The 133,512-nt window shown below is 37.2% G+C and overlaps 4 protein-coding genes across 13 annotated transcripts; 2 read left to right on the top strand and 2 right to left on the bottom strand.

Annotated features, from left to right (window-relative positions):
• Nucleotides 1-21,657: 21,657 nt before the first annotated feature.
• Nucleotides 21,658-55,540, top strand: LOC102221918 (stromelysin-3-like). 4 transcript variants are annotated; one of them, XR_002753553.1, is made up of 9 exons: nt 21,658-21,957; nt 40,759-40,985; nt 45,555-45,698; nt 47,069-47,202; nt 48,167-48,405; nt 49,539-49,755; nt 50,855-51,115; nt 51,625-52,461; nt 53,232-55,540. XR_002753553.1 is itself a non-coding variant. In XM_014470546.2 (8 exons), exons 1-8 carry the CDS (start codon nt 21,853-21,855, stop codon nt 51,741-51,743), a joined length of 1,446 nt encoding a protein of 481 aa, XP_014326032.1. In that variant the 5' UTR covers nt 21,658-21,852; the 3' UTR covers nt 51,744-55,540. The 4 variants fall into 4 exon arrangements, 1 of the variants encoding a protein (XP_014326032.1); XR_002753552.1 differs by having other exon boundaries at nt 51,625-52,593; nt 53,166-55,540; XR_002753551.1 differs by having other exon boundaries at nt 51,625-52,945; nt 53,496-55,540.
• Nucleotides 55,541-56,814: 1,274 nt separating this feature from the next.
• LOC102222182 (derlin-3-like) lies at nt 56,815-63,049 on the top strand. Its single transcript, XM_005803872.3, has 7 exons — nt 56,815-56,913; nt 57,147-57,212; nt 57,292-57,365; nt 58,717-58,810; nt 60,188-60,383; nt 61,168-61,258; nt 61,599-63,049. The coding sequence occupies exons 1-7, from the start codon at nt 56,824-56,826 to the stop codon at nt 61,699-61,701; spliced, it is 714 nt and encodes a 237-aa protein (XP_005803929.1). The 5' UTR covers nt 56,815-56,823; the 3' UTR covers nt 61,702-63,049.
• LOC102236844 (SWI/SNF-related matrix-associated actin-dependent regulator of chromatin subfamily B member 1) lies at nt 62,978-71,822 on the bottom strand. The gene is made up of 9 exons (XM_005803844.3): nt 71,687-71,822; nt 70,431-70,542; nt 69,231-69,360; nt 68,293-68,430; nt 67,436-67,563; nt 67,188-67,354; nt 65,993-66,183; nt 64,293-64,424; nt 62,978-63,271 (listed from the first exon to the last, which is right to left on the bottom strand). Exons 1-9 carry the CDS (start codon nt 71,768-71,770, stop codon nt 63,241-63,243), a joined length of 1,113 nt encoding a protein of 370 aa, XP_005803901.1. The 5' UTR covers nt 71,771-71,822; the 3' UTR covers nt 62,978-63,240.
• A 1,047-nt stretch (nt 71,823-72,869) lies between these two features.
• On the bottom strand, nt 72,870-132,922 carry ralgds (ral guanine nucleotide dissociation stimulator). 7 transcript variants are annotated; one of them, XM_023343756.1, is made up of 19 exons: nt 124,408-124,462; nt 124,107-124,300; nt 90,871-91,175; nt 89,786-89,860; nt 86,784-86,977; nt 86,498-86,622; nt 85,645-85,860; nt 85,273-85,376; nt 85,113-85,197; nt 82,093-82,170; nt 81,263-81,349; nt 81,023-81,055; nt 80,802-80,923; nt 80,031-80,126; nt 79,721-79,931; nt 79,415-79,489; nt 78,632-78,910; nt 77,508-77,622; nt 72,870-76,515 (listed from the first exon to the last, which is right to left on the bottom strand). In XM_023343756.1, the coding sequence occupies exons 1-19, from the start codon at nt 124,445-124,447 to the stop codon at nt 76,340-76,342; spliced, it is 2,610 nt and encodes an 869-aa protein (XP_023199524.1). In that variant the 5' UTR covers nt 124,448-124,462; the 3' UTR covers nt 72,870-76,339. The 7 variants fall into 7 exon arrangements, with proteins under 7 accessions (XP_023199524.1, XP_023199525.1, XP_023199527.1 ...); XM_023343757.1 differs by having other exon boundaries at nt 78,632-78,898; XM_023343759.1 differs by having other exon boundaries at nt 86,802-86,977.
• Nucleotides 132,923-133,512: the final 590 nt, after the last annotated feature.

Raw genomic sequence — 133,512 nt, 5'->3', positions numbered from 1 at the left:
TATGGGAGCTATATGCACAGATTATACAGAATATACAGGAATGTTAGGGAATGGATTATAGATAAATAATGGCAGATAAAATTTACAGGTTGTATGTGTGTGTGAAGAAAACAGTCCGTGATGTATGTGTGTGTGAGGATAGTCCATGTGTTATTGTTGTATGAGAGGATAGGGGAGTACAGTCCTTATAGTTTATGTTTTATGTCAGGAGGCGTTCAAAAGCGTGACAGCTGTGGGAAAGAAGCTGTTCCGGTGCCTGGTGGTTCTGGTCCGTAGGCTTCTGTAACGCCTCCCAGAGGGCAGGAGGGAAAAGAGTGTGTGTGCTGGGTGAGTGGAGTCCTTTGTGATTTTCCCGGCCCTTTTCAAACACCGCTTCCTGTAGATGTCCTTGATGCCAGGGAGCGGTGCCCCGGCGATATACTGGGCAGTTTTCACCACCCTCTGCAGCGCCTGCCGGTCGGAGACAGAGCAGTTCCCGTACCAAGCTGTAATACAGTTGGTGAGGATGCTCTCAATGGTGCAGCAGTAGAAGTTTGTGAGGATCTCTGAGGACAGGTGGTTCTTCCTCAAGGTCCCAATGAAGAAGAGGTGCTGATGCGCCATCTTAATGAGTTTGGAGCAGCTGGTCATCCAAGTTAGGTCCTCGGAGATGTGGACTCCCAGGAACTTAAAGGTGTCCACACGCTCCACCACTGTCCCCTTAATGTGGATGGGTGGATGTGGGTCAGCGTTCCTTCTGAAGTCCACGATAAGCTCCTTGGTCTTCTCTGTGTTCAGCTGCAGGTTGTTTTTGTCGCACCACTCAGCCAGATGGTCTACCTCCTACCTGTAAGCGGCCTCATCATTATCTCTGATGAGGCTGATCACCGTGGTGTCGTCTGCGAACTTGATGATGGCGTTAGAGCCATGGACAGGTCTGCAGTCGTAGGTGAAGAGGGAGTAGAGGAAAGGACTCATCACACAGCCTTGTGGCACTCCGGTGTTTATGATGATGGTGGATGAGAAGTGGTTGTCCAGCCGGACATGTTGAGGTCGACTGGTCAGGAAGTCGAGCAACCAGTTACACATGAGTGAATTGATGCCGAGGTCTGTGAGTTTGGTAATGAGTTGTGATGGGATGACAGTGTTGAATGCTGAACTAAAATCTAAGAACAGCAGTCTGGCGTAAGTGTTCTTACTGTCCAGGTGAGAAAGGACAGAGTGCAGCGCTATAGAGACTGCATCCTCTGTGCTCCTGTTCTGCCTGTATGCAAATTGGTGGGGGTCTAGTGTGGGGGGGAGACAGGATCTGAGGTGTGCTAGGACCAGCCGCTCCAAGCACTTGGTAATGATGGGGGTAAGGGCTACCGGGCAGTAGTCATTGAGTCTGGTTGGGTTGGGATTCTTGGGGATTGGGACGATGGAGGTAGACTTGAAGCAGGTCGGTACCACAGCGCGGGCCAGGGACAGGTTGAAGATGTCCGTCAGCAATCCTGCCAGCTCCCCAGAGCACGTTCTGAGGACACGTCCAGGTATGCCATCAGGACCCGCAGCCTTGTGGGATTTAATCCTGCTCAGAGCCGCTCCTACGTCAGTGGGGAGGAAAGTCAGTGGCTGTTGGCCTGGGGTGGTAGCTGCTTTGGTTGCAGTTGTGGTATTCCCTCTCTCAAAAGGAGCATAGAAGTTGTTAAGTTCGTTGAGGAAGGAGACATCAGTAGAAGCGGGGGTGGTATTGGGGTTCTTGTAGTCTGTGAGAATCTGAAGGCCTTGCCACATACGTCGGGGGTTGGAGTTAGAAAAATGATCCTCCACCTTCCTTTTGTAGTGGTGTTTGGCCTTCTTGATTCCCCTCTTCAGCTCAGCCCTGGCTGCACTATAAGTCTGTGCATCCCCTGACCTGAAGGCGATGTTGCGGGCCTTCAGAAGGAGACGAACGTCTCGGTTCATCCAGGGTTTCTGGTTGGGGTACACGGTAATGCGTTTGTAGGTGGTGAACCGGTCCTGGAGCACAGCGTCTGAGCCCTCTGGCCACACCTTTACTGTCCTCACGGTTGGTTTCACACGTTGGATGAGTGGTAAGTACCGAGGTGCGAGGAACAGGGAGAGATGGTCTGACTGTCCGATGTTGGGGCAGGGTGTCACATTGTAGGCTCCAGCCAGATTGGAGTAGAAAATGGTCCAGGGTCTTGTCTCCTCTGGTGTGGCAGGAGACATGTTGGTGGAATCTGGGAAGAACTGTCTTCAAGTTGGAGTGATTGAAATCACCTGCAACAATAAAAGCAGCCTCGGGGTATTTAGTTTGGTGTTTGCTAATAGCCGCATAGAGTTCTTTCATGGCTAGCTTGGCATTAGCATGGCAAGGGGAGGTGGGGGGGGTGTACACGGCAGTGAGGATGATCGAGGTGAATTCCCTTGGGAGGTAATAAGGTCTGTATTTGACCATTAAAAACTCTACATTCTGTGAGCAGTGACTCTCGGTAGTAGCAGAGTCTGTGCACCAAGCTTTGTTAATGCACAAACCTCCGCCTCTGGTCTTGCCGGAGTCATCTGCTGTCCTGTCGGCTCGGTGTGTGTGGCATCCACTTAGCTGGATAGCATTGTCCGGGCAGCTGTTGTTTAGCCATGTTTCGGTGAAAAACATGACATTTGAGTCCATAATCCGTCTGTCACTCGTGATGGATAGTCGTAACTCGTCTATTTTATTAGCCAGAGAACAGACATTGGCGAGGAAAATGCTGGGTAAAGGGAGCCGGTGTGGTGTTAGCTTTAGCCGGACTACAACAAATAGACTGAGAAACAGTTTCTTTCCCACAGCCGTCAGAGCCATTACTCCCTGCCGCACCCCTCCCACACATATCATAACCTCGCAGTCACACATACATATCCCCCACCCCCACACAGCCATATTGTTCTGCACTTTGCACTGTCACATCATCTGCATTTTGCCATAATTGGACCTGCTGCTACTTCTTTGGTGTGGTTGAGTGCCTTTAGTTAATTTTAGTTGTATATATTGTTATTATTATTATTGTGTGTTTGTTTATTTTTATTGTATATATGTGACTTTTTGCACGAGCTGCAACAAAAATTTCGTTGAATCCTGTTCAATGACAATAAATGCTATCTATCTATCTATCTATCTATCTATCTATCTATCTATCTATCTATCTATCTATCTATCTATCTATCTATCTATCTATCTATCTATCTATCTATCTATCTATCTATCTATCTATCTATCTATCTATCTATCTATCTATCTATCTATCTATCTATCTATCTATCTATCTATCTATCTATCTATCTATCTATCTATCTATCTATCTATCTCGCACCCCTCCACGCTTACCCCGCCTTTGTTTACGTTCTCGTCGCGGCCTGCGTACACTTCCACCCGGCCGGGAGAAGTGAGCAGCCTCTGGTGTTCTGGAGATCTCTGGGATGAGTCGGAGATCGGCGATCATAGAGTCAAAATTGTAGCTCCAAAGGTCCAGAAGTTCGTGTCTGCTGTAGCGCAGCAACGCAGTGCAATTCGGGGAAAAAAGTCCAGTCATGAATAGATAAAAAACCACTAAAGAGCAGATTCTGGAGAGACGCTGAGCCTCGCGTTATTTACGCGAGGCTCATATTTATGTAAATCAGTATATTTACATAAATATTAATATTCATTTACACCAATTAACAAGCCAGGAGGTGCTTATTTGTGCATACATTAAATAAGGTGATAATCAAGTGTTTCTATAGCTTTCCTGTAATTAGAGTAAGATGCTCTTTTTGAAACACCAGAGAAAAAGGAATAGTGACTAAGTTTAGATTTGTGTGGTAATTTTCTAAGGATGTTATTAGATCAATGATATAAATGTATTTTTATTTTTTGCTTTTGATATCATGAACTTGGTGCATCGTCACATATCAGATTATTTTATCCCAGAAGGTTGCAGCATAATAACAGCTGTGTCAAGTTCAGACTCTTGCAGAGAACACTTAAACATAAATCTCTCTCAAATTTCAACAAAATACTTACGTTAGTTTAGTACCAAAATCTGTAATTAACTTCTGAATTTGGAATTCCTTACATTACTGTGGTAACTTTTAGACCCTCCCATTAGTTTAATTGATGAAGAACACACAGGGGGACATGGTGAGGTGGACATCTTTTTGTTTGTCAAATGTCTGGTGTGACTATGAGAGGTTTTGGTAAGATTATTTGTTTTAATGTTACCTTCTAGGTTAAAGAAACCCAGATTTCCCAAAAATGCTTGTGGCAACAGGTGGTTTGCTTTTTTGAACACTCGTTTTGAAGGTGAAACACCAGATTTAGTAAACTTTTCATTTTATCCAAGATATTTTTATTTTGTCTATATTTTTGCAAGAAATAAGCTACCTAGTGATTTTTCAAACAATCAAGTTGGAAGTGCGTTCAAAGAAACACCCACAGCCTTTCTTGCAAAATTTGGGTTTTGGCGCTTAGGCAGCAGCAAGCAACATATGAGGTGTTGGTGATATATTTGAAACAATTACCTTGTGTTGCAATCAATGCTTTTGGATTTGACAGAAAAGCATATGTGACCCACTGGTGTCACCCAGAGGTCAAAATGTGTAACATTGGTTGGCTTCCCTGCACTTCTTAATAAGATCAGGATACCATCAGGAACTGCATCCATAACTACGGCAAATTCTGTTGGGGTAGCAGAGACATCAAAGGTTTGCAAAAACTCTGAGTAATCAAGTAAATTCCCACTATTATTAAGTAGCTGTGTTACTAATATATTGATGCCAAATCATGAGTTAAAAACTAAATTTAGTTTTGTTTTGGGTGTTTTGATTGTCCAAATGAAACATCTTTGTGAAGAAAAGTTGTTTATAATTTGAAGACTGTGCCAACATTTGTTTATGAAAATCCGATAAAGGTTAAGTTTCTATATTTTATAATAAAATAACAGTGCATATTTCAGGTCTCCAATGGAACACAATATGTATTTGTTTATGAAGTTCCACAAAGATTTATGGTTTTGTAAAAACTGTTTAATCAAAACAATTTCAAAGGCATTATCAAGTCAAGAAAGTATCACGAGAAATGTTCATAATGACACATTTTTACACATAACGCGTTTTATTTTTCCATGGAAAATTTGAAAATTGTTAACATGTTTGTTCTCACTGGGTGACATCAGCTACACAGATGTGTAGATAACCTATCTTTTGTTTACAATAATATTTGCATGTGTTTCTCTGTAATATTATGGCAACCACTCATGAAAATTCCAGTGAAAAAGTAAGCTAACATTGTTGATTCTTATCATGTAAAACAATTTGAATTGTTTATAATGTTTTTCCCCTCATCCATCAGAAATCCATCATTCTGAGAAACCAGACTAAAGTCTAAAATGTTCTCTATGTTTACCAGCAGAGGTCAGTAAAGGCTGCAGAATGGGTTTAATTACAGTTCATGTCAGGTTAATTTTGCTTTTGAGTGGCTCTGCAAATATTTTTGACATGTCCAAACTTTCCTCAAAAAGCTGCACGCCCTCAGCAAATATGCTGTTAATTTCTAAAGTCACAACAAGAATTTACAGTCTAAATATTAGTGCAGCAACTTTTTGTTTCATTTAATGTCAAAGTATCAAAAAGACAATGACAAAGAAAGTTTCCGAGGCTTAAAATGTGATTATACTCAGGTCTGATAGACTGGGGGGAAATCTGTAACTCTACTACCAGGAACAACAGAGACTTTGAATGGATGAATCAGATGAGAATTTATCTGGAGACATTATCAAAAAAAAAATAAACTAAATGTAAAGAGAAAAGCATCAAATTGTCCCAGATTTAACTCTATCAATTTTCCCACCAGCTTCTCTATTCCCTTTGAATAAAAGCCTTCTAAATTATGGGAGCACTTTTTGTTGTTGTTGTTGTTGTTTTGTTTGTTTTTCTGTTCTTTTTTGTTGTTATTGTTGTTTGTTTGTCTTGTTTTTCAAGTTTTGGTTTTGCCACTCTTCCATAAAGGGCGGCTTTGCAGAGTGCATGACTAACAGCTGTTGGTTGTTAAGATGTGGTAATGTTAAGTGGTAATTCCGAGCCGTCTTCAAACGCACCACGAGCGTAAACATGCTGACGCCGGTGTTTCACCTGTGGTCTGATGACAGAGGGGAACTTGCTGCTAAATCGAGCTTTACAGTCTATTTCATGTTCAGCAATTAGCCAAAAGGCAAAAACCTTTGCTGAGTTTGCTTCTAAACAAACCAAGTAAGTTGAGTAATGTTGTTGCCTTTAGATAATTTTAGCTGAATGATTATTAATCTATGGCCTGACTCTTTTTGCCAAAAGTGTTGTTTTTTTTCCTCCCTAAAACATTTCTTTGGAAAGAAAGAGGCGGCGATTGTTTTACCAAGATAAGTTGTGGATAAAAATGACATAGGTCATTATTTTAGGAAGATCACAATATTAAGCTAGTTACCAAGAATGCTACCGCAAAAACACAAAATCTTATCAAGTAATTTTGATCTACTTCCGAGTGCAAATATCTTAGTGCACTTGAAATTACAGACAAAACTAATTTACAAAGAACTTTTCAGCAAGATATAGGAGTTTGTTCTCATAATTCCTTAATATTTATGAAAACGTTGAAGTTCCACTGGCAGAATTTCTCATATCATGGGAAAAATGTCTTGCTATAAGTGAAATAATCTGAACTTTTTATCAATATTAAGGAATTACGGACTTAAAACAAAATTCTTATCTCTTGCTGAACAGCTTCATATAATGTAGTTGTGGTCTAATTTCAGGAAATTAGACCACAACAAATTGGTAACATTTTGTGTTTTTGCAGTAATGCTATCTGTTTTACATCCCTTGCTAATCAGTTAATGTGATGTATAAAATCAATCATCTTTGATTTCTGTACAGAAGTTGTGCTCATTGTTGCTTTGCATATATTTAAAATAAATCTTTAATACCACAACAGGAAGAACAAAGAGTCAGGGAGGAGACAGCAGAGTCCAGCAGCAGGACGATGACGCAGGGTCTTCTCAGGTAAGGAGAAATTTACTTGATGAGGTGAAAGAGAAAGAAAGGGAAGGTCATGTGCAGCAATTTTAACTTTTTTGTAAGATACAGTACAGACCAAAAGTTTGGACACACCTTTTAATTCAATGAGTTTCCTTTATTTTCATGACTATTGACATTGTAGATTCACACTGAAGGCATCAAAACTATGAATAACACATGTGGAAATATGCACTAAACAAAAAAGTGTAAAACAACTGAAAATACCCCTTATATTCTAGTTTCTTCAAAGTAGCAACCTTTTGCTGTGATTACTGCTTTGCACACACTCTGCATTTAGTCACCTGAAATGGTTTTCACTTCATAGGTGTGCCCTGTCAGGTTAATAAGTGGGATTTCTTGCCTTATAAATAGTCATAAAAATAAAGAAAACCCATTGAATTAGAAGGTGTGTCCAAACTTTTGGTCTGTACTGTATGTTATTGCAAAAATAATGCTAAAAAAAACTGTAACTTTGACCGTAACAATCACAAAAAACATCTCAGCATCCTGGAGGGACGGATTAATGCTCTCCTGTCGGTTTAAATGGACATCCATGTCCTGATCTGTCCTCTCTAAAGGTTCAAACTTTGAAATTATTTTACATCTTGACTTTCTTTAAACTTTTCCAGAACCTTTCGCAGACCTGCTGCTGTGGTTCTTAGTCTTTATGATGCCGTTTGCTCATTAATGTTCTTGAATAAACCTCAAATGTCTTCAATAAACATCTGCATTTATAGTAAGATTAAAACACACAAAGTTGACTCTATAGTCTAATTAAATTACCTGAATATTAGTGGCTGAACTGGGTTTTATTTAGGGGTATCACATGAAACGGGGAAGAATACATACTTTTTTCATTTATACAAATGATGATAACACAAAGAAACCCGTTTAAAGGTTTGGTTATTGCTTCGTCATGGTAGTAATTTGGTGATAAAATAAAATAAAATAAAAGAAAAGGTCAAGTTTGGTTCCTGCAACAAATAAAACAAACTATCATCCTGCATTTGGCCCTGAGTCATGGCATGTGATTTAAATACTGGAGACAAAACATGGCTTCACATCCCAGATTTACTCAGGTTATTATCGTTAATGATAAGCGTTTAGTCACATCATGCTCTTCCTGTCAGAGTTCGTCTCCTACTGAAAACGTCTCCACTAAACTTGTGCCTCAGAAAACCTCTTTTCATTACGGCTGCTTGGATGCGCGTCAGTCGCACTTCCCAAAACAAAGTCCACATGTGTCCGTTTAATGCGAACCAGATGTGTGGATGGAGGCGGCCGGCCTCTTCCGTCTGGCTGCAGCTTTGAAACCGGGCCCTGGAGGGGGGTCATTAGTGGCCTTCGCCCCTCATCCTCTGAAGATGGCGTGAACCCAGCCGACCCATAACGCGCCTCGCCACAACAAAAAGAGGCTGCAGCGGTGGAGGCGGAGAGACAGGAGATCAAACCAAAGCCAGAAAAACTGAGCTGCTGTCATTAAATTTGGTTTTCTGTTTTAAGGATGTGATGCTTCACCATCCTCTGTGGTCAGATAACGAGTTTCCTTGTGTTTAAGCTTGTGTCAGCTGTTGTTTCTATACGTACGGAGATAAAAAGGCTCCTGCTGTGGGTTGTTATGGACTTTTTATCATTACAGTCATGTTAAAGAGCCTGAGCAATTCTTAAATGGTGGGAAAAATCAGACGATGGCTCCTGATTGTGAAGACAGACTTTGGGTTTTGGAGGGTTTTTTCATATTTTCAAATAACTGGTGACAAACTTAGTCCCAAAATCAAATTTGATTTTAAATTAATACAAAACGGAACCCATCCCTTAATTTTTTCTACATTTGGTCACATTGCAACATCAAACTTCAACATATTTTAATTAGATTTTATGTGACCGATAAAAACAAAGCAACACAACTGTGAAATGTAAAAGTATGTCTGCTTTTTTGTTTTGTTTTTCACAAATAAAAACAAAAATAAAGTGGTAGTGCGCATTTATATTCACCTAAACTGACCGACTGCTTAAAGACGTCATTGATTAGAAAAGCAGTCTAAAGCTGCATGGTAACTGTGGAAGAGCTGCACGTAACTTGACGTAACTGTTTTAGTCATGCCCTTTGCAGATAAAAGCAGCTATAAGAAGGTAATTATTAACAGAAAACTATAAAATATTTTGTTGGTGTTTCTTCAGGGAATCTGGTCAGAGTTGATAGGAAGATGGACGGAGCAAAAATTCCCTTTCAGATTACTTTATCTGCTTGATTTTCAGGGGGTTGTTTTTTGTACTTTTCTTGCCCCACCAGCATTTTTGACTCGTGACAAAAAGTTTGGACGTGCCTGTTTTAACTCACATCAATAATATTATTTTATTGAGGACTAAATCGTTTTAGTTCTGGGCGAGGGTTCAGTTTTTATTTTATTGTTAGAGGTTTGATGTACTGAAAAATCAGGTCATAACTGTACATCAAAGCTGAGTGTATCATGTTCCTTTGTGGCTTAAAGCTGCTGCTTTTCTAATATATACATACATATATTATTATATTTACATATAAACTGCACTACATACTTACTGCGGCATCAAAACTATGTGAATCCACATCTTTAACTACTCCCTAATATGTGTTTTAATTTTTAACATTTGACATATTTGATGAAACACAGATTATGTATTTTTAATCACATGTTTACAGGCTGTTCTGCGTCTTTGAACCTCAGCATATGATCTTCATTTAGCAAAAAGGTTCCAAATGTTTCGTTGGATGCTGTTTCCATGCCAGAACTTGATACTCATGCTGGTTTAAACACTTTCATTCATCCACTTCAAGGCGCTGAAGATAAATGTTTAGAAGATTTCAAACAAATCCCAGAATCTTTACTAGATTTTTACATCAGAGTCAGATCATCCATATCAATACCAAACAGATGAATGAATTTTTGTCAAACAGTTTTATCAGATGACTCAACTGAAGTTTATTTATGCTGCACATTTAACAATAAACTCGTGTGGCCATAAAACCCAGAATCAACTCAAATCATCAAGAAAAGGCAGATATGATAAGCAAGACTGAACTCTCCGAATTAGGATAATACTGAACAGAGACAATAAGTTATGTCATAAATATTTAAAATTTATTTTGGAACAAAACTGTTTCTCTCGTCTGAATGATCTAGAGTAAAACCAGGCCCTTTTATCTACTGGGACTTAGATGTTGGGATGTGAAGTGCTGCACTTGGCGTTCCTAAAAGCAGCAGGTGGAGTTAGCTAAAGCTGCTAACACTGCTTTCTTTCCATGCTAGCTAAGAAACTAGCTAGCATTCCTTAGCTAGGAAAGCTAATAAACTAGCTAGCATTCCTTAGCTAGGAAAGCTAAGGAATATGTAAAGAAATGAAATTTTGTGTTGCATTTTTAAATCATGCATTTCCCATCTGATGTGCCCCCACTCTTTCATAGTGCATGTCTATTGGGATCAAAGTTGTGGATTTCTCTGGGTTCTCATGGGTCTGGTAGGTGTGTTACTTTTGTAGCAACGTTATCGTTAAGGGATAAATAATATGCTGAAGGAGAAAAGCTGGCACTTCAGTTTGACATCTCAATAATTACTTGTAAGTTTGTGTTTAAAGCTACTGTATGTAACTTTTTACATGCATTTTTACATGTAAATATAGCAGATAATCTATGAAAAAATCAAACCCTGCTGTTTCAGCGAGTACACTAGGTTGATTGGCAAGGCTAAGACCCTCCTTCTGACTCTGATTGGTTGTTTTTGACCAGGAGTGGTGCATTTTTGCAGATCACTTTAGAGCAGGGGTGCTCAAGTCCAGTCCTTGAGAGCTACCGTCCTGCAATTTTTAGACGCATCCTTACTCCAGCAGACCGGGATCAGCTCTGAACAGGCCTGGTAACGAGACATTCGTTTGATTCAGGTGTGATGGAGCAGGGAAGCATCTGAAAGTTGCAGGATGGTAGATCTTGAGGACTGGTCTTGAGCGTCCCTGCTTTAGAGAGAAGGCATAGCAGCTTGATTTTCAACAGATTGTTTGTAGAGATATGTAAAAAAACAGAATTTTTTTTAAAAGTTACACACTGTAGCTTTAAACAGAAAAATGTAGGAGAATTTCACAGTGAAACCTAGTGGTTGTCCCTGGTATTACATGTTAACGCAGTTCTCCTTTTTAACAGAGTAGGTTCATGAGCTTTGTAAATCTCATCAGAAGTGAACAAAGACCTGCAAACTTGTCATTTCTTCCAGTTTTATCTCATGGCTGCTTCCTCTCATTCACTTCAGATCTGTTCCATAAACACAACCTGAAATCTGGACGTGTTTTCAAGCCTTTCTCGTGAGTAACGCAGGTCGGAGCCAGCCAAACAATTAACCCCCATCACACACATGCAAACAACAGCTCTGCATTGGCTCACTGAACCTCCATGCAGAAACTTATCTCAATCGCCTCCTTTTGTTAATATTTAGCGGTTTTTGAATTCTGATCCAAAGAGCACAGAAGTCAGCTAAGATAATCTTTACATGATTTAATCAGCTGCTACAGAAAACGGACCACCAGATCGCAAACACAACAGTTTTTCATTTCTAAAGATCCTCTGCTTGAGTTCACCTGGAAAAAAAGGAAAAATGGCAACAACTGACTGAGATGAACACTTAGATATTTTTGTTCAGTCATAAACCTTATTTAGTGTATTTATGTACATATTTATGTACTTTTCCTCTCTTCTAAATCTTTAAGCGCATGATGGGATATTAAAACTACAAAGATTTGATGTCATGGTTCTTTAAATGCTGCGTTTAAATGTGTTCAACATGCGTTAAAACAGCTTTTTTAAAAATTGTTTCCAAAAACATTAACTTAATGTCCAGCAAAGATTTATTGTAATGGCTCTTCACATTTTTGATCCGCATCAGAGTGCGATTTTGTGTTCACACCTCCCCAAACAAACCAGATTAAAGTGGACTAAACAGAGCTGGTGTGAATTCGCCCATAAAATAAAAGCAATTAGCAAAATTTTCAGAATCAAAATGACTCCACTGTACATGCATGCAGACATTTATGTAGTAACTAATTACATTTACTTGAGTAACTTTTTGTAATAAATTTTCTTAGGAGTATTTTTACTATACTGTACTTTTTACTTTTACTTGAGTAATTTTATTATGAAGTGTTGCCACTCTTTAGTAACATTTCTACCCAATGTGAGTAACTTCACTGGATGAAAAACAATCTTATTTTAATTAAATATTCAACAAATACCGACACAAACCTGCAGTTTTTGTTAAAGTTTTATATCAATAGAAACTGATTTGAGAAAATTTTTCTTTTTGTCTTATTTTGTAATTACGGTATTTAAATTTTCATTTTGGTGTTTAAAATATCAAAATTTCTACATAACTTTATATTTTGGTCCCTCTGTAAATGTAACTTTTACATATTAAATGGTTAATATTTTGATCTATTACTCTGTACTTGAGTAGACTTTTAACTGAATACTTTTTTACTCGAGTAATTTCTTAGACAGCTACTTTTTACTTGAATAAAAAGGTACTGAAGTAGTGCTACTCTTGAGTACTCTACTCAAATCTGCATACAAATCGTAGTGAAGTTTCTCAAGACACAACTGATGCATGAGATATATTTTATTTCCTATAGTCCTTTCTAATGCTGACCCGGGGAACCGCCCACATCATCCATATCCAAAACCGCCGCCATACGAGTTTCTGACCGGTTTTGGTTCGGGTTGATCTTGTTTTCATTTGGATCTCTAGTTGGAAACCCACCTGGTTTTTTAAACCATCACAAACAAAGGTTGAAACGGTTCAATCAGACTGCAGAGAAGATTAAGTGGTAGTACTTTAGACCATAACTGAAGTAGCAATAAAAACACCTTACATCTTCCAGGTTTAATAAACCTTGAGCCAGTTTGTTTACAGAGTTGAGAATTATGTTAAACATACCAAAACATTTATTTTTTCCACAGAGAAAAAAGGTCAGCAATCCACTAATCTGGTGCCAGCTTCAGCTATAACTGGTTTCTAATTGTACATAATAGTTGTGAATGTAATAACATTAATGACGGTCTCCTGTCTAGAAATTAGTAGTCACTTTCTTTTAAAGCCTTTCAGTTTACTCTTTCATTAAGCTGCAGGAGCCGAGCCGGTGCAAAGCTCTGCAGTTCCTCGTCAGGCAATTCTGTTTTATTGGAGCCTTTCTTCGCGCTAAAATAGCCTCAGAAACCTGATAACCATTACACAGAGAAGAACTGCTGGATTCTTTACAGCTATTACTGGTTGCAATTATAGAAGTGATCTCGAACTGACTCACAAAGAGCTTTTCTTTTTTGTCCTTTATGAAGAGACAATAAGTCAGAAATGGGGGCGCCATCTGTGGACTTGGGATTTTATTTCTAGCAGCTGCAAAAAAACTCATGTGCAAGCATGAATACTCTCGGTCCTTACCAAATACATGCTGCCTTCCTGTGTGTTCCCTGTTAATTATGCTTTTGAACGTGGGAAGCCACATTTGCACAATCATAACTAAATTTGCAAACAAGCCAGGCGCCCATTCTCCTCTCCAAATATTTTAGATTTTACTCTACAACATCCAGTAAATTCAGCTCCGTCATGATGAGTTCAAGTTTCATTGCCCACATACAGAACAGTAAATCAGATAAAGTTTGTTACAACGATGAAAATGTGAGAATGTGTAGTTCTTTATCCTGTGGAAGGAGGCTGAGGTCGTCCGTACTCTAGAGAGCAGTGAGGGAGAGATGGTGAGTTCGAGGTACGTCAGACAGTAGAGCTTTAGAGATGAATGGATTGATCTTACTCGAGCTGATGAAGATTTTCCGCCAGAGGGGAAAGTACTGTGGTCTCTTGTAGGGGTCTTTGAGGTGATCCAGGTTCTGATGAGGTTCAGACGGTGAGTTCGTTGGAGGTGGATGGTGAAGGCGGCGGTGGAGAGCGGACAGGTAAGTTCAGGTGAGGAGGAACGAGGAGCAATCCGACTGCCAGCTGAGAATCCAGGAACTGTTTATGGTTCAACTGCAGAGGCGAGGGAGGGCTCGGGCATCCAGTGGGTAACTACACATGGCGACTCGAGGGGGGAAATCCAGGAACTCAGGCTTCACCGGGGTAAATCCAAGGTATCACTAGGAAACACCTGAAGGAGAGGCAACAAGAATATATTACTAAAAGTAATCTCAGAAACACACAGGGTGCAGAGTTACTGGCTAACACTCAGGCGTCTAAGTGCTGGCGGCCTGCTCCTCAAATACTCCTAGATGATTAGATGACAAATCACAGGTGTGTAGGACCCAGTCACGCCCTCCAGGTAGATCAGCCCCTTGGCACCATCTAGTGGAAGGAGAGGGACGCAGCAGGCAACAGAAAACCCCCCACAGAGAACCAAAACCCCGGTTCCCAACAAGCTCCTAAAACTTAGAGAAAGCTCCTCAACTCTGTACAGATATATTGATGTTTTGGTTTTTTTCTTATGGCAAATGCATTTACAATCAATTTTTCAAATAACCCATTAGTTGTGTTATCTTCTCTGCCTTTGGCAATGCATTAATCCAAAACTATTTTCCAAAACAGTTCAGTGCGGCTATAGAAACACATTTTACTTATTTAGTGGGTTGATGTACAGTTTCATTTTAGGCCTAAAACATATAAACATTTCAAAATTATCCCTTTCCGAAGATTTCAACATGGGAAAAACGTGTTGTGAACTGTTACCTAAAGTAATATTTACATTTTTAAATTAGAAAAATTGTAGAAAGATAAAACAACTGTGAAGTTTATACGTTCAAATTTCTCTTTCTTTTCTTTTTCATCACTATCACAGAATTATTGACTTAAAAGAAGCTTTTATATCTTCCTGAAAAGTTACCTGTAAGTTAGATTGGTCTTATTTCAAGGGTACTAAGATGTTTGCACTAGAAACTAGATCAAAAATACTTGGTAAAAGTTCATGTTTCTGCAGTGTCTCTAGTTTCTAATGCAAATATTTTAGTACACTTGAAATAAGACAAAACTAACTTACAGGTAACTTTTCAACAAGATATGGGAGCAATAATTCCTTAACATTGATGAAAAAGTTAATTTATCTGCACTTTGGCAGATAAATTAACTTATAACAAGACATTTTTCGCATGTCATAAGTGAAATAATTTGCAAATGGAACAAGTATTTTTTTCATCAATATTAAGGAATTATTGACTGGAAACAAGCTTTTATATCTTCCCGAAAAGTTACTTGTAAGTTAATTTTGTCTTATTTCAAGTGTATTAAAATATTTGCACTAGAAACTAGACAGAAAATACTTGGTAAGATTTTGTGTTCTTGCAGTATCGAGTATCACGTAAGCATGAAAAGCAATTAGAGGAGGTGGGGGGAAATGTCGTTCTTGGTGAGTTTGTACAATAACCTCGCATCACAGGGAAGTTTGTTTCAAATCATGAAAAGATTCTGGTAAAAACCAGTACAGACTCCATCAGAACTTAAATAGACCAGTTCTTTCTGCCTCAGGTGCAGAACAAGAACTGCAAGATTTTCCAAACCAGGAATGCAAGGACAGGATGGTGTCTGTTGCTCCTGCAGCCCTGGGAGACAAAACAAATTGCTCTGTTCCTGTGAAGCCTGTACCAGAGAAAATTAAAGAGTTATACATGAGTGTGATTTTACCACACATCTTCAGAGCTATTGCAGTTTCCATGCATCATTTCAGGCAAATATATTTCACAGCAAAATCACTAAGTCTTCCCAAGTAACTGCAGTTTATAGTGTGAATACCTTAGTACACCAGAAATAAGAAAAATTAAATTAAAAGTAACTTTTCAGCCAGAAATATGAGCTTGTTTAAGTAAATAATTCCTTAATATTGATTTTTAAAAAGTGCCATTTCTACTGGCAGACTATTTTACTTATAACAAGACATTTTGTAATGTTATAAGTGCAATAATCTGCCAGTGGAACTAGAGCGTTTTTATAAATACAGTATAAGAAATTATTGCCTTGAAACAAGCTACTATATCTATCTGAAAAGTTACTTATGAGTTTGTTTTGTCTTATTTTAAGTCTACTAAGACATTTCCACTAGAAACTAGACCAGAAATACTTTGTAAGATTTTGTGTTTTTGCAGTGTGGGGTTCAGGTAAAACCCTCCGTTAGAACAACGTTGCAGAAAACTCGTTCCAGTAGCAACAAACTTAAGATGCTTTTTATGAAGCTGGATTTACATGTGCGATTAGGAAGTTCCACATGTAAATCATGTTCCAGGGAGTCGTTTATTTGTGGAGCGTCACTCAAAGCAAATGTTAAACATCTACAATGCTGCAATATCAACGGCCGCTTACTGAGGCTGTCAGTCCTGGATGAAGCTGCACTGGATTCCTTTTCTCTCTGCTCCTTCTCCTGTCAAACAAATCCCACCAAATCCTTAAGAAAACATCTACATCATTCTGGATTTATGCACGTGTGCCTTTGTCACAGTGTGAAATAAAAGACATGCAAACTTTACAGCAAAAACACAAAGTCTTACTAAGCATATTTGGGCTGGTTTCCATTACACTTGAAAGAAGACAAATCTAACTTACAAGAAACCTTTAAGGAAGATATAAGAGTTGTTTTAAGTCAATACTTCCTTAATATTGTTGAAAAAGTTCTAGTTCCTCTGGCAGATTATTTCACTTATTTTACAAAACATTTTTCCTATTTAATAAGTGAAATAATCTGCCAGTGGAACTGGAACTTGTTCAACAGCACTAAGGAAGTATTGAATTAAAATCAATCAATCAATGAAATTTTATTTGTATAGCACATTTCAGCAGCAAGGCATTTCAAAGTGCTTTACATCATATCAAAAACAGAAACAATGCAACATAGAATCAACAATCAAAACACGACATTAAGTCAGGTTCCATCAATAAATTTGTAATTGATTACGTTTCAAATACAATCCTAAACAGGTGGGTTTTTAGTCGGGTTTTAAATATTCTCCTATATGTCACTAAAAAGTTACTTCTAAGTTAGTTTTGTCTTATTTCGAATATACAATACTAGACCAAAACTACTCTGTAAAATTTTGTGTTTTTGTTGTGCAACAGGGTTTCAACCCTAGAGACATACATATGCATTTCATTGGAGAAAGAAAGAGTTTATTCATGGTGACGTGATAGTCTAACGGGTCTAAATGTTGGTTTCAGGCCCAATTAGTCTGAATCATCTACAATGACATAAAAATCCAGAGTTTTAAGACTTTAAAAATAGAACCTTTAAAGTGATTTATACCCTCAATTGAAATACAAGCAAACTTAAATAATGTTTGGGAGAAAAATGTACAAAATCAAAAAAGTGCAATAAGCTCAATGAATGAATATTGTTGTCCAAACACCTTTTGATTCCATTTCAACACTCAGTTTTATTAAATTCATATCTAATATCAACGATATTGACTCTCATTTAAGTGAAATAACTTGCGATGTCCTGATAGTTCCTGACATTTCTAACATCTCTGCAAACTGTTACTTATCTGAAGGATGCAAATTAGCAGATAATTAATAGGTTCTCAATGGACAAAGGTATAAGTAAGGAGAAGGGTGTGAAAACAAATCTGCAGCATTATATTTATTATGGCACAGTGAAAACAGTCATTATCCAGATGTTTTTCTAAGGCTGACAGCAACACTGAAGGAGCTGCTTGAATTTCTGTCAACGTTTGATTGTCCTCTGCATGTCACAACAATCTCCTGTATTCTCTGTACGCCTGGACTAAATAGGAGAGCCGGAGACAGAAGGCTTTATGATCCAAGCAAAACATCCGGGCGTGGATTAAATACTCAAAAGATATGCTGTCATCTATTGAAAACAAGCAGTTTTATCGTTCCAAGAACCAGAAGACAAGCTTGGCACAAAAAGCAACACCGCACTTCGCGGAAGAAAACCACAGAGAAACACGGTGGTGGCAGCATCATGATCTGCTCTTACTTATCAAAATAAAAGTAGTTCGACAAAACAGTCACTTTTGATCTAAAACAATCAGATTTCTGCGATGAAGATGAAGGTTTTACTATTTTATATTCTTTATGTTACATTTTGAGGGAATATTAGAGCCACACTAAGAAAAACAACTTTTCAAAAATACAATTGGAAATAAAGTCGGAATAACAAGAGAATAAATTCGTAACAACTTTATTCTCAAAATACTGCGATTTTATTCCAGAATTATTTCAACTTTTCCCTCATATTTTTTAGACTTTTGTTGTACGACTTTATTCTCATAATTTATTGTTGTACGATTTTATTCTCATAGTAAATTATTCCCATAATTTTATGACTTTATTCCCATAATTTTATTTATTTATGTTATTTAATTTCCTTAAGGTGCCACTCATACTTTGTTGTAAAAGTTAACAAAAGAAAAATTACTTAGCCTGGCAGGAAAATCTGAGGGGAGAGCGTCCTCACAGTCAGACAGATATGCATATTTTGGACAATTATTAATATTATAATTATTAATTAAAGTCAAGACATGATGGGATGCTAACAGAAGACTAAATACTGTTTTTGAATCAATAAAATATTAATTCAGCAGAGAACATGTTTAACTTTCAGGCCGCTTCTTTATTGTTTAAATGTTTCCTTCGTGCTGTTTTGTTTTTGACGCCACATAAACCGGGCAACTTTACTTTTGAGAGTCAAAAAGTCTTTTCTTTCTTTGCATTTGTAGTAACAGGTGTTTTAGAGGAAGAGCAGCTAATTACATCTCCACCTTTTTCGTCAGCAGGTTCTACCTCATTAAACTTTGCTGGAACAGTTTTAAACTAGCATGTAAATTCAAATTATGTAAATGATCCTTGAAACACACTTTTCGAATGTTCCCGGTTTTTGTCCAGATGTAGGATTCTACAAAACGACAGGATGTGTTGCTGTTCTTTAACATTCGGGTTGCTTCTGCTTTTCAGACACATTTACTGGTCTTCAAAATTCATCTCAGTTAAATTCAGTTCGATTAAATTTTTTAATTCAGAACCAAACTTGCGACAGAATCTGACTCAGTTCTATGGAGTGAAGAAGAAAAAGTCTGAAAAAGATCTGAACAGTTTTTATTTTAGGATCCGATGTATAACTGCTGAGATTTAAAGCTTAAAATTAGGTGCACAAATTTAAATTTAATGTAGATTTTCTCTGACGAGGTGAAAAAATATACATCCAAATTTAAAGTATTACAAGAATAAAGTCATGCAAATTTATATGCATTCATCACTCAAAAAAAGTATTTACCCTCTACAAATTTCTTCTATTTTTGCTAGTATTTCCTACATAAATGTTTCAGATCACCAAGCCGATGTTAGTACCAAACTGAGTAAATTTAAACAGCAGTTTTTAAATGAAGAGTTCATTTATTAAAGGAATAGTTGATCCAAACCAACCGCACCCCAAGTTAAAAGTACAATAATAAAAACACTTTAACTTTATGACCTGGTTGTTCCAGGATCATGTATTTCTGATAATTGGCGTCACAGTGGAGGAATTTTGGCCCTTTTTGCTTTCCAGAGTTGTTTTAATTCAGACATATTGTGGTTTCCAGGGTGAAAAAGTTCATGTCACATCATCATAACCTGGTTTAAGTCTGAACTTTGATTAGGTCACTCTAAAACTTTTTGTGTGTGTGTGTAATGAGTCACTGTGATTTCCCTGAAGACCAAACGGTTTTCCAGACAGACGTTTATGACTTTTTCTCATCTTTTCTTGAATTCCTTTAAATCGGGGCATTATGTGCTGCTTTACGGGATCTTTCAGCCTACTTCATCTTGTCAGACAGGTTCTCTTTAAGTAATTTCTTGATTCTGGTCCAAAAACTTAGATAGGCAGTTATTTGCTGCTTTTATGTGAGGAGAGTGATTACTTTTTCACACAGTCAGGCTGATCCCAGATATTTTTATCCTTAGAGAAATCATCATTTTAAAACAGATTTTTTTATCGTTATTCAGTTTATCTTTGATTATAGCATTTTGTTTGATATTTTGAATCATTTCTGTGGAACAAAAAAGCAGACACAGAAAAATCACGTGTATTCTCCTAAAATTACTGAAAGTTCATGAGTCCACTAATCACGACTGAGTGCAGCTGATAGTTTTTATTTGCAGCATTTTATTAATCAGTAATCAGGGAAATAAAAGAAGTTTCCCTGCAGGTGCAACATGTAACATTGCATGAATGTCTTCTGAAATAAGCTTATTTCCTCTACAACTTACTGCTGTTAATGCAAGGAGCAGCCATATTAAAATGCAAAATCCACATTACATTTCGTAACTGGGGAGAGTCTGAGTTGCTCCCAGTTTCCCAGTGGAAAATATGACTTGAGTCGGCATTCCAGTGGATTTTTTTCAACCTAAGACGCACCATTAGCTCCTGATAGCTCTGAAATAAAAGAATGGAGCTCCGACTCTTTTTAAAAAATTTAATTGACTGCAAGTAATTGAATGAAGTTTGTCAAACTTACTTTATTTAGCCTCACAACTGAATAAACTTACCAAATGAACATGAATAGACTCAATTTGATTACTTGTGATCACTTAATAAAACGTATTTTTTCAGTGAAGGCACAGCAGCCACAGAGTTTCGATTACTTCCTTTGCCAACGAAACTAAAAGATCTGTTTGACTTTCTGGAGTCACCTGTTGCTGCAGGTCTTTTCTTCTGGCATCCGTCTCGCTTCTGCATATTAAACCTGAATTAATTACGCCTCTGCCTGCAGGATGAATAAAACCTCTACTGAAGGAGAGTGCAGGTCTCAGTAGAGCATTATGCTCCACCTAAATATCACTTGAGCTAATCTGCAGAATCTATAAAACATTCACACCTCACAGCCTCACAGATTATTCATGAAATGCAGGAATTTTTGAGTAATTTAAGAGCATTTTTGAATTTCAAAGCAAGGCAATCCTCCCCTGCTGTATGTCAATATATTGCAAACAACAAAAAACACACACAAACACTTAGTGGTTTGTAAAATATTTTGTCTTTCTAATAGACAGTAAAAGGTACAAAAAAATCTAAAATAGTCAAAATCACACTTCAGCTTCATTTTGCTAATTAAAATAACAAAAATTCCACTCACTTTTATTTTATGTAATTTTTAAATATTAAATGATTGATAATTTGATCAGTTACTCAGAACTCAAGTAGACTTTTTACCAAATACATTTTTACTCTTACCTGAGTAAATTCTTGGTCGGTTACTTTTTACTTTTACTTGAGAATATGTTGAAGTACTGCTACTTATCTGTTTTTTGGTACTCTACCGACCTCTGCCTTCCGGCCACATAAAAAGTTAAGGCGGGCCGGATTTGGCCCCCGGGCCTTGAGTTTGACACGTGCTCGAACGCAATGAGAATTTTAAGTTTATAAAACTGGCTGCATTTTTGCGGTTTGCCGGTTGTTTTTCTTGGCGTTTTTGTTCCAGATATTTCCAAGTCACGCTGTGCGTCACAGTTTGGGTTTCATGTGAGGAACTGTTTGGCTAATTGGTATTAAATTACTTTTTCTCTGGATGAAAAGTCCCTCAACTCTTTGCCCTGCAGAACACGGCAGTGAAACGGTTAAGAGTCACATGGTAGCGGGTGGTATTATCAGCCCGGGGCTGCAAAAAAAAAAAGTGTATGGGGAAAAAAAAAACAGGGAACAAAGAAATCAGAGTGTATTTAAGGAGAAGTCGCCCCACATCCTGGAGCCGTGTGACTCTCGGCACTGCACACCGCACACTGCTGCGCCAAAAACACCCGTTGCACCTCCATCCTGCGCGGCTCCGGACGGACGGCGGTGAGGATGCGGACCTCTCTGGTCGTGTGCTTCTGCGTATTTGCGCTGCAGTGTTTCCAGAGCATGCTTGGTGCTCCAGTGCGCGGAGCCGGCAGGTACAAAGCGGCACCGGTGAGTTCCTGTCTGTCTCCACTTCAGCTTCATGCAGGAGATTGTGCTAGTTTAAATAATCTGAGTTTAAAACTCCTGCACGCGTCTTTAACACATATTTGCTGCTGATTTTCTTTATTCAGCTGAATCTCCCTCAAATCCCCCCGGACTCTTAAGAAAACACGCATGCATTCGCATTCATGCGCAACAGGTTGCGGTTGTTAAGAGTTGGATTTTTGCTATTGTTTGAAATATTAGTTGGTAGGTTAGGTATGTGCGCACCTTTAACTCATCAGGACCAATTTCTCTATTGTGATTAAGAAAATTGTTATTTTAGACCCGCACTGCGCTTGACCTGCTATTACATCTTAAAGTTGTTTAAAGCAGAGACTATTATCACCATTTATTTTCTGTCTGCTCAGCACCAACGTAAACACGCAGCCCTGACTCCGAGCATCTCCATGGGTTTGCTCACAGGCAGAATGTGTATGGAAGCCCAGAACTGCCAAAAGTTAAAAATAAATAGAGTCTTAGCAAAGTAATTAATGCAAAAACCCTGCAAATAAATAAATTAAAAAAAATATGAGTATTAGTCATGGTTAATGTTTCATCAATTTATATTTTTACTTCTGTTTACTTGTTTTTATTTTTTAGATTTTTTTTTTCAATTTCCAATAACATTTTTTGTTATCTTCTCTTAATGACATATAAGGCTGGTTGTCATTTTCACACCCTTCTCCATAAATGTTTTATTGTAATGAATTTTTGTATATAAAAGTATCCCCACGTACTATTATTCCAATTATTTAATTATTTTAAAATTTTATCTGATATTTTATTTGTTTATTGTCATAAAACTTTTAGACACATTTATTTCTGTGTTTCTAATTTATTTTAGCCCTAAAATTAATAAATTATACATTTTTTGAATGTTTTTATTTATTTCCACATTCTTAACGCTCACAAATTTATAGTGTCTCCTTTGGTCTCTCTCCTATTTTTTCTTTAAATATATTTGTATATTTCTGTTTCTCTTTTTCCTTCTACTTTCTCTTATTTCTTATCTCTTGTGCTAAGGTAAACCAGAAACAACCCTTGCATTGTTGAAGCCTTGGTGTTAAGGAGGATCTTTTTTTTGTTGTTTTTATTTAATTTTGGCACTTTTGGACTTCTATAGATGACAGCAGAGTTGTGGTTTTGCAGGCAGGACTGATCTTTTGGGGGGGGGGGATGAGTTGAAAAAAAGACATCCAAGTTGCTGAGCTCCACTGCAGCCATGGCAGGAAGCTGTAATAACAGCCCTTTCAGGCATTTTGTCAACAACACCATAAAAGAGAAGAGGTCCAACATTAGCAGCAGTCCTGATGGCGACAGTACTTGGACTGTCAGATTAACTCATTTCTATCTTTAATCAGCTCCTAAATCACATGCTGTTGTGATTATTGCATTCTGTCATTACAGAAGTCGCCTTTGTTTTGTTTACCTCTCATCTCCCATCAAATTACAACTTCTCTGAGTAAATATTTAAGCTTTGTTTACAGCGAGCGGATTGTTTGGTATGCCAGCCTCCTTCGCAGGAATGTCCTGTTTACAGGTAAACCGACAAAAACAGTTAATCAGAAAATCATGCCGTTTGGATAAAAGTGTTACTGAGAATAGTTGCCAAGTTGCAGAGAAACATTTATCTAATGTAGGTCGCCTTGTTGCTCTGAAAGCATTAGCAAATTACGCTCAGCAGGGGGTGTGGTCCGGACAAAAGCTGCAAAGATCCTGACAGGGAAAACCGTAAATTCCTCCAGGAACATCTGTCAGCCGGGGCAGAACAAGATGATCAGAGGTGAGAGATGAACGGGGACAGAGCAGCGAGGTTTTGTTTGGTGCTTTCACTAGATTTATACTCAGGCGAGGACAAGCCGCGGCGGGTCAAACACAATCTGCTGCTTCATGTTTATGGGCCGTCAAGCTCACACAGTGGAGATGCAAAGAGCTGCGTCTGAGTTCGGTGTTTGTTGTTCTGATGCCACAGCTGGAGGGGAGCGATCTGATGTGGCTCTCCGCCCAGGGTCGCACCTCAGTGGGAGAAGAATGGGCGTCTAAAGAAAAAAGGTCCAGCTGATAGTTTCACTTAATAAATAAAAAATACCTTATTAATCCCAAAGGGAAATTACATGTAACTCATATTATTCAAGGTTCTTGTAGATGCTGATGGCAGGAAGGACTCCGATAGCAATCTGCCAGATCAGGATGTAAACAACTGCTGACAATTATAATCCTGAATGAAGTTTGCATCAGCAGTTTAAGTCAATGCTCCACCATAAGCTGTCGCTTTTAGCTGTGCTTTCTTCCTACTAGCTTCCTCCATGTTGTTATGATCTTGTGATGATGCTGTCGGCTCACATTCCTGAACAAACTTTAAAATCAATCCACAAACCAATCTTTCGATTATCACTAATGTAAACAATGCGCTGCTGTGTGACGTCAACGCTCTTCTTCTGCACGTTTGGGGATGTAAAACACTAACACAGAAGACTACGGTGGCCCAGAATATGAACTGCAAAAAACAAACATTACATTTCAGAAAGAAAATCAGAAATGAGCATCAGGACCTGCTGTGTGAACGTAGCCAAGGCGTAGGTACCTTGATTTCTGGTTACTTATTACTCAGTTGGTACTGATTACTTGATTTTAAAATCAGTAACAAAATTAGATTACAAGTTGCTGTATTAGTTACATAAATCATTTGCCAACAACGGCTCCCTGAGGCACCTCAGCATTGATAATAGTGGGAATCTTTTTTATTATGGCATAAAATGAGGACGAGTCCGCTGTGTTTCAGGGCAGCAATTCCTCTAATGTCTGTCCAACTTCTTCAACTCTCCCCCACTTACTGCACAGGTGTCAAACTCAAGGCTCGGGGGCCAAATCTGGCCCACCATACCTATTTATGTGGCCCTCGAGACTCCAAATTACATCAACCACAGAAATTTACGCAAAATGAACAGATCCCTGTTTTTTTTAGGTTTTCGTGCATAATTGTGAATTTGTTGCAAATTTTCCGCAAAAATGACCACAAAAATATTGGGTGACTGCTAACTCCTACCTGCAGGTGGCAGTACTTTCTGCTTTTACATCACCGCGGCTTTAGTTGCAATGCAAAAACGTAAAATCTTACAAAGTGTCTTTGCTCTAGTTTCTAGTGCAAATATCTTAGTACACTTGAAATAAGCCAAAAACTAACAAATAACTTTTTTGCAAGACATAAGAGATTGTTTTAAGTCAACAATTTCTAAATTCAGATGGAAAGGTTTTAGTTATAAGTGAAATAATCTGCCATTGGAACTAGTACTTGTCTTACTTCTATTGTGTTTAGATAATTGCACTAAAAACTAGACCAAAAATATTTGTTTTTGTGTTTTCTGCAGTGTGATGTTAAGTAATAGTCCCTGGTGGAAAGTAACAAAAAGTTACATTTAACGTTTTGCAGATGAGCAAATATTGGAAACATGTTCATCCATCCATCTGTGAAATGACAAAGAAAACATTTCATCATTCATCAAAAGCAGGACACATTCTTCCTCCATCGCTCTGTGGTCCAGTTCAGCTCATTGTTGGAGCTTTTGGCAGTGGACCCGGGTCAGTGCAGACACTCAGAGCCACTATGAGCCACAAACTGTGGTCACCTTAGTATCAGAGCCAAAATTAACATTTTCAGCATTTTGAAAACCGTTCTGGATTCGCTCCAAACCATTTTCTCTGCTTCTGATTCGTAAACTTTTGAGATGTAAAGTTCACTTCCCGCCCAACACATCCAGCTCACCAACAGGTGCCATAATGAAGAGATAATCTGTGTAATTCACCTCCCTTGTTAGTGATCATAATCCCATTTTCAATCTGTATATTTTTACATTAGAAAGCAGTTATAACAGTTATAATCATTTTAGAAGACATGATTATTTTTGGTTCAGTTGAACATAGAGTTTACTGGTAAACACAAAGAGATGTTTGCACATTTTTATTGTACTGCGAGATGGAAAAAACACACGGTTTTGTTCAACACAAGTGCCATGGAAACTCTGAGCTGTCCAGGATGTCATGAGAGACGGACATTCATTTCCGCATGTGAAAGAAAACGTCTGTTTTCTTTAGATTGTGTCATAATTTTCAGCCAGGATTGACACGAACAAACTCTGATGGAAAGAGCAACAACATGTTTAGCTCACGAAGCAGTAATTCAATGATTCAAAATTCACACTGTGAACATTTTTGTACTTCCGTTTGGGTCTCTAAAAACCAAAACAACCATTTGGTTTTTGGCAATAAGTTCATGTTTTTTGGTATCTGGAAAGTAAGTCGTTACAAAACAGCAGGCACTGCCCGTCACCTAGCAACCCCAGCATAACCCAGCCGTTGCCTAGCAACCCCAGCAGAGTTCTAGCACATTTGGTCAGCTAGTTTTACCTCTGTATGTTCTGCATAATGGCTGCTGGAAAAGACAAGTGCTTTGTTATTGACTTACTATACAGAACTTCCAGTGTTCGTGTTAGTTGTGCAGGAGGCTCCACTTCTGCTTTTCAAAGATATGTAGCTGTGTAATTATACATTTGTTTGCAGCCATTTTCACATGCGTGTGTAAACACTGAGTGAGTTGACCAGAAGAACAATTTCCTGTATACAAACTACTGAAATAATCTTCCTCGGACGGACGGACGATGATTTCTCATTATTAGGCCACATTAAGAATAAATAAGATATAAAAGCTGGTAGTTTATTGCCAGGATGCTTTATTGCCCCATTTATAAATATTAACTCTTCTTCTGCACTTTGGTATTTGCCGTTTCTGCAGTTTTATCCCATCTTAAGTCCAGCCGTGGAGGAACTTTCAAATCCTTGAATCTGAACATTATGTTGCACCTGTGACAACTTTGTTTAGTCTTGTCACTTTTACCCAGAAAGGCCTAATCTGCTGGTTGTGTCTTTAACGTTTGAGTGCACAGGCCCGGACAGGCCTGGGAGTCTGCGGCATTCAGGGCAGTGGGATTCTGTTTTCTCTGCCGCAGAGGGGCTGGCTGTAACAGCGAGCTGTTTGGATTCTCCTTCTGTCAATAAAGCCCGATTCCCGTGGTTTCCCCTGCGCTCTTTGTCCCGTCGCGTTGATGTCTCTGCGCGGAGTGATTGGTGGAACCACCGTGAGAGTAGAGGTGACGTCGGAGCCGCCGAGTGGATCTAGGTCACAGCTGCCCCGGATTGTGAGTGGCGAATGAAAAATCAACGTGTGGGTGCCGATCACTGCCAGAGGTCCATTCTGGAGCCAACGGGTTCGGGAGTCTCTGCAGCCTGAATGAAATCATTCACACATTTACTGATCTGGAGAATAGATGTCTGGTTTTCAGTATATTTTACCCTAAATCCAGATTTTAAATAAGAAATAGAAGGAAATATACAAATTCAATGACTTTAAAATTTTCTTTGTAGTTTTAAGGTCTTTTCTTATTGCAGCACTATGCAGTCATTCCTTAAGCTTTCTTTCCAAGCAAACAGAATTTGATGTAGTTTTAAAGGTGACCTAGTATGCTTCCTTGGTTAGAATAGGTCAAAACATTTTCATTACATCTTATTGCACAAAACATTTTCATATAATGAGATTTTGAGTCAATTCTGCTTATTTTGAGCTGTTTGAGGACTTTTGTCACTTTAAATCCGTATAGGTTGCTGCTGGCCACGTCCCTCAACTCAACGTTTGTAAAAATGACTGAAAACAGATGTGCAATTATACAGCTGTATGTATTTGAAAAGCAGAAGTTGAGCCTCCTGCACAACCAACAAAGAATCTGGATGGTAAGTCAACAAAAAACACTTGTCTTTTCCAGCAGCCATTATACTGTACAGCGGTTAAACCAGCTGACCAAATGTGCTGGAGCTCAGCCTGGGTTGCTAGGTTACGGTGCAGCGCAACCCAGCTGATTGTGACTGAACATCCAGGGGGTTTTGAAATGTTTTGTTTTTCAGACACCAAAAATCATTAACTTATTGTCAAATCACAGCTGGGTGGTTTTTTTAAGCACTTGGTCTGTTTTTAGGAGCAGTTGAGACCCAAATGGAAGCATGAAAATGCACAAAATGTGAAGTTTGCATAGTAGGTCCCCTTTAAACAATCGTTTTCTGAAAGATTTTCTTTAGTCTTTGGCTTCTTTTTCTCTCAGTTTCTGAGGAATGTCTTTAGTTTACTAAAGGGATAGTCCAAATATTTCAAAATGAGGCTCTATTGAGAGGTTAAGACAAGTAAATATCTTTATTTAGATGTCATAAATAAAGAGTAAGAGTTTACTGCTCTTACTTTTACTCAATTGGAACTGGATGCAACACAGATGCAAAAGAAAAGCATCAAATCTAACCGACTGATTCAAACAGGACAAAGAAGTAATTCTCAGTTGTGGGATGGAGGTTTGATTTGTGCATGGAGGAGGTTTATGGCCGACATTTTCATGTACACATGGCTTATAAATCTGGAGAACACAATCCTTGTGTGCATTTCTGGCTCTGTGCCGACAGTTTAGTGCATCTGGTTCTTTTGATGCTTCTCAGGCTCGTAGCACTGAACTCTCACTTCATGCGCTTTGATTCGATTTCCTCCGTTTAAACTCGGCCGTGAGGACTGATATCGGTCGTTATCCTTGGCAGAAAGGTTTGCTCTCTCTCTCACTGAGCAGCGCCTGCGTATGTCAGTGTCACATCTTTTGAAACTTTTCCACAGTTTGTTACATAACAAACACACATTTTAAAGTATTTTAAAAAGTGATAGACCAGCACGATTTGGGAAGTGATTGTATTTTGGAAGGAAAGTGATGATTTAAAGTTATTTCAGGTAAAAATCTGAAAAGTGTGGCATGCATTTGCCCCCATAATTGACTACAAGCCCATGGTATATTTCTACCAGCTTTGCTTTACAACATTGAGCTTTTTTTTTACCCACTTCTCTGACTCAGATTGAATGGAAACCAAGGAGTCTGGACTTTGACTGGGCCATTCTAGTCACACTATGATCAAGTCAAACTCATTTGTTTGGCACATTTCAGCAACAATGCAGTTAGTTCAAAGTGCTTTACACCATAAAAACATCATGCAGTTACCAATTATGAGTAAACATTACATTTTGTCTTATCAAAATCATCTATCAAATCCTCATCAAAAATGTTGATAAATGATTAATGGGAGTATTTAAAGAACCTCAGCTGTCTGAATTTATCAGGTAGAATCATGAAGACACTGTTGCAGTAAACAATGCCACTAAAAATAAACATAGGAATGAGTTTCTCTAGATCTTACTGGGTCATTAGTCCTTTAATAAATGTTCTTCAGGTGATAGAAGACTGACTTTGTAACCGTCTTTATGTGACTCTGAAGGTTCTGGTCTGAGTTGATCACTACTCCCAGATTTCATGCCAGACAGTGTGTTTAATGATGTTTCTGAATCTCTAATCCTCTCGAATTATAAATGCTGTCTCTTTTAATAAATAATTTTTTTCAAACTTGCTGGTAATATACTGTTGTGGATTTGCCCCAATTTTCAGATTTTTATTTGGAAATAGTAAAACCATTCATCAACTTTCCCAGAAATCACAATAAGAGCCATTAAAGGTACAACAGTTGTGATGGTTGAAGTTTTATTTTTAGATTTGTTGTTTTTCAAGAACTAAGCTCTTGCTAAATGTTCTCGCATTTAAAAGCCGCAGGTGCTGCAAGCCTGCAGGTTGCCGTTTATATCTGGCATTGCACCTGAGTTTTATCCCCCTATAAAAGTAACTGCCATCCTCACCTGAACTTTGACCTTTTGTTTCATGTTTTCCACTTTCATTTGTTCTGCTGCCAAGCTTAAATAGCAGCCCAATAACAAAAAGGTGTAATTAAAGGCCCGGCTGCGTGATTTTAAGGGTAACCCGCGCTTCCCTGAGGCTTTGCTCACATTAATGAGTGAAATCATCACAAAGTCATCCTGCAGGGAGACAAACAGAAGATTTCAGAGGCTTTCCAGGAACAATAAGAACAGATGTTTCTGATTTTCATAATACATCTAAAGATAACGAGGTATTTGTTGATTAGGAACTCTTGCAGCACCCTTTCATATCTAAACCCTCTTGTACAGTAAGCAGATTCTTTTGTCTCTGGTCTTTAAAGTAGAGCACACCCTAAAGAAATGAAACCTTATCTGTCTGCGGATGTAAACACTCACTGAGTCGCTTCCTATCGTTTGGTTCCGCTGGTATCGGGTCGAGATGTTTAGATGATACTGAAAAGACAGAACTCCCGGCTCTTTTTGTTTTCCTGTGACAAACAGATATAATAACAAACACGGCCTCAGGTTATGCCAGCAATCTCAGCGCTGTGTGAATTATTTTGCCCCTTTTTAATTTCCTTTGCGGCGCCTCTAATTTCCTTCAACCTTTTCCTCTCTACATCTGCTGCACTCACAGATTTCCTACTGAAGTTATCCAAAACACATGTCGTGCGAATGTGTTGCTTTCTAGTGCCAGGGCTGGTAACGAATTCCTGCAACTGTCAGAACAAACTCTGGAGTTATTTTTTGCTAATATAACTAAAAATGAGAGATGTTAATTGAAATATTTACGCATTTGTTTCACTTATCCATCAGCCAACAGCAATTAGACTTTCAAAAGTAATAAATCTGACAAAAAGTATGAAAAACCAAAAGTTGCTGACCTCTGCAAGAACATTTATCTTGCAGATTTTAATTTGTTTTTATCATGTCTGCCTTGTAGGAGCCACAGATATTACTGCTCATGGCGGCAGGAAGACAGGAAAGAAGAGGGGGAGTCATTAAAAATCATAAATCAAATACATTTATTTCAAGAAAATGAGAAAATAACTCAGAATGAACAGAGTTGAAGGGTTTACTTGGAATCCTTTCTCTCCCCCAGGCTGATTGTTGTGTGCATTTCCATTCCAGTGCAGAAACAAAATGCTACTAAAGGAAAATTAATCCAGCATTGATGCGTCTCCTTAAAGCTTCAGTCTAACATGAGGGGAACTAAAAAAAAGATAAAAAAGACTTTGCTGTGTTGTTCTTTGTACTTCAGTAATTTTATTATGAAGCATCTGTACTCCTACTTTTTAAATTTCTGGATTCTCTGAGTAATTTCACTTAATGAAGAACAAATATAATATATAAATTGCCAGAGACACAAATTACATTTTAGGTAAAGTTTCATTTTGAAAGAAATTGATTTGATAAAATTTCACTTTTTTCCTATTTTGTCATTTTATAATTGTGGTAGTTTTATAGTAATTATGTTAATTTTGGTCTTTAAACGACTACAATTTCCAGATAATTATATATTTTGGTCCGTCTGATGATGTAATTTTAAATATTAAATGATGTTTGGATCTATGGAAAAGGATCAGATTTTAATCTCTGAATTCTAAGTTCACTTAGCAATGTCAGAAACCTGAGAAAAGTCAGAATTCTGAGATTAAAGTAAAAATTCTGAGAAAAAAGTCAGAATTTTGATAAATTCTGAGAATTCTGAAAAAGTCAGAATTCTGATATTGAAGTAAGAATTCCGACGTTTTTCAGAATTCTCAGAATTTCTCAGGATTCTTTTTTAAATTTCACGATTAGTCAGAATATGTTTTTTTGTTTGTATGTTTTTTAAATGGACCTAATTGTCTTCCGTATTTGATCAGTGAACTTTTTGTTCCTTAAAATACCAAAACTTCCATTTAATTTTATATTCTGGTCCATCTGATGATGTAATTTTTAAATATTAAATGATTGATAATTTGATCAGTTAAAGTCTTAGACTTTTTACCAAATACTTTTTACCCTTGTGTAATTTCTTGGACGGCTACTTTTTACTCTTACTTGAGTGTAACTTTTGGGTACTCTACCAACCTCTGCTGAATTTATTTATTATGTAACTTGAGAAAATGTTGCCCAGCTGCATTTTGAGTGTGTTTTAAATACAGTACAGCTGGTTACTGATGCCTACTGCTAGAGAGGAAAAGTGTGCTAACAGTTTGCAGCGGTGTGATTCTGGTTAAAAGTGGACCCCATTGGGTTTCCCCCCTCTCAGAGGGCGGTGTTGGTTTACCCCCCCGTGGAGCGGCGGCGGGGGGTGATTGACTGGAGACGCTCTGCAGATGCGCCCACCATGCACCAACATGTTTCAGTGTGCAGTCTGAATACCGCTGTCAGATCCTCTAAAGCACTGTGCAGATCCTGTCATCACTGTAACCAGAAACTCAATGTGTTCATACTTGTAATCTCGCCCCTCCCCCACCTGCTTCTTCAATCACCAATGCAACCATCGCACAAGTCTTGTTGAATCGGTGTTTTGTCTCTGACGTTTTGCCCTCTCAGCAGAAAGTGATGAGTAACTGTGTGATGAGAGTGTGTGTTTTTAATAGACTCCTTACAGGAGTGTTGTTATCTGTGAGAGGAAGGTCTTAAAAACTTGTGTCATCTGCTGAGTCGTCTTTTGTGGTTTCTTTTTCATCTCAGCTTTGTGCATAAATCTGTCAAAAGCTGGATAATTAAAAGCAGCAAGGAGAAACAAAACAGAAAATAAAATGGTTTTTTTGCATTAATTTATAAAGTAATGAGCTGCGTTTCCATTGACCACATAATTATGCAAATTGGACTTACGAAAATTTATTTCCTTATGTGCCAATTTTGAAAAAACTTACATTTTCGATAAATGTAAGTTTGCACTGGATTGAGGTGGTTTTTCTACAACAGTGAATTAGGACCATTGCAGATAAACTTTCGCCAAAAAATTTAGATATTGTTGAAGACGTTTTACTTTTGGAACTCAGAAAATGTCCTTGTGTTTTTCTAATAAATCTAGTAAAGCAATTAATCTCAAAATTTCTGAGATTTTTACTAGCAAAGTTTTGACTTTTCAAATTCAGAAATGTTCTTACTTTTAGAAAAAATTTGAGATTAATCTCAAAAGTTTTCAGGTTTTTGGCAGAAATCTTCTTTTTCTCTTGTACAACAATGGCAGTAATAAGCCGTCGTATTTTGGGGCTTTATCAAAATCTGTGTATTTCATAAAACTACAGTGGAAAAAACTTTTTTCGCATCACTCATGTCATGTGATCAACAACCGGATGTTTCTACTGCCAGAAACAACAAAGAAGACGACAAGAAGTATTTGGATGACGATGGCGCGGCTTGTTTTTTAATAATTTGTCATGCAAACAAACTTATTTTATTTAGCATAATTATGTGTTTCCAACATTAGCAGAATATCAACAAAGTTTTGCACACATTTGCAATGGAAATATAACTAAATGCCCACCGGCGAGTGGCGTACACAGTTTATCTGTCAATTTATTTAAATTTTACTTATCTAACTATAAAGTCATCTGTAAGCACTGCAGAAAAATCCATTAATTTTTAAAACCTGAGAGATCAAACACACGAAGATAAAAAAAATGTCTGAAGTATAACAGGTTTGGTTGTGCAGTTTATGGTGTCGAGACAGATTTTGTTCACCAACATTCAGACTGGAAATCTCACAAAACCTCTAAAAGCCAAACATCAGTTCACAGTAAACAAACATGGCTGACTGGGAAGAAGAGGAAATCTGTGGAATATTTAATGTAGAAAAAGCGACACAAAGACACAAAACTGGAGTAGCGTCAGAGTTTAGAGTTTGAAGGATTTCTCTTTTGTCTTTCGTTCCACTGACAGATTATTTAACTTAGAACAAAATATTTTTCCCATGTTATCAACGAAAATTCCTCAAATAAAACTACAACTTTTTCATCAATATTAAGGAATTATTGACTCTGAAAAGCTACTTGCACGTCCGTTTTGTCTTATTTCAAATGTACTTGGTCTAGTTGGTATTTTCACTAAAAACTAGGCCAAAAATACCTGGTAAGATTTTGTGTTTTTGCAGTGCAGTTATGTTCATTTGATGTTCAGAAACATGTAAGTGAGAAAAACTTAATCTTTAATGATTAAGTTGCTTTATTTGCTAAAAGTACCAAATGTTCAAGTACCATAACATTTCTCTAAGTCGAGCACATGGAGAACATTTTGGATCCGGATAATCCTCTTGTTTTGGGCTTTAACCTTGAACTTTGATGCTAGACCGGTCGGGATTGAGCGTCGTTTATTTCTCTGGTGTTTTGGGGGTCAGACAGGTCAACCGATCCATTTGACACCCAGTCGGGGGGGTTCAGCTCGTTAGCCACGTTTTTTCCATCCCTCTCTTTGAAACGCCGCCGCCTCCCCCACGGCGCACCCAACCGTTAGAATTAGCCAGAGGTTTACGAGCATGAAAGCCGACACCGCAGCCACCCCGGCGCACTGATTGGGATCAGGCGACGTCAGGCAGGAACACGGGCCTTCAGGATGGAGGTCGCCCCGCGACCCGGTGACTCAAAGTTCAAACCTCCTTCCCTCAGAAACTTTTCAGGAAAAAACTGTTAGTATCACTTGAAACATTGGACCAAAACTAACATATTGATTTGTTTTTAATATTGAATTCAATGAAATAATTACACAATGGGAAACAAGTTGATTTTACTGTGATATTGATGAAGGTACAGCGGCGCCAATGTAGATATAAAAAAACGAAGAGCAATTTAGCGTCATTTAGAGTTGCTTTGAACAATAACAAAAGTAAGATTTTTGTGGTTGATGATTTTAATGATGATATTTTCAAAATGTCTGTTACTGGTTTTCACAGATGTTGACCTCATGATGTGTTTTTTTTAATGTGAAATGTGCTATAAAAATAAACTCAATAGATTTATTGATTAAATTCTGCCAAAAAACAAAAAGCCAAAAATTTTCTACTTTTCAAACTTGGAAATTTCCACTTTTCTTTCTAGAAAATTTCTCAGATTAATTGCAAAATTTCTGATTTTTAACGGAGATATTTGACTTTTCAAACTTGAAAATTTAGAGTTTTTTAAATTAATTTCCGAGTTTTTTGGCACACGTTTTCAAATTTTCAAACTCTGAAAATTCCAATTTTTTGAGAAAATTTCTGAGTTTAATCTCAAAAATTCTAGATACCTTCTAGTTTTCAAACTCAGAAATTTCCATGTTTTCCTTCTAGAAAATTAGAGAGATTGATCTCAAATTTTCAGAGTTTTTTGCAGGAAATTTTCAACTTTTCAAACTTGACAATTCACATGTTTTTTTTTTTGTTGTTGTTTCTTTTTTTGTTTTTTGTTGTGTTTTTTTCTTAGATCAATTTCAAAATTTCAAAGTTTTATTCTACATTTTCATAAATTTTCATGATTTAATTCCAGAAAATTTTAGATTAATCGGAAAAAAATAAAACATTTTTCTTGCAAATTTTTAACTTTTCAAAAAGGAATGCAAAATAATAATTTACTGTTGTACCATCACAAACGTAAACATGTGGCGTTTGCTTAACTCTCCTGAGACTTTAATTGGAACCATGCAGTTGGGTGTAAAGTAAAAGATGAATATGTGGAAATGCATCGTAAAGCAAATGTTGAATTTTCTAAATCATGTTTTTCTGGGGTAATTGTGTCTAATTTTTATGCAGTTGTTAAATCTTGGAAGTATTTCATATTAAAATGAGTAAAACACAGAACAAATGATGATGTTTCAGCTTTTCCTCTCATTTCAGCACTATGTACTGTATGTTGACTCACTTTAGATAAAGTTGAAACTGTTGGATTATGTGTACCGTCCTAGTGAAGCTGGATCAACAGCTTCACTAACCAAACTCCATGCTGTTTTTCATCCTGCAGGCCTTTAGATTGAAGGCTTTCAGAGCTGCTTCACACCATGATAAGGCTTTCTGTTGTTCTTCTGAATGCATGTTATCAGAACCTGTTCCGGGAAGCCAGATAGCACTTCATATCACACTGGTCTTTCACATTTCTTCCAGCTCAAAAACAAACCAGAAGCAGCTTTTCGGGGGGTGCGTAGAAACCTTTTCTGTTTAGAAGCTGCAACTCATTTTGTTTCGCTCATAGCAACTCCAACAAGCCTTTTAGAGCGAGCCGCACGGACGGGAACATAAACATCCCCTCCGACATGAATAAGTGCTTTGTGCAGCGGAATAAGCAGCTGAAATCTGCTTTAACCAAAGTGAAACAAAGGAGCTGGAGAAAGGTGGGGGTTGGTTGAGGTGTGTGTTGTTGTTTTTTCTGGGATTTGGAGCCATCAGTGACTCCGTTTCTGCAATCTGGAGCACATTCCATGAATCCCGCTGAGTTTTGTTCCCCATAACCTACATCAGCAACATGGTGGAGCAGCTCATCTACACTGCAAAACACAGGATATTAACAGGTATTTTTGGTCCAATTTCTAATGCAAATACCTCAGTGCACTTGAAATAAGACCAAACTAACCTACAGGTAACTTTTCAGCAAGAAATAGGAGCTTGTTTTAAGTTAATAATTCATCAGTATTGATGAATAAGAATTGGTTCCATTTGCAAATTATTTCACTTATAGGAAAAATGTCCTGTTAGAAATGTAACAATCTGCCAGTGAAACGAGGAAGGAATTATTTACTTAAATGGGATTTATTATGCAATTTTCACATTTTTAAAATATTTTTGTACTGCCATTTTTTAACTTACTGCCAGTGTTTGGCATTAAGTTGAGTTAAGTTGGCAGTTAATGTTTTTTGATTGCCAGAAAATGAGCTGTTGTGTCACAAATCAGCAAGCACTGCCCGTTACCTAGCAACCCAAACTCTGCTCCAGCATGTTTGATCATCTGGTTTTACCGCTGTACAATGGCTGCTGGAACATACAAGTCTTTTGTTGTTCACTTGGCATCCAGAAACCATTTGCTCCATTCTTTGTTGGTTGTGCAGGAGGCTCCACTTCTGCTTTTCAAAGATGTGCGACTGTATAATTGCGCATCTGTTTGCAGGTACTTTAATGTGCGTATGTAAACCTTGAGTTGAGGGGCGTGACCATAAGCAGCTGATTTGGATTTAAATAAAACAGCTCATTCTGAACTAACCAGACTAAAATGTCTTTATATAAAAATGATTTTGTGCAAAAAAGCATTTAAAACAAGCTCCTGCTGACAAGTTACTTGCACTTTAGTTCTGTCTTATTTAAATGTACTAAGATATTTGCTATAGAAATTGAACAAAAAATACTTGGTAAGATTTTGTGTTTTTGCAGTGTATGAGGGTTTCTATACATACTGTATGGATTTAGCCTGAATGTAGGTGGAATAATGGAGATATTTACATTTCTTCCTCAGTCTGTCTAACAGAGATCAAAGGTCAGCAGAGTGAAACATCTTTTCTAAATAACGTCTCCTCTTACAGAGCGAAGCTGTCATGCTCTGTGGATTCCTGCTAGAGGTTTTCATTTTGTCTCAGGTAATCTCAAACATGTGCGTGTCTCCGCTGCACCGTGTTAGAGCAAAGTTTCGCTTGTTCTGCTTTAATTTAGCCTCCCTGTTATGGTCTCTCTTATTAGACTCACCTGGTCTCTGTTTGCTGATCGAGCCTCATGTTGTTTTTATTCTGCCTGCAGTGCAGAAACACAAAATCTTACCAAGGAGTTTTGGTCCAGATTCTTCTGCAAATATAATTGTACAGTTGAAATAAGATGAAACTAACTTCTTCTAAGATATGGGAGCTTGTTTAAAGTCAACAATTTCTTAAGATTGCTGAAAAGAACTGGCATATTATCTCACTTCTTACAAAAGCAGAAAGAGGACTATACCGCAGGGCATTCTGGGTAAATACAACCAAAACAAACTTGTGTCTACGTCTTAAAAATAAATAAAGTTTAACATCTTCTCACATCAGTCTGTACTTCAGGATTTTTTAATTGCTTTTGTGATTTTTGCAATCAAAATCGCAAATTTTGTGCCGTTAATTTAGTAATATTTTCAAGGAAATTTGCAACCTTTGTACACATGAATGATGGTAAATGTGATTCTTGCTAGACGCCATATCGGTCGTCTGTGATGGATATGGCGATCTATAGTTTGAAATCAAGAAAATCTGAGACAACAGTGTTGTAAAGTAGGAAGTACTGCCACCTGCAGGTGGGAGTTAGCCTCACGTAAACCCAAAGTTTATTACCTCTTTTGCAGAAAATTTGCAATAAACTCACAATTATGTATTAACTCAACAAAAACAGAGATCTGTTTAGCCGTTATCATAAAAAACGGGAGGGACTGATTGATATAATTTGTCGTCTGGAGTCTAGAAGACCACCAAAAAAAGCTGTGGGGGCCAGATTTAGCCCCCGGGCCTTTAGTTTGACATACATGCACTGCAGGGAGAAATGGCTTTCGGTTTTTTAGAAATCCTCCAACTGCTAAAATCTGACGTTAGTCCATTTTTGTTCACATTTTGTGAAGAAGGAAGCTGTTTCCTTCGGAAGTTTTTATGTCGCTTCCTTTAGTGGTTCTTGGTGCAGCGCCCCCAGAGGCAAGGATTTTTCAATCGGTTTGGTTTGTTTGACAGTGCCGTGTGAAATCGAACTGCAGCAGCTGAAAATTTAACAAACGCTGTAATTCTGGTTGCCAATCAAACCGAGTCTGCCGAACTATCTGGTGGGCAGGCACCAGATAATTCACGTAGAATCAAAACCAGTCAGATGAGACGAGTCCGGTCTTCTGGGTTTCTTCTTTGATGGATTTCCAAACATGTCCCTGTGGGAGGAGACAATTCCTGTCCTGGGAACCTGGTGGGATCGGTCAGACTGCCGCTGAGGTAGAGAGGGAGCCTGGGTTTCCTTCCTGAACCTGTTACCCCCGTGACATCATATCACACAGGCAGAAAACAAAGACTGAATGGACGCTATCGCGCACATTTAGATGACCACTTTGGAGCACAGCAGAGGCCTCAAAGTCTGCAACAAAATCCTGATATACTAAATCTCAAGATGTTTTATCCATCCTTTATTGCTAAAAGGTGAAATCCTGCAGCCTGGTAGAGTAGCCATAAATGTACTGAAGTAAGAGTAGCACTACTGAAACATGTTTTTACTCAAGTAAAAGTAAAAAGATATTTGGTAAAATGTCATTTTTAAAAGGTACCTCCTCAGACAGACAAAAATATAAAATTAAGTGGAAATATTTGGTATTTTAAGGAACAAAATTATGATAATTTATATAAGTTCCTCAGGTAAATGTAACTGGTTACTGCCTAACTCTGCAGCCAGGTACTGAGAAACTTAAGCCTTTAAGTATTTTTCTTGAAGTTGAAGTCATGCATGTTGCAGCATGTCAGAAATTTGTCAATCTGCAGAAAAAACACGATGAGAACAAAAGCTGGAGTCAGATCGTTGTTTGAACGAAAGCTTATGTAAGAGAGCTGCAGACTGAGAGGATCCACTGACGGAGGTAATTAGTTTCATCTCAACACAATAAAACGATAGCGTCTTTTCCCACAGGTAGTTCGGAGCGGCAGCGGAAAGGGAAATGCACGTAATTTTGCGATAGGAAAAGAACACCCTGCAGTTTTCTGCACATCGTGGGTTTTTTCCTGAGGTTATGGAGCGAGGTGCCGATGAGATAGGTCAGATCTGTAATTAGTTTAGTGTGGAAATGAGGGGAGTCATTTCCTCTGAGTCAGGACGAGGGGTAATGGGTCACTCAGGGACCCTCAGTGGGGCCAAGCTACGTGGCTCAGTGACCCGGCCGTGAGGTCAGGCTGCCATTATGTAGGTCAGATATGGATGAGCTGTAATGTCTTCGCTCATTTTCATCTCCTCCTGACATTTTCTGCTTTTTTTCTGTAGGAGATGAACTCTGTGAACTCACGGCGCTCGTTTGGCTGCATATGTCAAAAATATTGATGAATTAAAGAAAATATAGATACAGCCGGTGCATTAAATGATAGGAATAAATTCAATGACTAAATTCTCTTTCAGTACTTCAAGTATTTTTAAAAGCAAATAACAATATTAATGAGGTACTTTTACTTGTACTAGAGTATATGTTTGTTTAGCTGTACTTTTACTTACTGTTTGACAGAGTTGGGTAGTAACTACTATAGTTACATTTACTCAATTGCATTTACTTAGTAACCTTTTTTGAAATAAATGGACCATTAGGAGTATTTTTACTACGCTGTACTTTTTACTTTTACTTGAGTAAAATTTCTGGATTTTCTACCTGCTGAATGAAGAACAAACATGTTTTTACCAGAAATTCACCAGACTCAGACACACACCTGCAGTTTTTGTTGAAAGTTTTATAGGTTTATTATTGAAAGAAACTGATTTAGAAAATTTTTATATTTGCCGGATCTTGGGCGTGCCGTGGTGGCGTAGCGGTTAGCGCGACCCATATTTGGAGGCCTTCAGTCCTCGACGTGGCCGTCGCGGGTTCGACTCCCGGACCCGACGATATTTGCCGCATGTCTTCCCCCCTCTCCTCCCCCATTTCCTGTCAGCCTACTATCACATAAGGGACACTAGAGCCCACAAAAATACCCCCTGGAGGGGTAAAAAAAAAATTAAATATTTGCTGGATCTTGTTATTTTTTGTTTTTGTTTTATTACTTATATAAATTCTTATCATTTTCATCCTTAAAATACAAAAATATCCACTTAACATTATCTTTGGTCCATCTGATAAGGTAAATTTTAAATATTGAATGATTGATAGTTTGATCAGTTACTCAGTACTTGACTTTTTGACTAGTAGTTTCTTGGACTGATACTTTTTACTTTTACTTCAGTAATAATACGTTAAAGTAGAGCTACTCTTACTTGAGTGAAATTTTTGGGTTCCCTGCCCGCCTCTGTTCTTTCTTCCTCACTGTGTGCGACACGTGGAGCCATGAACTAACCGGACTGAACCTCTTGGTCGTTCCAGGCCTCTGAGAAGTCCCCGGACCTGAAGAAGAGGGGGAAGGCTCCCCACCTTCAGGGTTCGGTGAAGGAGGTGAGTCCGTCCACCAACGCTTCCAACACATGGAACCGGCCGCGCTGTGGCGTACCGGACTTCCCCAACCAGAAGGAGCTGCAGTACCAAGGTCGACACCGCCAGAGACGCTTCGTTCTGCATGGAGGACGTTTCGACAAGAAGGATCTCACCTACAAGTATGGAAATAAGATTGTTTTATGATTATTAAACAGTCGGGGGGGTTTTAACAAATCCACACACAGTAGGGATAAAATATGAACCACATCTAGCAGGAGCAGATCTTAGCTGCTGTTTTCTGTCAGACTTTATCCGTCTGACATTATTGTGCTTCTGCTCAGATCTCTAAATGGGGACCTTTCATGCAAAATTCAGATTTTTCAGTTTCTGCTGCTTCTAAAAACAATCGAAGCACTTAAAAAAACACTCTGCTGTTTTTTGGTAATAAGTTAATGTTTTTTGGTGTCTGGAAAATGAGCCATTTTAAAAACCTTCTGAATGTAACATCTCAAATCAGCAGGCGCTGTCCATTACCTAGCAACCCCAGTGAAGCCCAGTTCGTTACCCAGCAACCCAACCTGAGTTCCAGCACATTTAGTTAGCTGGTTTTAACACTGTATGCGCTGTATAATGGCTGCTGACAAAGACAAAAGTGTTTTGTTGTTGACAAATCATTCAGAAACCATTTTCTGCATTCTTGTCGCTTGGCCAGGAGGCTTAACTTCTGCTCTGACTGTGTTGTTCTTTCACCAAATGGCATTTTTTGAGTCTATATAGTCCTGTTAACAATTGAGTATCAATTCAATAATTAATTATTAATTACAATTCAGTAATCGATTAATCATTATTAATGTGATTAATCATTTCAGCTCTAGATGGTTTCCCTGCAGCAAAGGATAAGCAGCAACATTTTTCCTTGCGTTACAGAGAACATGTGCAGTTTCAAAACAACTGTTGCTCTGACTTGTGTAATCTGAGTGAAACCTGCAGCCTGCAGAGCATGCAGCAGCTCTGATGTCTGCATGTTTCCAGCTGCACTCAGCAGATGTTTCCCTGATGAAAAAAAAAAATCCCAATTTGGGTCGTTCTCTGAGGACCAAACAGCAGATAGACAGAGCCAAACGGGAGCTGCTGCAGATCAAAAACACAGAGCGACCGACTCCAGGAACGCCATGAAAGATGAGAAAGCAGATAGAGCAATCTGAAAATGAAGTCATGGACTTATGATTTCCACAAAGAGGTGCTGCTTTTCTTTCATCTGCAGCCGCGGCTCCATCGAGAGCCGGTCGGCGTCTGCCGGCTGCTGCCTCTCTGTCTGCGTCTCCCGGGGTCCCTTTCATTGTACTCGTTCTTTAGCATAACAGCACATTAAAGCACGGCGAAAGAAAGCAGCACGGGGGAGGCAGAACCGGCCGCAGACTAATTAGATTCCCCTGGATCGGGTCGATATAAGCGACACCTGAGTGATGTGGTTAACTGTAGCCATGGCAACGGCCCACCAGGTCAAACTGCACCCCACCTACTGCAGGCGTCTTACACCGAAGCCATGCTTTTTACCGCCCGTGTTTAGTTTTATTTAGAATCGGCCACTAATTTGAGCTTTTGGAAGAAGTTCCTGCGTAAAGCATGAAGTGGAGGATGGATGTTTTTGTTTTGACTGCTTTAAAACCAGCAGTAAAGGGGATCTCCTCTGGACTGAGAGGAGATCACAGGCTGCTGCACAATCTTAAAGTATGGAGCTTTATGGAGCCCTGACCCTGAAACACAACCTCAACTCAAAATTAAGGCCCGACTGCATAAAAAAGTCATGATAAACAGAAAATAACACAATGACTGACACTTTTTAACACATACAATTTCCAGAAAAATATTCTCTAAAACGAAACACAAGGGAGTAGGAAAAAGCAACAACTAATCCTCAATTAATTTAGTAATCGATTTATCGTTAATTGAAGTATATAGACTCTAAAAATGGCGATTTGCTGAAAAACAACACACTCAGAACAGCAATTAACCCAAAACTGTCAAAAAATATCTACACATTTTGCATCTCAGAAGGGAAACCTTCTTTGTTTATAAAAATGTTTTACCCAGAACTCCTCAAGTGACAGTTTCACCTTTCCCAAGTTTGTAAAAATAAAGTCCTACAAGCAACTTTTCCTGTTATTAATTGAAGAAATACAGATTAGTAAATGGTATTTCTTTAACTGCAGATTAATCCTTTCCTGAAAAACTATCACGCTTAAATCTGAGGTTTATATCATCTAAAAAACAATAAAAACTCAAAATAAATGTGACAACCACTGTTTCTTGTTTGTGTTTTGTTTTTTTGCTTTTCTTTTGCTTGGAAACCATAGAAAAATTCATCTGATTTGTGTTTTTGCGCCATCCAAAGTTGAAAATGTACCCAGATGATCCTGAATGTTGCAGCTCCGTGACTCAGAGTCACATTCCAGATCTGCAGGTGTTTGAGTGACAGACAGGAAAGTCCTGCTGTGAAGACAGATGGATGCTTTGCATATAAACAGAAACACTTTGAATTGATCCACATTAACCTGAACTTTATTCAGAAAATCTGGGCTTTTATTCTGAAGGTTTTACTGACACTGATAAACTCTTCTCAGCTGAAAAGCAAAAGTTTTTAATTTTTTTTGTCTCCTTTTTCCTCTTCCCTGTGAATCCAAGCTCAGTTTCCGTCTAAAATCGTCTCTCAAGTCGTCATTTTTACCAGAAATAGTGAGAAGATTGAAAAGAGAAATCTGCAAGAGGAAAAGAAAATACTTTTCCAACATAAGCTGCAAAAAAGTGAACATTCAATAAATAAATTAGAAAATTATTGAGAATCCCAATTATATTAGTACCAAAGTATTAAGGCTACACTAAGAAAATAAAATTTATAAAATGAGATCAATAAAGTCATAATAATATAAAAATAAAGTCACAATTTCTATGAGAATAAAGTTGAAATAGAATACGAGAATGAAGTAAACAAAAATACGGCCATAATGTTGCAGTATTACAACTTAATTAGCATATTAAGATTTTATTCTTGAAATATTTTCACTTTGTTATTAAATTATTAGAACCATTTTTGTATTATTTTGACTTTATTCTTGTACAAATGTATTCTCGTTATTTTATTTTTAGACCTTAATACTCAAACGCTGAAATATAATGTTTAAAATTAAAATACTACATCAGACCCATAAGAAAATATTTTTAAAAATATAAATATGGTCTTATAGTATGTTTTTCCACTTTTTGATACAAATGTAAATAAAAACACTAAATTATGTTTTTGTGGGGGTTTTTCAAACCTGATTCTATTTTTATCTTTTTTTATTGTGTTTTGGTTTCATTTCTTGTCAGAATTAAACTACTTCAATGGGAAAAAAATCATTTAAATCTGAATTTGAAAGGGTATGAATAATTTTGAGCCTCTAAGTATTACAAATTAACACCGTTTGTCTTGTTTGTTTACCTTTTTTTGTTTCCACGCAACAGAAAAATGACAGATTGACGTCCTGAAGCAAAATTACATGCTGGAACCACTTCGTGCAATCGGTCAACTGTGCCAGCTTTTATTTCACTGCTGCAGAAAAGCTGCAATTACTGCGAGCAGAACAAGTTTGAACTTCTCCAACATTAATCCAGGAGCTTCAAAAAGGGCGAGATGTTCCTTTAATTTCCTGCTCTGCAGCTCACAGGTTTAAAAACAAAGACTAATTTAAACTTTTCTCAGTAAGTCTCATTTAGTGCAGAAGTCTTTGATTTTGTTTTTGTGTTTTCAAAATGAATAGTTGTCAAGTTTTATTACTCTGATTTAGAAAAATAAACATAAAATTACAGTATTCAGCCACCTTTATTATTTTCAGGGTTTGTATCGGTGCTTGAAATCCTTGAATTTCTATTAAGTGTCTTCAAGGTTTGGAAAGTGCTTAATATTTAAACTAAACAGTTTTGTAACAAAGTGTAATATAATGTTTGATTAATATTTGATTAAAAGCCTAAAAATTTAATTTACAGTTGAAACTTAATATAAAGACACATTTTATCCCACTGTCAGTGAAATTATTTTATACACACTAATTGGGGAATAAATTAGTGTGTATAATTTATACACACTATATAACTAAAAAAATAATAATAAATAAATAAAAGAAGTTAAAACAGACTGTGTTCTTGTTGTTTTAGGTCAATGACAATTACCAAAATTACTTATATTTGGTGAATGCCATAAAACTTTAATTTTTCAGGGATTTTTTGTACAAAAATGACTAAAATTAATGTGTTAATGTTTTTGAAATTGGGGGAAAATGTTGTTAAATTAGCATCAGCTGCTCTGAAATGATAGACATTTCAGAACATACAATTTTGTTATATTTTAGTAATTTTGTTGCTGCTGTAGAATGTAGAATATTACCACAAGACATTATCAATGACAATAATGAATGATATCATGTAATAGCAAATTGAAAGTGTCTTTTTTTGTTCTTTATTTGTGTCGTTTTTACCTCCAAAGTGCTGGAAAAGTTTTAAAACTTACCTTGAAAATGCTTGAAAAGTGCTTGAATTTTACTGCTTGTGTCGGTCCAGATGGGAGTTTTGTCCAGTTCTCCCTCTGCGTGGCTTTTAGCAGTCAGAGCGCTACGCCATCTTGAGATATGGAGGCCGGCGGTCCCTCATCGCCGCCACCTCCGCCTCACTTCCTGTGTTTGTATGTTGACTCCTGCGCTGGTTTCCTGCAGGATCGAACGCTTCCCCTGGCAGATGGACGAGGAGAAGGTGCGGCGTGTGATCCGGGAGGCGGTGAAGATCTGGAGCGATGTCACACCTCTGACTTTCACCGAGGTCCGCAGAGGGATTGCCGACATCCGGATCGACTTTTCCAGGTGAAAACCCAAATAAGAACCGTCTATTCTGAGCTTTTATGCTTTATTTTGTACAAATGAATCCACCAATCAATCAATTTGTTTTTGTGTTTAATTTCTACAACTATTCTTGACTAGAGGCAGATTTTTATTTGTTAATCCTCCAAAAATAAGTAATAAATCCTGAACTCACTGACTTGATGTCTGAACAGAAGTAGTTTCGTGGGTCATTATGTTTTCAGCATGGCGGCTCATGACCTTTTATCAATGGATAAACAAACTGACAGGAAATTAATGAATTGGTTCCTTCAGCTCAATTAGTGACAAAACCATCAGTAGCTGGGCATTAATCTATGGGATGAACTGGATTCTTCCCAGTGACAGACATGTTCTGGTTTGTCAACAATTTAAATCATATTTAGGTTCTTGTGAAATATAATTTGCAGAGGTTTTCTTGGAGGTTTTCTAATTTTCAGTTTCAAATATCTTATGTGAATTTACAATTTAATTTTCTTTTGAACAAACTTTATGGCACCAATTTCTCCATACGGCTTCAGCATTCAGCAGAGACGGACCAAGCTTTGTTTTTTTAGTTTTGATCCAGTTCAGATGAGCTTATGCTCAGGGAATCCTCTGAGCTCAGAGTTTTTATTTGCTTTAACCTCTGTGACCTCTCATCAGGAGAGACCTGCTCCCCCTGCTGGTGTTACTTTAAACTACATCATTCATTATTGCTGTTTTGCTGCAGAGATTTTGATTCTGAACTCTGTGTGACGAGGAGACAATCCCTCTGCTTTAGTAAATTATGCAAAAGTAAAAATCAACATTGGTTAGAGACAACCAATAACGTTTTCTATATTTGTTGTTGAAAAAATGTGTCAGCTAATAAGAATGAGCCTGATTTATGTCCTGGATAAAAATCAGGATCGTTTCAGTAAAACTAGCAGAACATTTAAACAGAAAGGATCAGATTCTGGCACAAAGAGATTTGCAGAGCTGTGAAGATGAACACGGAGATAACGGAGCAAGAGACGACAAGCAGGCTCCACTGCGCTGATACTCCTGCTTTATGGATGATCCGTATCTGCTGACTCTGGGCTTTTCATTCTTTTATCGTTTCTGTGTTTCCCCTCTTTGAATCATTTAGTTAAAGCATCTCGTCACGTCCCAGTGTTGTTTATACGGAAATATCTTTGTCTTTAGTTCATTTTATTTATTTTTGAAACTTTATCATCCCCTGTAGCTGGTATACTGAACTTTGTTGTGTATTTTAAAACATTTGAGTTATTTTTATTCACCTTTTGACAGAGTTTAGATGTTTTGTTTTGTTGTTTTAAACAAAAAGGGAAGGTTTTGTTTCTGATGGGGACGCTTGTTTTATTCACCTGCAGCTACTGGCATGGAGACAACCTCCCGTTTGACGGTCCAGGTGGGATTCTAGCTCACGCCTTCTTCCCGAAAACGCATCGGCAGGGCGACATTCACTTCGACTACGACGAGTCCTGGACTCTGGGGAACTACATGGGTGGGTTTCTGGATCACTTTAGTTTGTCTGTTTGTGTTTATTTCGATAAACTGATCAAAAATGGGAAAACTTCACTAAACGTAAACAATTTGCATCCAAAATGCATCAAAAATACTCTCAGATTTGAGTTTGTTTTATTCATTATTGTCCAAACTGAGCATATATTTATAAAAATCACCTAATGAACGTCTTGTAAATTGCTTATTCTGTTTGATATTGCTGGTGGAGTTGATGCTCCCTACAAAAAAACCTCAACAAATGAAATCCTTTTATTCTAGTATTTAGCTCACATTTGACTCCAGATTACTTTGGTACTCTGAGTTTATGGTCCATTCAGTGACTGCAAAGTATCTGAATCCTGTGGCTACATTACAGATACGTACAGATAATCATCTGCAAGTAAACGGTTATGAACAAACTCAACAAAGGGCTCAAACAACCAACCCTGAGGTACACCATCACTCATCATATCCATTCAGGACGATTAAAAAATGACAATAAGGTTGTATTTAACTGTAACAAGAGGAATTAATGAATAACCTGAGCACTTATAACCGTACTGCGATGGATGATGTTAGTGCAGAAGCAACTTTTTATCTGTTTGCAGATCAGTTTATTAAAAATAGACTTTTGATGTTTGTGGCTTATTCTGCACCAGGTAATGTGTCTCAACCATCTCTTTTAATAATTATCACCTACTTGTTTGTTGCAACTGTAATTGCAGTTGCTACAGTGGGATATGCTAAAGTATGTGCTAACTCTGTCTAATGGTAAACATGTCAGACACAAGAGTGCAATTAACTGAGGACAAGTGTGAGTCAGCAGTTAAAGGGACTTTTTTTCCCCTTGTTTGACCCAGTTGGCTCAGATATTGAAGTCCCCGCAGTCTACTGCGCAAACCGGGTCAAAACAAACACTCTCTTATTTTCAGACCTTGTATGAACCTCTCCCTTCCTCCTTGCAGGGACAGACCTTCTGCAGGTCGCCGCCCATGAGTTCGGGCATGTCCTGGGCCTGCAGCACTCACGTAAGCCCAAAACCGTCATGTCCGCGTACTACTCCTTCTCCTACCCACTGAGGCTGAGCGAAGACGACAAACTAGGGATCCAGTACCTTTACGGAGCTAAACCCCAGGTCCTGCCCCCACCGCCAACCCCGGCTCCAAGGGCTCTGGTCCCCAAAACAGAGACCAACGAACTTAATGTGAGTTAACAAATTAATTCATACAGTCAGCCATATTAATGTATGACTAGGATTCATTTAAAATTTACTTGAATAACTTTGGAACCTAATGTGTAAAGTTCATATTTTGCATGTTTTAGTATTTCCATTTGGGTTTCTACTGCTTCTGAAAACAAGCCGAGCAATTAAAAGACACGCCCAGTCGATTTTTGGCAATAGAGTTAATGTTTTGGGGGTTTTTTTGGTGTGTGGAAAATGACCCGTTTCAAAAATCTCTGGAATGTAATGTCACAATTCAGAAGGCACTGCCCGTTACCTAGCAACCCCAGTCAAGCCCAGCTCGTTACCTAGCAACCCAAGCTGAGCTCCAGAATGTTTTATTATTTTCACTGATATTATCAAGTTAAAATACATACTTATTTTAAAGTGAAAGGAATTTAAACTCTTTATTTAACTTACATGAATGATTCTGCATTTTATTAAACACGTTTTATTACACTCATTTCTGCTCGAAAGCATTTATTTTGAACAGAATAAGCATTTTTAGAAGACTTTGTTCTCAAGCATTGCTAATTGACAGTTGCACTAAAATTAATGTTAGCCTTAATTACACATAAACACCAGTTCAATATAACGCTTCCAGCTCTCTCACGCTGAGCACCCTGGGAAATATTTCCCATTCCCGCCTTTTTCCTCTTTTCTTTTTATTTCTTTCTTTCTCTTTTTATTTTCATTGAGATTTTTTACTCCTTCAAACTTTCATTCATGTCTTTCTGGGGGAACTTTTCAGCAACCAGTCCTACTTGTTTTGGATGCAGTGCAGCTGGAGTGAATTTTGCCAACACATTTTCATACTTTGCTCTTTTGCTGTGATGCGTAACCGTAGCAACAGGGTGGATTACAACTGGGAGGAGCTGATTAACATCATTTATTTTTCCTTTGGGATCAATTAAGTATTTTTTGGTTCTTTCAGGGATTTAAAATCCTCCTCAGAAATGTGACAAAATTAACGAAAACTTAACACAACTTACTAAAGTTTTATAACTACTACAACTTACTAAAGTATTTGACGTAAGGAGTAGCTAGCTGACACAATTAAATGTGGTTGAAATGTTTTACGGTGTTTTTGAGAGCGTTCTCTGTTTTGCCTCCAGCCTGACGCCTGTCAGACGGATTTTGACGCCGTGTCGATGATCCGAGGGGAGCTGTTCTTCTTTAAGTCGGGCTACGTTTGGAGGATCAGGGATCCTGGAGGATCGGCGCGTCTGGAGAGCGGCTATCCGGCGCTGGCCTCCCGACACTGGAAGGGGATCCCGACCAAGATCGACGCCGCCTTTGAGGACAAGTCAGGGAATATTTGGTTCTTTCAAGGTGAGTATTTAATAAAGTCAAAAATAATCTCACTTCTTCCTCTTCAGCTAACGAGGCAAAGATAAAATTGTTGTTTGGACGCCATGCAGATTAAAAATTGCCAAATTTACAACATATAAATGTAATAATAAATTGCCATCTCAGTAACAGAAACAGTGTTTTTCCTAGTGTCATGACAACCCTGGTGTCCACCGTGTGGCTGAGGTGTAGTTATGTTGTTTATGGTTGTTTATAAACTACCAACCAGAATATCTCAATAAAAATGTAGACTTTGTAGCTGCTTTAATAAGTCTAACAAATCTAAACTTTACGTTCTCCAGCAGCGTTGGGACTCTAGAGCAAAAATAGAACAAGTCAGTGGTTGCCATGGTGACTCCCTCCTTTCCTAGGAAGCCATAAACAGGAAGTCCACAAAAAGAAACACAGAATTAAGCCACAAACGTTAGTGGGCAGTGAAATTACCAAAAGATATTCTGAATTTAATTCAATAATTAGTTTTTTGTGTTTATTGAAAGGTTTCTGACTATTAATTCAGCTGAGATTGGGCTTTTGCGACTTGTGCTCCTAAAATTTGGAACGGTTTACCTTTTTATGTACGCAACGCTGAGACTGTTGAGACTTTTATTCTCTGGCATTTGATTCAAACAGTTTGAGTTTCTTTTATAATGACAGTTATGGAATATATTCAAATTACTTTTCAATATATTTCCTTTTTCTTATTGTTATTTTTGCTTGATTTCATTGACTTGTGCATCACTTTAGACAAGGTTTGTTGTTTTTATGTGCTATCCAGATAAATTGACATTGCCATTGTTTTTCAGGGAAAAGTCATAAAACTTAAGCTCTGATTGTGTAAAAACTGTAAAGTCTCAAAATGCCAATTTAGTCTATTGTTTAAAATATAAATGTTTTTCTACAGTGAAGCATGACTGAGTTGTATCGCTCAAGATTGAGACTAATTTTCTCTGCTGTTATTACAGTTTTTAGGGATATAGAGTCAATTTTTGGCTCCGTTAACAAAGCATTAGCACGCTAACAGTTGTAAAAGAAAAAGTGAATAAAAGTTGTATTTCAGTGGGTTTGTTTTTGGTTTCTGCAGATGATAACTACTGGGTGTTTGACGCTGAGATGCACATCAGGGGCCCCGAGTCCATCAGGAGTTTAGGATTGTCCACATCCAACATCCAGGCTGCACTTCGCTGGGGTCACGACCCTAACTACAACATCTACTTCTTCAAGTCCGGTAGCTACTGGAGGTTCAGTCCCCGTGAGAACCGGGTCGAGTCGCCCCAACCGCGCAGCATGCAGTACTGGACCGGCATTCCTCAGGATGTTGACGCTGCCTTCAGGGACACTCACGGTACGAAGGAAAAAATGCTTTTGATTTCTGTCTTAAACTGTGGATGTTGCTGGAGTCAAACTTTATTACTCAGAACCAGTTTTAAGCCTCACTTTCTGACCAGCAGCTTGCCTCAAGCAGTTTGTTTTTATTTCTTTAGCCAAACTCCAGACTGCTGGACATATGTTTCCAGCATTCAGTTTTTTACTTTTGTGTTGGTTGACCATTTCTGTGCAGATTTGGGCAAATATTTTTATTTTTTATCCCACTGCAAGACCAAAAGAGATCAAAAGTTTTATTTTTGTGAAAAAGTTCTGGTGTTTCAGAGAGTTTATGCACTCTTACAAGCTAACGGCATTACAAAAAGTCTCTTATTTTGAAAGTCATTGGCAAATTGAAAACTCCTTTAGTAGTTCAGTATAGGTTTGTTTGAGTCCTTTAATCTGAAGAGATCCATTTGATGTGCATATTTTCCATCTTCCTCGGTCTCCAGGAATAATAAAAGAATCATTTTTTGTTCCTTACTTCAGGCTTTGCTCATTTTATCCGAGGACGTCAGTACTGGAAGTTCGATCCTGTCGGCATGAACTCGTTGGAAGGTTACCCACGCTACATCGGCATGGACTTCTTTGGGTGCAGGAACGAGTGAGTCTGTGAAGATTCGCGTACCCTGATTCCTTTGACGCGAAGAGGAGTTAATGGAATAAAAACTGCAGACTCATGAGGACGAGACGATTTTTACACCTGTTTATGCTTCACTGCATTTATTGGCACTCAGATCAATTTATGCCTTCTTCTCAGGAAAAAAACCACCTTCCCTCAGATCTGGCACCTCCTGTGCAGCTCTGCTCGTATTTATTTTTGCACATTTTTGTATCACCATGAGCCCGAGACCCTGGATTCAGTCTCGCCTGAGCCAGAAACTGTTTAACAAACTGTTGTCCTCAGTGTGGTCAGTGTTGGATGTTTCAGTTTGTGTTTTCATCAACAACGCACCTCAGCGTGTTTGAAGAGTGACATCAGACTCACAGCGGCGGTCAGTGGAGGGTTTAATTCTTGAAGTCAGTTAGCAAGTAGATTATAATTTCCAGTCATATTTCACTGTTTTACAATCAGAACCAAGAAAATGGGCTTTGGGGTTTGGACGCCTTAAAAGTGAGTCACAGCAAGAAGGTTTTGTAAGGTCCTGCTATGTTCTTTGCAGAGTCTTATTGAGATCTTTGTCAAATTTTGTTGATGTCTCTGAAGGGTCATTTATGATCTGTGCAGTCTTGTTGGGGTCTTTCCAAGGTATTGTTAAGGTGTTTGCAAAGGCTCCATAAGTTCTGCAGAGAGTATTGTCGGAGTCATTGCAAGGTCTTGCGAAGGTCTTTGCAGAGTCTTGCTAAGGTCTTTACAGAGTCTTGCTAAGGTCTTTACAGAGTCTTGCGAAGGTCTTTACAGAATCTTGCGAAGGTCTTTACAGAATCTTGCTAAGGTCTCTACAGAGTCTCCTTAAGGTCTTTACAGAATCTTGCTAAGGTCTTTACAGAGTCTCCTTAAGGTCTTTACAGAGTCTTGCGAAGGTCTTTACAGAGTCTCCTTAAGGTCTTTACAGAGTCTCCTTAAGGTCTTTACAGAGTCTTGCGATGGTCTTTACAGAGTCTTGCTAAGGTCTTTGCAGAGTCTCCTTAAGGTCTTTACAGAGTCTCCTTAAGGTCTTTACAGAGTCTTGCTAAGGTCTTTGCAGAGTCTTGCTAAGGTCTTTGCAGAGTCTTGCTAAGGTCTTTACAGAGTCTTGCTAAGGTCTTTACAGAGTCTTGCTAAGGTCTTTACAGAGTCTTGCTAAGGTCTTTACAGAGTCTTGCTAAGGTCTTTGCAGAGTCTCCTTAAGGTCTTTACAGAGTCTCCTTAAGGTCTTTACAGAGTCTTGCGAAGGTCTTTACAGAGTCTTGCTAAGGTCTTTGCAGAGTCTCCTTAAGGTCTTTACAGAGTCTCCTTAAGGTCTTTACAGAGTCTTGCGAAGGTCTTTACAGAGTCTTGCTAAGGTCTTTGCAGAGTCTCCTTAAGGTCTTTACAGAGTCTTCTTAAGGTCTTTACAGAATCTTGCTAAGGTCTTTACAGAGTCTCCTTAAGGTCTTTACAGAGTCTTGCTAAGGTCTTTGCAGAGTCTTGCTAAGGTCTTTACAGAGTCTTGCTAAGGTCTTTACAGAGTCTTCTTAAGGTCTTTACAGAATCTTGCTAAGGTCTTTACAGAGTCTCCTTAAGGTCTTTACAGAGTCTTGCTAAGGTCTTTGCAGAGTCTTGCTAAGGTCTTTACAGAGTCTTGCTAAGGTCTTTGCAGAGTCTTGCTAAGGTCTTTACAGAGTCTTGCTAAGGTCTTTACAGAGTCTTGCTAAGGTCTTTACAGAGTCTTGCTAAGGTCTTTGCAAGTTCTTGTTAGAGTCATTGCAAGTTCTTGCTAAGGTCTTTACAAAGTCTCCTTAAGGTCTTTACACAGTCTTGTTGAGGTCATTGCAGAGTTGCTGCAATTTTGTAGAGCCTTCAACAAGCTATCTGAAGTTTGACTCCAGCTAGCTTGGGTCTAAATATTAGCATCAGTTCTAAACCAGGCACCTGTTTATTTTATTTTTTCAGTTAGCTGTTCTTTGATTTAATTAGCTAAGTTGCTTTAACGGCTGACATTTTCATCCCAGTTAGAACAAAGCATCTAAAAAAATTACCATTTAGATTTTACTTTCTGATGCTGTTTTAGTTTTTTCCTGCCTGGTATCAAAACAAGCAGGAAAAATCACGAACCTTGAGAACAGCAGACGGTTACTTCAGGTCTAACCGTGGCGACGTTGCACGTCAGATTTCTATATTTTCCCGGGAACTCTGTGTGGCTTTGTTTGGACCGGTTCAACTGATTTTAATCTCTGTCTGTAGAAGTTCATATGTTCTGTTTCTGTGATTCATGGTTTCCAAAAACAGGAAAACAGATCAAGTTGCATCGCCTGAGGTCCGGTGTTTCTCCTTCAACCTAAGACACAAATATGCAAAAAATCTGGTCCTGGATGCAAAAACCAGAGTAAATATTTATTTCTCTGCGGGTTTGTTACACTTTTTTTTACATCTTTGCTGATTGAGGAGACATTTGATTCATTTTTCAAGTTTGGACGTGAATTGAACAACAGAGGAGTGACTTTGTTTGCTTTTACCAGAGATCGTCATCTAGTTATGTTCCTATTTGAACTGGAATATTTTCCTCTTTTAAATTTAAAATAAGAAGAAAAGTTGATTCTGCTGCAGCTGCTAATGTCTGATCTCACTCTTCTCACATCATGGTCGCAGAAGAAGCTGCAGTGCGCCATCTAGTGGCCGGAACGGACCGTGGTGACGTCACTGCACAACGATCAAACGGGGCCCTGTGTTTTCTGTTAGTCAGTGATGCATTCAGGGACCGCAGCGGTTCTCCACCACTGGGCAAGTAAGTGGTAAACTAGTTCTGGTAAACTGACATTAAAAAACATATAAAAACTAAAAATTGAAAAATAATATTCTCCTGACTCCAACTGGAAAAATTCAAAGATTTTAACATTGTTATTTTGAAAGTCAGAATGAAATTTGTTTTTGAACTGTTAGCTATTTGGTCTTATTTTTCCTGTGCAAAAGTCTTGAGACATTTACTTTTCATTTACTATTGTAGCCTCAAGCTGTCTTCATTGCGGGGGGGAGGGGAAATCACTTAATCGGGTTTTAAATGTTATTTTATGGTTCTCAAAATAAAAGCAGCAAATGTTTGATTGACTAAGAAGAAAACTTTATTTTAAATTTGTTATTATTTTAACTTTTCAGTCCCTGCAGCGGTCATCCGTGATGTAATCACAGTGGTGTTAAGCTTACTGGGTAGCAGAAAGACGATCAATTTTGGGGAAATGTAATAATCAAATACATGATTATGCTATAAAATGGCTGAAAAATACGTAATGCTGCTTCGAAGGTTTCAGGGAATGTCAGGCTGCTTTGAAGGAAAATACGAAGAAAACTCAGCTGGATTAAGCTGAGATGCAGCAGTTCAGCATCACAGATTGCTGAACTCCTGATGAATAATCTCGGATTACAGCCTTTCTGGAGAACCGCTGCTCCACAGCTTTGCATCTTTTCTTGCTGCAGCACTTGAACTCTGAAGTTTCGGCCCAGACCGTCGTGTTCATCGTCGTTCTCCTCAGTGCAGGACGCTGACGAGTCGTTTCTGTTTTTATCGTTCAGACTTTGCTGTTTTCCTTACAATCTGCTGTGTTTGACTCAGTTGATCTCATTTATCAGACTTCTCCCAACATGTTTATGCACAAACAGCAAAGCTTTTTGTACATACATGTTTTAATTCTGTATATTCAACCAAATGTAGGCTATAACCTGTAAAAATGTAGGAACTATGTATGTTTTTCCCTGTTTTTCTGAGTTACTTTGAATAAATCTTTTACCTTTTTACCACATTGTCTAACAACGGATCTGAAAGTTGATTTTTCTTTAAACGTTAAACACTTCAATGATAAAATCTCCTGGGAATCTTTCATGAAAGAAAAAGTATTTTAAAGGCTAAATCTGAATCATTTTTCTGTCACAGTTTATCAAAAATAGCTGCAAATATAAACATTATATAATGCATTAGTCACAATTAATTAATTAACAACCCTGCAATTAACTCTATTAAGAATTTAACTTGAGTTTGACTTCCACTACTTTCAGATAGAAAACAATGATTTCCACTGAGATCAGAAAAAATGGTCTAGTAAAAAATATACAGCAGAAAAACTGATATATTTAAATATCCTTAATAATGACAGATATAAACAAAATCTAGGTTTCTTTTAAAAAGTTGTAATTTATCTTAAGTATTCATTACATAAATATTACATAAATAAATATAAATAATTGTTTTATGATGAATATTATTTAAGGTCAAATTCGGAAATGAAAAAAACGTTTAAAATATCTTGAATTTAAGTAATTCTTTTTGTCGACAGTTGTTTCCGTTCTGTGTTCTGTATGTGATTAATAAATGAAACACAATCAATAAACATAAAGTAAAATATATATATATATATCTTGAATTATTTCTAGATTTGACACAAACTGAATTATCAGACTGTTAATTTATCATAATTTATTTAGTTTCTAAATTAATTAATTTGCTATTTTAATAAAAAGAATAAAACATTAATGGTTTAATTCACTCCTTTCTAAAATAATTGATCTTGTTAATGATGTGATAAAGGTTTGTAGTTATATTTATGACTAACTAAAAAAACACAAAACTATTAAAATCCCAATTTTTTTGGTTTCGTTGCTAGTGCAAATATTTTAGTACATTTTAAATAAAAAAAAGTCTAACAAAAATAACTTTCCAGCAAGACATAGGAGCTTGTTTTAAGTCAATAATTTCTTAATATTGATGAAAATTACTTGTTCTATTGACAGATTATTTCAAATGTCTAATTATAAGTGAAATAATCCTTTATTTCATCAATTTTAAATAATTATGACTCTAACCAAGCTTGCAAAGTTACTTGTATTTTGTAAAACGTGCCAAGATATTTTCACTATAAACTAGGCCAGAAGTTCTGGGTTAGGTCTTGTGGGTTTCTTTATTTTATTTTGTTCAGTGTTTGGGTGAATCTGATTGGCTGTTGCTGTGAAGTGGGCGTGGCCTGCTGCCTGTGTTCAGGGTAAATGAAGCAGCAGCAGCAGCAGCAGCAGCAGCAGCGATGGCTCTCAGCCTCACTCAGGAGTATTTCCAGATCCCTCTGGTGACCCGGACGTACACGACGGCCTGCGTCCTCACCACCGCTGCCGTGGTAAGAAACACCAGAACCAGAACAGAACCAGCACATTTTAGCTCATGTTGTTCTGAGAGAAAGTACTCTGTCTGTTCTCTGTGAGAATCAAACTGTTTCTATTGATTAAAATGTTTGTATTGTGTTGTTAGCTTAAATTGGGATTCAGGTCATGTGTTTAAAAGAACTGAAATGTATAATTTTAACTCTAAATGATGAACGAACCAAAGCTGAACCTGCAGATTTCTTTCCAGCAACTTCAAGTCATCTCCCCGTTTCAGCTGTACTTCAACCCAGAACTCATCATCACTAGATACCAGGTACAAAGAAAAGCCTCTAAATACTTTAAGAGCAAAGTAATTTCTCGTCTTCATCATCGTTTCCTCATTTGTTTTCCAGATATGGCGTCTGATCACCAGCTTCTTCTTCTTTGGTTCTCTTGGATTTGGTTTTTTGTTCAACATCATTTTCCTGTATCTTTCTCTGAGCTACGAAAAATAACAGCATGATTATTTATCAGCAGTTTTACTACAACGGCATGTTAGGACCATTGTAGATAGAAAAACTAAAAGGGGTCAGGGAACTTCTGCCAAAAAAGTCTTAATTTTTTTAAAATAAATTTTTTAGAAAAAGTAGGAATTTCTGGATTTGTAAAGTCAAAAATGTTTGATTTTGACAGTCAGACATTTACATGTTTTTTTCTCGAAAATTTTTGAGATTTTAGTACTTTTCAAACTCAAACATTTACCTCCTTTTTATTATTTCTGAGATTCATTTAAAAAAAAATTCCCAGCAAATTTGCAACTTTTCAAACTCAGACGTTTTCTTGATTTTTCTTGAAATTTTTCTAAGATTAATCTAAAACTTTCTGAGTTTTTTTCTAGCAAATTTGCAATTTTTCAAACTCAAAAACGTCAGAAATTCTTCTAGAAAAGAATTTCAGCTGGAACTGGGATATTCTATGAAAAACTGACATTAATCTCAAATTTCTGATTTTTTTTCTATCAACTTTTCAAACTCAGAAATGTTCTTGTTTTTTTCTTTTGAGTTTTTTTTATTTTTTTTGAAAATTTGCAACATTTCAAATTCAGATATTTTATTTTTTTGTCTATCCAATTTGAATCTTTTGAAGCTCAAAGATTTGATTTTTCTAGCAATTTTGCAACTTTGGTAGTTAAAATTTTTTCTTGTTTTTCCTAAAGATTTCCATAATTATTTTTCTATCCACAATCCCTCTAATACACCATCATTCAATAAATTTGAATATTATTGAAAAGTCCATTTATGTCAGAAACTTTACCACTAAGTGAAACACATTATAGAGATGAATTGCACTCAGATTGATGTCTGAAAACATTTATTTCTGTTAATTATGATTAATTTCCACTTAATTAATGATTAATTTAAATTTGGAATATAACACCAGACCAATAAAAAATTAACTATTTTTAAAAACAGAAATGTGGTCTTAACAAAAAGTAAGACTACATTTACTTTAATACCAGTTTAAAGTTTGTTACTTTCAAATGCACAGGTGTCAAACTCAAGGCTCCGGGGCCAAATCTGGCCCACCATGAGTTTTTATTTGGCCCTCTGGACTCTAGTGATACATAAATATAACCTTAAAGATAACAGTTATGTACTTAAACTGCTATTTATTAATATTTTAACAAAACATTCTGGCACAACCAGTGTTCTTAGGACATTTATGATCTTGATGTTGCCCAAAATTAAAATTCAAGATAAATGAGACTTAGTGAGACGTAAATTATAATTTGTTGAATATAGAGAAAAACCTGCAGTCGAGTCCTTAGCTGAGGTCAGCTATCGGTACTGCCGTATGCTGGAGGAAGACTGTTTCCGAGGAAGAACGGCTGATTTTGTTTTCATGTTCCTGTTCGGAGGAATCCTCATAACTGTATCCTTTACAAACTCTGAGAGCAAACATTGGGTTTCCTGGTTAAATTAGAGACATCTGTAGATTTAAAGAATGCACAATTAGGGTAAAATGTTAGAAGATCCACATTCCAGGCTTAAAATTTTAATATATATCAGGAGAAGATGTTTAAAAATATATATATATATATTTTTTTACTTATTCACCAATTAGTGCATGGAAAACACTTGAGGTTCTGATCTACAAAATAAAATAAGAAAATAAATAACAACCGCAGCTAAAACAAATACACAAACAAAAATATGAGGTACACATTAAAATGTTTACATTTAGGACTGTATTTAAAAAAAACATTGCAAATCAGTTCAGCACTACTTTTCCTTTATCAGCCAATTCTAAACCTGAGATATCTACATTGACATGAAAAAAGGTGGATCAGTGCTATTTAGGACAGATGCATTTTTATCATCATGGATTGATTATCGCAATAAATAATACATATTTAATGTAGTTTTTATTTATGCATTGTTTATCTCTTTGGATTTTGCTTTTCACTCTTTAAACCATTAATAGTCACAATTTCTAATATGTGGCTCAAAAATGTGACTCATGGGACTATTAGCCATAGTGGAGCTCTGACTTAAACTTGCCCTGATATGAGAAACAGAAGACAACACTTCTGTTAGCATCACTTGGCATCATGTCCTCTACAATCTGCGCAAAACTTTCTCAATATTCCGCTAATGTTGAATAAAACGTAATTCCGCAAGTGTGCTGTTTTCATTAAACGCAATTAAAATCACACGTGAATAAGTTTGTTTGCGCGATAAATCGCTTTTGCTTTTTTAAACACGATTCTCCAACTACTTCCTGTCTACTTCTTCTTCGTGGTTTAGTTACGTCCTGTTGTTGATCATGTGACTCGTGCGACTCGATACTTTTATCGAGTCGCACGATGCGGATGTTGATGCGGCTGAAAAACCACCTCATCCAAGCTTTTTGTCAAAAATGTTTTTCTTAGTGAATTTCTTTTCAAACTGTGAAATTGCGCATTTATAAGGTCAGTAGTTAAACGCAGCTAGCGTGGATCTGGTTAACCCAGTCCACACTGAACTCTCTTAACCTCCTCTGTTGAACTCTGTTCACATCGATTTTATGAAATGTGAGACGAATCCCAAAGGATCCAATCAATCTGACTTTAGACCCACTTCCCACAAAATAATAAAAACACCAAACTCTGCAGATAGCAACAGGAATATGGGATAAAAATCACCTAAAGATGTTGAATACGTTGGAAAATCCTCATTTCGTTTAACCCTGACTTTATTTAGCAGAATGTCTGTGAACATTAAATCTTCATAAATTAGATTTATCAGTATTTAACCTGAAAGTCTGCAGCTGCTGGGTCTGTTTGCAAACATCTTCTTCCTCGGCCAGGCCTTCATCACCATGCTGGTGTACGTCTGGAGTAAAAGAAACCCACTGATACGCATGAACTTCTTCTGCCTCCTCACCTTCCGGGCGCCGCTTCTGCCCTGGGTGCTGATGGGATGTTCGCTGCTGCTCGGAAACCCCGTCACCGCCGACGTCCTGGGTGAGAAGCCTTAGCCCTCTGTGGTCTGGCTTTTACGGCTACATTATTAGGGCAATTGTAGACAGAAACAAATAAGAGGAGTACATTTCTGCCCAAAAATTCTGAAATTTTGAGACTTATTTCAGAAATTTTCTAGAAAAATCTTGGAAATTTCTGAGTTTGAAAAGTTTAAAATGTGCAAGAAAAAACTCGGACATTTTCTTAACATGGAAAATATTGAGTTCCAAAAGTCAACAATCTACGGGAATAATTTCGCAATTTTTTTAGGATAAAAACTGAATATTTGCAAGAAAAAAAATCTGAAATTTTGAGTTTAAGCACAGAAATAGTCTTGGAAAAGCTTGGAAAATTTTCAACTTTTGAAACTCAGAAGTTTCCAAATTTTTCTAGAACATTTTTGAGGTGAATCTCAAATTAAATTTATTTTCTAACAAATTTTCAACTATTCAAACTCAGAAATTATCAGTGTTTTTTCTAGAAAATGTCATAGATTAATCTCAGTATTTCCTTGATCTTTTTTTAGCAAGTTTTCAACATTTCATGTCTTTCTAGAATTTTTTTTTTTAGATTAATCTAAAAATTTCATCTTTTTCTAAACTTTTTTGACTTTTCAAGCTCAGAAATTTTTAAGTTTTATTTTAAAATTTTCTGAGATTTTTGGCAGAATTTACTCCTTTATTTTTTTCTGCCTACAATGGCCTTGTACATTGTTGCTTTAGGAGTTCATGCAGAACAGAGCTCTGTGGCTTCGAGCCATAACAAACATCAAATGCTCTCTCCTCAGGTATCGGCGTTGGACACCTGTATTACTTCTTAGAGGACGTGTTTCCGAACCAGCCAGGAGGAAGAAAGCTGCTGACGACACCAGATCTGCTGTAAGAGTCGAAGTAAAGTAGACTCAACTTATCATTTATTACTGAAAGAAACCAGAGTATAAAACAGATCAACTGGAATCGGTCCTCCAAAGCTTTTTATCAGGGAAAATGTTTTAGAAACAGACAAAATATTGGATTTTAGTTGTTCTCTTTAGACACATTATTTGTTTTTACTTCTGGCTTCAAATAGTCTTTCTTTTCCTGAAAGAAAACAATCACTTTATCAAAAAAATACCAAAAGAAATATATAAAAATTTCTGCAGAACTAATAACCTTTTATTTTATTTTAAATGCTGCAACAAAGATCTGAACGCCCTCTCCGTCCAATTTTTCTGCACAGACGGGTCATGTTTGACCCACCTGAGGGACCTGACCGCCGCTTCCTGCAGGAGGAACAACAGGAAGGAGGAGATCTGCAGCACAACGAGGAGCAAGGCAGCTAAAAACTCCAGGAGCAACAAGCGATCAGAAAATCAATAAGACAATCAAGAAGATAATCAATCGATCTGTTTGAGAAGGCTTTAAAAGTTCAAACTGACTATATTCTCATGCTACAAGGTCAAAACTTTCTCCGAACCTTTCCTACATATAGTAAGAAAAGTAACGGTAACGGCCTCAGTTACAGCAGAGACCGAACAGAACTGGGTTTGTAACGACCAACCCATAGAACCTTGTGTTGGAATGTAATGGAAGCTGCAGAAGAAACGAGGAGCAACTGGAAGCCTCGCATGGAAAACCGTGCAGCTTCGTCTGCACACGCTGCACTTTCACCCGCTGCCTTTGTGGCTCAGACAAAATGGAAACTGCTTAGCACAACAACACGACTCTGTGGGACGACGGCGGCACAGCTGGGAAAACCAGGACCGGAGTCCAACCAGGACGGAGAGGAGTCTGGAAATGAAAGGCAACTGGGAAAGATTCCGCTGGAACAACCGCATCTGCTTTAAAGTCATTGTACATTTAAAAAAGGAGTAAAAACTTTAAAGTTTCAGTTTGAGAAGTCAAAAATGTAAAAAAAAAACTAAAAAAAACTCAGAGTTTAGATATTCTCAAAAATTTGTGAGAAAAAAACTCACATTTTGAGGCTAATTTCACAGATGTTCTATTTTTTGAGCTTCAAAAGTTAGAAATTTTCAGCTTTCTGAAAAACAAAATTCTTAAAGCTCAGAAATCATTTGTCTAGAAGATGTTTTTTTTTTTTCTTAATAAATTTAATCCCGTTTTTTTTTAATATCTACAAGAGAGCCCTGATACTTTGTCGTAGGTTTTCCAGAGTCCTGCTGGAGATCAAATTTCTGTATTCAGTTGTGTTGAAGCAGAATCGAGTAGTCCGGTAAGCTCGGTTCGATTCTGGACGAAAATTGTTGCTGTGATTCATTTTCTCACTGATCTGCCAAACGATCCAAATTGAATGAAAAACCTGTTCCCCTCCTTGCCTGTGGGGGCGCTGGACTAACAAACACTGAAGGAAATGACACAAAAACCTCAGAAGAGTGCAAACTTCTCCATCGCTTTACAATTTTTTTTGGTCTTATTTTAATAAATTTCTTTCATGTCCGTTAAAAATCTGCCTGCAGGAATCAAAGCCCAAAAAAGGACAACAAATACATTTCTTACTGATTTTTTTTATTATTTTGTAAGAATTATTAAAATGTACAAAAAGACAACAAATACAACAAAACAATATATTATCTGAGTAGGGTGTGTTTTTGTCTGTCTTGCTGGTCAGGTAGAAGGTCAAAGGTCAAGAAGAGCAGCTTCTCCAGGAAGAAGGGTTCGGCGCGGGGAAAACATGAAGGTTTCTAGGTCGTTTTTTTTTATTTTTTTCCTCTAACGGGCCTTCAACAAACAGATTCAAATTAAAAATAAAACGGCGAGAGTCCGGCCCAGCAGCTCCAGAGACAAGGAAAAACCTCTGCTGCCCTTCAACTGGTCCTGCCTCAATGTTTCTGCAGGGGGCGCTGCTGCTGCTGCATTCACATCTACCACGTGTTCGCCAGACGCCTCATTCGTCTGGGGGACAAACAGGACGCAGGTGTTAATAGTTGCATTTAAAAAACAACAAGAACAGGAGGAAATGTTTTTAATAAACTAATAGAAAATAGCCGAAACACTGAGTTCCTTTAACTCAAGGCTAACTAACTACTCACTTGTTTAAAGTTGCTTTTAAACCAAATAAATGAAAAATTTTCCAATTTATTTGATCTGAATTGAGCATTTTGATGTTAAATGTGACAAAATGTTCCTCAATTGTTGACTGCATTTTGTTTTTTATGACGTTTTATTTTTATGCTTTCAAAAAATGTTTTTTTGAACTACGGTGTTGATGATAAATTGTGCCATAGAGGCAAACCTGATTAATTGATAAATCTATTACAGAAAAAGATCAAATTGAGTAAAAAGTTGTTTAAAATTAAATTGTTTCACTTCCGGTGAGTTATTCATACATACACTCTATCCTTAGGAAATGAAAGCAGGGCTGATTGATTAATCTGATAAATCGTGGTGAATCGATTATTGAAATAAACAACTAATTTAGTAATCAAATTGTCATTTTCTGGAGTGTACAGACTCAAAAAGATCATTTGCTGAAAGGAAAGCATTTAGAGGAGCAATCGATCCAAAACTGTTCAATATATAGATATAGAAATAATAAATACTGGATATAAATACTTTTTTGTCTGTAAATGTTGTAAATTACTGAAGTTGCAAAATTTTATCTTCACCTGGTTCAGCTTTTGTAAAAAAAAAAAAAGAAAAAATCTCTAAAGCACATTTGGTGTCAATTTATTAATCAATTAATCTGAAAAATAATCACTAGATCAGCCCTTTACTGTATTGATAAGTCGAGCTGGAAGTTTTTCACATGTTGATGTTATAAGTATTTTTTCGGTACTGTTCACAGTGTTCAATAAAGTAATGCTACGTTTTTGCTGTTTTCTCTTATTTAATAAATGAATCCATGTGTTTATTTGCATTTGTTTATACTGTATAGAAAGGCTAGAATAATAAATGATAAAATCGTCAGACTCGCCTGGTGTTTCTGTCCTGGTCTCTGATCTTCTTCTCCATCTCTGCGTCTGTCAGGGTCTCCAGCAGGGGGCACCACTGGTCTGCCTCGCCCGTGTTTCTGATGGCGATCTCCACCGTAGGAAGCGGGTTCTCACTGAAAAACACCAAACCGCTTCCTGGTTAAATCTACGGTGTGTTCTGTTTAATTATATAGGAGAGACATAAACAAGTGACATGAAAGTGGGGCTGAGAGATAAATTGTTTTAATAATACTGGGGATTTTTTTTTCCCCACCAATGGACTCCTTGGGTTTTCATAGCTCAGAGTGATGTCAGCACCCCCAGGGCGTAAATTTAGGAGAATAAAGTCGTAATTTTATGACGACTTTATCGTAACTTCTCGTTACATTTTAGTTTTACAAATATTTTTTTTACTTCTATTATACATCACAGCACCAGAGTCATATCAAAGCTACATTAGAGAAAAAGAAAGATACTGTAGGTTAATGAATGAATATGTATGACCTCATTAGTGTGTGCGTAAGCAATAACAGTGAACTGAAATACTTAATATTTTAACAATGGCATCAAATTATAATAATTAACTATTTTTAAGAAAAAAAATCACATGAACTGAGCTGGTCACAACAAATCCTGATAATGAAACTTGTTTTCCTCAGTAAAGTAACGTTTTTCTAAATTTTATGACATTTTTTCTGGTACAATATGATGTAATTAAACAAAAATTCTCATAGCCTGGTCCTATTGCTCACAGAAGGGATGATTGGGGAAAAACACTTTTTGAAAACATTTTGTGTTTTTGCTTTTTTTTGCTCGCATCTGCAGGAGAAACGTCTCGTTCTGCTCGTGTCGTAATGACAACAAACATCGTCCATCAGCATTAAAGTAAACAGTCTGGAGTCGTTTCTCCACTCACGTGTCCAGCTGTGGCAGGGATTATTGTCAGGGTTTGGAAACATTTCATCATCCTATCCCAGACCAAAACCCAGTAAGGTCAGATCCGCTGATCCAACAAGCAGTTAAAGTGAAGGAGGTCAAGGGTCGCAAACAAAAATATAGAACAGCCTTCAAATTTAGTAGAACTTTTCAAGAGAGCCACTGGAAAAGATTACAGTAGGAACGAACTTCATTTAGCCAGCTGACCAGGAGTGTGCAGCTAGTTACCGTTAGCATTAACCGCTTCAAGTCACAGAACAAAATGATGATAAATTTACACAATTCGATGACAGACAAAAAAAGCTAGTTAGCTAGCAAGTGTATATTAGCCTCGAATCACACTCAGACATAAAAGAGTGTAAAAAATCCTTGGTACTGATGAAAAAGTACTAGTTCCAGATTATTTCACCTATTAAAGTATTAGTATAATTAGTACTTTATCAACTTAAAACAAGCTCCTATATTTGGATGAAAAGTTACTTGTAAGTTAGTTGCCTTATTTCAAGTGTACTAAGATATTTCCATTAGAAACTAGACCAAAAATACTTGGTAAGATTTTGTGTTTTTATAGTGCACTAAAAGAATAACATTTTATTTTCTTATTAAAAAATGAATGGAATTATTTGCATCTTTTAATGCGTTTCTAATATTGCGTAAAAACGTTTAAGTAATTAAATGAAAAATCTGCAGATTTTTTTTATGTGATAAACTGATTCATTGATTATTAACACAGCTGCAGCTCTGCTGAGGCGCCATCTTGTGGTACCTGAAGGCGTATGTCCTCTGGTGCCAGCTCAGCTGACCTCGGATGCTGTAGGCGATGGTGGTGACGAACTCTCCGCCCAGGCCGAGCTCCGAGCAGAGCTTCAGGGCAAACTTCTCCGGAGAGTTTTCTCTCTCCGACATGTCCCACTCAAACTGGTCCACCAGCGAAATGTTCCCCACGTGGATGTTCAGCTGGACGACGAGAAGAAGAACGTGAAAAATTTGCCGCCTGCATTAAAGGTCACCTATTATGCTTCCTTGAACAGGTTTGGACAGGAATATGAGCTAAACAAAACATTCATTACATTTTTTAGCACAAAATCATTCTTAAATAATGAGATTTCAGTCTGGTCAGTTTTACCTATTTGGATCTCAATTCAGAAAGAGCTGTTTAAGGGCTCTGTCACTTTAAATCCAAGTAAGTTGCTGCTGCTGGTCACGCCCTCCAACTCAACAATTACACTCACATGAATCAATTAATCAATTACCACATTATAAATTAAAATGAGCCCAGTTGTGCGTGATTGTAATTTTGTTTATATTTTTTGGTTTTATTTTGGATATTTAAACTATCTTCCAGTTCCATGTTTTAGTGTTTGTTACAAAATTTAATTTGAATGATCTTTGAGAGGGCAAACTTATCTGAAAATGGTCTCAAAACAGCAATATCAACATTTATCGCAAAAACTTCTGGGACAAAGTTATTGTCCCAGAATACTTGTTATTGTAAAATTTGTAACATGCCTAGTCACACGTGAAAATGGCTGCAAACAGATGCACAATTATACAACTGTACAGGTGTGAAAAGCAGAAGGAGAGCCTCCTGCACAACCAACAAGAACGCAGCAAGTGGTTTCTGGATGGTAAGTCAACAACAAAACATTTGCCTTTTTCAGCAGCCATTGTTTGGGTCACTGATTCAGCTAACCAAACATTCTGGAGCTCAGCTTGGCTTGCTAGGTAAAAGACGGAACTCTGCTGGGTTGCTAGGTAACAGGCAGTGTCTGCTTATTTGTGAAGTTTTTGAAATTGCTCATTTTCCAGACACCAAAAATCTTGAATTTATTGCCAACAACCACCTGGGTGTTTTTTTTTTGGGGGGGGGGGGGGGGGGGGGGGGGGTTAAGCGTTTGGGTTGTTTTTAGAAATAGAAGTACAAACGTAAGTTTTGTAACCCTTTAAGAGTGAAGCCGCACCTTGATGATCACCCTTTGGTCCGTCTGGTCCTCCAGGAGGCTGTCTGTCGGGTAGGACTCGATCTGCTGCCGGATGGCTGAGGCGATGGCGGGGACGAAGGCCAGGGGGTTCAGATCCAGGTCGTCACACAAGATCTCCGCAAACATCTCAGGTGTCATGAGCTTTTCTGGATATTTAAAAAAAACAGGAACTCTCTGTAAGTGTTTGTTTTAAATCTCATCAGAGAGAGAAATGAGTGAGAAGCTACCGTTCATGTTCCAGGTGAAAGCGTCTCTCAGTTTCTGACCCTCGATCTCCATGTCAAGACGGATCGGGACAAGAACCTCAGGCTGTGTGGCGTTTTCATGGATCACTGCCGGGTCGTGGTCGTCGAAGCTGATGAACATTTAAAGACGCAAAAAATGAACCACGCCTATAAAATTTACTGTATAATTTATTCTCCCAGAAACTGGAAATAAGCAATAGCATTGTAATTTTAAGACCGTTTTATAGTAAAACACTGATAAGTTCACTGTCACAAAGATCATTAACTTTAATTTAGTAAAAAACACTAAAAACTCAAACTAGAAGATAGTTTAAATGTCCTAAATAAAACCAAAAACAGACAAACGTGGCAGGTGGTGCAAACTAGCTACTTCCTACTGGATGTCAAATGTTTGCAATGTTTCTCAAAATGGCGGCTTTTCAATGTAATATAATGGTAATGACATAAGTAATGCAAAAACCCATTGTCAAAGATCAATAAACTTTAAATCAAAATGAACATTTAACACTAGAACTGGAAAACGTTTTAAATATCCAAAATAAATAAAAAAAAAACAGATAAAATGAACTGTCTGTAAGCAAACCTATCCTTTAAAAAAGGGCTGGTTAGACTTTTATCAAGCTCATTTTAAGTTATTATGCAATTAATTGATTTATTGCAAATGCCTATACCATGTTGCCACGGTTATGTATCATAACTGTCCAAAAATAAAAGCAAAGGTCCTCCCAGCTACATAACAGACATAACCAGAGGTAATAATTGCCCAAACAAGCACAGCCTCAACTATAAAAAAAAACATGAACCAAAGTAACACCGTCTGCCAGCAGGGGGCGCCTCACCACAGGGGGAAGGTCCTCTTCTTGTCCCGGCCCAGCCGGCTGCGGTTGATGGTGGTGGAGCAGGGAACAGCGTCCAGGTGGTGGGAACTGTTGGGCAGCGTGGGAACCCACTGGTTGTTCCTCTTTGCCTTCTGTTCCCTGGTGGAGACACAGCAGAACCGAACCATTGAATCCCAGAGTCAGACAGAACAGCAACATCTGTGTTTCAATAGGAAACTTCTTATCAAAGTGGACAGAAATCACATACGGGGTTCTACAAGGTTCAATCCTAGAACCTCTCTTATTCAGTATCTATGTGCTCCACCAGCTCAGATTATAACAGGAAATGAGATTAGCTAGCATAACTACGCAGATGATACACAGTTCTACATTACTGTGCACTGACTCTACATCAGAGGTGTCCAAAGTGTGGCCCGGGGGCCATTTGTGGCCTTTGGACTAATTTTGTGTGGCCCCTGACTGCAATTCAAGAACGGCACAAATTTAGCCAACCAATACTTTTAGTAATTTTTTTTATGATGATATTTTTACGTGGCAAGTCTAAATACAAAACAAAGAATTTTTCTTGAATTATCTTTTCTATTACTGTCATTATTACTCTGTTATTATAATTAGAGGTGTGATTAATTGATTTATTGCTAATTGTGACAAGCCTTTTAATTACTATAATGGTGTCTTCACAAATCTGCCTAAAAATTGTTTAAAAATTAATCAGCTTATCTAAAACAATGCTGCTCACATAACAGCTAAACATAATATTTTAAGTCCAGTAACATACAATAACTTCGAGATTTAGTTGATTTAAAAAAATAAATGCATCTGTAAGTAAGTGACAATATCTCCATAATCATGTGAGCTTTTAGCATCTTGGCTGCTTTACAGAGAGATAATTAGTCTCAAAGTGTGTTTGCTTTTTTTCCAGATGGTTTTTTTTTTACCTGAGGTAGGTGGGCGGCTCAGTGCTGATAGACACAGCTTTGTATTTTTCATCGTTCCCTTCGAGGATCTCCTCGACCTCCGAGGCCTTCAGGAGCGTAACGCTGGTGGCCAGCTGAGTGTAGCCGTGATCTGGGAAGACAACAATGAGAAAACACCAACTTATTTTACAAAATAATCATCAAGACACAATAAAACCGGGGTTTGAGTAAACTTCATAAATTACAGTCTAAGTATGTCTTTGTCAGACCATTATTAGGAAAACTAGCTAGTTTAATAAAAACATGATTGAAAAATAAAACATCTATTTCACTCTGCTCACAACATAAACGCTCAGTTTTATGTTAAGAGTAGAAAGATGGGCGATAAATTGATTTGATCAAATTCTTGGTCTTTGAAAATTTGAATTTAATTCACTCTTTGGATTTCCATGTTTCGGGTGATACATTTTCCTGGACAATAAATTGCCCCGGAAATTAGTGCGATAAACAATAATTTTGTTGTTTTGAGACAATTTTCAAGTAATATATTGATTACAGCATAATAATGCAAATTCAGCCTCAAAATGACCAACGAACCATAATTTTGTTATGCTTAAACTCTTAACAATGGAGCTAGACGATATTTTAAATATCCAAATTAAACACAGAACAACCAAAAACAATAAATAAAATGAAAATAAAAACCAAACAAATAATATCATAAATAAAATGCCTTATAAAATCTCTGAAAACAAAATTGCCCTTCAAAAAATATTAATCATCTGAATGGAAATTAATATCCTTTTAATTGCTTTTTGTTACAGACTTAATATTAGGAGAATAAAGTAGCAATGCTATGAAAAATCCAACAAAAAAAAAAACAATTAAAATGAGGAATATTGAGCATCAAGTTATAGTTTGGTATCGGTTTTACAGGTGATACTATGAACATATCAGAATGAAATTATTATCAGTAGCAGAAACAATTCTGTAAACATCTTTTTCAAAGGAAAAAAATTACACATCTTGATAATGTTTTCTCATTAAAAACAACTTTATGACAAAGTATTTTTCTGGTAAAATTGCATCATTTTTCTGCTAACATTATGACCATAATCTTGTAACCAGGCCCCCTATAATAAGTGGTAAAAAAAATCAACTACAATTGAAAATCTGAGATTTTATTGTTGTTTTTGTAAATTAGTGCTGCCCTCAACTGACCGTGTGAAGACTCTACAATTTTCTTCCGTTCTTCCACTGTTGCCAGTTTTCTCCATAACGACGGGTATCGCTTATATAGGGAGCCTCTGAACATGCGCAGGTAGTTCCCCACCTGACAAAAAGCCAGAAAAAAATGAAGAAAATCAATACATAAAGAGGTAAAAAAAAAAATAAAAAAAATTGTGATGTTTCAGACACCAGATTCTCAATCTCAGAAATTTACTAGAAAAAACAAGGAAATATCTGAGCTCCTCAGAAATGTTGAAATAATCTAAAAACATTACTAGAAAAAAACTCTGAAATTTATCAGCTCAGAAAGTTTAAAATTTGTAATATATATATATATATATATATCGGAAATTTAACTACTTTTAAAACTTAGAAATTATTTCCAAAACATTTTCTGAGATTAATTCTGAGTTTATTGGCAGATTTTTACTTTTTTTTTTTCTATCTACAAAGACCCAAATACAAAGTCATACCTCCATAATCCTTCAATCAGATTATCAGTTTAATATACGTTTCTGTTTACGTCTCACAATCCAAGGCCAAACTGATACTAAACAAGTGGAAATTGTCCACATTAACAGCATAATATATAAAAATGAATGGAATGATATTTTTTTATCTCATGGTTACACTAAGTTTCAATCATTTCTTCACCCTTTTGGGTGTTTTCTTGGTTCTTTGTTTACATTTGTTGTTGACATATATTTTCCACTTACTAATCTTCTACATGTTATAATGTAATAATCTTCTACAGTGGTGCAGAAGAAGAAAAACAGGCCATTTAAACATAATAAAAGCGTTAGACTTGTCATTTTAAAACGGTAATCTCCAACCTAGACAGACCGAAACAACACAGCAAGTCGTATCAACATTAGATTTAACATAATAAAGCAATCAATAATCCAACTAATTTTACGGTTTGTCTTAAAAATGAGCGCTTTGTTTGTTGAAGTCATGTTAGCTCGTATGCTAACGCTTAGCTTGCTTGACAGCTGACGTTTACGATTAAATAAAAGATAAATTTTATTCCAGACTTCACTTTCTGATAACTTATTATTGATCAACACTTTCTATCCTCGCGCTGCTCTCTGATCATCAATGAATGAACCTTCACGCGCTGCCTTTCCCCTCAGCTGGCCTCGCCAGCATAGGTAAGCTAACAGCTAGCGGCTGACACACCGGAACGTTTCTGCTCAAAATCACGATCCGTAACAGCAGCAGGGTTATAAACATTTGAAGATACCGACCTCAGAACCGATCATGTAAAATTCTCCATCCTCTTCCAGCTGAAATTTCACCGGTTTTTGCCCAAACGTTTTGCTAAGCGCCATAGTGACATGGAATAACAAAGGTCCGAGCTACAGCGCAAGCGCAAACAACAAGCTCAACAACTGAATAGGACCGTTAAATGACGGACTTCCGGTTCCGCTTCAGGATCAGAGTTGTTGGATTCGGCTCACGAGCAACTTTACTATGATTTCAACAACTTTTAAAAATAATTGTTAAGCCTAAATTCGGTTATTTATTGCTACTAAGAGTGCATATTCATCTTTAAATCATTTTAAAGATGAATATTTTAAATTTTAGGAATTTATTAAGATATAGTTTTAAATTGAAATTGAATAAAAAAAATGTTTTGTTCATCTCCGAGAGAATAAAATTAAATGTAACTCGTATTATCAATGTTTCTCAAAAACAAGAAAAAAAAAGAAATGTAGATGCTAATCTCATATAGCAGTCTGTTACTGCAAAGCCGGAGAAGCCTCTGATTGACACTATTGTATTACATTCTTTTCAACAGGATGTTCATGGCTGTCAGTAATATAAAAATAAAACATAGTTTTTAAAAACTAAAAAATTCTGAGAATATTTTTCCAGCTCAACAATGAATCAAGCATGAAATATTTATAAAATAGTATTTAATGTTTTTTGTAGAAATAATTGTAGATCCAAAATTTCAAAAGGCTATTGCGTATTTTCCCTATTAGTAAAGAACCACTTTACTAATGTGCTTGGTTGAAAAAAAAACAGAAAAATATTCAGAATATTCTCAGCAATAAAAACATGATTTAGTTCACTCTGCATTTGAAAACATTTACTGTATTTACTCAAGGTGTTAACATATGTAAAACCAGATTTCTGTGTCTGCTTTAGTGTTTAATTCAATGGAAATATGTGGTCCTATCTACCATTAATTTCAAAGAAAATCAGAAATATCGATATGAAAAGATAAACATTTAGTGTGTTAGTTAACATTTTTATGTGAAGATTTTCACTTGTAGCTAATAGCTTTGTCCTAATTGAAAATATTTTGTGCAAAGATGGTTTAAATGAATTGTTAGTAAACTTTTCAAGCTCATTTACTCAGTTAAGTCCTAAAAAGACTAAGTAAATGTGTAAACAAAAATAAAATCCAAAAATGCCAAGATGTTATTTTAACTTTACAAACTTAATGTTTATTCGTATATACATGAATATATTAATCTATAACCAAGAGAGGAGAGAATGTACAATGCAAAACAAAATCTTTATATACAAATCAATAAATAAGACACAACCAAAAACAGTTTGTCAACACAAGGGCTTTTTGTTCATGAGAAAAAAAAAGTAAGACGAAAAAAATTGCTGTAAGAAAATCTTGAAATCCTTCAGTTAAAAGTGGAAAAATGGCACCAGGAAAAAAAAAAAAAAATTAACAAAAACAACCACATCACACCTGTTTCAATTGTTTTTTTTCTTCTTCATGTAAAACTGAATCATTATTTTTACTTATTTATTTTTTTGTTTTTAAACTCGCATAAAATCACGAAATTCATTTTCAACAAGGGGGACGACGACACACACACACACACACACACACACACACACACACACACACACACACACACACACACACACACACACAGTCCATCCACGGTCGGAAACACTCGGACGCTTTCTGGGAAAAACTGCTGGAGAAACAGAAACTCAAATTGTTTGAGGAGAATTTAGGAACATTAATAGTCAAGCAGTTTTTAGTTTATTTTCAGATAAGTGCTGAAAATAAACAAGAGAATTTTTTATAGTTGAGATATTTTTTGTCACATTTTCTTATTAAATCATTAGTCAGAATAGAACAGGAAACTTGAATAAAAACTGATAAATTGGTTCTTTTTATTACCAACATTATTTTTGGATATTTATTAATGAAACCGGAACATTTTTTAACTAGTGAATGTTTAAAATCTTTTACTTTTAGCTATAACTTTTTGATTTAATTCTAAAGGAAGGCATTTTGTATGGAGGCCCAAAAGTGCCACAATTCAATATACATTTCTTAATTATTAGTCATTAGGTTTCTTCATCTGACCTTATTTGTTCGGTTAGAGAAAATTAAACAAATAATGACTTAAAAATATAAAATTCCTGCTGGATAAATTCCTTAAAGTTCAGTTTCTGCATCAGTTTCAGCTTTCTTCAAGTTTCCCAGACAAACAAATTGAAACTAAATGGGTCCAGACGTGTTTTTTCCTTCTTAGTGTTCTCCCCCAAAGTAAACAGTAAACACAAAAGCTGAATAATTTCTCCCTCCCGCTGTGACGCTCAAAGGCAGACGCTTCCACGGTTTCCATTTTGTTTTTGGCACACAGTGGGGTCGGGTGCTGCTGCCTTCGCGGACAATACGAGCAAACGATCATCACGACAATAAATGGTTCACAGTGCCGATCGACGGGCGGAAAGGGGCAAAGGTCACAGTGTTTCACGACGACGACATCAAACGCATCCCGCCTCCCGCTCATCAACGTATTGCTTCTGCAGTGTGTTTGTTAGTAAATTTGTTAAAGTTGACGGTGCACAAATATAGCCGACAAAAAAAGGCAGGACAAACTGGACTTAGTGTTCTCTCGGGGTTTTTAGTGCTTTACTACAATTCCCAGAATGCTTGGCACCAAATTAAAACAGTGCAGATGCGGTGGAAAGAGATGTTTAGGGGTTATAAAACAACAAAAACTGAAAGGAAGCTGGAAAAAACAACGCGGTTTTCATGTGAGGAAAACACAAAAAAGAAGAGCGTCAGTTTGGATTTTTCCGTCACCGTCGCATCGGTTTGAGGTTTCCGTCCATGAAAATCCAGCGATTCATCTGGATTCAGAGAAACCGAAGCTTTAAGCGTCCTGCAGGATAAATCTGCAGCACATTTGGAAAGTTGTCGCTGAACGGATATGAAAGTTTGAGCCGCCATGTTGGAAAAAATAAAACGAAACCTGGGCAATGTTTGAGGATTCCCAGGAAAATAAGCTGATCATCTTTTAGTAAATATAAAATATGTTGATGCTTCTCCAGGGTTTTTGCACCAGTTTGGATTATTCAGATCAATAATATCAAGAAGAATAAATTATGCAAACTTTAGACCCACATTCAAAAAAATGTTTAAAATATAATTGATATCTTTTCACTTTTACTGATCTTATTAAATCATTAAATAGTTGTTAGAATATTGAAAATTAGAACAGAAAACTTGAATGAAAATATTGAGCTAAATTTGGTTGCATTTATTTTCCTTAACACTTTTTTTTTTGTCATACTTTTTTCCCCTATTTTTAGGTTTGCCCAAAATCATTTAATTTTTGTGTAGAATTCACTAACAGGAAGCATTTTGTATGGAAGGCCAAAAGTGCCACAATTCAATAAATTTAGGAGGTGTTAAATATTTAGATATGACTATTTAAGTAGAAGTAGAAATATAAATGTTAAAATTAACAAGAAAACTGATCTGCAGTTACTTTAATTCTTCAACAATTAAATGATCACATTTTTGAAATTTCTAAACTTTTTAATACAATAATTTTATAGTTCTGATTCAGCCAGTTGGCAGTTGGTGGAGCTAAAAAGGCCATAGATAAGCTGATTATGTGTCTATTTGACAGGTCACAGTGGATTGACTCATTAAAATAACATGATAGACTTCTTTTTATTTTAAGTGAGCAAGCGTTAAAATATGTTTTCTATTTATTTACTTATTTTTGGTATTTCTGGCTTTCCATAATGTCAAACTTGTTTATTTTTATTTAGGTCCAAATTCACTTTTTTAAAGCTGATGCTTCTGTTTTCTTTTTCCCAACATGGCGCCTAACGGTGGTCTGGACGAGGACGAAAGGGAAATTGTGAAGAAACAGCACCGTATCCGAGGTGCAAAAAAAGAAACACACAAAGCAAAATATAAAACATTAAAAAGTGTTGATATCATGAGTCTATTAACAAAAATCACAGGGTCCTTTTTCAGAACAATATACTGCACAGACTGGGTTGTTCATATTTACACTCTGTTCAGTCTGTGTGAAGTGCGATCGCGCTGCGGCGGCATCCTCCACCATGTAGTGGTTACGATCTGGTAATAAAAGACGGAAACTGAGGCGTGATATTCATGGCTGTGTTCACTGGATTTTGACACCATTTTCTCTTTTTTGTGAACACTGCAGCGTTCAGACGAGCGTCTCTTCCTCCATGTTCTGCTGTAAAATCCCGACTGAATCTCTCTATGGTGATCCGTCGGTTCTAGGAAGATGGCAGAAAGGTCTGACCCGAGGATTAAAAAGTGAAGGTGCAAAGATTCCCTTCGCTGACGCTGAGATGTAAACGCTTGTAAACAAAATGTGACGCATCAGGAGGTTTGAATGTTTCCTCCAAACCAGGAGGATGATGATGAAGAGTCCAAGTATCGTCCAAAGCGAAGGTTTTTTTCCCCCATCCACTTTCCTGAGTTTGCAGCTTTCATGAAAACAAACTCTGATTTTTTAAGGAGGGTCCTGAAGAAGCAACACATCCAGTTAAGTGCTAAAGTGCCACAGAAAAGTCCCGTCTCCGCCTCCATCCAAACCAAAACCTGGACGCTTCGGGTTGGTTCGTCTCTCCTAAGAGTCTCAGAAAATCCCTTTTGCGATCTTCAGTCCCTTCTGTTTCATGCGAGGCAGCGTCGAACTGGCCACGTTCTTGGCCCGCACCGGCCGGGCCGAGCCACGCTTCTTCAGCACAAAATCGTAGTTGGCAGTAGAGTTCATGGCGTAGAAGACATTGGCGTTGTCCGGGATCCGGAGCTCTGCAGAACGGAAGGAAACGGAGCAACGTCAGATTTCAAAGCCCAGTTTGTTGGATTATTTTTATTGGGCTGGTTCTGGAGTAATCTGTATATCCCAACAAAACTAGAATAGTCTATTGTTTAGTAACTCAAATCCAGAATTTATTAATGATACACGCAAAAAAAAGCTAGCCAGCTGGCAAGGTATGTTAGCAGCTAGCTAGCCGTAGTCACAGAAAGCAATGAAGAAGTCTGATTGTGACTCAAGCGTTTGCCTGACAGAAAAGTCCTGCGACAAAAAAAAAAAAAGAATATACAAGATTAAATAGGCAAAATTTAAGATCTATGATTAACATACTAAAGGCCAACTTACTTTTTAAAAAGTTAAGTTATTTTAAGGCCTTAATTTAAATTTAAGACTTTTTAAAAGGGAAGATAGGTGCGCTAAATGTTTTCAAAGTTAGCAAAAGGACTAAGCTAAAACTTAGCTCTGTTATTAGCTTCTCTAACTGGTTACTTTCACAGGATTGTTCTGGTTTGACTGGCCAGATTCCTTCTTATAAATGAAGAAAAGCAGCAAAATGCTGCCATCACTATGTGTCATTTTGGGGATAGAATATTCAAAGTAATGTACAGTTTTATTATAAGTACTTCCTGAGTTGGAAAAACATGATAGTTTAGTCACTAAAAGACTTTGCTCAATTACAATAACTGCAAGAGCGAAAAATTATTTTAGTCAGTTGTCATTTTCTCTTTAAGCTTCAAATTCTTGAAATCTGCTGCCATTTTGACTAAGAACTATTACATCTTTGAACTGTTTCAGGAAATCACAAACAATTATTACAAGATCATTTTAATTATTTTTAAATTAACTGTTTTTATATGTAATATTTTTCTGACGAACGTGACTTTTTATGAATGCTTATTGTAAATTACGCTACTTTTAGCCACACATTGAAACAATCATGTGTGTTTTAAATCTTATTTGTCAGCATTTCTGAAACCCTGCTCACCTTTGTCCTCTGATATCTTCTGCATCAGCTCGTAGTCCTCTGTTTTCTCCCGCTCCAGGTTGTGTTTGATCATCGCCTTCCTGATCACCGCCGGAGTTTTGTCTTGACTCGTCACCTGAAAACACATCAAGCGTTTATTACTCCCTTAACCCGACTTCTACCCAGATAAACCCAAACGTTTTCACGCCACAGCCCCCCTAACGGTGTCTGGCCGAGGAATCCCTTTGAAAACTCACAGACAATGCCACAAAATAATTACATTGTTCATCATAAATGTTGCCTCGTAACTTCTCATTTTTGAGTTCTGTGTTGGAAAATTTTATGAGGCAACTTATTATTTCTATTAATCTGATGTTGAATATATTACCAGATACAATTTTCTGTCACAACCCCCTCGTTTGATAAGGAAATGTATAACATTATAAATTTCATTTAATCTCCACAGTTTTCTCGTAAGAAAGTTTTCACGCTTGCTACTCTAGCTTGAGAGGAAAGCAACTTGATAAATCTAACTGGTACCCAATCAGACAAATGAGCGTGGGAAATAACATTTTCCTGAATTTCTTCCCCTCTGTGGGACAATAGAGGCTTTTTATAGCCACTATCTCCATTTTCAATAAGTTATTTGAATTTTTTTTTGTACAATAATTGAAAAACTGCAGAAGACGATTAGGGCCACTTTTTTCTTAAAATTCTGGAAAAAAATGTAAAAGATTCTGGAACAAAATGTCAATATTCTGATCATTTTGAGAAAAAAATGTGAAATTCTGAGAGAAAAGTTAGAATTCTGAGAAAACATTAACATTTTGAGAAAAAGTAAAAAATCTAAGAAAAAAGTCAAAATTCTGGGAAAAAGTCATAATTCTGAGGTGAAAGTCAGAATTATGTTTTCTAATCTTCTTCTATAAAAAACAGGTTACATTTATAAAAAAATTAAAATTTATGATTTAAAACTTTATTGGATTTCTTTCATTTTAACTCCTGTTTTCCCCTCATCTTCCCTTCAACCTTCTGAGGTCCCCCTACGACACCTGTTGGTCCCCCAGCGACCCTCGCTCCCCCTATTTGAAAACCACTGAGATAAACAACAGATTCCCGCACTTTCCTCCCATCTTTGGTCTCACCAGGATGCTCTTGTACATGTTGCCGTTCTCCACGTCCAGCGAGACCCGGATGATGCAGCAGTCGTCCACCTGCTGGTTGTAGAGCGGCAGCGACAGCGTCGAGTAGTTGGACACGGCCGACACCGAGCGTTTGTGCGAGCGCGAGGCGGACAGCGGCGTGGAGGAGGAGACCGAAGACGAGGAGGTGCTGCTGGAGCCCGAGGCCGAGCCAGAGCTGGAGCCCATCCCCGACGTGTCCAGGGAGGACAGAGACGTGCATTCCCAGAACTGAGGGGGACACTGCACAAGTGTTACTGACTTTAGAGATAGAATGTTTCTCTGATGCAACAATATTAGGGCTGAAACAATTAATCAGATAAAATTTTCATGTAAAAAATATATTAATATAAAATTACATTTCAGATAAATTTATTTTATAACCAAGCATGCAAAAAATTGTCATTTCTACACAATCTAAACAAAATTCATAGTCTTTCAGACATTAGAAATGTAAAACATTTTAACAACTCATCTTACCAAGTATTTTTGGTCTAGTTTCTAGTGCAAATATCTTACTACCCTTGAAATTAGATAAAACCAACTTACAAGAACATTTTCAGCAAGATATAAGAGCTTGTTTTAAGTAAATAACTCCTTAATATTGATTTAAAATATTCTTATTCCATTGGCAGATAGTTTCACTAATAAGATCTTTCCCATATTATAAGTGAAATAATCTGCCAATGGAATAACAACTTTTTTCGAAGAGTAGATGATTTGAAGAACAAAATATTAAAGCGTTACCGTTGAGGTCGTGTCTGCAGCTGGAGCTTCTCTCCCCAAAGCAGACACGGTGAGCTTCACCGACGGAGTCGACGTCTGAAAACAAAAACATGTTGAAAGCCGTTTTAAAGGGCAGGTTTCACGTAAACAGCCATGTAGTACCATTTTATAGCATAATTAAGTAACTATGTTACCATTTATTTACCATTCAACAGTTATTCTAAAAATCGTGCATATGACTTAAAAAACCAACATAAACTTGGGCTTCTGTCTCTTTCTGAAACTCTACCTATGTACGTAACACTTCAAATATTTCCCTCCACTCACCTTCCTCTCGTGTCCCTCCGGTGAATCCGACAGGAAGCTGGTGTTCACGTCCTCCAGGTCGGAACCGCTGGAGCTGACGGACGTGACGCTGAGGGCGTCGCCGCTGTCCCCGCCGCCGCCGCCCCCCTGGTACGGCCTGTAGTGGGAGTGATCGAACGACTTTGAATGGGAGCCGGCACCGCCGCTGCAGCCGGCCTCCGTCAGCTGCCGGCTGGACACAGAACAGCAACAGGAAGTGGAAGAATAAGTCTCCAGGAAGACACAAACAACAGATGCAGAAAAATTTGAAGAAGAGCTGAGTGTGACTGACTCGCTCCATCGTTTCATGATCCCGCCGTTCTTCTTGGCTCTGAGGGTGTTGCTGGCCGACTCCGACAAAGGTTCGATCTCACAGGACAGATTATAGCTGCAGAAAAGAAAATTAACACCAAAATTCAGCTTGTTTACACATTTGGGAGGCTTTAGTTAAACTCTGGAAAGACATAATAGCTAAAATAAGCTTAGAGACATAATGAGACTAGAGCTGCAGCTATCAATTATTTTAGTAATCTCATGAAGGTTTGTCATTTAATCACTCAAGTCATTTTAGAACAAAATTAGAGTTACATATGCAAATAAACAAATAGTTTTAAAATAAAATGGTACAACTTTACAGTAAGGCTCCCTTTGCAGATGGATATGTTATCTATTAATCTATGAAGACTTTATACAACTGTTTATTATGCATTAATTAAGGATGAAAAGGCAACTATATGCTAAAAAAACTATGCTTACAAATGCTTATTGTGCTTACAAGGTGGTCTGAAATGTTTAGCATAATAACTCTAGATAAAATACAGATGAACAGCCGTTTCCAAATGGGAGATAGCCCTCATGTTTTACAAACTACTTGACATTTAAAGTTTATTTGCAAGTTACAAAGTGTTAAATTTATGTTAATTTTTGTTCTTATTATGGTTTCAAAATGTGGATGAAAACACCAATAAAGTCTACAGAAAACTATTTGATCTGGAGAAACTTTGGACCACCATGCACCATCATGTTTCATTTTAAAAAGGACAATATTTAATAAGCTAATAACCTTTCTGCCTCGCTGAGTTTCTCCACGGCTGCGAACCACTCTCTGAAGTGGCTTTCCTGAGTGAAGCTGTAGTTGTTGGAGGCCAACTGGAGAAGTTTGATCTGAGCAATAACCTCAAACTCCTGCAAAAAAAACCCCCAAAAAATAAAAAATAAAAATCTAACGATTCAAAAATCATTTTTAATCTATCAGAAGCTTTGAAACAGGAAAAACAAAATTACCTTTCTCCTCTTCTCGAAGTTAATCAGACCACCCTGAAAAAAAAACAGGCGAATAAAAACTTCAGCAACGTCAGAAAATGAAACAGGAGTTTAAAATTATTTTGGTGCCATTTTTTCACCCTGCAACAATGACTTGTTCTTTTTCTTTCCACAAAAACATGCCATAAATTTAAAAATCAAAACTCAGCACCTAAAGAACTTGTGGGAGGATGTACAAACAGAAAAAACAAAATGGCTGACCTCTGTGTAATCCTTCATGGCAGTGTCCATCATCACCAGGTCCGTTAGGAATGTTCCCAAATAAGGGATGGTCCCCTGCATGACTCCCTGTTCACAGAGGGATAATTACTGACACTTTATTCTCCAACACAGACTCAAACATGCAACACATAAATAATTTAAAGATTATCTACGTAAACATAACGAATCATTAGAGACAAAAACACTCTTTTGCAAGTTTAAGGTACAGACAAGAAAATAAAAATAATTCAGAATATTACAAGAATAAACTTGAAATAAAAAATAAATTCAAAATTATATGAGAATAAAGTTGTAGTATTATGAGAATACATTTATGACTTTATTCTTGTTTTATTTTGACTTTATTCTCGTAATATTATGAATTCTTGTAATTTTAAGAATGTATTCTCATAATTTTGACTTAATTCTTGAAATATAACTTCATTCTTTTATTATTATGAATTTATTCCAATAATTGTATGCATTTATTCTTGAACTTTGATTTATTCTCGTAATTTTATTCATTTATTCTTGAAATATGACTTTATCCTCATTTTATTGCAACTTTCTTGTATTATTTTGACTTTATTCTCATAATATCACACCTTTATTCTTATTATTACTGTATTCTCATAATATGATTTCATTCTCATAATTTTATTGTTTTGTACTTTGTATGTCCATAATATGCTGCCATAAGATCTAGAGTGAAACAAGGAATCATCAGATTGAGCACAGTAACATCACCCGCCACTAGATGGCACTAATACTGTTTCTCAGTGTTTTCTGAGGTTCATCGACAGCTTTTGTTCACGTGAATAGGGTCTCACCAAGTCTCTCTGCTGCTGGTGTCTCCTCTGAGCTCGTTTGGGGTTGATTTCTAAAGTTGCAAACTTTGAGGTTCCCTCCTACAGAAACAACAACATGTTCATGTTTTAGCAACTTTTCATCTGTTGGGAGTTTTCTAGGTTTTAAAAGCATAGCATGCACAAACTTCCACTCGAACACATTTGCTCCGTTCACCTTTAATTCAGTTCATTCTATGAAGTAATCGCAGAAGTGTTGTGTCTGGTGCATTGATCTCAACTACCATCTTTTTGAAGGACAATTTTGTTTAACAAGACAATTTTCTCATGTTATATGTGACAATCTGCCAGTGGATCTAGAACTTTTCCATCAAAATTAAAAAATTATTCACTTAAAACTCCTATATTTTGCTGAGTAGTTACTTATAAGTTAGTTTGTCTTGTTTTACGTGTACTAAGATATTTAAACTAGAAACTACACCAAAAGTACTTGGTAAGAGTTTGTGTTTTTGCAGTGTTGAAATTCAAGTATTTTCAAGGATTTAAAGTATTCCATGATGCCTGCTAATGAGGTCATTGAGTTAAAGGAAATAAACTAGTTCAGGGTTGGTTTATGAGACTGAACAAAAAGGGAAAATCTGTTGACCCTTGGAAAGAAAAATTCCTGAGAGAGTCGCTGAGGCTCTGTTTACATGCAGCCTGGACCGAGGAGATAGAGAGAAAAGGAGGCGACGCCCTGACGTCCGACCATCAGCGGCGTTATCTACAGGGTTTCCTCCCTCTGACGTCAGCAAGGATTCCCTCACAGGAGGCCCCCGCTTTAAGCTCTCAGGTTACACAAAAATGCAATCCTGAGTTCACGTCAGCTTTCCTGGAACTGCAGATTGTTGCTAACAGGAAAACTGTTCCAGATGTTCAGGCTGAAAAACATCTGCAGCAAAAACCTGATTCTGATTTTCCCTGTGTCCAGCTGGGCAGCTTGGACCAAATAAAACAGACACAAACCTTACTTAAGTCAATGGAAACCAGGATTTTATAAACTGCTGGTTTAATTAATGTTTCATATCAGTAGAAATCAATAATTATTACTCAGTGTTTTTGTTTTAAATATCTGACTTTTCCCGTTTTATCCAAAGTTTTCACTCCACACTGTTGTTTTTTTATTTTTAATCAGTTATTACAGTGGCGGAACTTTAAACTGCTGCTGCGGCGGCAGTTACTCAACGGGCTGTTGCTAGGTAACCAAAGAATGAGTGAGTTGCTAAGTAATCAAAGAATGAGTGAGTTGCTAAGTAACCAAAGAATGAGTGAGTTAGTTGGTTCATTCCACCAACGCAGCTTTACTCTGCCTTTATTAGGCCTGTTGAGATATGCAATAAGTCAATTAATCGCACAATAAATTAAAACGAGGTTAATAATTTCCATTTGTGCAATTTATTATTTTTCTCTTTTTCTACCAAAAACTGAATGACAAAAGTCTTCAGTCTCAATTAGCCCGTTTTTCTGAAGGACAACTTTGACTTCATAACTCATTTTATTTAGTCGTTTCTATTGTTTTGTTTATTTATTTTGGAAATTTAAAATATCTTCCAGTTCTTGTGTTAAATGTTCATTAGAATTTAAAGTTTATTGATCTTTGAAAATGTGTTCTTGCATCATTATGCCATTAGCACTGAACTGCTTTTTTCTTTTTTTCCCCATTTTTTTCTCCGAAGAGTTTTTGAGGCGCTAGTGGCTCCTATTTTTTGTGACAGTAGGCAGACAGGAAAGAGGGTTTCATGCGGGAAAGGTCGCCAGGACCAGCAGTCGAACCCACGATGTCCGCGTCGAGGACTAAGGCCTCCAAACGTGGGGCGTGCTAACCCCCCTGCGCCACCACAGCACGCCCCCTGAACTGCTTTAAAATGGTCTCAAAAACAACAATATTATCATTTATTGCATTAACATCTGGGACAGTTTGTTACTGTGACAGGCCTTTGCCTACATCTCCCAGAATGCTGAGCGATTCTGGATTGGATTTTATTGAAATTATTGAATATTCCGTAAGATGTTTTATCTATTGATACTTATCAAATCTCTATCAGAATATATATTGTTATTGATTTATTGCACAGGCTTTTCTATAAGTCTAAATTAAATTTAAAAAAAAAAGTCTAGTAAGTTTTATTTAGACCAATAAACTAGAAACTATATTTACTGACAAAAAAAACTTGATAGAAATAGCTGAGTTTTATTTGGAATAAAGTAAAATTCAGCTGTAATTAAACTGCTAAATGGCATCAGGGAAGTTCAGATCCGACCCAGAACTTGGCTCAGATCCACAGCAACACCAAATGTTCTGCAGGATGTTCTCTTACAGCCGCAGCAAAGTGACGAGGTCACATCCTGCTGCTATCCGCTCAGCTGTTGGGGGTCCAAGTTGCGCAATGCACACTGACTGATTAATATGTCTAGGACAAAAACATGGATTAGCTGTAATTTTAATGCTGAAATTAGACCTTATAATTTCATAATTTCAACCAACATTTAAAGGTGACCTCTTTGAAAATCATTAGTGGAGCCTCCTGCACAACCAACAGAAAATGTGGTTTTTGGATGGTAAGTAAATAAGAAAACGTTCGTCTTTTCCAGCAGAAATTGTACAGTGCATACAGCGGTACAACCAGCCGACCAAACGTACAGGAGCTCAGCTTGGGTTGCTGAGGTGACGGGCAGAACTCTACTGGGGTTGCTAGGTAATGGGCATTCCAGAGGTTTTTGAAATGGCTCATTTTCACCAAAAAAAGCTAAGAAACGACTGGGTGCTTTCTTCTAAAGTGCTTGTAATGGAATTATGAAAACGTACAAAACGTCAACTTTGCATTAAATATCTTAAAGGTACCATTTAAGATATTGATGTAACACCAACAACATAGAAAAACCCACCAAACTATGAGTTGCCAGTGACATTTTTTGATTAATTTGGATTAATTTCTAGGCAAGTATTACTTGTCTCATTTCTCTCAAGCATTTTTATTCTGTGGTGTTTAAAAGACGAGACTCACCTTCACCAGCAGCTCTCTACTCAAGGAATAGTTATTGTCATCCGAGAAGATTTCGGAAAGCTCTCTGAAGGTCCGGACGCTTTCCCTGTGAATAGAAGCAGAAACCAGAGTCAGAAATCCCCTCAGGAAAGACCCGTCCAAGTCCAGAGTCCAAACCTACCGAGCGACTTCGTCCCAGGTCCTCTTCAGGCGGTGGATGGAGTTGCACTGCAGGGCAGAGAGGATCGCTCGCAAAGAGGAGAAGTTCTTCAAGATCCGACATTCCTGATGGGAACAACGATCCGGTGAGACAAACGGAAACAGCAACTCTGAAGCAGCTTAACTGCTTAAAGTTAATCCAGTCACAATAAGCAATAAATCAATTAATGTCATGATAAATTAAAATGGTCACGATAAATTCCATCAACAGTCATTATTTTCTGAAATGCAGTTTTGGTCAACGAGTCTCCATAATCCATTTTAATTACAGTTGTTTTTGTTAGTTTATTTTGCATATTTGAAATGTTTTCCGGTTCCAGGTGGTGCGGCTTACCCGCGCCACATCGATCCACCTCTCGATGAGCCGGGCTCTCTGGTTGGGCTTCAGCGCCGGGTTGCTCAGGCAGGTGGTGATCACACAGTTGGTCACCGAGTTGAACTGGGCCACAGTGGCTCGGATGGTGGGAGCTAGGTGCTCCTTGCCCTTCTTGTCCCGCTGAGACCAAATGCCACCCAGGCAGTGGTATGGCACCACCTTCTTGAACAGATCCTGAACACGCAGGAAGACACAGAGAAAAAAATGGATTTAATCAGTTTTGCTTCTCATGTTATGAGATAGAATTTGATATTTTAATTAATCTGAATAGCTGACATGCAGAACAATTCAGAAATACTCAATTTTTCCACTTTATCAGAGTCATTACTAGCTTTAATTGCCGTCCAGTCTTTTTTTTCCTACAGTAAAACCTAAGAAAGTTTCAATCCAGTATTATATTAATTTGATTTTAATTTGTTCTCAGTGTAGAGGCATTTTAAAAAATCAATATGTTTACCTAATGGGTGATAAGAAAAGATTATTTTTATATAAAGTAATTTTACAAAAGAAGACATAGTTGATCTTCAATAATTCTTTAAGCAGTTTTTCAGTTTTTAATGAAACAACTGCATTGAATTTCCACAACAAAATGACACTTAATGTGGCAGTAAGGTCATTTGATTTTCAGAGGGGGAAAAAACCTAGAAAACCTTAAGCTGTCTGTAAACGCAGCTCCATTTCTAATTAAAATGAAGAACTATTTTCCCTCTTGGATCAGACAGTTTCCATTAAAGTCAACAAAACTCCTGCACCTGATTTTCAGACGTCAACGTGAATAAATCTGCTGACGAGGGAAGGAAACCCTGCTCACCGCGTCCATGAGCGTGAACTGCTCCGCCACCATGATGGGGTCAAACGACAGGAAGCTGAAAGCAGGAAGCTCGTCCTCAAAGCCGCTCTCTTCCTGAGTGGCGAACGGGCAGCCGATGTGTTCCCCTGAACAAAAAAAAAAAAAACGGCAGAAAAATACAATTTTTATAAAAAACGCTGCATCCATCTGAGCTTGATCTAAGCCCTGCTCATCTAAAACTCATCTACATCTGTTTTTATCATTTTAAATAAATAAATCCCTCTCTTCTCCTGTCCTGCCTTCATACCATCGGGATCGGGCTCACACTGCTGTCGCCGGTGGAAGTGGGCCAGCAGGTTGCGGGCCCGGCGCTCCAGGTCCGAGCCGGGAAAGTGGAGGTGGAGGTAGGCCAGGAGTTGGTGCAGACATTCGTAGTTCGGAGGGCTCCAGAAATCCTCGGAGTACTGGTCCAACCACGCGCCCAGGATGGATGAGACGGTGCTGAAACACACAAGTAACGTCATTAAACAACAATCTGGTGACACATTCACTGCAAAAACACAAAATATTTCATTCTAGGTTAAACTGCAAATGTCTTAATACTTAGAATAAGGCAAAACTAACTTACAAGTAACTTTTCTGCAAAAAGTAGGAGCTTGTTTTGAGTAAGTAATTTCTTAATATTGATTAAAACGTACGAGTTTCACTGGAAGATGAATTCTTTATTAAATGGGGAAAGTATTTTGTTCCAAGTGAAATAATCTAAGGAATTATTTACTTAAAACAAGCTCCTATAATTGCAAGTTAGCTTTGTCTTTTTTAAAGTGTACAAAAATATTTGCACTAGATATTTGCTTAGGAAAGTTTTGAGTTTTCTGCCGTGTTGACCTGGGGCTTAATAATAAAATCTCAGATGATTTTTTTTTATAGATCCGATTTGTATCTATTTTTATTTTTTTTAATTATTTATTTTGCTCACTTTCTTTTCTAAAAAAAGAAATTCCCAAAAATATTCTCAAAAATATATATTAGGGACAAAAATTATGAGAATTTTGGTTTAATTACAATAAAGTCTTCTTATTAGCAGGAAAAAAAAATGCAATTTTACCATAAAATACTTGTTAAAATTATGAGAAAAAGTTTTTTTAATGAGAAAAAATTCTAAACATTCCTCATTTTACATTTATTATTGGAGTTTTCCTGACATTATGAATTTATTCTTGTATTATTTTGATTTTATCTTGGGTTTTTTTTTTCAACTTTATTGTCAAACTACTGTATTCTTGTAATATTATGACTTTATTTTTGTAATGAAAGGAAAAAAACATCATAACCTGGCCTTTATATTTTGTTATACAGTTGACCCGAATTCAAATAAATGGAAGCTGTAAAACATGCATGGTAAACAAGATGGCCACCTTAAGCATGCTGACATCGCTCTGAACTGTGGAAACCCAAACAAATGCATTGGTGGAAGAAAATCCAGATTTCCAAAACCGTAAATCTTCAGAAACTAAAAATTTGATTGACCAATAAACTCCACTTATCGCCCAACTTTACATTAAACGTCTGTCTGTATCAAATTAACTAATTTCTGCTGCTACAAACTAGGGGTTGAACGACTACATATTTTTTAAGGTCGACTACATCATGATAATAGTCGAGTCGATGTCGACTAGTCGCGGTGACGTCATAGTGACGTAAGCGCAAAAACCCTTCACAACTACTTGGAGGCTTTATTAGCTATTTTCACGGCAAATATTGACCCCCCCCCACACACACACACACACTCTCCCCTTCTCCTGCTTTTACTAAGTCTATTATGGAGATTCTTCGTGAGCAGCGGGGAAAAGTTTGTTGCACAAAGTCGGGTCTGACTTTTTTTTTCTAAACACCGGCTGATGCTGATGATCTCTGGATAGTTACTATAGGAGTCAAATGATCACACTGACTACATGGTGCTTTTGGAACATCACAAGCCGAACTTGTTATGAACGGATCCCGTTTGGTTACAGCTGAATTCAACGAAACCACCTGCTTCTCCTCCGCCCGATGCGCGGCAGGAAGTTCTGCTGACTCAGCAGATTGAACGATTTAAGATATTTTCTAGTCAACGTCAACATGATAAAAGTCGAGTCGATGTCGAGTTGACTAGTCGTTGTGACGTCATAGCAATGCAAGACGCAAAGCTTTGGAGTAACGTACAGGCTTTATTACCCGTTTTCACGGAAAAATACGGCATTTACACAGAACAGCAACAAGTGAAACAACAAAACATCGGGATAGTTTATGATAAATAACAAGTTGCTGGGAAACCAACATTCAAAAGGAAACGCACATCTTTTAGATGGCATGTAAAAACAATAAAAAGAGGTGGCACGGGGGCGGGGGGGTAAATAAAGTTCACTCGCTGTCAGTATTCTCTTCGCTAAGAGTTGTTGGGGTTTTTCTTGGTTGACATGTAGGAAAACAAGGGCATCAACATGAGCCGGATGAAGGCTTGCCCGCTTCCTCGTAATGGTATTCCCAGCGAGAGAGAAAATCCTCTCGCTGGGAGTGCTGGTTGCCGGAACAGCTAAATATTTTTAATATTTAAATATTTTAAATTTTTTCGTGACAAAGACACTCGCGAGCCGGCTAAGTGACATCCTTAGCGGGAAGGGGGCGAGTTTTAGACGGCTCCTGTTTTGTAGTGGACTGCAGCTGCAACTCCATCTCCTTTTAAAAACACTGTAAAACCACAAATATGCATCCATCTACATATCATTTAAACTAATGTATTAACTTATTTTTCTTGTGTCTTGTGACGTATACTGTGCTGTCAGATCAGCACAGGCTGTCACCACCGGCAATCACATGACTGCGACTAGTCGACATGAAATGTAAAAACTCGCGAGACGTCCTAGAGTCGACTAGTCGACTAGTCGACTAATTGGTTCAACCCCTACTACAAACACGTTCTTCGGTCTAACCACTGGATTCCTGCATGCATCCGGTCAGCCGTGGTTGAAACTCCAAAAAGCCCACACTAGGAAAGAAAAAGTGGGAAGAATGTGGAATGTCTTTTTTTTCTGGACGTTTTACAATCAGCTGTTCATCAACTGCAGGCTCAGATCTAGACACATCTAAAATGGAAAAAACTGTAAAGAATGTGTCCAGAACAAAGACTTCAACAACAGAAACGGCCTGTTTGGTGATAGTGGCCCTTCGTGATGGAGTAAAGGTTTTGTCTTAGGGATTTATTCCACTGATTATCAATTAATTAAATTTTTTTTTAGTTGAATTTGAACAAAAACAGTTGACACTCACTTTCTCAGCTCTGTGCAGTCGTCCTGGGAGACTCTGTGTGCAGAAACTGCAGGAAAGTTTTGGAGTTTGGCGTATCTGAAAGCACATGAGATCAATTTTACACCAGAGACCAAGAAAAATTACATCTGTGTATCAAGATCAACAACAATAAATGATATGGCTCATTTTCCAGACAACAAACAACATAAAGTTACTGCCAAAAAACGGTTGGGGTTTTTTTACGGTTTTTTTTTTTTAACACTTAGTGCTTTTTTTAGAAGCAGCAGAAACCCAAATAAAAGTACAAAAATGTGCAAAAAATTTATTCTGCATAATAAGTCTCCTTCAAGATTGAACAGTTTCCTGCAGTTTTTTCACAGTGACCATTTGAGGGATAATTTGATATAGTAATTTGATAATGAAAAGCTATTAGTCTTATTAATAAAGTAGGATTTATTGAAAGGAATATTTTAAAATTTCAAGACAATTTTTGTCTAAAAATACTGAAAACGATGAACAAAAGTCTTCCTTCTGGTATTCAGAAATTATTTAAGTTAGGAGAAAGCAAATACAATTTATGAGGTTTATTAATACTTGAAAATGCTAAAGAAAAAGTAAAGTAAAGTAAAATCTAGATTTTACTTTACTTTTATACACCAGTTTCAGTTACTGGTGTATAATTATGGGATGAACTGAAGGATGATTTCAAATAATGTGCTTTTTTAATGAGTTTTAAAAGAGCCTTAAAATGTAAAATTATAAAAGCTGTGGGTATATATGTCATGTGCAACCATGTATGCATGTAATGTGAGTATGTGTACTTGTCTGCTGGGTCTATGAATAGGGTAGGAAAGTTTAAACTTGGAGATCGGCTTTAGTCTTTACTTTTATTGGTTTGTTTTGTTTTCTAATTTGTAATGTTAATTTACCAAGATAAGGTGAATCGGATCTGATTTAGATAAGTTTTTGTCTGCCTGTGGTTCCCTCCACTCCACAAAACAGGTATCACCATGGCAACCCTAACTCTGTTCTCTCATGACTCAGCAGTTTCAGCTCTCTAATTACGTAAGCGTGTAGTTTGAGGGTTAGCAGCAGGTTTTCCTTACCTGTTGAGCAGGAGATCCAGCACCTGCTTGGTGGTGGCAAAGGATCGGTAGGTGCAGAGGAAGATGGTGACGTAGGTGGAGTCTTTGCCCCTGAAGGCCGACACCATGTACTCCACCAGCCTCTCCAGCGTGCCGGCCTTGATGGTCCGCACCTTGCACGTCTCGTAGAGGCTCAGGGCGGAGTCCGTGTCCACACCCAGCCAACGCTGCCCCTTGCTGGCCGACTGGTGGAGCTGCATCTTCCTCAGGGTGATGGTGAAGATGGCATCCTCCTCCGCCTCCTCGCCAATCTCCTGCGTCGAGCTCTAAAAGAAAAAAACAAGAGACGTTTTAGTCCAACTCAGTCTTTTTCTGGGGGTCCGTGAGTGCCTCCTAGTGGCCTGCAAGGTACTACATGTAAACATCATGTCGTGATTTGAGCTCAAAACACAACGCTTAATGGTTGTGACTCCAGCACCTGCAATCGTGACTTAAAAGAAAAACTTAAGATAATGGTGGAAAGAAAACAATGGTAGAATTACTTATAGACGCCTTGCAGCATGATGTCACACATGGAAGATCCCGCCCCCCAGCTTCCTGCAGGAGGGCAAAAAGCTGCTCCCTGATGATGACTAGCATTGGTTTTAGCTGTTAAGTTCTTAATACAACATGCTAAATCTTAAATGGACATAGTGCTTTGCTACTACTTGTCAACAATACAACAACTAGATAACAAGGTCAGGAAAAATTTTTAACTAAGCAAAAAGTAGCAATGGAGAGGAAAGAAGGTCAGTTATGCTACCTTGACTTTGACAACCTTAACATGTAGATGTAATTTGGAATTCGGTGCATTACGGTTCAGTTACAAAATAAAAAAAGATGACCTACACACACCAACTCTGACAGACCATCAGTCGAGCAGGTATTTAAGTTCAACCACAGCTGTGTTAGATTAGCTAATAGCAGCAGTAGCCAATCTTCCAAAGGCTTATTAAAAAGGTTTATTATTAATAATCGCAAAAAAACCCTCAAGCCCAAAAATATAAAACAAACTGAATGTTCTGTTCTTTGTGTGGGAAATATTTTGAGTGTTTTTTGGTGTCGAATCCTGATACATATAGTGGCGTTGTTAATTGCTAATGCAGCAATTAGCAATGTGCAGCAACACACAGCAAGTCTGTGTGTAGCGCAGCTGACAGAGCACGGGAATAAAGAAGAATGAGCAGTTTTGAGTTATTCTTCAACAGATTTTCTGCGTAAAATCGGAAGAAGTCGATTGATATCTTACTGATATCATTCACTATCAAATTGATTCTTTTGAAAAGCTCTATGCCATGAACGAGTCTCGGACCGTGAGAACTGTTCTTTGTTTTTCCGACTTTGCTTGCTCACACATCAACATCTATTGCTGTTATTTATTTAAAAATGATTTAACCAGCAAATAAATTACAATAGATAGATAGAATTGATAGAAATAGGTCATTTTTTTATATAATGGTGAAGAGGATTTTTGTTTCTGCCAAAGCTTTAATTATGCTTCTCAACTACAAATAACCCTGAAATGTTATTAATGCACTCAACATTTAGTAGTAATGAACAACTTCTTTTTTGATTTCCATGTGTTTGACATAATTGGACAGTTTAGAATTAACACTTTTTGAATCTGCAAATAAAACATCCTGAGTGACGTGTTCATGGTTTTGTCGTGACCCGTCACATTTACCAAACAGCACCACCCTTCTCATTAGGATGAACAAAGAAAACGGCATTAAGTGAGTTAAGAGTCTAATATTTGAATTCGTATATATTAAGATGTGGTGCCAATTTCAAATTTGGTGGTCTGCGAGTGTTAGTTAAATGGATTAAATGTTCTGAGCCAGAAAAAGCCGAGGTCCACACTGACATTTTGACAAGACGAGTCGGCTTTCGAGGAGCAGTTTAACGCAGATTAGAGAGCGCTGGTTCTGGTGCAGAACGTTGAGACGTGAAGCCTTTAATCACGGCCATCTGTGTGACCCGGCTGTGCTCTTTTTTTGTTTGCTCGTTGTGCTCTGAGTCACGCTTTGTGAATCATGTGTGCGGCCGTGCACAAACAACAATAGCAGGTTACCAAACAGAGCTAGCTGGATAACAGGGTCAACAATACAAGCTGCAGCCTGTGCAGAACCCGCATGAATGTGACCTCTGTAGGCTGCAACAATAGTTTTTCCCTTCCTCGTTCTCCCAAAAACACGAAGAAAAATTAATTTATTGTAAAATAAAGAATTGAATTTGTGATGAATGTTTTATCATGCATGTGATCCTGAATTAGCTGGATCAGTGTTTCACAACTGGAGTCTAATATAGAGTCATGAGTAAAGAAACTAGACTCAGTTGAGTCAACTTATTCATGAGCTAATTTGTATAAAAAAAAACAAACAGATTTAATACAGACTGGGAAACAATTAAATGTTAAAAACAAATTCTATATTTATCCCAACATTGTAAGAATAGATTTCTTATTCTATTAAATAAAAATATATATAATTTAAAATTTTTCAGTTACAAAATCTTTTTTTTTTGAGCTCCAAACATTTTTTTGGGTTTAAAATTTGTTTTGTTTTGTTGTTTTTTTCCAGTTTCAACATTTTTTGTTTCAGTTCAGTTTTAAACTTTCAAAAGATGCTTTAGTTTTAAATCTTTTTTTCAGTTTCAAAAAACTACTTTTAATCTTCAAACAATTTTTTCGTTCAAAGTTTCAAAATAATTTGTTTCAGTTTAAAACACTTTTTTTAAATAAAATGCTTTTTAGTTTTAAATCTTTTTTTAATTTAAAATTTTTATCTTCACTTTCAAACTTTTTTAGTTTAATTTCTTTTTTTTGCTGCAAATTTTATGTGCTAAATTTAAATCCGCAGACATCTTTAGTAATATACTGATTAACTTTTTAAATGATTTTTTTACAATTTAAACTAAAAGCAACGTTTTGAATAAATATTTTCATGCCATTTATGATGTCTGACAAAAACAGCGATCGTAACCATGGCAACCAATGACCAAACATTTCTTCGTCTCTGGTTCAGTTTCATCATTTGGTTTATGTTCTTCTTTTTTAATCCACTATAAACTTTGTTTTAAATTATTGAAATAGTGTGATGCAGATGTGCTTCCACTGGAAATAAAACCATGAAACCCCGAACGTTCTCACATCTGGAGTGCTTAGATGCAACTTTAGTCAGATTCAATGTTTAAAAACAAAACAAAGAATAATTTTTAACAATAAAATGTAAAGCAAATATTGTAATTCTTCTAGAAAATGTATCTTTTAACATCAGTGCAAAGGTGTGTATAGTAAAAAAAAAAAAAAACTCAGATGCCTCAAATCTCTGAAATAAAGAGACAATCCAGTTTGAAATAGAAAAGCTGGTTTTGTTCCCAGTTTAATCACAGAGCAACGTGTTTCTGATCAGCGGTCAGACAAATCGGATCCGAGGGACATCCAGAACCTCACAGAACCACCAGGAGAGGGAAGCAGGAACATCATGTTCACTTCATGTTAGTCATCAGAGTCCAGCTATGAAAACACACTGGCACATTTTTTTTTTTTTTATGCTCAGCAACAACATTGCCAAGTTCCTCCGTTTGTTACCATGGAAACAAGCTCTAATTTAGAGAGTTGAATGGTATCAAAACAGACAAATTATAAAGTGCTTCAGATGTATCTTTTTATTATTATTATTAATGTACTCTTTATTATAAAAGCTGACGTGCCAAACTCAAGGCCCGGGGGCCAAATCTGGCCCACCATAACTTCTTATGCGGCCCTCTAGACTCCAGATTACATCAGTAAGTCCCAACAGTTTTTCACAAATCTGTGAAATTCCCACAGAAATCAACATATCCCTGCATCTTTCTGTGAGTTTATTGTACATTTTCCTTGAAAATGGTCAAAAATATCAAGTTAAAAATAAAGACAAGGCACAGTTTTTCTTTCCACCTTATTTCCAAGCTTTGGGCTTTCATCTGTGGAGAGTCAGAATCAGCTAAATGAAAAGAAATAAACAGCAGTTTCATTTGTAAACTGCATTAAGAAGTATTTCTTCCAGCATAAAGTGGGATTAAGGTAAGATAACTTTTTTTCCCCTGGCACAGCTTTTCCTTCCACTTAATTTTTCATGTGCTGAGTTTTTGTCAACTGTAGGCCAGAAGGATCAAAACTGAAGGCAATAAATGCCAGCTTTGTTATTAAAATTACATTAAACATTTTTTCCAGCACAAGGTAGCAAAAATGAGATATGCTTTTCTTTGGCAGTTTTTCCTTCCACTTAATTTAGCAGGTGTTTGGGGGGAGGGGAAGTGGGGGTTGTCCGCTGTAGACCACAAATTATTTAAATTTAAATTAATAATCACCAGTATTGTGATTAAAAGTGTATCAAAACATGTTTCCAGCACAAAGAAGCAGAAACGTAAGATATCTTTTTCTGGCAAAATTTTTCCTTCCGCCTAATTTTCCAAATGTTGGGTTTCTGTCAGTTGTAAGTCAGAATTGCCCAATTTAAAATAAATAAACCACAGTTATGTTCTTAAAATCAAGTTAAACATTTTGTCCAGCACAAAGTAGCAGAAATTTAGAATTTTCTTTTTCTGGCACAGTTTTTCCTTCCACTTAATTTTACAAGTTTTTTGTTTTTTTGTCAGCTCTATCCAAATTAAAAGTATCCAAATTAAAAGAAATAATGAGCTCTCAAGCAGCTCTGAAAGGGACTGAGAGACATTTTGCCTTCAAAATCAGTTGCAGAAAAACACTCCTGATAGACGAGGAGAGCAGAAACAAAGTGCTGTAAATTCTGCTCATTGTGAAGAAGCAGCTGCAGCTGAAGGTCTGGGCAGCAGGGAGCTGCTTATCAAGCAAACCACAGAGACTGCTATCACTTCAAACCCTCCAACACACAGAGAGCTCAAGGGCAGCGCCCCGCTCCGATCCTGATATAAAGCTCCTATTCATTCCTGCTGTTTCCATGATCAGCCTACGCTGCTAAACAAACAGAACTCAATACTTTCAACAGAATGTCACCTGAAGCTACCTAAAAAGTTGGTAAAGGTTTCCTATCCAACCACCAGAAAGGCAGTCCGCCAACGCTTCCTCGATAGTTTGATGAACTTGTATCTGAAAGGTGCAGTTTGGACATGATGGTGATGATGAGCTGGTCTCACATTCCTTCAGCGTGACTCAGATCTTCATCAACCATCCTGGTTACAAACAGGAAAACGCCACTTTGAAAGCCACCTAAACATAGAAAACCTAACCAGAAGTTACTGGCAGAGCAACTCAAGAATTTCATCAACGTTTCATCCGACTGATAGGAAATCGATCATGCTGTATTGTCATGCTGATCAAATCCAAACTGCTTCAGAAAATTATGAAATGAAAATCTGGGCATATATTGATATCCAATATTAATAATGCTGTATATTGCTGTAAATATGTTCTACCTAGGGCTCCTCAAGTGGCAACGTTTAGCTTCACCTGGTTCAAATTCTGAAAAAAAAACCCATTAAGAATCTTTATCTCTCAAATTATTGATCCAAATTATAAACATTTTAATAAACCGTATTTTTATCTGCAGATGCATTATTTGCTACAAATGATCAAATATACACCAAATTAATGCTGTATAATTGCATTGTAGGCAATAGATTTATTTTCTGATTTAAAAAAAGGAATTAAATGGTGATTTCTTTTCCGATTAATCGATCAGAACAATCGATTATTACTCATGACTATTACTAAAATAATCATTAGTTGCAAATGGATCCATCCGTTCCATCCATCATTTTGAATAAAAAAGTTTTACATTATAAAACATCTGCTTTTATATCTGATGTCTTTATAACCACAGCCACCTGGTTCTGGTTCGGTCCAACACTGACGTTCTGGGAAAAAGGGAAAACCCTTCACTCTTGAGCCAAGCAGCGCTCCGGGAGTGTCGGTAGGGGGTCTGCCAAAGCTCATGGAGAGAAAATAAACACACCTGCTTAGATGGCTAGAAAGCCCCCGTGAGGCAGAATCTAAATCTGTGTGTGCAGGGAAACCCCCGCTGCAGAGAGGCAACACTAACCCCTTTCCCCCCGAAACAGTAAACAGCCGAACAAAGCCAACGCTGCGGCCCCGGAGCACAAACCAGAGACTTCCCCTCGGCAACAATGAGCGCTGAATGGAGGTGAGGTCATCTGGAAGGGGGGCAGCAGAGCAGAAAGTGAGGGTAAACAAACGTTCAAATCCTCTTCTGGGATCTAAACACACAGCCTGGGGGTTCTCCGAAACCAGGAAACCTTCTGTCCATCAATGTTATACTAATCAGTGAAAGTTAGTGATCAGCAGAGGCAGGTAGAGTATCCAAAAAATTTACCCAAGTAAGAGTAGCACTAAAGTAAAAGTAAAAAGTAGCCGTCCAAGAAATTGTTAAAGCAAGAGTAAAAAAGTATTTGGTAAAAAGTCTACTCACGTACTGAGTGGTCAACTTCTCAATCATTTAATACTTAAAACTTACATTAGACGGACCAAAATATAAAGTTAAGTGGAAATTTTGGTATTTTAAGGACCAAAATGACAATAATTCATATAATTAACAAAAAATAACCGTCAGATAAAAGAAATAAATCTGATTCTTTCAATAAAAAATTATAAAACTAACAAAAACTGCAGGTGTGTGTCTGGGTCTGGTGAGTTTTTGGTTCAAATTTTATGGCAATTTAAAGGCTAATACTGAATAAAAACTTTTTTTTCAAAGCATCAGCTCTGTGTTTTAAGACACCAGAAAGATGAAAAACATTCACTGCTTTAAATTGGATCCACAGCGCCGGTCACATGTTTGAATCAGGAGAACCAGAACCAGAACATTAAGTGAAGCTGGAGGGAAACACAAAACCTCTCCACCACCTAGGAGAGCAAGATAATCCCGCTGAATCAAATCAAATCCCTCCAGAACCTTCTCCTCCAGCCGACTCAAAACACACACACACACACACACACACACACACACACACACACGTCTTCAAATCTTTGTTTAAGGAAGCAGGAAGAATTAAGTGACTTTCCAGGCCGTCACATTCTTGCAGCTGTCCGATTTCTTTTTTTTTTTAACGCTTGGATTCGGCTGCTTTGAAACAAAAGCTCCTCTGTGCAGAGTCCCGCTCCTGCTGCTCATGTTTCAGTCATTAAATCAGTGTTCAAAGAGGGGCTTGGGGGCCATTTGTGGCCCTTGGACTGAGGTTGTGTGGCCCCCAAACGCAGTATGAGAATGATATAAATTTACTTTTTATTTTTAAGTCGGCGTGAAATTATTACCAACATCCCTCTCTCATATTGGAAAAATAATTTTTAACCCAAAGTGTTTGTCTTTTTATAACCAAGCTGGATCTACATATATTTATATCAAGTAGATCCATGTTTAACCAGAGATTTTACTGACTTTTATGCATCAAAATAGGCTTTTATTTTATTTTCTGAATTTGGCTAAATATGGACCCCTTTTGCGCATGCACACCACACTGGATGGCAAAATGACGATTCTTTGGGCTGCCGCGACAGAACAACTCCATTAAGTGATCACCGTGATAGATTAGCTACTGCTGCTATTAGCTAAGCTAACGCAGCGGTGGTTGATTAGCTAATTTAAACATCTGTTCTACTGATAATCTGTCAGAGTTGGTGTGTGTAGGTGGCCTTTTTTAATTTCCTAACTGAACCAAAACACACCGAATTCCACAGCACATCTACATGTTAAGGTTGTCATAGTCAAGCTAGCATAACTGAACTACTTCCCTATCCTCACTATTTTTTTCTTAATTAAAACTTTTTCCTGACCTTGTTGTCTAGTTGTCAGTGTTGACAATTAATAGCAAAGCTCTATGTCTCTTTTTCTTTTACATAGCAAACGTACATTTAAGATTTTGAGCATTATGTTGACACCTTGGTACACCTTAACAGCTAAAACCAATGCTAGGCATCATTAGCCATGACTAAAAAAATTCTGTTCTTATAACTGAAAATAAATGTATTATATTGAGTCCAAAAGAATTTGAGAACAAGATGCCTTTCTTTTAATGCAACAAACTTGCAAAATACTTTTTATATTTAGGATGAACAGCGAATAACCTCCTTTTTCCATAGAAACAACAAAAAATTACTACTTTATTTGCTTCATTTTAGTTTTTTCTCTTTTCTTTAGCCCATGTGACAATTTTGGACGCCCCTGCATTAAATAAGCAGCAGAATCACATCTTAGCAGTAGGAAACTGACTCAACTTTGTGTCTTTTTTGTTGTTGTTTTAAGCTCCAGATAATGTGGAGGAGCACAGTGAAAACACACAGAGCAACATACACCCACAGGACATCAAGGGAAGCTTAATTATGTGTGCTGTTCTGTAATAAGACACTGTGCTTTCTTTTTTTGATTGTGTTCGGGGTTATTTCTTCCCTCTGGGACAAGTGGAGTCATACTGTGTAGTTGGGTTCATCTGGGAACTGCTGGCTGAGTCATCATTGGCTCAGGAAATGGAGACAGGAAGAGCGAGAGTCCGATTTCACCGTCACTTACACAACTGCTCACCAGGACTGGATCAATTAATCAATTAAATGAGCTCAATAATTTCAATTCTGATGGTTGATGTTTTTTGAAGGGCAATTATGTTTACAGAGACATCATCATGGTTTCGGTTGTGTGCGATTTTTATATGTTTATTTGATTATTGTGCTTCATTTTGGATATTTTAAATGTCTTCCAGTTCCAGTGTGTCTATTGGAACATTTTTGTTTTTATTTGTTTTTGAGAGGGAGAACTTGCATTATTAATGACTTAGTTACATTTAACTTTTTCCATTGTAGTAAGAAAGCATTTGTCTTTTTCCAACTTAGCTGCAAAACCACGTCTTTCCTGAGACTTTTACTGAAAAGCTGACTTTGCTTTTATTTAATTTATTAAACTCAACTAAACACAGCAAGAGTTTTTGACTCAAATTTTGAGACTAAATTTGCTCAACCGAACCTAAAAGCATTGGTACAATTGGTGGGTTTCATTCAATACATTTAATATTTTAGTTTTTTCTCTCCATTTCTTTCGGCCCATGAATACGTCTGACTTGACGATGTTGGCAGACGTGACTAAATGAAATCAAACGCAGACGAGAGCAGAATCTGAACTACACGGATCACTGATTTTCAGTTCATACACAGAATCACCAACAATGAAAATGTTATCAGACATCAAATGTTCGTACAAAAGCCACCTGTTCCAGCCAAACGTTGGCGCTGTCTGCACAGAGCCCAACTCGGCCACACTGGGCCTCACAGCGTAACGCGAAAGAAAGCCACCGATTGTTGAGGAACCCTCCTGGGCCACCGAAGGGAGGGGGATAAGCCATGGGTAATTGGTGTTAAAGCAGAGGATTAGATGGGAGTAACAACAGGTTAGCAGGAGAAACCAACGGGAGGTTCAGATCCAGATAAACCGGTCTGGATCTGATGGAGAGTCCAAGCGTTTTATCCCGGTAGACGCTCCGCTCTCACCTTTTTATCTAATCAAACAGGAAACACTTCATAAGGAGTAAAACAAATCATTTCTAGTCAGAAAAAGTCCGTTTTAAACTTACACCGGCACAAAAAAGGACAAACTGTCTCTAAATGATTATTTTAAACACAGTTTATAATTATTTTTCTTTTATGTAAAAAAGAAAACTCAAATTAAGGTTTTGATGCTTTGAATTAGGCATTAATATAAAACACTGAGCTAAAACTGTCTAAAAATTGGCTTTTTTACTGTGAACGAGAGCCTATTCATCTCAAACAATCTAAAAAAAATCAAACAAAAAGCTGAGATATTATGTGGCAATGATGTGTTTTGCCTTTAAAATCCCTCTATTAAGCACTTTATCACAAGTTTTTTGCCTGTTAGGTAATGCTATAAGGAATAAAGTCTGGAAACATAACGACTTTCTTCATGCATCATTTTATTTTTTCCACCATAACTTTTCAGACTTGGATGAAGACGTAGAAAGGCTGTTAAATTAATCTGGACTTTGACAGAAGGTAGCACTCCCCCAGCCGCGTCATGCTACATGTTCAACAAGATACTAGATACAAGAAACCGCTGGTCCATCTCTGAATCATCTGTTAATTAAAGTGTCTTGCCCACACACACACAGTTCTGTAACGTTAATCCACAATGACTCTGGGAGGCTCAGGCATCTACATCATCCAGTCTCTAAAAGCAAGATAAGCTCTGAGTGAACCCAGACACAGTTTCTTCTAGAACGTCCTCATGTTGCACAAGTTGTATCTCTAAAATTCAGAGAAAAACTTTTTGGTTTCAGCTTTAAAACGTTAAAAATCTGATGTTTCGGGCGTGATGTGGTGGCGTAGGGGATAGTGCGACCCACGTTTGGAGAATAAACCAATGTGTGGATGTGTCTCAACTTTTCCCAGCTAAATAAAAACAAAAACTGAAGTTTTGTCAGCACACATATTCAGTTTTTAAAACTAGAAAAGAGTTTAACTTGTCCAATAATCTGGGTGCAGTCATGGACTCTGACCTGAATATTCAGAGTCACATAAAGACAGTTACAAAGTCGGCCTTCTATCACCTGAAGAACATTTCCGAGATTAGAGGAATAATGTCTCAGCATTAGAGAAACTCATTCATGTGTTTATCTTTAGTCGCGTTGATTACTGCAACAGCATCTTCACAGATCTGCCTAAAAAAATGACAGCTGCTGCTGGTGTTCTGACTAAAACCAGGAAGATAGAGCACATCACCCCAGCTCTAAAGTCCCTGTAGCTCAGAGAATAGACTTTAATATGCTGTTGTTCGTTTATGAATCACTAAATTGCTAAGCACTAAGGCACTTTAAAAATCTGTTATTGTTTCAACTCTTTCTAGTCTAATCCTCAGTCAGAACAAAAAATGGAGAAGCAGCATTGAGTGTTTCTGCTCCTTTAATCTGGAACAAACTTCCAGAAAGCTGCAAAACTGCTGAAGCAGAGACCACTTAAATCAAACCCATTTGTTTACTTTTGATTAATAACACCTGGAACATCAACTGTAGTGCATCTTTCAACCTGTCATGTCATGTTTTTCTTTTGTTTTACCCCTGAGACGTAAAGTTTTTCTTATTTATTGTTTTATTTTTCTTTTGAACAGCCTTTTAGGTGGAGCCATATCTTGAGAAACTAAAAGAGCTCCACCCTTTACTACATTTTAGGTAATACTATTTGCTGAACCAGAACAAATATCAATATATTGTTATTGTTTTACAGCAAAAAGAGACACCATTTAGTTAAGTAAGGATGTTTATCTGACAACTACTAATACATTTAGCAAGTGGTCAGTCTACATATTTGCTTAAGTTTTTTGATCAGGTTTAAAGACAAACTATCATAACTGTAATAACATGCTATATTATCTAGCAGCTGTCACTCTAATTGCTGTTTTCATGTATTAAATACAAGCTGATTATTTTTTAAACACAAATAGTAACACAGGCTCTGTTTGTTTACTTTTCGTTCATCGTTAATCACTTTGCAGCAGCTGATCCCTGTAATTAAAGCTGGGAATTTTCTGGATGGATTTATGTCTGCTTACATGGGTTTTCCCCAGCAGACCAACACATGGAGCCACAGGAGGCGCGAAAACAGATCGACACATCAGTCGGCCAATTACCAGCAAATCAACAAGCAACTGATCTTCAGGTTTAGAATCAAATAATCAAAATAAAGGGAGAAACCTCTATAAGGCGGCATTGAGGACTGTTATATCTTTTTGTTATCAAGTCGTCATTTTGCTCCTGCTGTAGGCCAGAGATCAGCATAAATATAAAAGTTAATACCAATTAATAGAATAATATAATGCAAATCTCTCTCGCAATTTTTTAAAAATACATCTTTTTCTCAAATTAATTTTTAAAAACTGTATTTTTTTTATTGTGCATATATATATATATATATATATATTATATATATTTCCTCCAAATTATATTTCTTTCCAATTACTTTATATGTATAACATTTTCAAATAATAGATTGTTTTCCAAATTAAATTATATTTTTTCAAATTACATTATATATATACACATTCTCAAATTATACAACATAGTCATTCAAATTATATACATACATATTTTTCAAATAGTATATATATATATTATTTTTTTTGCATATATTCTTCAAATATATATTTCCAAATATGTATATTTCCCCTTTTTTGTCCAATGAAATAATAAATTTGCATAATGGTAAACTGCAATCAATGAATTTGATTCTAAAATCGACAAAAAAATTTAAGTAAACTGAAGGAAACTTTTTAATTGAGGAACTAACAGTAAAAATTTAGAAGCTATATTTTTGTTTCAGGTTCAAGAGCCAACATATTAAGCAGGTTAAAATGCTGACTTTTTGAGTTGGAAATGTCCATAATTTCTATTTCTATTGATAATTTTTAACAACAATACCTGGTGAATGCAGAGAGAAGGTCAGAGCTGACTTGGAGTTCCCCTATACATTTGTTATTTCAAAACAGCTAGATTCAAACAGTAGATCTGACCTATATTGCACCGTGAATGTAAAGAGAACCTGCAAGTTTCGTGACATTTGAGGGATGCAGCTGCAGGGGGCTTTCAGCTGCGGTTTAACTGAATGACTTGAGAGCAGAGCAGGGAGAGAACCACAAGGGCGAAAGCTGCAGAAAAGCAAGTCATGCTGTAACTGTAGGCCAGTGCCAGCGTAGGAGCAGCTGTATTTATGATCTGCTATTATTCATCACTTTCCTGTTATACCAGAACCTCAGAGAAAATCAGAACATCTCATGGTGGAAAACATAAAAGTGCATGAATTGCAGCCAGAAAAAGCAAAAATCACATGCTTTTCTTGTTTAAATTAACCTAAAAAGTCAAATTCAGACTCATTAACTCAGTTCTCCCAGTAACAACAAACAGAACCAGCTACTCTAAAGGGCCGGAGTCTCTTTCTCCTCCTCTCCCTCACCTCGACCAGGGGCAGGTCCGGGTCCAGATGGGTGAAGCTGTGCAGGACCACTGGGCTGCGGTCCTCCACCACCTCCAGCTTCACCCCGTCCCAAATGCTCCGAACCTTCCACGACGAGTCGAACATCTCGAGCAGCTGTCCCGGCTTGACGCTGGCCGCCTCGGTTAGCATCCCCGGGGAAAAGACCATGGAGGCTCGGCGGGTCACAGCGGCGGAAGAAGCATCTTTATCCGCAGGTTTGTTTTGTTTTTTAGTTGATTCTGGGGGGGGGGGGTTGGTCCAAAGCGAAGCGCGGCAGCTGCTTCGGCTCCGTCTGACGGTAAATCAGCTCTGCTGGTTCATCCTGCGGTCTGTGGCTTTCAGGGTCAGCGTGACTCACGATAAGCTCCGCCCACTGCCTCATGAGGCCTTCACGAACGTCGGAAACACGACAACTCGGCAAGGAAACGACTCAAATCCAAAGGCCGGAACGTAAATCGCCATGTTTAATAAGTAAACTCAATAAGTTTTGTAGTATATTATAATTTTTATATTTTTTGTATGTTTCCCACAACAAAAATAATCAAAACCTAAATACTAGGTTTAAACTGGATATTATTTTCCATATCTCCAAATAATATATTTATATCAAAACCCCATAAAAAATCATTTAAAACTAACAAATATCTTAAAGAAATAAAAACTAAAAACAAATCGTAACTTTCCTAAAATAATGGCCAATTATTTTTTGCCAAAAGTTTTTCCTTTTTTGCCTAAATCATCTTTTGGCAACAAGGAGGCTTAGGCCATTATTTTGGGAAGGTGACAAAATGGAACTACATTAATAAAGTAAATAGATGAAATTATGCCAAAACCCGTAAAAAGCCCTTTATAATTGAATAAATGTATTAATTTACATACCCAAAATAAAAATAATTTGTTACAAATGTAACTACATTAGTAAAGTCAATTCAAAATTAAAATGTTGATCAAAATACTGTTTTCTATCATGTTTACACATTACTGGAATAATATTTACATACATGCTACAGCAAGAAGAAATCAGTATTTTAAAATAAATAACACAAATTACAAACAACTAATAGGATAAATTAGCAAAAATATAACCTAATTTAAAACAATTTAAAAGTAAGCCTTTTAAAAGACTAAAAAACACCTACACTCTAGTTCAGGGGTCTCAAACTCCAGTCCTCGAGGGCCACAGACCTGCAGTTTTTAGATGTGCCACAGGTACAAAACACTGGAATTAAATGGCTTAATTACCTCCTCCTTGTGTAGATCAGTTCTCCAGAGCCTTGCTAATGACAGAATTATTCTATTCAGGTGTGGTGCAGCAGAGGCACATCTAAAAGTTGCAGGACTGCGGCCCTCGAGGACTGGAGTTTGAGACCCCTGCTTAATATAAATTATCCTTTAGCTGTCAATTTTTCTGTGAAGTTCCATTATTTACATTCTGATGTTTTCAGATGCAGATTTCTACTGCAACTAGAAACCTAATGACGCAATAATGATGTAAACCAAAACAAACCCATGGTGCTTTTCAGGTTTTTGTCAAGATAAAGCATTCCTACTGTGATCTTTATAAGTAAATGTTTTCCGACTCTTGACAGTCAGCTAAAAAAAACTAGCATAGGTGCTGTGAAGTGGAGGTCTCGGAGGTGTCCCTGAAGGCACCGTTGACTCCTCCATTCTCATGTCACTCCTCTGGGAAATGATGGTCTTGTGTTGTTTCTGCTCTCACTATGGCAGCAGGACAGTATGGGAAAAGAAAACAAACTCAAGTACAGTTTATGTTCCTGCTTTCAGCCTCAAATCCCATATTTACACTGAAACAAGAGCAGCTCAACTATCTGCAAACATGAAAAATGTCAGCCAGGATAAACTGCTCTTTTATATTGAAACGCTCTGGTAAAAAAAAAAGAGGTATAAGCAACTAAAACTCTTCTTATTTACACATTCACTGAAATATGTTTGTGTGCACACAAAATAAATCTGATGTTAGCCTACAAAAACATCCAAATGTAATCTGGCAGGAAAAAACTCAATTAAATTGGCCTTAAGTTTCCATAATTACTGTTTTTAGATTGTATCTGTTTTTTTATATATTTTAAAATAAATGTCTATTTTTGTATTTTTTTAATTTTATCGGCTTATTTTACCTAAGCTGAGTCAATCTACTTCTGATGTAAGATATTGATGATTTAACACACAAATCTAGTGGAAAAATAAAACTTTTTGCAGATATGAAATTTAAATCTTCATTTTCTAGAAAATAAAAATTGAAACCAGGGTACAATTTTAAAAAATATATTTTTAATCAATTATTAAAGATCTGTTTCTTTAATTCCCTAAACTAAAAGTCACATTTTACTAAAATATGACCTCAATTTTCTGTGCAAAACTTTTGAAAAAAAACTTTCTTGTGTGATCTGAAAGCCTACTTCAGTCGTTCTCCATTTTCAGACTTTAATCTGTTTTTTCTCTTCAGTCTGACAAAAAAAGACACAATTTGTTCCCATTTTTTTCAGTTGAAATTGTGACAAGCACCAGAAATAACAGCTTAACGGAAAGCAGGACTTCAGCTCCAACAATAAGATGTGTTTCAGCAGGAATGCATCCAAGAGTCTTTATTTAGTACTTCAAAAATTTGAACAGGTGAAATGTTCTGCTTCTAGACCTTCTACTTTAAGTATTCTCAAACTGAAAAGTTATTTTTTTGTGGCTGCATCTAAAGAAATGGAAACAAACTGTGTGTAGGCGGCAAAACAAAGCGACTTAATACCAACTTTAAAACTGGTTTAATGCCAAGAGACGTTTAAGAACAGAAGAAAAACCTTGTTCAACAGGATTAGGGGGACAAAACTTACAGGAAAAGCAAAAACATGACTCACACTCTGTATTATTTGCTCTTCGACTGCAAAATGTTGCTTTTTTTAGATTCATAGAACAGGAGCTTCAGTGGATTTAGGATCCAACACTGCCTCCTGGTGGACAGAGGGAGGAAAACATCCCATTAGGCTCCCACTAACAAAGCTATCCATCAACTGAATTAGATGGCTGTAAAGCTATTTAGTTGATTAGCAGCTCAAATCAGTTTAAGTCTGTTTTTAATCAGCAGCAGAAAACAAATGGCTGGAAAAGCCTGGAGGTATTCATTGACGTACAGAAACGGCTCCAAGTATAAAAAGAAAAGGAAACCCAACAATAAATTAGTAGTCCTGGAAAAGTATGCGTCTCCAAAATGCATTCCTTCTGCTATCTAAGAGATCAAAACCTGAATTTCTGAAGAGAAAAAAGTGTCTTACAATGAATTCTATGCAGATGACTTTTATCCTTTATCTTTGAAAAGCAGCATCAAAACCTTGTGATTACATTTATAATTTTTCTGTGTTTTTCATCATACCTTAGTTTTATTTTGTTAGCGTTAGTGTGTTTGCCAGTTTCAATTAATTAAATACCCACCCACACACATTAAAGTGAGTAGATAAATAATGATAGACAGGTCAGATATTACTTACTAGCAATATTAAAGCAATTTTATTCACAATAAGATTATCAGCTCTCAAAGGGATGTATCCAAGTTTCCATTAAAAAAGAAAATAAAAAAAACGCAAATCCTAATCCTGGGAATTTTTAATTGATCCAAAATGCTCAAAAATAAATTTTAAAATGCGTTTAAGTTGTACGTTTTTGCTGGTCCTATTTGAAAGTATACTGCCGCATAGTTAACTGCATGTATTTTCAATAGTTCTTTGAAATTAATTAACTAAGAAAAAGCCAGGCAGCTAAGCTAATCTAATTCTGGACATTTAAATTGCAGAATTTTACGCACAAACATGTTTTTTTTAAATATAAACTGATGAATTGTCATACAATTGTTTTCAATAAAAGTTATATTTGTTTACACTGTCTCTTCTTCTAGCGTTTGAGTAGAAACACGAAAAACACTAAAAATCGGAATTGCGAGACATTGAAAGATTCCCAACAAGACAGCTTCCACTGTGCCTTTTCATGAATATCTAATAATGCTCATAAGCATTATTATAGAGGTTTCAAATGTGTATGGGTTGTTGTTGTCCCTAAACTCTTGAGGAGTCCAGTGTATTGTCATATCTGGATTTGTTTTCCTGTCACAATCAAACAAAAAGTACATGACTTTGACCAAACACTGTGAATTTTCCATTTCTTTAAAATGTACACTTTTGGAGATATGAGGTTTTTATCCAACAGCGACAAAAGCTAAAAAGGAATCTGTCCAACATCCAGGTCCCTTCAAAAAGCCGCGTATCTCATCTTTAAGACCTCGATGGGTGACACCAAGAGCAAAAACTTGACATATTCCAACAGATTGGCCAAAAACGTACGGTAAACACCTGAAACCCAAAGAGAGAATACGACCAGGAACCTCACAGCAGATGTCAGTGTGACCCAGATGATTCCTCTAAAACCATCTGTGCTTCATTATTGCAGCTCAGCACAAAACAACCCACTGAGACTCTGCAGATGTGCAACCTCAAGCATCTGCGTGAAGCTGATCAGGAAGTATTTGACTTATTCCTTGTGCCGCTACTTATTCGAGCTCATATTTCTGCAAAAGTTCTTGCATTCAAGAAAAGGCATCTAAATTTAACTTTTTAGAAATTTTTCATAGATTACCAAATTGATTTAAAATTTGATATTATAGAAAATGGTTGTTGGAAATGAGCCATGACTTCCAACCTTCATGAAAAACCCTGAACAAAACACTCAGATTAATCAGGATTAATCAGTTATTCGAATTAATCGTCAACTAATTTAGTAAATTGATTAATCTTTAACTGAGTGCAAATTTGCTGAACAAATCAACATACTCAGAGTGGTAATTAAGCCAAAACTGCACAAAAAGTATGTAGTTTTAAATTTTAGATAAAAAAGAACCTTCTGTCTGTAAATATATTCTACCCAGAAAGCCACAAGTTGCATTTTTAGCTTCACATGGCTCAAATTCTGTCAGTTCTCCTACTAAACACCTTTTGCATCCAATTCTTAATGATCGGTTGAGAAAAAATTCTAACCGATAATTTATTTTGTAGTTTTTTTAGCACTGTATCCTTTGCTCCAAACGATCAAGCGTAGACTAAAGGAATGATATTTCACTGCATCTTTGGCAATAAAATGTTTGAATTATTTGTTTATTTGGATTTTTGCATATCTTTATCATTGTCTAAAATAAGCTTAAGTGATTAAATGAAAAATCTGCAGCACATGGCAATTTTTTAAATCTGACTAATCAATTAATTGCCACAATAATTGATTAATCGTTAGCTGCACTACTAAAAAAATTTTATCTTCAAAACAAATCACTGAGAACTTTAAGATTTAAAGCTGATGAACGCATTAGCTTCCAGAAAAAGCTTCAGCTAAGCATGATGGACACTAATATCCCGAAAATCTCTCAGAGGAGAACCAAAGGTCCAACTTTCCTTCTGCTGCGATTTAAGTGAAGCTCTTATTCCATCTGCTGGAAATCGATACCAGAGCATGCCGTTGCGTTGCCGCTCTGACATGATTTGTTGCTCCCTGAGGAACAGGAACGTTCCTGCTTCGACACAGCTGTGAGAGAATTAGGAAGGAAAAACATCCGAGTACGGAAGCAGGGCGGATCCAAAACCAGCAGACACGCATCTGGTGAAAGATTTCCATTCCGGCGGGGTTAAAATGGAAATCAGGGCAGTGACATCAGGAAGTTATTCTTGTCCTGGAAACACTGAACGACTCGGAAAGTTTACTTTTGACTGTCAGGGTACCATTTAACATAGTACCCCTCTGGTGAAGAGCCGTGGTTAAACCGGGGCCGCTGCCAAGCTCAAGAGCTCCACAAAAAACATAAATCTGTTGCCAATAAAAAAGCCGATGAGTCTCCCAGACAAACTGCAGAGTTATAGGACACCGAGAAAAAAGGGCAAACAGCTGGAGAGAACAACACAGAAATTAACTTATAACAAGTTACAACTTGTTGTTCCCAACTTATAAGGGACCATAACAACCATTTAAATTAAACAGGAATTGAATTTAAGCCTAAAACTTCAGTAATTAAACCCTGTCTTCCTGTATCACTGTTATTGTACCAATACTGACATTTTTTAAAGTACAATATATCATCAAACTTCTTTATCTTTGAATGATTTTGTTAAAAATTTGGAAGTTTGTATGTATCTACAAAATACTTTCATGACAAATATGCACAACAAACAGAAAAAGTAGAAGAACTATTGTGAGCTTTCTAAATTAACAAAGTATAAACAATTATGTGTGAGCAAATCAAAATAATTTTTCTTGGTAGAGTGAGAATCTATAATACAATAAAAAATACAATTTCAAGAGGTAATGTGAAATTTTAAGTATCCATCTCATCATGCTAGGATTTATCCAATACCAATACTGACTTGGTATCGACATTATCAATATTTTGGATCGATTCGAATACATTTTGCTAACATCAGTATTGGCTGGTTACCCAAAAACTCAAGCAAAGCTACAGCAATATGTGCTGTACAATGGCTGCTGGAACAGACAATTGTTTTGTTGCTGACTAAATATTCAGCAGCATTCTTATTGGTTGTGCAGGAGGTGCAACTCTGCTTGTCAAAGATGAATGGTTCAATAATTGCGCATCTATTTGCAGCCATTTTCATGTGTGAGAGTTTGGGGCGTGGCCAGCAGCAGCAGCTAATTCAGATTTAAAGGGACAGAAGCCCTAAAACAGCTCATTATGAAAGGAATTTTAAATAAGCAGAACTTATCAGACTAAAACCCCATATTTAAGAATGATTTTGAGCAAGAAACGCAATGAACATGTTTTGCATCAACCAAAAACCTATGCTAACCAATTTGAGAAAGCATAATAAGTCACCTTAAGCATAGACACTGATGATTCAGTACCAATCAGAATGTGTAATGGGTGAAGAATGCCCTGTGTTCGGCTGCTAATTCATAAAGCAATAAGACTTTACTACATTTTGCCAGGGCGTCTTGCTGTTTTGAGTCTGATGTTTGTACATGAACATAATTCAGGCAGAGAGCGTTGGCGAGCCGCCCGTCCTGCCGTCTCAGACTGAGAGCTCCTCACAGCAATAAACCGCTGAGGTCAGCCATCTGAGCCGCTTCATGTTGCCGTGAAGCCACAGCGCTGGAGTGACAGTAAATGGGATGAAAGTATTGTCATGAAGACGGCCATTGTTCTGTTTCAGACACAGAGATCAGTTAGCTCTACAGACGGATAGATGCAGGAGCTGCAGCCTGAACTTGATCAAGAATCTGAGTCGTTTTCAGCATTTTCAAAGTAGATCCTATAGACATGTTGCTACGTGATGCCAGGCAGAAGGAAAAAAGCTCCTCGCTAACAATGACTACCAGGGGTTTTAGCTGTCAAGTTGTCAGAAAGGTCAGGAAAAAATCATAATAAAAAAAAATAGCAAATGAGAGGGAAGAAGGTCAGTTAAGCTAGCTTGACTTTGATAATCTTAGATGTGCTGTGGAATTCTGTGTGCTTCGGTTCAGTTACAAAATAAAAAAGGCGACCTACACATCATCTATGACACATCATCAGTAGATCAGGTATTTAAATTAGCTAATCAACCACCACTGTGTTAGCTTAGCTAATAGCAGTGGTTAGCGGTAGTTAATCTACCACAGCAATCACTCATTAATGATCACATGAAGCCTGAAAACATAAATCTGTAACGGACTAAATGTTCTGTTCTTTGTGTGAGAAATGTTTGAGTGTTTTTTGGTGTTGAATCCTGATACACTAGTGGAGATGTTGTCAGTCAGTTGCGATGGCAACAAGTCTATGTGTAGAATAGCCCACACAGAAAGTGAGAAACAAAGTAAAATATGAGTGGTTTTGAGTTATTCATCAATGGCTTTTCTGCGTGATTTTTTCCTTTGAACTAAATTAATAATACCTGCATCTCCAAGCAAAGTTGTTCTACTATTTATAGTCTTTCTGCCCTCCAGCATTGTACGCATGCAAGAAATTTCCGGATTAAACAATAACATGCAACATGTCTATACAGCAAGTGCCAAAAATACTTTCAGAATGATTTTTAAAATGAATTGTGGCTCATAATTTTGGTTTGTTTGTGTTAAGAAGCAAGAGTTTTAAATAATTAAACACTGAAGTCTGCTCCACCATTACGCCTTGCTGTATCCTCTTTGATACACTACAGATGTTTCAGCCCAACACCGGTGTTACATAACGGTCAGTCAGTCTGATCACCGCCGATTGAGAGCCTAACTTCAGTTTAAGAGGAAAAAAGTGAGAAATGTTGACATAATTGATTTTATTGTTTGCTTAAACCCCAGCAAATCCCCTGATGACTCTTATAGTTTTTATAGTTACAGACTGTTTTGTACTTTTCCCACCAGCCTTCAGGCAATTACGCCACATGGGAAGAAAGACAATCACAGTTACTTTGCACTCTGCTTGCTGTTACTTTTGCGTGGCCAAATCCTTTGTTCAGCGTAAAAAAGTTGTAATATTGTCAGTAGTTATGCTTCATGCATAACTCCTACATGTTGATAGCTTGACGGGGATTTCTTTTTCTTTATTTAGGTATGAGGACTGTGTGTAGAAATTGCTAATTAAACCAGTTTACAAACATCTGTGTTGTTCATATGGAATAAAACAACAAAATGTTTGATATAAAAATATTTTATGTAGTTTGTTCAAATGCTGCCCACGTTTTCTGTGAGAATAAATTCAACATGGCGAAGTTTTATGTTCCTGTTAGCTTTCCTCCCTTATGAAAAACACTTTCACTGCTGGCTGCTGTATTTGGCCTTTATTATTAAAAGCCTACAAAAACTCAGTGGCTGGTTTTTAGATCAGACCTGGGCGTTTTATGGACTGCAGATGTCCCACAGGCAACACAAATATCATTTTTTGCATGAGAGTCTATTACAAAGTGCTGTTTGCAATCCAATATTTGTAGGTCATTATTTCCAGTTGCCATGAATATACAGTTTACATGCTGATAAGATATTCAGGAGAATCACACAGCTGACCCAGATGCTAAAGGTCCCAGAGAGAGCTGGAAGTAATAACACTGCACTGCAATTTCCTGATATAAATCCGGTCCTCTGCAACGTTTACCTGCTGAAGTCGCAGGCAAAATACCTGTTTGATTAAAGTCTGGATTAACATTTCTGACCTAAACATGCAACAAAATACAAGACTTTCCAGTTTTCTTTTACTTATCTCTAAAAACAACTGTTTAAAACAGGAGTGGTCCAACTGCAGTTTTCTGGCCGATCATTGATCTATAAACAGCTAATGCTAACAGAAAGCCTTGCAACAAACATGGAGGCTGTTGTTTCTGTAACATCTGGTCCTTGTGAGCCAACGTCCTGAATGTTTCAGATGCTTCCCTGCTTTGAAATGCACCTGGTTCACATTGTTTGGTGGTTAACAGGTTTCTGAGGAACTGATGGAGAATCGGCTGTGATGAAGCGCCGAAACATGTGAAACATGCAGGACAGCGTGTCCCGAGAACCAGAGGTAAGAAACGATGTGTTCAGGCTGATTCGGAGGAATTTAGATTAGATGTTACAATCAGCGTAAAAATATACAAACAGATTAAACCAGGAGTGTCCAAAGTGTGGCTCAGGGGCCATTTGTGGCCCTTGGACTGCTTTTATGCGACCCCCCAATTGCAATTCTACAATAATACAAATTTGTCCCAATAATTTTCTCACAATGGAAAATGTTAAGAACACAAAATATACATCTTTTTATAATCAAGCTTTTATACTAAGTAGAACCATATCCATCCAAATCTGCCTTTATTTTTATTATTTTTTAACTTAGCTAAGCATATCAAAAAGTTACCAAAATCCGGTTTTTATACTGAGAATAAATTTGTTCAATCGAGCCCCCAAAAAAGATTTGAAACCTTTATTTTTATTCGTCTGAAATACTTTTTATGTTTTGGATCTAGAATGAATAATCTCCCTTTAATACAAAAAATAAAATAAAATCTGACTATTTTATTTACTTGATTTTATTTTATTTTATTTTATTCTTTTTTTGGCCTGCAAGTACATTTGATTGGAGGTGGGCAATATGGACTGGATTTTATTTCATTTGCAGTATTGCTGTTTATTACTTATTTTTAAGTAACTGTATGGCTGTGCTTGCAAACACAATTCTTGTTCTTGAAAAATATTTCCACTTACAACATGCTTAATTTAGGACTCCACTTACTTAAAAAAAAAAAGATTTATAATCACTACACTGCACTTAGTAACTTAATTGAATCATATTTTTGAATTTACTGATATTTATTGGTGCTCTTATAACATCTCTTTTCGTTTACCATTAATAATTGCAACTTATAGAGAAGATAAATCAAAAATCCTTTCATGATAAACAATAAACGATAAATGATAAAAGCCCACCTGATTCGATGTGACAGAAAATTTGGACACTCTGGGATTAAATCATCAAAATTACCCGAAAAGAAGCAACTTATTTAGAATGAAAGAATGGCTGAGTATCATTGTGTCTGGTTCATGGTGCATCAAGAGTTTCTTAGACAAACAAACTGCTCCAGCTAATCTAAGTAGGTGAAAGATCCAGTGGTTCCGTTTAGAAAATCAAAGGAAAACATCTAACCTGTGTGTCTGATCTCTGGACTGGATGGTAATAATCCTCTCTGTCCCAGCAGCAGGTTCCAATCCGGGCCAGCAACCCGCAGCTCCACTGGGCCCAGCACCACATAACGACTCCAATCAGAACCGGATCCACGCGGAGCCGGGTCTAAAACCCATCAGAGACCCCACTCCCCTCGTCACAGATTGGCCGAACCCCCACGGCCGCTCGGCTCGCGCGTGTTTACTTTACCAGCTGTGTCAACAACACAAAGAGCAACACTGGAAAAAATTAACTTGTTCCCAGAAGACAGCAGGCGGTTTAAGAGAAGTCCTCCGAGCCGGTCCATTTCGGGTTGGAGGAGAACTGAAACCTCCTGTTGAGGTTGTCAAACCATCCCAGTAGCAACAACACAAACAGGGAAGTGCATTAAGACGCGCTGAAGGAACCGAGGAGGAAAGCGAAAGCTTCAGATGACGCAATGTAATAGTGGGGACTTCCTTATTACACAAACAGAGGAATTTACCACAGAATACCTGAGGTGGTTGGTCCAGTTCTGCAACATCGTCTCTGTGAACTCATACAGCAGCACCGGCACGACAACAATGGATCAGCAACAACTAGCTTTAATCAGAAAAAATATCTAATAATTCACTAAAGGAAGCTGGAACTCTGAACACCTCTGATTTGGGTTCATCTGGTCCAAACAGAACAAATTCATAACAATATCTATGCTCAGATTATTTTTAAACTAACAACAAACAGGAAGATAAAAGATTACATGTTTGGCTTATGAAGGGGACTTCCCACTACGTCAACATATTTCAGAGTTTCAGCACCGACCAATAGTTTTATCCCAGTCCTAGTCTTTACTAATAGTTCTTGATGCTTCCTGGAGGCTTTTAAAAGGTTTTTTAAATGACTGTGGTTGATTTTTTTTACTCAGTTTCAATCCACAACAACCAGAATAACATTAAAATAAACTACAAGCTAAATAATCAATAAGTCCAATCAAAACAAAAAGAAGTTATGCTTTTTTTTCCATATTCTGTCTCACCCATATTCTCACAACCCAATCTACCCCCTGCTCATCCTTAACAGGGCAGCATTATGTATTTTCCAGGCACATAGTGCCATTTTATAGCATAATAATGTACCATATTATTTTCAGTTGAATATATCAAATATGACTTAAAATAATTTTTATTTTAATTTCAGTTTTAAGAAAGAAAATCTGAATCTGCAGGTCAGACCTATAACACACCAGTAAAAGTAGTGGTTTTAATTTGGAGGTTTTCCATATCTGACATGTTAAATTTTCCTCTAATTTCACCTTTTTCACTAGATTTTTTTGTGGGAGAAACACTAAAAGTGGGGATTGCTTTAAAATCTTATGTACGGCAAACCGTCTTCTACCGCAATTGTTGTGCAAAGCAAACTTCACACTTCTCATGGATGAGTACAACACACCTGTACTCACTAGAAGGTAAAACAGGTGACTTGGCAGAGAAAGTTTATGTGCACCACAGAGCCCCCTGCAGGCGAAACTGAGAAATGCAAAAACACAAACTGTTTTTTTAGAGACATATATACGATGGAGAACAAATTCTCAGTAGCCTGACCAGAAAAATGCCACGAAACAAATCAAACACTGAATCCCTGCAGTATGCTAAAATAAATTTACACCAATAAAACCTGATACTCTGTGATAAAATGTATTTCAGGAACGAAAATGGGCAGAAGGAGAAATCTGGGTCACAGCTAACGATTCTAGCAAAAGAGATTAATAGGATCTAATTTTCAGCAGCATAACAAGATGTTTTGTTGGTTTTTGTTTTCTTCACTGATCTTGAGACCAGCTCGGCTGCAGAGAGAGTTTCTTACAGAAAGCAGCGTCTCGTTCACATGCAAAGCGCAGCAGAGAGAGAAATCTGCTGGTCTGAGCCGCCTCTAATAGCTTCTGGATTTATTCCCAGCTATTATTACAGCCAGCGGAGCCTTTCAGGTTCTCCTCCGAGGTCCTGGCATTTAAAAAAAAGCTTTCTCATGCCAACTGCAGCCGAGTGAGAAACACATGCAGCTCAGCTGTGAGGCAACCTGGCAACGGTCACCAAGGCAGGGAACGTGGCGGCCATTTCTTTAAACAGTCAGTAAACTCTGCTTGCACTTTTTTTTTCTTTGTTTTTTCCTGAGGACATTTATGCATGTATCCTTTATTTTAACTGCTGATTTAGGTCAAGTCTGCCATGCAAAAAAACACAAAAACCTACTGCAAATATTTTAGTACACTTTAAATAAGACAAAACTAACTGAGAAGTAACTTTCCAGCTAGATATAAGAGCTTGTTTTAAGTCAATAATTCCTTAATATGGATGAAGACGTACTAGATTTAAGTGAAACAATCCAGTAATCCAATTTAATAATTTACAAGTGGAATGAGTATTTTTCATCAATATTAAGAAATTATTGATTTAAAACATGTTCCTATTTCTTGACAAACGTTAGTTTCGTGTTATTTCAAGTGTACTGAGATATTTGCACTGGAAGCTAGACCAAAAATATTTCTGTTTCTGTAATTGTAGTGAAAAAATGCAGTTTGCAAATGCAGTTTCTTCTGTGTACATTTCTGAAAACTAAATCTTCTGATGCATCTGCATCAGACTAAACATCTGCAAACCAAACCTTTCTGCATCTTTTCCATTGTCTGCTTTCTTCTTGCACTCCTTCCCTGCCCAGACATTGTCTCCAGTGTGTTTCTGCCTCCCCAAATCACTTCAACATCCACCTGTACAGCTGCTGCCAATTCCCTTTTCAATTCCCTCTGAGTTTAAACACACCCTGGAGCCACTGTTGGCTGCCAAAGTCTATATTGTGATATCATAGTCTTTTGTCTGATTATAAAAACCTTGCTTTCCTATCTGCACCCCTTCTTTTTGTCGTCTTGGCAATGAGTTTCAGAGCCCTATTCCCATACTTTTGGAGATCGTCACAGGTAAATTGGAAGCAGATTTATTTCGCCTGAAAACAAGCTAAAATAAAATAAGAACTTCTCTGCAGGGGCTCATTATTTGTTGACAAAATGTTTCTTCCGAGACGGCGACTGCTGAGCATATTCACCGAACATTATCAATGAGTCTCCAGACATCAGCCCATTTCCTTCACAGCTAAATGACAGCTTGACATCTACATGCATGAGTAGCTGGAAACATTTTAACTTTTCTTTGGTGCACAGGCCTGTTTTATCACCAATATAACAGAGAGGTTTGTAAAAGTTGGCTGAAGTCATTCCAAGTTCACAGTTTTAGCTGAAAGTTGCATTTAAACATCTGCTCTCAAGTGCTCTTAAAGGAGTAAACTCCCCCCAAAAATTTAAATGTTTGATTAATCCAACACTCAAGTTTCCAACAGTTAAATATAAATGTGACCTTATCAGGAGTGCTCTAACACTCTTTACTTAAATTAAAGTCTGCAGACCACCCAGGCTGCTTTATATCCGTCACACACCATGAAACATAAACCTGTCAATTAGTGGTGACGTTTACATAAGTGCTTTTTGATCTTTTTTTAATATAGAAACTCAGGCCTGTGGAAGACTTTTGCATAAAGCTGAGCAATAAATAATAGATATAAAACACTTAAAGTCAAAGTTTTCCTTACATAAAACAATAGAATGGAATAATAATTGAATTTTATTTATAAGTCAGCCAGAGAAGCTGTCCAGAGCTTCAGTGCTGACTAAAGCTGCATTCACTGACCAGAGTAAATTTCAGAACTCTAACTGAACTGCTGAGCGACTCCACCAAAGCTGTTCCAGTAAAAAACCACAGCTGGTTCTGAAAACAACAACTGAGGACAGGTAGCTTTTATAAACAGACAGAAATCCACCTCTACCTATACACACTGGTCTGTTCAGCATACCATTCACTGTTCATTTTAATTTAATTAAATGCAGCAAACTTTTACCATGAAACAAAACAAATATGCTGCAGTTGCACTTTGAATCCAACAGAATATGAAGGAGTAGCAAGATTAGTTTACAGTAAAACCAATAATAATTGGGTCTAATTATTAATGGTGAGTGTTTGAAACACTCACCAACCAGTGTCGACTGGTTGTGTTTGGTTAGTGGGCGGATGATTGGTTGGTAGGTAGCTGATAGGAATTTAGATTGGTTGGTTGGTTGGTAGGTCTACTGTTTCTGGGTTTATAAATTGGTTGGTTGAGTTATTGGTGAGTAGTTGGTTGCCAGACAATTAGTTGGGTTTGTAAGTAGTCGGTTGGAAGATAGGAAGGTTGGTAGGTTCATTGGTGGGCAGTTGGTTTGGAGATGGGTTAGGTTTGCAAGTGGTTAGTTGAAAGATAGGTAGGTTGGTTTGTTGGTTGAGTTATTTAGGGGCGAGTAGTCAGCGGATAATTGATTAGTTGGTTTTATTTGTACATCGTCTGTTGTACAAGTCTGTTGTCTGTTGGCAGGTAGATTGAGTGGTTGGTTTGTGGTTTTATAAACTGGTTGGTTGATTTATTGGGGAGGAGTTGGTTGGCAACTGGGTTTGGTTTGTAGGTGGTTGGTTGGTTAGTTGGTTGAAAGATATGTAAATATTACATATATAGAGTTATTAAATAAATAAATAATTAAATTAAATAAATAAATTTGTAATTCAGTACATTTATGCCTGTGTTGAAAAAAAAAAAGTCTGAACTCAATTCAGTGCTGTTTTTCTGTATCGGCTAATACTAAACATCAGATATCGGTATCGGAAGTGAAAAAAGTGGATAGGTGCATCCCTAGTTTGCAATAGAAACTAAAATACTTAGATATGTTTTTGCAGTGAAGAAATGCGTCATTATTTCAGGCAACATCAAAACACAAAAGCTCAATCATGTTCACCTAAAAGTTTCAGATTAGGATGAAGGCCTTAAATGATTTCCTCCTGATTCATGGGAAGCTGCTCTTTATTTCAACCTCATCACCCAGTTTGACCCCGTTACGACAAGCCGACTGCAGTGAGGTCAGGAGACTTTTTTAAACCCCAAAGAAGAATTTAGGTCACTAGAAACACAATCAGGTGTGGGAGCTGAGACAAGCTGAGCTCCAGAACGAGACGGCAACAGTGTCTATGTGAACAGATTCATCGGACATTACTGTCAGGGAACATTTCCTACAACAATGTAGCTTTATGCTTTCACCTGAAGTGCTGTTGGAACAGTAACAGCCTTCACTCACAGGCTGGAAACAACAAGAAACATGGATGCCAAGATGTAGATGTGGGGCTGAATGCCAAACAGCTGCGTGTAAATCTGAAGGAACCCAACGTTACATGAGTGCACCACTCATCTGGGATTAATGGCAGCAAAAGTTTTAGTTTTTGCAAACACCGTCTCTCCTAAATGGTTGCTGTTTTCAGTTTTGGTTTTGAGTCAGAACTTCAGAGTCATAACTCACAGATGGAAGATGAGTTTATACACAGATGTCTGCAGTGCACCCATAATCAGACGTCCTCCTACTGCACAGAACTGAATAATAAATCCTAATATTTTCTACAAATAAAGTTAAAAGAACTATTCAGTGCTTCAATTAGAGGGATCCAGGTGGGGAAAAGTTATTGTGAAGAGATAAAACTTTGATTTTCACTCTTTAAATTTAAAAGAAATGTCTAAAAACAAGTAGCTAAATAAATACAATAAGGTTTGAATATGTTCTCTTTTTTGAGTTTGTTTACAGACTTAGAGATTTGTTTTAGAAAGATTTTGTTTCACTTTTTGAATCAGTTTATTTTTGCATTGTTTTTGTCATTTTCAGTTTTGTTATAACAAGTTAAAGTTGTTTTTCATGTTTGACCAAACTTGAAGCTATTGGTGTATTTAAGTGAGCGGTACTGGTGCAGAGTTATCAAATACATTTGTAATTCACTACACTGTGTTTTAAAAAAAGAAACCTGAAATTTTAAGTTTAAGTCAGCACTGGTTTTGTGTATTGGATCGGTATCAGCCGGTACTAAACTTCAGATATCTGTACCGGCATCAGTAGTGAAAAAAGGGGATCAATAATAAATAAGTAAATGATATTACTTGTTTTATGAGAATTAACTGACACAAGCAGTGTTCAGAACTACAATTTAACTGCCAAGATTAAAAACAAAAGCCTGCAACACAGTCTAAAAGTAACATATCTAATAATGATTTTCCACTGTGGCATGAATCACAAACTACCATCATATAATGGATGATAAAAGCAAAATTGCCCAACGGGAGAATAGAGAGGAGGAGTAATTATCCAAAAATATCTAAAAGGAACACTTGAAAACAAAGCACTAGAAAAATAAGCACTTTAGATTAAAACTAAAGTGCAGCCTTAACATCAGGTAGCAGGTAAAACAATTTACCGTAGTCATCATTAATCTGCAGAGAACAAAAGAAGCATTGCATTGTCCTTAAAGGAAATGACATAATCAAACATGTCAGAATATCAAAGGCCTCTCTGTGGGTAGATGGTTGCTTGGTGTGGCACAAAACAAAGATGCAGACAAGATTTATACCAACGAAGAAGAGAGATTATGAAAACCCAGCAAAGCATCTGTCACATCTTGAGCTGAGGTGAGAAAATTCGACTCAGATCATGAGACAAAAGCCACAAGACTGAGCTTTAGGCGGGGGTGAGAAAATCAACGGATACAAAGAAAAACATGTAAACAAGTCCAAGCTTTAATCTCTGACCTGCAGAGATGATTAAACAAAAACAGCAGAAAATCTTTCTGCTCTAAAGAGGAAATGTCGTCACTCGGAACGAAGAAAGCAGCACAGAAATCAAATTCACTGCTCTAGGGCAACAAGCTGCAGATTTAATCTGATTTTACCTGACAAGCATACATTGCAAAACCACAGATACAGTCGCTGGACAGAGGCAGCCACCACCGTGCTTCAGCTGCAGGCTGACTCAAACTCACCAGTTTTTTAAAACTAACACTCGTTTTACTCAAAGGGATCAGCTACATCCACCGTTTCAAACAAAAAGGTTCCGAGTTAAATTCTCAGCCTATTGCCTTTCTGCACACTAGGGCAAAAACACCACATTTTGCCAAGTATTGTTGGTTTAATTTCTACTTCTCAAATCTTTCTACACATGATAAAAGACCAAACAAACTTGTAAGTCACTTTTCAGCAAGATATAGATACCAAATAATTCTTTATTATTGAGTTACAACATGGGAAAAAATGTTCTTATAAGTTGAATAATCTGCCAGTGGACTAGCACATTTTTAAAATCAATATTACTGACTTAAAACAAGCTCATATTTCTTGCTGAATTTTAGTTGACATTTAAAATTTTCAAGACATTTTGCCATATTATAAGTGAAATAATCTCCCAGTGGAAGATTATTAAGGAACCATTTAACTCCTGTATCTTTCTAAAAAGTTACTTGTAAGTTAGTTTAGTCTTATTTCAAGTGTACTAAATTATTTGCAGTAGAAATTAGATCAAAAATACTTGGTAATATTTTGTGGTTTTGCACTGCAGTCAGAAAAGGTGACTGTGTGTCTCGCCTCTCACCCAGTGACAACAGGTTTTGTTCAATTCTGCATGGAAAAAAATATATTTTTAGTTTTAAAGTTGTGACGCAAAAAGAAAACAGCATGTCCAAACACGCAAACACAGATGGATGAAAGAAAAAGCTCATCTGAGCTGCACACCTAATAACATGCTACAGAATGAAGAAATCCACGTTGTTTAGATGTTTATTCTGTAGATATGCAGGAAAAGACTGCAGATCTAATCATCTCTGACGTGACAAATACATACACACACACACACACACAGAGAGAGAGAGACCCAGAAAGAAGCAACATACACCACACTCAGTTGCAGGTTGACTCAAACTCACTGACACATTTTCACAACACAAACACTGGCTCTGTGAATGACTGCTTTAATATAACGGGACTTATTTTTAGATGGAACATGTTTTGTTATATTCTGCACAGGAAAAAAGAAAGCATCTTTTATAAGTCTGGAGAAAAATTAAAAAATATTAATTACACATGCAATGTGACCTACACACCTGATTAAAGTACTGCAGGAGAAAGAAATGTTCGTTGTAGAGGTCCAGAAAAAAATTGATCCGATACACAGATCCCACATTCTGAACCGGAAGTGACCCGCGCAATCTTAGCGGGGAAACGCAGCGCGATACACAGCGGACTAATGGCTTCGAGACCAACAGAAAGAAAATATGTGGACACTCGTCTTGACCAATGCTCGAGAGGAAGATACATTTTAAAAAAGTCGCTGCTGTCAGGATCGACCCAAATGAGACGGAGAAGGAAAATACGTCAGACAATGTGTAAAATCTGCCTCCAATCTCATACTACGACACTGTTAACTTCTCAGTGAACTGGAAGAGTGCGAACACCATGGAGGAGCTTCACCTGAAATCCACTGATCCATACAATCAATATTTAAAAGGTTTAGTAAATGACTTACAAACTCTTCGTGTGAATAACGAGGTTCTGGTGGCTGACAGAGTAAATACATGCAGTAACGTAAACGTAAGCTACATGTCCGTCTTAGCTAGCAGATAAAAGCTACATTAGCTAAGCTAATTTTGCTAGTTCGGCACTAAGTACTACAGTAAATATCACCGACACTTACTATTACACAAAGGTGGGTAGAGTACTCCAAAATTGTTCTCGAGTAATATTTGTAATGTTCTTATATTGTTAATATGTTAGATAGGAACGAGGCGAGAGCTAGTTCTTAGTTTGTGGTTTGTTTATTGTTGCCATAGCAACTCCATAGCAACTGCTGTCAGTTACAAGATTTTGGTCAGTTACAAAGTTCACGGAAGTGTGACGTCACATGAGAACAATTCCTAGTTCTGCGAACTAGGAATTAGTTTGCAGAACTAGGGACAATTCCCAGTTCTGGGAACTAGGATTCAAAATGCTCAAAAATCGATTTTAAAATGCATTGAAGTTGTAGTCTTTGCCGCTCCCATTACTCTGCATCTGGCGTTATGCGCCCACTCTGCTACTCTGCTTTTGAACAAATATTTGATTTCTTTTGTTATTTATTTAAGAAAAAACCACGCTGCTAAGCTAACCTAATGCTGGTAATTTAAGTTACAGAAGTTCATGCAGAAATATAAACTCATGGAATTTTATACAGTATGAAACTGTTTTAAATAAATGTTATGTTTGTTTACACAATTTTTTCCTCTTCTCAGTCACCTAATTATTTGAATAGAAAAATCATTTCTAAATCAAAAATCGATCCGTGACCCTAAAACTCGTAATCGAATCGCTCGACACTGGGTGTATTGTTAACAATGCATAACTGCAGATTTAGAGCCCTTTTACGTGACAAACTGTAAACCACTCATGCGTACAGCAGCGACCACATTTTCTCTGCAGATATCATCTTGCTGCCTTTTTCATGCAAAAACCAACACAAAAAAAAAACAACATACATTTATCAGACTTTGTTTACGCCGAGACAGCTTGGCACATGCACACTCCTACGTTCAGTCGGGAGGCATCAAAGCGCACACACAGATGCAAATAAATAAATAAAAAATAACGCGAGCAGACATTAAAAATGTAACGCCTGCTTACAGACAGGCAGGCGTCTCGGTGCGAAGCGGCGTCGGAGCTCACCAGGTCGTCCAGGATGGTGACGGGGAAATCAAACATGCACATCTTGACGGGCTGAGCGAGCGCTCTGTGCAGGCTGAACAGGGATCTGGTTTCCATGCTGCACGGTCGACGCACCTCGCAGTCGCCGCTCGACTGCGTGCAACAAACATGCACTGGTGGAAAAATAGGGATAATTATTAAAAGAAGGAAAAGGAGAAAGAGGAGGAGGAGGGAGTCCCCAAAGCTGGCTGAATCCGACTGAGAGAAAGCAGAGGAACACCTCTTTCTTTTTCTTCACAACAAGCGAGCACTCCCCTCATCGCCCTCCCTCCCCTCTTCCTCCGTCGCCAGCAGCTGCTCTCTGGTCTTTCCGTCTTCTGGAGGTTGTAGCTCAGAAACCTTCAGCAGCGACCGCAGTCACACTCCCACCAAGAAGGGGGAAAAAAACAAAAAACGTGCAGACTGAAATGCAGCAGGTACACAGAGGAATTCGTTTCTGCTTCATTACGCCGCTGCGATTTAATCAAGAGAGAAGCTGCTGTGTGAGCCCCATTAAAGATGAAGATCCGCCTCCAGGAAATGTGATATCCGTACCAGTTTAATCAGACTTCAATTTGTTTACTCTATGACGTCGGAAAGAGTAGAGAAAAGTCTGAAAATGCCGCTATAAAACAAGCCGGCTCCATGTTTTCTGGAGCGCTAATAAATCTTTTAAAAGTCCAACTGCTGCTCAGCTCTCAGAGCTGTGATGTTCCTGCACCGCATCAGTGCAGGCACTGATTGTTTTCCATAAATTTCTCCAAGATGAAACGTTTCTCCTTGTATCTGGAGCCAGAAGTTGCAGCAAAAAAGCACACTGTGAAACGAGGGAAAGGGGGGACGAAGGACGGAAAGGTGGTAATGGCGATACATCGATTTTATCGGCTAATAAAATTTGTGGTTTTTGAAGATTTAATTTTTGGAAATCTTGATTCAGTATGACCAGCGGCGCCTTCTGCTGGATGGCGGTCAAACTACAACACTGAAAGAAGGTCTGAGCGGACGTCATTAGTTTATCTTAACTTAATAAACCATTAATCAACAATTAATCTTAAGTATAATAGTTGCTTGCATCCCTACCAGTCACACATGTGTTATTCAGCGTTTTTAATGTTTTATGAAAAAAAGATGATGGGTTACAGAGCACACTGGAGCCAGGATACCGGAACAATCCGCCATGTCCTGGTTCCAATAAAGCAGCTGCAGCAGCTGTCAGAGCTAAAACAAATGGATGATTTCCAGTCTTTCATCGCTTTTCTCACAGTTAAACTGCTAAAGTTACATAAGCAGTCTATGTGAAAGTACTGAAACCAAGGTACCGACATCCTGAAGATAGAAAAATGGCACGCTGTCACTTTAAATATGTAGAAGTCACACTTCAGCATGAGCAACATTAGTGGGAATCTGTCGAATCTGAAGGCAAACAGCAGTGTTATTATAGCAGAGATTGTTAATTGATTAAGTAATTTGGGATTTCTGCCACCACAACCATGACTAACGCGGTTAGTTATACATATATTTTTTAAAATGTTTAATTTATCTTTTGTCTTTAATGGGAGCGAAGTGTAACCAAAGTAAAACGTCCTTGTTTTTTGCAGAAATTTAGCAAATAAAGCCGATTCTGATTCTTTGTTGTTGTCTCAGAAGACAAACCCGAACCAAGAAAGACGTCCTATTGGGCTTTTATTAGTTATAATAAACATTTCTCAGTATTAATAAATATGATGTCGTATTGGGCAATTGTAGATGGGGGAAAAAATGGAGGAGTAAATTTGCGCCGTCAAATTTCAGAAATTTTCTGAAAAAAAATGTTGAATTTTTTTTACTTTGAAATGTCAAAAATTTGCGATATTGTGTTTTTCAACATTATTAGCTCCATTTCCATTTCAAAAGTTGGTCAATATCCCACTAAAGTCAGAAAAGCACAATTTTGCAATTGCAGTGTTTCAACTAACTAAGAAACGCAATCAAAATCACACGTGAATAAGTTTGTGAATAAGCCTGACAAGTCATTAAATAAGACATAATCCTATTCCTACTTTGTGTCATCTTCTTTGTCGTTCCCACCAGTAGTAACATTCAGTTGTTAATCACATGACTCATGATGCAAAAAAGGTGTTTCTATTGAAGTTTTGAAAAATATACAACCCAAAAAAAACACCTTGTTCTACCGCCAAAATGTTTGGAGTGTTTCCATTAAGTAAATTTTCAAAATATAAAATTGCACAATTATCTGGTCAATGGAAATGCAGTTACTAAGAAGACAACAGGAAATAATTGGAGGATGAAGGCGCGGCATGTTTTTAAATGTATTTTAGTGATCTTATGGGTGCTTCTTGATTAATGGAAACAATGAAATTGAAAAATTGTGTTTTGCTGACGTTTGTATTGGAAACGCAGCTGGTGTCTGTTAGCAAAAACCCTTGCAGGTGTTTTCTTTAGCTGAGGATTTCCTCACTGCTGAGAATTTTTGGAGACATTTTCTTTCAGTTTTGAACCTGTAAGCCTGAGCAGCTGACATTTTAACTCAAATAAGACTCATCTAGGTCAGAGTGCTTTTAACCCAAATGACTGAACGATGATGGAAAGGAAGTGCAGGTCATTGTTTTTCTCTAACTTGTTACTGGAAGCCTCTGAGGTTTTATCTTACCCATCAGATGCATCAATCTGTTTCTACATCAACACAGTCCAGTTTTTTTTAATCACACATCTGCATCCAATTTTTAGATAAATACACAAGAAAATAAGAAAACGACACGTCTTCTCTGTTTCTGAGCTAATATCTGAATCTTTACAGGACGGCTGGTGTGAATAATTAAAGCGTGTTCTCGCTCAGAGTTCAACCTCACGGTCTTAAAGAATTTACAAAGACAACAAAGGCTGATCTCAGCCCTCCTTCAGATGCAAATGATGCTCGACATGTAGATTTAAAAGTACTGCGTCGAGTTGAGTTGAAACACTTCTGTTTTACTAAAGAAAAAATGCAGACAGGGACGGCGGAGAAAGAAGCAGAAGAAGAAACGCAGCAGCTGAAGGAAGAGAACGAGAGGCTCTGAAACGCCGCTGGGAACTGCTTTCAGATGCAGAGGCCGTCCCACGGCTGAATGCTGCGAGAGAGCGGCTGTCATGGAAACAGAGAGGCAAAGCCGGCTCTTCGTTGGCCTACGTGAGATCGCTCCCCCTTCTCTACAGAAACCAAGCAGCTTGGACAGGAAGCCAGAAACAGACCTGCAGGTCCGCTTCCTGTAGCCGTCACAATGACAGGACGGGCGGTGCAGGTACTCAACGGGTCGACCGGAACGTAAGCACGTCTCCTGGCTGGAGGATCGACCTGATTTTTACTGAAATGTCTCGTAACAGAACATTTATTCTGGTTTAAGCTCAGTTTCATCCAGAAAGCTTTGACTTTACTGAAGCCACACAGTAAGAGGCAAACACTTTCATAGAATGCTGTGCGGTTCTGGTTCTATATATTGAGTATTGTATCACACAAATTTCTATTGGTATTGATCACTTGACTGTGATGATATATATTGTTACTGATTTGATGCGATTCATCTCCTGCTTTTGGAGCATCTTCTGATCCGCTTGGTGTTCATATTATGAATTTGAACCGCGCCAAAGTTCACTTCAACCGAACCAAGACCTTGGTTTGTAGGTGGACCAGAGTTTGATTACGCATTCACACCTTCCCAAACAAACCAAACTTTCTATGCAAACAAACTAAAGGCTGATTAAGAAACAATCTGCTCATATTAAGGACAGTTTGGGCTTGCATGGCTGATTAATCTTCCTCTGAAGATGACAGAAACTAAGACTGCAGCAAAATGAATCCAGAATCTACAGAAAAAGCAACAACTGAAAGAAGCTGCAGAAAAGGCAACGAAAACACAGAAGAAGCGTGCAAAAGTCTGAAGGGTCACAAACCTGATGCAGGAAATGCAACAAATAAGCAATTACAATTAACACTGATCTGTTTTATGTGATGTGCTGTGATAAATAAAGTAGCATTTTCAGTTATGCTTCAGATTTATTTGTAAATATCTGAAAATTAAAGCTCCTTTTTTACTTTTCTACCCAAATTATTTAAAACTAAAGCAAAAACTCGGCCTTCATTGCTGCAGCACCTCTGGGGGTAAAAATGGATATATAAATAAAGCTCAGACAACAATTATGGGCGAGGCACATAAACAGAGGAAGAGAGTGGTGCAGACGCCCCCTTCTGGTGGCTAAAGGCTACAGCAACAAAACTCAAACAGAAACAAGCAGGAGAGAGAGAGAATTGGATTTTATAATAAACAGAATTAAAACTTCAGCGGAAACTCAGACTTCAACTTTTAATCTTTACAAACTACAGTTTGGCCAGACGGACGGATGGATGGATGGATGGACAGAAGAATGGATGGACGGATGTTTGGACAGAGGAATGGATGGACATAAGGATGGATGAATGGATGGATGGATGGATGAAAAATCTGTCTTCTATTAGCACAAAACACATTAATGGAGGTTTTTGTTAAAGAAAAAACATCTAAAATAAAAAATCTGTTTTATCCATGCCTCATAGACATTTGTCTGAATACAGAGAAACATTAAACCAAACATTAAGCCAAGCTGAACCTGAATAAGGAGAATTTAAATGACTCAGAATAAAAACGCCGCTCTCTGCTGCTCGTTCAAACTCTAAGTGCTTCTTCAGGCAACACATTTCAGGGACAAGCCTCTCCTATGCACTAATGTATCAAACAAAAGCAAATGGAAAAAACCCTCAGGAATAAAAAAACAGAGGAAAAAAAAAATAAAAAAATGGCGGATTCTTGTCACATTCCATCAGACAATAAGTTCCGATTCGCTCGCTGTGGGTCAAAGGTTAAACACAGAAAAAAAACAAACACGTTTTTATCTCCAAATCCCACACTGCCTGGAAAAAAGACAGATTTCTAAATGTTTCACCAGGAGATAAACATCAACAGCAGCAGCAACAACATTTAATGCTGCAGCACCTCAGCGATGACCTTTGACCCAGTTTCATTGTGTTTACTGGATTCCTCAGAGACTGAAGAGTCTTCAGGAGGAAGTAATGCAGAACGTATCTAGATTTAACACATTTACAAAATTATCCTCAATTTTTGGTTCATTCACAGGAAATCCAAGCTGAAATTGCACTTTTATTGAACTATGTTTCTCACAGGTGATTGTAAGAAAACCTTACAAAAATAAATATAATTCAAATTTAACAACAATGGTAACTGGTTTAAGAACCTACAATTTCACAGTTTAATTTGAAAAAGAAATGCAGAAAATTATAATTAAATAGAATTTTTTCTGAGCTGTTGAGCTCGTTTAAAACAAAAACATTGATAAAAGACGTTTTGCACCAGATTTAGCTTTAAGCTGCTTCCATTTGTAGTCCCAGAGCAGTACAGTCATAAAACTACAACATAAACAATGCTAAATAACTAGCATGTGTGCTAAATAAATATCAATACCTGTGAGAAGTTATTATTTTAGTAATCAATTACTCTGACAATTAATCTGATAAAAATTGGCATTTTCTGATATTTACTCATCATTAAGGCTGCAACTAATGATTATTTTAGTAATCGATTATTTGATTATTCTGGCGATTAATCGATTATTCTGATGATTAATCAAACAAAAAATTGGCACATTCTTCAGATTTTTCGTTTAACCCCATAAGCCTTTTTAAAATAAAATATTAGAAATACAACAAAAGATGAAAACAAATAGCACAGTTCCTTTCTAAAAAATAAGAACATAAACATGTTATTACCTAAAATACAACAAGGTGGCATTCCTTAGTGAGTGGTTGATTATTTGTAGCAAAGGAGGAATCTGCAGCTAATAAAAAATATTTGTGTAAAGTTGATCTGTTTATTATATTTTGGATTAACCAATAAACAATTTTATAGCAAAATATACTTAATGGGATATCATTTTTTACAGATTCTGCACCAGATGATACTAAAACTGAGACTTGAGGTTTTTATACTTTTTTCATCTTCAATGCAAAATGTGTTTATTTTTTGTCCAGTTTTTTTTACTATTACTGCTCTGACTGCTTTGTTCTTAAGCCTGTTGCAATGATTAATCAAATGATTAATAAATTTCAATTCTGATGATTATTAGTTTTCCAAGGGACATTTTTTTTTACAAATTTCATAATCTATTTCATTTATGATTTCATGTGGATTTTATTTCAATTTTTTGTTTATTCAAAATATCTTCTAGTTTCAGTGTTAAGTGTATTTTTCCAAACTCTGACTTGTTTTAAGAACAATCAACTCGTAGAGACTCGTATACATTCAGTGTGACTGTGTAGTTTGACTTCCTCCACATCGAATGTTTACAGTCTGAATTAGACTTTTAGGATTTATTTTCATTCATTTATTACTCAGATTACACAAAAGGTCAACAACAATTAGCTTTAAAAATGTATAATTATCACTAATTGTAGGAGTGTGTTGTGATTTACGTACAGAGAAGATATGAAAACTGAAAGATATTAAATTTTTTATTAATAAAAAGAAACAAACTAAGAATTCTGCTTTAGGTTTTCCGACTTATTTTCTCATTACTGTTATTTAAAATCTTATTTACATATCCCAGCATGCATTGGGCCAGCAAACACCCCCAAAATATCCCAGATCCAACTCCCACGCAGACACACGAACACACCACGGCGATGGTTCTGTTCTCCAGCTCACATTACTTAGTCTTATTAGCACAGCGTTATCAACATTTACAGACACCAGGATAGTTCACGTTCCTGCAGAGCAACTAGCAGATTAATTAACAAAATGTTTCCCTGAAGATAAAACCGCCACAACAATCATCCTTTTAAGACTTTCACAACATTTGTTTAATTTAGGAAGAACGGAGTAAAGATGTATCTGAAGGCTGAAGCTGCTGCAGGGAAAACAGGAAGCAGTCGTCTCACACAAAACAAATCCGTAAAAAGGTTATGAGCTGCACCGGCTAAAGGACATTTCCTTCTATACCATCAGTTATAATCAATTAAACTGCTCCTAAAGTTGTGTCTGAGTGAAAACATCTGCAGATTATCAAGACACAGAAATACAACATAACAAGTCTAAAAATAAATGTTCTGCTAAATTCAATCACCTGATTGGCTATAAATTTCCCCCAACATGTTGTAAACATCAAATTTTATCTGGAATTGCTTTTCAGGAATTCATTACATGAATTTAATTTGGCTATTGGTGAAATTAAGGGTTTCCTGTTGAAACAGGACACAGAAAAAATAGTGCATGGTTTTATTTTCAGAAGATTAGAAACTCAGTAGAGGAACAAGTTTCTAATAGTCCAGCAGAACCAGCTAATATTTTAAATATAAACATAAGAAACACATGCTTTTAACAGTTCCTTTTCTGTTTCCTGCAATATTTACATAACTAGACTAAAAGCACCAGTGATATGCTTTTAGATCTATTCTTTTTATTAAGTTGGACTCTATATATTTTTAAAATTATTTTAAAATTTGCTATCCCACATAAAGAAACTATTCATTCTCTTTTAGCAAAATTTAGCATTTAACTTCATTAAAATATATATAAAGAACCACTATTTTATCTCTAAGTATACATTTATCCTCTTCATAAGACTGCTTTCCAACAAAAAAAAAACTGTCTTCATTCAGAGACCTTTTCAGATTCACTGTAATACAGACTGCTACAGGAGATCCTCCCTGCCAACAAGCCATCAACATCTACAACTATTCGTTTCATATTTTTAATTACTTGATAGTTATGTTTATGCATTGATACCATTTTCTTCACCTCTTTTCCTTTATTTTTCAATAAACTTGCTTTGCCTCATTATTTCAGAGATATTATGAACACAAACATGAGAAGGGACACAAATCCTGCTGACAAAATTCACCCGGAGTAACAAAAACCAGGCTGTTTACACGCTGGTGGCTTTAATAGCGCATCTGTGGAAATATGTAAATGAGCCCAGGTGTGTATTTAAATATGAACCCGCTGACTTGATGCGCTGCTGGTTTCTTACCTGTTTTTCCAGCATGATCATTCTCTCAGTATCATGACCTTCATGGAGCGGCTTCCCCGTCAGACACACTCCATCTCTGCCAGCATCTTCACGGATAAACCAGAAGGAAAATAAAAAAGGATTTTAAAAAACGAGTGGGAGAGGGAAATGAAGGTTATTGATGCTCACGGCTAACTAGCGGCGCCGCTGGGCGGCTAGAAAACCGCTAGGATGGTTTCTCCTCGGCAGGAATGACTCCAACATGTCTTCACGTCAATAAAAAAAGCATTAAGGAGTTTGTTTGTTTTTTTTTATCACGGAGAAAAACAGCACAGCGGTCAGAGGAGGAACAGGAGATAACGGCCACCGAGCTCAGAGGGGTGGCTAGCCGAGCTAGCGTTAGCCAGCTAATCCCGGAGAAAAATCAGAATTTGATTTGTCTCCTCCGAACCAGATCCATTGTCGCTCCGCTGCCTTCCAGTCACGCCAGAAAAAATACGCGGAGGCGCCGTCCTCTGGCCTCGGCTCTCCCAAACAAACCCCCGCCGCGTACCGACATCCTAGTAAGGGGAGCGGTGTTGTCCAAGAAAAGGGAAAGGAGATGCGGGGACTCGAGCAGTGACACTTTAATGGAGGATGCTGCTGCTGCTGCCGCCGCTGCTGCTGCGGTCCGAGGAGTGGCTGCGGTCTTCGACTTTCTTGAACGCATCACGACGCGAGCGTTCCGAAGGAGAAACTTGGCGAACTTCGACATCATTTCGTTCACAGTCAGAGTTGGGTAGTAACTAGTTACATTTACTCAATTACAGTTACTTGGGTAACTTTTTTTGAAAAAACGTACTTTTAGGAGTATTTTGCTACGTCGTACTTTTTAACTTGAGTAATTTTATAATGAAGGAAAATGTCTGGATTCTCTGCTTTACTGAATGAAGAACAAACGTGTTTTAACCACAAATTCACACAGACACAAATCTGCAGTTTTTGTTAAAGTTTCATAAGTTTTCTTTAATTAAAAGAAACTGATCTGGAAACATTTTCTTTTGCCTGATTTTATTTTTTGTTACTCACATGACTTGTCATTTTGGTCATTAAAATACCAAAATTTTCACTTAACTTTATATTTTGGATTATGTAATTTTTAAATATTTAATAATTGATCATTTGATTAGTTACTCAGTACTTAAGTAAACTTTTTACCAGGTACTTTTTCTTTTACTGTTTCTTGAGTAATTTCTTGGAAGGCTACTTTTTACTTTTACTTGAATAAAAACATGTTGAAGTAGTGCTTATTAAGTACAAGTTTTGAGAACTCTGC

The sequence above is a fragment of the Xiphophorus maculatus genome, chromosome 12 (genome assembly GCF_002775205.1).
Source record: "Xiphophorus maculatus strain JP 163 A chromosome 12, X_maculatus-5.0-male, whole genome shotgun sequence".
NCBI lineage: Eukaryota > Metazoa > Chordata > Actinopteri > Cyprinodontiformes > Poeciliidae > Xiphophorus > Xiphophorus maculatus.
Note: the sequence above shows the minus strand (reverse complement) of the source record. Positions and strands in the feature narration are given on the sequence as shown.

Bases quoted from the DNA above. Each gene is read 5' to 3' on its own strand.
- ralgds (XM_023343756.1), bottom strand. From the start codon at position 124,447: ATGAGGGGAGTGCTCGCTTGTTGTGAAGAAAAAGAAAGAG. The intron at 82,171-85,112 runs GTGAGTCTCGTC...TTGTTTCTGTAG, and splicing joins GTAGAGAGCTGCTGGTGAAG to GAGGGAACCTCAAAGTTTGC. The intron at 81,056-81,262 runs GTCAGCCATTTT...TTTTTTTTTCAG, and splicing joins CCATGAAGGATTACACAGAG to GGTGGTCTGATTAACTTCGA.
- LOC102222182 (XM_005803872.3), top strand. From the start codon at position 56,824: ATGGCTCTCAGCCTCACTCAGGAGTATTTCCAGATCCCTCTGGTGACC. The intron at 57,366-58,716 runs GTATCTTTCTCT...AGCTGAGGTCAG, and splicing joins TTGTTCAACATCATTTTCCT to CTATCGGTACTGCCGTATGC. The intron at 58,811-60,187 runs GTATCCTTTACA...GAAAGTCTGCAG, and splicing joins TCGGAGGAATCCTCATAACT to CTGCTGGGTCTGTTTGCAAA.
- LOC102221918 (XM_014470546.2), top strand. From the start codon at position 21,853: ATGCGGACCTCTCTGGTCGTGTGCTTCTGCGTATTTGCGCTGCAGTGT. The intron at 40,986-45,554 runs GTATGGAAATAA...GGTTTCCTGCAG, and splicing joins AAGAAGGATCTCACCTACAA to GATCGAACGCTTCCCCTGGC. The intron at 49,756-50,854 runs GTGAGTATTTAA...TGGTTTCTGCAG, and splicing joins GAATATTTGGTTCTTTCAAG to ATGATAACTACTGGGTGTTT.
- LOC102236844 (XM_005803844.3), bottom strand. From the start codon at position 71,770: ATGGCGCTTAGCAAAACGTTTGGGCAAAAACCGGTGAAATTTCAGCTG. The intron at 70,543-71,686 runs GTCGGTATCTTC...GCTTTTTGTCAG, and splicing joins TTTACATGATCGGTTCTGAG to GTGGGGAACTACCTGCGCAT. The intron at 67,355-67,435 runs GTAGCTTCTCAC...TTAAATATCCAG, and splicing joins TTTCACCTGGAACATGAACG to AAAAGCTCATGACACCTGAG.